Raw genomic sequence first — 144,179 nt, 5'->3', positions numbered from 1 at the left:
TTGGAGGGGACAGGGGCAACAAACAGCAGTGGGCCTAGGGGCACCCACTATGTAAATCCGGCCCTGCTCTCATATTCATATTCCAGTCTCTTGTTCAAATTCTTATTCAAATCAGAGCATGGTTGCTAGGGTAATTTGGACCCTAACAACCACATTGCTGAAATTGCAAACTGAATAGCTGCTGAATAAAAAGCTAAAAAACCCCACAAATAATTACAAATAGAAACTAATTGCAAATGGTCTCAGTATAGAAGTTGTTTGGTGTAGAAGTGTTTGTTTATACAAAGGGCATCTCAGTGGATGGTTGATTTGTTTGCCCTTATGCAAATAGGCAATTAGCAATAGGCAAAACATATATTCAGTATGTTGAAAAAGAAGGTATACTGCCGCTTTAATAAATCATACAAGACGTGCAGGTCTACTGCAAATTGTCTTAAGAATATTTTTCCCAGAAACTTGCTTGTCACCATTAAAATACATGTAAGGGACCCGTTATCCAGATTTCTCTGGATCTGGGGTTTTCCGGATAACGGATCTTTTCATAAATAAACCCAATAGACAGGTTTTTTTGCCTCCTATAAGGATTAAATATATTTTAGTTGTTATCAAGTACTGTTTTATTATTACAGAGAAAAAGGAAATCATTTAAAAAAATTGGATTATTTGGATAAAATGGAGTCTACGGGAGACAGCCTTTCTGTTATTCTGAGTTTTTTGGATAATGGTTTTCCGAATAACAGATCCCATACCTGTACAACATAAATCATTAAATATTAAATCAAGTATTGAGGTAGATTTGAACAATAACTGAACACTTATTAGTCTGGATTGGAAGTTATTTCCAACAATGAGAAACCTCTGTCTTCTGTCTATGAAGGTTTTCATTCATCAAGGTCATGGTATATCTAGTAGAAGTAGTATAAGTAAATCTAGAGCAACCTGGACTTGTCGATTATTCATTGAAGATGTTTCACAACTCATCTGAGCAGCTTGAACTGAAGAAGTTATTAATCAGCAAGTCCAGTTGCTCTAGATTTACTTCTACTCTGTCTACTGGTCTTCCCTTCATGCTTTGAAGGATGCCCGTCAGCTGGTACAAATAGTAAGTTATAAAATCCTTATCAGAATTTATGACCTTGTTTTTAGCTGGAAGGATCTATGGATAAATAAAGCATCAGAGAGTTTATTGGTTCCCTTCACATAATTATTATATCCCCCGTAAAGGAGAACTAACCCCTAAAAATGAATATTGCTACAAATGCTATATTTTCTATAATGAACTTATTGCTCCAGCCTAAACATTCAGCTTGTCAATAGCAGCAATGATCCAGGCCTTCAAACTTGTCACAGGGGGTCACCATCTTGGAAAGTATCTGTGACACTCACATGCTCAGTGGGCTCTGAGCAGCTGTTGAGAAGCTAAGCTTAGGGGTCGTCACTAATTATCCAGCAGAAAATGAGGTTGGTCTGTAATATAAGCTGATGCTACAGGGCTGATTATTAAATTCTGATACTAGTTGCACTGGTTTTTATGCTGCCATGTAGTAATTATCTGTATTAATTACTAATCAGCCTTATATTGAGACATTTCTATTGTACTGTACATATTGTGAGTGAGTCCCTCAGCTCAGTAAGTGACAGCAGCACAGAGCATGTGCGGTGAATCAGCAGAGAAGAAGATGGGGAGCTACTGGGGCATCTTTGGAGACCCAGATCTTTACTGCTAAAGGGCTGTGGTTCAGGGCCGGAACTAGGGGTAGGCAGAGTAGGCATGTGCCATGGGTGCAAAGCTGGGGGTTGCCAGGCACGTATCTGCTCTGTCGCCTACCCCATGTCTGGTCCCGTCTCTCCCCGGCTGCTGCTGTAATTTCGGTAAGTAAATGCGCTTCTGCACATGCAGGCATTTGCATGCATGCGCGCACCAGAGCAGTTTTGTGTATGCGCAATCGAACGATCTATCAGCCGGCGCCTGGCCGGGTTGGCCCGGCTCTGCTGTGGTTGCCTTGGGCTGGTACAGAAGCCAAAACATAATGTACAACATTTCTAGCTACTTCTTTAGTTAGGCTTTAGTTCTCCTTTAAGCGCATCTTCTCCTGTGTAAACAACCCCAACTTGGCCAGTCTTTCTTCATAACTGAGACTTTCCATAGCTTTTACCAGCTTAGTTGCCCTTCTCTATTTCATTATTATCTTTTTTTAAAGGAATTGTTTACCTTTTATCAGTTCATTTGCTTTCAGACATTTCCCCAGAAATAAAAAACCTTTTTCAGTTACTTCCTATTTTCTATTTGTGTCCGTTCTTCCAATACCGAGGTTTAAAGTTTTATTTTTCAACTTCTGTCTTTCTGAAGCTACTCTAGGAGTGGGGGTTACTGACTCTGTAAACTGTACTAAATTGATACATTAGTTGATATATTTCTTATCTTTGTCCCTGCTGAGCAAAATCCCTGAGCGTCATTAAAGACAGCTGTTAGAATTGATACAATAGTTGCTGATATTCCCACATATGCTGCTGAGAAATGTATCAACTAATGTAGCAAATTGTATCTGTTCAGAGTCTGCTCCTGGATCACTGAGTTGCCAGACGGAAACACCAGGAACACAAACATTATACTTTAACTTTCAATTTTGACAAAATGGGCAAATATAGAATTAAATGAAAGAATGAAAAGCAATTCTGAATTCAAACAACTGAACGGAAAGAAAAAGTATGTTGAAGGTGAACAACCCCTTTTAGGATTGAAGCTAAAGTGGACAGACAATGAAACATGAAATCAAGGTTTATTACATATTGTAATCATGTCTGTTCTTGATGGAGCTTTAAAGCCTTTTGTTTTAATCACTACTCGTAACAAGCAGCTTAGATCACAGAACATCTAATTTCTCATCATTTCTCTAAAGCAAATCCCTCGCTTTTTTTCTTTTAATTTCTACTTTGTACATATCTTCTTAATAACTTTTATGTCAGGAAAAAATAACAATAAACATTCACATGCCAAGTGTTACCTTTATTAACTCCTGTTTTGTCTTGTTTTAAATCCGCTTTAAGTCCCTCCTGCCTTGTCTGGCTGATGAGTTGGATAAGCCGTTGGTGTAGAGACAAGCTACAATTTGCTTGGGAGATATCCTGCACTTCACTGCACAGACAGTACTGGCATTCCTTGTTAGCAAACACAAATATGGAGGAGATCGATCAAGGTTAAAGGACATAAGATTGTGTTTTGGTCTCTTCAAATAAGTCTTAACAAATGGAAACAGTATCTAGATGTGGAGAAGTGGTTCATTTACCTTAAAGGTAACACTTTTATGATAGATAGATAGATCGTAGGGGCATATTTACAGAAGTTACTCCTTGTCTAACCCAGACAAAGTTCACATCAGTATGTAAAGTGTATTTTCACTGCCATTGCTGAAAAACGTGCCAAAATGTTGCTGGTGTTATCTAGCTCGCATAGACCAATCATGGAGTAGATTAACGTTGCCTTGCTTGCCCTGTTTAGCTGAAGAAATAGCAAAAACCAAACTAATGAACTCCTATTATAAAATAAACATACTGGGCTTTAAATTTGTTTGTTTTTCACATTTGTATTTAAAGTAGGGATGCACCAAATCCACTATTTGGTATTCGGCCTAATACCAAACCGAATCTGAATCCTAATTTGCATATGTAAATTAGGGGCAGGTAGGGAAATCCCGTGACTTTTCGTCATAAAAGAAGAATGTTTTCCACTGTTTCCTTTCTTGCCCCTAATCTCCCAAAAAATGCATCTCCATTGGAAATAAATGAAATCTCTGGCAGTAAAACCAACCTAGCATGAAGCCGCGTGAAGTTGCCTCTGGAGGAAACTTTGGGCGACATTGCTATATGTTGGTTTTGCCGCCAGCGATTGCAGTTATTTCCAATGGAGATGCATTTTCGGGACATTTGTCGCCAGCAGTCGCGCATTAATTAATCGCAAGCAACAAATTTCCCCCGTCAGCCACTGCCCTTAGGCCATACCCTAATCTGCCCACAAAGTAAGTGCCCTTTCCTATAATCCATGCACAAGTTTGGATCCAGGAATCAGGGCTGTCTCAGCAGCAATAGAAGATGTCTGCAGCTTCCAATACTCACCTCACTATGGCACGTTTTCTTTTCATCAAGTTGTTTTGATGTTTCTCTCTTTATTTTCCAGCTTTGCCTTTTCACCACCTGTGAAGAGAAACACATAATGCCAGTTTTCTTTTTAAGCTCATATTTCTTTTGTTAGCTTCTTAATTAAGATCTTGCATTTTTTCCCAACTGTAATAAACAATGTCATAATCTTCCACTGACAATAGCCCCAAAAACAAACGCAAGACAATTCCCGATTTACCAGCCTCACTGGAGTTTAAGAAAGGCAATAGTAAACATGGACCAATGTGTAAGGAAAGTGAGATGATTCTTGGGAATACAGTGTAAAACAGGTATAGAATTGCTTATATGTTATTGCAACAATGACACAATGCCGGGGTTTGTATTTGTGTTGTGTAGATTCTGTAGAGCCGTTAGGCATCTATTATCTGTAAAAAGCAAAATGAAAGATTTGTCTGTCCAAAGAGGAGACCTTGGTGCCAGTACAAGTTATAACAATGTTACTTTTCTTATATGTATCCAGAGGGAATTTGTCTAAGGTTACAGCAGCCTTCATCAAGGATAGGAACACAGTTGAAAAATGTTGATAATTGAAGTGGAATGTTATTGTTTCAATAGAGAGAGATCTGAATGATACAATTCCCAGTAAAGCAGTACAACAAGACCTTCAGAAATCTAGATAAGGACATCTACTGGCAAAATATCGCTAAGAAATGTGTGTGTCATGACTACAGGAACTCAATACAGGTATGCGGCCTGTTATAGAAAAATTCCAGTTAAAGGGTCTTTCTGTAATTTGGAACTTTATACCTTAAGTCTGCTAAAAATCATTTAAATATTAAATAAACCCAATAGGATTGTTCTGCTTCCAATAAAGATTAATTATATCTTAGTTAAGATCAAGTACAAGGTATTGTTTTATTACAGGGATACGTTATTCGGAAACCCATTAGCCAGAATTACCGCAGGCCTTCTCCCATAGACTGCATTATAATCAAATAATCCAAATATTTAAAAATGATTTCCTTTTTCTCTGTAATAATAACAGTAACTTGTACTCGATCTCAGCTAAGATATAATTAATCCTTGCTGGAAGCAAAACCAGCCTATTGGGTTTATTTAATGTGTAAACGATTTTCTAGTAAATATTAGGTATGAAGATCCAAATTACGGAAAGACCCATTATCCAGAAAACCCCAGGTACTGAGCATTCTGGATAACAGGTCCCATACCTGTATTAAAGGAAAAAAGGAAATATGTTGAATTTTTAATTAAAAAGAGTTTGTGGGAGATGGCATTCCTTTAATTTGGAGCTTTCTAAATAACGGGTTTCCGGATAACTGATTCTATACTTGTATAAGGTTTCATAAATGTGGGTGGGCACATAAAGAATAGAGTTTTTATTCCAAGGCTACAGGTGTTAACCTCTGGGAAAATGGAAAAAATGGTTACTAATTCTTTTGCAGTGTTTTTTAACAATATAAATTATGCTTAAAAAATGTACCAATTTGTAGTCACCCCTTAGACTTACAAAACAGTGCAGATTTTTTCCGAGGAAACATCGGAATTTGACCGTTTTAATCTGGGGAAGTGTGTAAAGAAGGGAAATGAGCAAAATATTTAACTTTCTAACAACATTTGCAAGATATTGCAGCAATTGACTGGGTTTCAAGAACCACTACCACTTGTCCCAACTATGAGTTTATATAGGGAATAATGTACCCCTTTATTTTGTATAATAAACATATTTTAGTGAGTTGTGTCCACAAATGACATCACTAAGCACTGATTATAGATGATGACATCACTAGACCTCATTTATAAGGATATAATACAGAACCATGAATATCCTGTAAATTATATCCTTGTAAACGGTGCTCAGTGATGTCATCAGTTATAATTAGTGATGGGCGAATTTCTACCATTCCACTTCGCCAAAAAATTTGCGAATTTCCCTCAAAATCCGTGAAGCGGCGAAAAATTTGTGAAAAATTGTGAAATCGAATAAATCTTAAAAACGTTTTCACAAAAAAATCGTGCAATTTGAACGTTTTCACGGAAAAATCGAGCAATTCGAACGTTTTCACAAAAAAAACGAGCAATTCAAACATTTTCATGAAAAAATCTAGCAATTCAAACGTTTTCAATAAAATCACGCAATTCGAACGTTTTCACAGAAAAATCTAGCAATTCAAACGTTTTCACAAAAAATTCGAGCAATTCGAATGTTTTCACGGAAAAATCAAGCAATTCAAGCGTTTTGACGAAAAAATCATTAAAAAAAAATATATATTCACCGGCGAATTTTCACGGGAAATTTATTTGCTGGCGGCAAAACTCAATAATTTGCCGCAAATTCATGCCAGGCGAATTTATTCGCCCATCACTAGTTATAATAGGAGCTTAGTGATGTCATTTCTGTCACATGACTCACAGAAACTTGTGTATTATAATAAATAAAGTACCGCCTGTTGCAGAATATGAGGATATTAGAAGTCACCTCGGAGTTCCATGACCTGTATAAAAAGACTTGGCCTCGTGTTTTTATATGTAGTGATGGGTGAATGCAAATTTGTGCGATTCGCTGGCGAATAAATTCGTGAAACGGACGTCGGCGCCATTTCGCAAATTTTTTCCTGTTTTTCCTGAGAATTTCGCTGCAAATGAGCGAATTTTTCAGCAAAGCGAAACGCGCAAACTCGCCCATCACTATTTATATGGTCATGAAACTCCTCAGTAACTAATATCCTAATCTTTTACAATAGGGGGTACTTTATTCATTATATAATTAAAAGGATTTTGATGGATTTTGTGTATTATATTTGTATAACGCCAAATGCTATCATTCTTTATTATCAAAGCACGTTCTTCATCAGCTGCATTTTGTATTCTTTGCATTATTTTTATAGTCCCATCCTTAAAGACCGCTTATTTTTCACAAGATGATTTTTTTTATTCCAGAAAATGGGTTTCAAGCAATTGACTAAAGGTTTTGGAATAAAAAAAAAAATAAAAAATAAAAGAATAAAAAAAAAAAAAAAAAGGTTTTGGAATAACATCAATCAACATAATGCATAAGATTAATGAAACAAATGCAATACTATCAATTCTAAATAAATAAATATATAATGGAGTGCTAAACAAAACATTTTCTAATAGACACGGGTGAGCTTAACCTGTAATTCTTTCACTGCATCTCCAAGTTGTTTCACAGTGCCCTCCTCTAAGGAATTATCGGACAGAAGTTTGGACCTTAAATCTCTGATTTCATTTCTCAGCTTGGCGGCAGCTTCCTCTGGATCCCAGCGATTAGGCGAAACCTTTTTTGATAGGCCTCTGATTCGGTCTGCAACTGACAGAGAAGACACTATCGCCTTCCCAGAAAGCTCTAAGAAAGAGAACAGCACACAAATACCAGAGTGATGGAAACATCCAAATCTTGATTTCAGATTCAACGGGTATCATTCTACTAAAGCGATACATTTGTGCTTTTCCACTCGACATAAGTGAAATAGTATTGTTTTTATTAAAGTGGGTGCAATATAAAAACTGAAAACACTTATGGAAAATCTCCAACAATGGTGGAAGTATTAGCTCTTAGGGGCATATTTATCAAAAAAGTAAAAACTCACTTATGTTCTGTTTAGGGATGGGCGAACTTGACCCGTTTCGTTTTAACAAAAATTTGCTGGCGAAATGTCGAAGATGCCCATTAAAGTCTATGGGCGTCAAAAAAAAAATAGTCGCGTGACAAATTTTTTTTGACGCACGTCTTTTTTTTTTTGATGCACGCCGCCATACAAGTCTAATTCGCCCATCCCTGGTTCTAGTGATTTTTAGAATTGTATTTATGAATGGGTGAACGTTACAACTCACCATTTGATAAATACGGTTCTAAAAATCCCATAGGAATGAACAGAACATGGGTGAGTTTATTTATTAAAGGGGTGGTTCACCTTTGAGGTAACTTTTACTATGTGACAGAATGTCCAATTCCTAGCAACTTGGCAACTGGTCTTCATTATATATGTTTTACAGTTTTTGTTTAGTTATTTGAGTTTTTCTTCTGACTCTTTCCGGCTTTTACTGACCCCGTCTAAAAAACATGGTCCGTAAGGCTACAAATTCTTTGTTATTGCTACTTTTTACTACTCGTCTTTCTACTTAGGCCATTCTTATTAATTTTCCAGACTCTTATTAAAATCAATGCATGGTTGCTGGGGTAATTTGGACCCTAGCAACCAGACTACTGAACTTGCAAACTGGAGAACTGCCAAATAAAAAGCTAAATACCTCAAAAACCACAAATATTAAAAAATGAAGACCAATTGCAAATTGTCTCAGAAAAATCACTATCTACATCATACTAAAAGTTAATCTAAAGGGGAACAACCACTTTAAAGGAAAATTGAACCCCCGTACTAAAAAAGCTGTTCTGCACTTTAGGGTCAGATTTATTTTAAGGGTTTTTTTTTTTTACTAATGCATAGTGCGGGGAGGGAGAGGGGGGCAGATAATAGGAGAGTTTGAAAATAGGTAATATTAATAGGTTTTATACACATGCTTGTGAGAAAAGTATTTGAGTACATACTGGAGATATTCTGGGAGTACATACTGGAGATATTCTGGGAGTTTCCTTTTCAAGGAGATTGGTCACCCACAGTAACAGCTTTTTAATGCTGCCATTTTCTAATGCTCTGACGTCAGCAGAGCCCGGTTCATGGGATTATTGGCTCATGCACTGGGCACAGCCTACCCAAGCTATATTTTAGAAACAATGTCCCAGATATCTATCTGGCAGGTTAGAAAATCCCATCAAACCATGGCCGCACATTGAGTCAGTCTTCTGCTCATTTTGTATAGTTTTTGTAGTCCTGGACCCCTCTAATTATCTGCACCCAAAAATAAAACTTTAATATTCATATTTTTTTTATAATTTCTATTCCCTTTAAAGTATCGACTTTTTTTTTTGCTTTTGGTTTTTTAAACACTGAGAACATTTCATACCCTGAAGATTGAAGCAGGTCAGTAAAAGTGTGAAGTTGTTTCCTTCCAGAGCATCTTTCAACAGCAGAGGAAGTAGAATCTCACTTTTCTCCAGGTCTCCTTTCTTCAGCACCTGTAGCAGTGGCCACGTTCTGTGGAGAGATTCAGATGGCAAAAAGTAACGGCAATCGTTTATGAAAAAAAACCATTCCCATGGGATAAGAGCAACGGGATAATATTGGTTGGGGAGACTTTATTTATTTTTTTGTCAGGAAGAGACTGCTGGCTTAGGGAATTTAACTCAAAAGTGGCACATTTGATTAAGTATGGCAAATGGCAAGACAGACTAGGGGGCAAATTTACTTAAGGTCGAATATCGAGGGTTGAGTTCGACTGTCGAAGTTAATATCTTTGAATATCGAAGTCGAAGGATTTACCGCAATTCTTTTGATCGAACTAAATATCGGTCGATCAAACGATTAAATCCTTCGTATCGTTCAATTCGAAGGATTTTAATCCATCGAACGATTTTTCTTCGACCAAAAAAAGATAGCAAAGCCTATGGGAACCTTCCCCATAGGCTAACATTGATGCTCGGTAGGTTTTAGGTGGTGAACTAGGGGTCTAAGTTTTTTTTTTAAAGAGACAGTACTTCGACTATCGGATGTTCGAATAGTCGAACGTTTTTTAGTTCGAATCGTTCGATTCGAAGTCGAAGGTCGAAGTAGCCCATTCGATGGTCGAAGTAGCCAAAAAAAAACCATTCGAAATTCGAAGTTTTTTTTATTCTATTCCTTCACTCGAGCTAAGTAAATGGGTCCCCTACTGTTGCCTTGCAGTGTTGGGGTCCTAGGTTTGATTCCAGCCAGGGCAACAGCAGCAAGGACTTAATATGTTCTAACTCCCACTTTGTGTGGGTTTCCTCTGGGTACTCTGACATCTCTCTACATACGGGTCCCTTAAATTGTCAGCTCCATTGGAACAGGGCCTGATTTAAATGATGTATAATCTCTGTAAAGTAGTAATGTGTGGGTTGACAAAAATTGGACCCACTCCCGACCCTAACCCGTCCACTCCCAGCCCGCACTGACCTAAATTCGGCCAGCACCATTTATAGACCTGAGCCTGACCCACCCATCTCTGATAGGCAGGCGTGCGCCTATAAATGGAAGCTGCAAAGTAGAAAGCCATCAGAGTAAGGTCGCAGGCTGGGAGAATGGAAGAAGAGCACAAAATAGGTGTGTAAGTTGGCCAAAACCCGTCTTACCTGCAGTTAAAGCAGCGGGTCCAGCCTGCACATCACTACTGTAAAGCACTAGGGAATATGGTGGGGTTATATCAATAAAGACTTATAACACTTACATATTTTCATTGGGTTGCAGAGATTTTCCTTTCAGTTCAAAAATCTTCACCTCTGAGCGTACAAAGCCTGGCCTTGCATTGCTTTCAGCCTCTCTTCTCTCCAGAGTTAACTTAAATAATGTGCTGCAGATGAACAGAAGGCCACCCAAGGTGATGAAATAGAACTGTAACCGATTTTTCTTTAATTACATAATTGTGATCAGGTGTTATAAATAATAGTCTTAATCTGAGCCAGGCTGGAATTCATCCCCAAAAAATAGTTTGCTATGTTAATTTGGTTTAACCCTAGAGCTACAAATATTTTTCTTTTGCCATAAACTGTTTGACACATCATTTAAATATAACAATGTGATACTGACATTTTCAGTAAGAGTTTATGGATTCCCTACTTTTTTAAAAATACTTTTGGAGGCAAGTTTTAACCCCAACACAGCTTCTACATTTTGCAACGCTCTTTGTGCTGTGCAGCCCAGACAAGGTTTAAGTGGAGTGGTGGGCCCTGTAGTATTTCTTTTTGCTCAGTGCTTTCAATAATGCAAGCTGATGTGTAGGACATATTGAGGTGATCGGATATCTGAATTAAGTCACAGTCCCATGACACAGGGAGAGCAGAAGAAATTTGAAGGATTAGTACGGTAGCATTAATAGAAGTCAGAATCAGAGTTAAATTAACTATTAAATTCTAATGTACTATTATTTTGGACACAAGTTGTAGAGCACTACATGTGCAATTTAGTGCTTATTAAAAAAGCACTTCAGTCTAGGGTCTGGCTGCACTCTGCGCCTAGCACCCACCAGCCCTTTCCTTAATTCCTGCCATAGTATAGGGTAGAGTCCTGCGCGGGTCCATTTTTTGGAACCCGTACCCGACCCATACCCGCAACCTGCAATCCGCAACCCGGACCCACAACCCGCATTCTTACCCGCTTGGACCCGCTACCCAACCTGACCCACAAGTACCTTATCCGCAACCCGGACCCGCTGACCATCAAGAATCAGGAAGTGCTGTCATTGTAAACCGGAAGTGACATCATCGGAAGTAGACGTGATCAGAAAAAGGAGTAAATATTGCTATTGAGAAGACCCGTGGCCCAACCAGCAAACCCGCAGAACTGCCTACTCACGGCTATACCCGCACCCGGAACTTCTACCAGCAACGCAAAGGGTACCACAGGTTTTTGCAGGTAACCTGCGGGTACCCGACCCGCTGCAGGATTCTAGTATAGGGCTTTGGTTAGACCTGCTCCTGCTAACACTCACTCAACTGTGAGTATTTAGAGCAGGAGAGTTGAAACCTACTTAATTCCCCTGATCACCTTTTATAAACACTGTGCTAGCAAATGCAGGTAGTGATGTATTCATGGGGAACACACAGGTCTGCGCTCCATTTTGAAGAGACCTACACTAATTCAGAAAAGACTAGGGCAGGGCATAAGTGTACAAAAATGATGATGGTTTGCATCTGTTTTATGATTTTTTTTTTTTTTTTTAACCCAGCACTGCTTTTTGAAAATGCCCGCCAAAATATAACCTTTGCAGCCACAAAGCAGCTTGAAATGATAAACCAGCAGTCCAGCTATAATAATGAGTAAGATGATGCTTTGAATTGTGGCTGATGCTCAGAGCCTTTATCTAGCAAAAATAGCAGAAGTTCCCAGTCTGCACTGCTGACCACAGATCACTATACATTTGTATTTTTATGATCCATGTTGGACTAAGCCTTCCCAGAAACTGATCTTAGCCATTCATTCTCACTTTTACTCAGTGCTGTATTCTCATTAGACTTTCTGGAGAGGGAGGCCAGTTGGGGCATGAAGAACTGATGATTCAGAGCAACACCCACTTGTTATATACATAGGAAAATATAAATGCATAACTTGATTGTGTGCACAGTACAGTACCATAGCTCTTGTGCTCTCTCTCCTTTACAAAATGCAGGAGCAATGAAAAAGCATTCTAGAACTCACTTGATGTAAACCAGCAGGAGGTTTATTTATTATTCAGGAAGACTATTTTTTGGCTGAATAGTCTAATTTAATTAATATGGCTGAGAATAATGGCAGTTGTTCTATCTAAAGACAACAATTTGGACAGCCTCTGGAATATTTAAAGGGATTCTGTCATGGGAAAACATGCTTTTTTTTGCAAAATGCATCATTTAATAGTGCTGTTCCAGCAGAATCCTGCGCTGAAATCCATTTTTCAAAAGCACAAATAGTTTTTTTATATTTAATTTTGAAATCAGACCTGAGGCTAGACATGCTGTCAGTTCCTCAGGTGTCCTCAGTCATGACTTGTGTTCTGATAAACGTCAGTCACTCTTTACTGCTGTACTGCAAGTTGAAGTGATATCACACCCCTCCCTCCCCCCCCCCCCCAGCAGCACAACTATATTACAGGCCCCACAGCAAATTATTTTTCAGGCCCCCAAATCATCTAGGGGTTGACCTGTTTTACCAATATTTATTGAAATTCTATATGAATTAGGGCTTCATGGGGCCTACTGGGACCTTGCAGCTGCAGGGTCTGCTTCCTCTGTAGTTACGCCCCTGCTATCAGCAGAACATTGGGAAGGTAATCAGATAACAGCTCCCTGGTTGATAATGGAATAGCACTCAATAGTAAAAATCTTGCACTCGGGATTCCCAATAGGAGCGCTGATATAGGTAATAAACTATGTGGAGAGGAAAAGGTATAGGAGGCAGATCGAGGTCAGTTGAGGCGGCTGTTATATCTCGGGGGGTGGGTTTAGTTCTCCTTTAAAGTTTATCTTGGAATGCTCAGTCCCAAAACATAAATCCTAAACATTCCAAATATTAGATCCCATACCCGTTAATACTTTTACCAATTAGACACTTACTGGTGCAGTTGTTCATATGAAATTCCAGCATAGTCACAGGGAATCAACCAAGTACATATCATTCTAGTGCATTGTTTATACTGCCATCCAACCACAGTTTAAAGCAACAGAACTTTGGATGATTACAAACCGAATCTGAACCCTAATTTGCATACATATTTTCACAATAAAATTTGAGCAGAAGCCACCATAACTCATACCAAAGCGACAGATATCTGAAAGCACTGCTGTAATGGTGTCATTACAATAATATCTAGACCATGTGTTCCCAAATCTTATCTTCAAAGGCCTTCAAGCTGAATAATAAGTATTTACCACAAAATCTATACTATAAATGTATCCAGATTCTCTCCTGTGAACTGCAATAATGGCAAACAATGCAGAGAAACGTTTTATTTACTGAATCTGAGGCCATATGATGCACCTCAGCAGGAGAATGAAGCTGATATAGTTGAACTGCACTCCCAAGGGTGGTTCTGTGTAATTCTTTAAATATATAGAAGGCATACCTATATTATAGAAGGCATTGATCTCTCCGCTGCATTTGACACTGTGGACCATCATCTTCTTCTCCAGTCCCTCCATTCACTTGGCCTTCGTGACATGGCCCTGTCCTGGTTCTCTTCTTACCTCACTAATTGTTCCTTCAGTGTCTCCTACAATGGAGTAGCATATTCTCCCCTTCCTCTTTTTGTTGGGGGCCTCAAGGCTCTGTCCTGGGCCCCTTATTATTCATCCTCTATACTTCCTCCCTCTGCAAACTAATCAACTCGTATGGTTTCCACTACCACATCTATACTGACAATACTCAAGATCTATCTCTCATCTCCTGCTCTCAACCCAGAACTGCTAACTTGGGTCTCCTCCTTCTTGTCTGCTATCTCTACTTGGATGGCGCAACGCTACCTTAAATTAAACCTCTCTAAAACAGAAATGGTTCTCTTCCCTCCAACTAACACCAGTAACATCCCGGAAGTATCCATCCATAGCTAACAATTGCATTATCACCCCCTCTCCCCAGGCCCGGTGCCTTGGGGTTATCCTAGATTCTGCCCTGTCATTCACTCCTCATATCAAGTCATTTATTAAATCATGTCACTTCCACATGGAACATATCCAAAATACGATCATTTATCACCCAAGATGCTGCCAGAATTCTTATTCACTCTCTCGTCATATCACGTCTAGACTACTGTAACTCTCTTTTAATTGGCCTTCCTCTCCAGAGACTGTCACCACTCCAGTCCATAATGAACTCTGCCACGAGACTCAAACATCAGCAACTGCTCCTCCTCTGCCATGCCACTTTGCCAATCCCTACACTGGCTTCCGCTACCTTTCAGAATAAAATTCAAATTAATGACCCTGACATTCAAAGCACTTCATAACTCTGCCCCACCCTCTCTGATCTCATCTCTATATACTCACCCAACCGCTTGATACGCTCCTCTACTGACCTTCTACTCAACTTTTCTCTCTTTACCTCCTCACATGCTCGCATTAAAGACTTTGCAAGGGCTGCACCCCTCCTCTGGAATTCTCTCCCACGGACTGTCCGACTTTCTCCCAACCTTGCTGTCAAAAGATCTCTTAAAATGCACTTCTTTAGAGAAGCCTACCCTAACTCTGCTTAACTACTAAATGCAATACCACATACAGTCCCACATCACTCACTTAATTCTGATCTTGCCCACTCCCACACCTTGTGTCTTATTCCCTTCCCTTTAGATTTTAAGCTCTTTTGCACAGGGCCTTCCTCACCTTTTGTACCGGTATTGGTTGTGATGTATATAGCTCCATATGTTCTATATATGTAATTAATGTTATTTAGTTGTATAAACACACTTACTTTACAGTGCCCGGAAATATGCTGGCGCTATATAAATAAATGTTAAAAATAATAAAATAATAATACCTGTAATTTGAATCCTCTAGTCCTTGTTTGCCAGAAAGGTACAAGCTCTGTGCTTCTTCTGGATTGGTAATAATCACTTCACTGGCCCCTTCCAGTACCCTATATGCAAGTAAAAGATAAATAGCCTACAAGCAATAGTCACTAAATATGTGTAGAGCATCTCCTGTAAACATGCCCTGATCCAACCGATTCTTCCGTAGATCCATGTAATCTCATGCTTTTTCCCCCACAGTCTATCCCTGTTTGCATCATTTTCCAGGACTGCCAAAGATGCAGTGAAATACAGTTAAATTGCCATATGCTTGACAAGCAAATACAGTTGAATTCCTGTTATGCACCAAATATTTGTATAAATATTATTTCCATGCATCTTTATAAAGTGTGATGCTTCATGACACTAGTGGCCTTGCACCACTATTCATTAAAGGGGATGTTCATCTTCAAAACACAATGAAACATGAAAATGAAAAATGTAAGCTTCAATATTAGAAAAAATATAACAAATAGAAAATATAAAGTAATTGGAAAAAAAAGTCTTTATTTCTGGTGAACTGTCTGAAAACACTGAATTGGTGCAAAACAATGTGTGTGTATATATATATATATATATATATATATATATCAAAACAGGGGGGTTGTGGGAGCACTCTAAAGGCTTTAAAGTATATATATAAGTATAATAAATGCTATTGCATATGTACCCAAAACAGGGGTTATTTTGTTACAAAGTTATGATCATAAAATTGATAAGCCACCATACCACGTCAAGGTAAACCCCGAATGGCGGTCCCTAACTAAAACAGCGTTCAACGGACATTGATTACAGGTAATGCTAAAATGCACATAAAATATAAAACAAGTTAGGGACCGCCATTCGGGGTTTACCTTGACGTGGTATGGTGGCTTATCAATTTTATGATCATAACTTTGTAACAAAATAACCCCTATTTGGGTACATATGCAATAGCATTTATTATACTTATATATATATATACTTTAAAGCCTTTAGAGTGCTCCCACAACCCCCCTGTTTTGATATTATATATATATATATATATATATATATATATATATATATATATATATATATATATATATATATATATATATACACACACACACACACATCTGCCTTTGTTTCCACTTTCATATTGATCTCACAACTCTCTCATGAGGCAATTATGGAGAATAACTCTGGGCAGGATCTGTCTTTGGGTTACTATTATATTGTGGGCAAAACGTCTAATACCTCATGTGCATTAGCTCAAGACTACACACCAGGTTTTCCTTTATTTCCAAAAATCTGGCTTAACAGAGCAGCCCAGAGGCTAAGTACACAAGTTGAGGAGGGTGACCATATATATATATATTGTAACTAGATCTTGATCTGGGTATTTAACATATGGAGGTGTGCATTGGCTGTTAAGTCCTCAGTAAAATACAGGGAGGCTTGTAGTAGTAGTTACTACACCACCAAGTCTTGCATTGCAATCAGCAATAAGTGTTTGGTTTCCAGCATGTTCCTTAGTGAGTGCCACATGAGACATCTCATATGCAGGGGTCACTGCTGCTTTATATTCTGCATGTCACTGTGACAGACTTGGTGCTTAAGCTGCATTCTAATAGAGAGAATTTTTTCTGACTATATGGTTTCATTGCAACATGGCAGAGCAGAGACAGTAGAACTCTAGTGCAGGAAGGGTGATAATAAGGTGATAGGAAAATAGAAAACAGAAACAACAGTGAATAATACTTGGGCTGGTAGCAACATCAAAGGTAAAGGCATTTACGTACTTACATTCCAAGAACTGAAATGTACACAGCAGACAAACTTTGATTACATGGATTAAATAAATCCTTTGCTCTTCCATCCTGACTGAACTGTACGGCAAATGAAAAAAAAACCAAAGATATTGAAATTATTTGTAAAGACAGATTTAAAGTTTTTACTAATTATTACAATCATAATTTGTAATCATTTTTGTAATAAGGGCATGGAGTGTGTTATCCAGAATGCTCAGGACCTGGGATATTCCGGATAATGGATCTTTCCGTAATTTGGCTCTTCACACCTTAAGTGTACTAACAAAAATTATTTAAACACTAAAGAAAGTTAATAGGATGGTTTTTCTTCCAATAAGGATTAATTATATCTTAGTTTAGATCAAGTACAAGCTACTGTTTTATTATTAAAGAGAAAAAATAATAATTTTCTTTAAAAATGAAATTATTTGATTAAAATGGAGTTTATGGGAGATGGCCTTTCTGTATTTCTGAGCTTTCTGGATAACGGATTTACAGATACTATACCTGTATGTCATTTAGTTAAAGAATATCCGACCTTTGCCCCCCTCCTAAACTATTAGCAATTTAACATTATGTATTCCAATAGATTTGTTCAGTTAAAATTTTGTATGGTTTCCTAGCTGAAGTTTCCTGCCATAGACTTGGCTACTCCATTTTCTTCTCCTCTGTCAGTGTTTCCAAGTAGTGATGGGCGAAATTCAGTTTTTGGCGTCCATTTTTTTTTTTTGGTGAATTTTCGCAGCAGTTTCGTGAATTTATTTGCCGGCGGCGAATCGCGTGAATTCGCGTCTGACGAATACATTCGCCCATCACTATTTCCAAGGCTTTGCAAGTGCTTTGAACCCAAGTTATTTGGGTTTTGCTTTACAATCAGCTCCCTTCTTGAGTTACCAGATACTGTGTGCTTTTAAAGTTTCTTATAAAATGTGTTTTGGAGAGAGATAAAAGTCCTCTACACTGGCCCCACAACAATCATCCATAGTTTGGGTCTCAGCTTAGAAGCTAAACATGAGCCACAGGGGAAATAAATTGTTCCAAAAACAGGTTTACTAGGATGGACTGAAATGCCATCTTAAAAACTCTAAATTCACCATGCACAAAGTAGAGACCATACAGAATTGGTTTGCAGAGGGAGATCTTAAAGTAAGTAGTTTGCTAACTTTTAGCATGCTATAGAATGGCTACATCTAAGCAATTTTTCAATTGGTCTTAATTTCTTCTTTTTTATTGTTTTTCAATGATTTGCCTTCTTCTTCTGACTCTTTCCAGTTTTCAAATGGGGGTCACTGACCCCATCTACAAACAAATGCTCTGTAAGGTTAAAAATGTATTGTTATTGCTACTTTTTATTACTTATCTTTCTATTTAGACCTCTCCTATTCATATTCCAGTCTCTTATTCAAATCAATGCATGGTTGCTAGCGTAATTTGGACCCTAAAAACCAGATTGCTGACAATGCAAAATGCTACTGCATTATAAGCTAAATAACTCAAAAACCACAAATAAAAACCAATTGCAAATTGTCTCAGAATATGACTCTCTACATAAAAATTCATTTAAATATAAAAACCCCTTTAAATAAAGAAGAGCCCCAATTTCAACTCATCGTATGCTTATGATTAAGGGCGCATGCGCCCGAAACGCGTCAAGCTTGTGTGATGTGTTCTCGCTTTTAAATGGATTAATAAAGAATTTGGATTTTTACTGAAAGTAAAGTGGGATGAACTGGAACATTACATATAAATGGGCAAATTCTGTGCCATTGTTACATCTGAACAAAATACCACCGGGAACTGAATCACCCCTTTAGGATGTTCTAATAAGTATGTTTGTTAAAACATGCCCTTTTGATATAAATCGCTCATTTTAACAGGCTTCCCTTTAATTCATAAGATGTATAATTATAGTTAAAAACACTCCTTTAAGACTTTTAAAACCATATATTAAAGTCAATATTTGCCAGTGTAAGGAAGGCGATATATCCACATAACAACATAAAAAGGTCTTTATATCTTAACATGTCTTGTCATTTCAGACTTAAGAAAATAATTGGAGACAAGTAAAGAAATGTAAGACTTTCATTCTGATGAAAAGCTGTCAATGTTATATATATATATATATATATATATATATATATATATATATATATATATATATATATATATATATATATATATATATATATATATATATATATATACACATACACACACACACACAACAGTCCAGAAGGTCCCCGCACTCTGTCCACATCATCCTCTTTGAGGGTGCTTGCTCAAATAATCATATGTAACAGATGGACCAGCACACCGATTTTTTGAATCACCAAATATTTATTGCAGCATCACTGTGCATATAGGATCAAGGATATCCTTGATAAAGGCCCCAATGTGGGTCGAAACGTTGGATGCACAGTGATGTTGCAATAAATATTTGGTAAATCAAGAAAACGGTGTGCTGGTCCATATACTGTATATAATAATTGTTGTATACATAATATACGGTTTACAATATTTTGCTGTATGCATAATCAGTTCAATAAACTAGGAAATACCTGAATGAAAGCAGCGGTCATCATGGTTTCCTCATGATCTGCAGGACAGGCAACTTGGAATATATATTCCACCACCTAGAAGAAGTCAGCAACGATGTTTTCATATTCCGGGATATATGATATAATTTAAGCAGACAAGTACAGCGATATAGAACATCCTTAAGCCAGTGTATGACCACCTTAAGGCACTAGAAAGTATATTGTACACTGGGGGGCAGATTTACATAGGGTCGAATATCGAGGGTTAATTAACCCTCGATATTCGACTGCCGAATGTAAATCCTTTGACTTCGAATATCAAAGTCGAAGGATTTACCGCAAACAGTACGATCGAACGAAAAATCGTACGATCCGAAGGATTTTAATCCATCGATTGAACGATTTTTCTTCGACCTAAAAAACATTAGAAAGCTTATGGGGACCTTATGGGGGAAGTGCTTAACATTGCACTTCAGTAGGTTTTAGGTGGTGAAGTAGGGGGTCGAAGTTTTTTTTAAAGAGACAGTACTTCGATTATCGAATGGTCGAATATTCGAACGGTTTTTAGTTCGAATCGTTCGATTCGAAGTCGAAGGTCGAAGTAGCCAATTCGATGGTCGAAATAGCCAAAAAAACATTCGAAATTCGAAGTTTTTTTTAATTTTATTTCTTCACTCGAGCTAAGTAAATGGGCCCCTAAAACTTACTATTAATAATGATCCCACCCCCTTAAGCACTGAAGAATGTGTTGGAAGGTGAACAATTCCCTTTAAGACAGGACAGTATCTTGCCCATAGCTAATATTTTTTATAGTGTAAAACACAGAAAAGAAGCATTTTCTCCAAATGTTCTCCAATGTAAACTTCAGTCTGAGCCCCCCCCCCCCCCGCCAACCTTCCATGGTCTCCAGTGTCCAGTGCTAAAGTTAGGAAACTAATCAAGGGAATAAGTTGTGTGCTTATTTATAAATCCAATCTGCCACTTAAATGCCCACATCCCCCTGTGGCACATCACTTTGAAAACTATACAGCTCTCTGTGTTAGCTTGCACAAAAAATTAACAAGAGCATAGTACAGAGATAGTACAGGTATGGGACCTGTTATCCAGAATGCTCAGGACTCTGAGTTTTCCAGACATGTGGTATTTTTGTAATTTGCATCACCCTACTAAAAAAAATAATTAAAAGATTAAAGAAAGCCAATAGACTGGTTTTGCTTCCAATAAGGATTAATTATATCTTAGTTGGGATCAAGTACAAGCTACTGTTTTATTATTACACAGAAAAAGGAAATCAATTTTAGAAGTCTGAATTCTGTTATTATTATTGAGTCTATCGGAGATGGTCCTCCCTTAATTCAAAGCTTTCTGGACAACGGGTTTCCAGATAATAGTTCCTATACCTGTACTCCTTCAAGTTTCGCCAGGTTATTCCTGGATGCTATGGTGTATGGAAATTTACTCATCAAAATGTTATGCTGACAACATGAATGAATCATATTGTCTCGTGGCTGCAAAGCTGGTGCAAGCTTGTTAAAACCAACCTGAGGTTGCCAATTGATCCCCTTACCTGATAAAATAATCCTAAATGGCTTCCTCTCCCACTAATTATGGAATCCATGCCAGGACTGTCAGAGTCACACACAACAACAGACACATTGTACCCTGATTTGACTGTGTGAAGCATTGGCTGGAGCAACTCCGTAAACACCTTGTCCTAAAAGAAACATATTCACACATACAGATTATTCTTTATCACTTTTTTACTATTCACCTTTTTCTACTGACTTTTTCCAGCTTTCAAATGGGGTTCACTGAAAACAAACAAATGCTCTGTAAGGCTACACATTTATTGTTATAGCTGGTTTTTATTATTCATCTTTCTATTCAGGCCTCTATTATTCCTATTCCAGAATCTGGATCTTGCTCCATCTGTATGCATGGTTTGATCTCCTTTTAAACACATGCCACCCAAGAAAATTTCAGCACAAATAATTATACTCACCTGTCCATTGTTGAAATAAAATACTCCGTCAAATGTAAAATGGTATTCCTGGGGGGGAAAAAAATGTAAAATAGAAAATTTGTTATAATGACACACCAGCTGAGTTATAATGATGCCATTATTTTGTAAATGAAAGCCTTGAGGTATAATATATTTTTACAGACTTGTTCTGCTTATTGGTCAGAATAATTGAGCTTTGTTGTTTTTAGTTTGTGGATTTGGGAAGGTAAAGGTAGTTCAGGTATGGAATCCAGTAACCCTTTATCCAGAAATATTTGAATTATGGTAAGGCCACCTCCCATAGACTCGATTTTATTAAAATAATTTACATTTTAAAAAATGTTTTCCTATTTTCACTGTAATAATAAAACAGTAGCTTGTACAAGATCCCGACTAAGATATAATTAATCCTTATTGGAGGCAAAACCAGCCTATTGGGTTTAATTCATGTTTTAATGTATTTAAGTAGACTTAAAGGAGAAGTAAACCCCTTTTGCAAAAAACCCGTACCCCCCCCCCAGGTAGACCCCACTCCCTCCTCCCCCCCAGTCTAACTACCCCCCCAGGGAAATGCCCCATACTCCTTGGCTCAGATTCTTCCAGCGGAGTTCCACGCATCCATCTTCCGCGTCCTCTGTGTAAGGAAGGCTTACCTGGCGTCCCAAGATGGCAGCATCCAAGATGGCGGCGTCTCCCATGCGGTTCCTCCTGGGCGCAGCTCTGTGACATCACAGAAGCGTTGCTGGCATCAGATTGGGCGTCAGCGCCGAAGCGTCAGCGTCGGATTGGACGCCAGCGTCAAAACACCAGCATGAGGACGGAGGCGTCATGACGTCACTGCGTCCATTTTTGACGCCAAAGGAGGCCTATAAAAGATGCTGGAGCACTGCTGACTTTGCCCTATAATAGGTTCCACATAGTGAGTTCCTGGGTGCGCTATATTACTTCTGCTATTGATCCTGATCTTGACCTTGCCTGTATAACCGTGTATTGAACCTTTGCCGCCTGTACTGACCTTTTTGTCTGGACCTGACTTTTTTTTGCCTATCTATTAACCCCTTGGATACCTAGATCTGGTTGGACTTTTCTTCCTCCTTGGTCCGCTACCTCTGACTGAGCCTTCGGGCCCCTTACACTCTGTAAGCTGACTGTGAGATCGGTAATTCTGTGCATGCACAGTTGTTGCAAACCGGCAAACTGCTCCAACTGCGCATGCGCAAAAATACCGATCTCACAGTCAACTTACAGAGGACGCGGAAGATGGTTGCGTGGAACTCCGCTGGAAGAATCTGAGCCAAGGAGTCGGAGTATGGAGTATGGGGCATTTCCCTGGGGGGGGTCTACCTGGGTTGGGGGGTATGGGTTTTTTTGCAAAAGGGTTTCCTTCTCCTTTAAGGTATGGAGAGCCAAATTATGAAAATACCCCTTATCCAGGAAACTCCCGGTCCCAAGCACTCTGGATAACAGTTCCCATACTTGTACATGCTTTGACACAATCTACATAACCTGACTGGGCAGTGAAAAGCTTCCAACTAGGTCTTTTTGACGAAGCGAAACATGTCAAATTTGCCAATCCCTAGTGGTGAGTTGTTTAAATCAGTCAATTTTGAGAATCTACTCGCTGATTTCAGGGACTAGAAGCAACTGATAATTTTGCTGCTCCCCAATCCTGGATTAAGACTATTGAATCGGTCACTTAATTTTCTACCCAGGCCCACTGCAAGCTCTCCAGTTTGCCTTTCCATTTGCTGCCTGGTTGTTAGACTCTTGGAGACAGTTTTATTAGTTGCTAATATTCTAATATTCCACAGATGCTGCTGAGAAATGTATCAACTAATGTAGCAAAGTGTAATAGTTCAGAATCTGCTCCTGGATCACTGAGCTACCAGACTGAAAATCAAGAGGGAGGAACATTTAACTTTAAGAGTCAATTTTAGAAAATGGGTAAAAAATTTAAAGCAATTAAAAAAAAAACTTTATTTCTGGTGAACAATCTGAAAACACCTGAAATGAAAAATATGTTTGGAAGGTGAACAATCGCTTTAAGACGACCAATTAATTTGAAGCAGATTAGCTACAATTTTGCTTGTATCAGACATGTCATTATTAGAGCCATACCTCGTTTCTTTTCAAACTGTAACAATTACCTTTGTTTCTGTATCAGCTTTATCTGTTAATATTAAGCTTTTGAAGTCTTCATTAATACAGATGGTTGTGTCCTGTTCCTCTGAACCTGAAATAAAAAAAAATAAAAAAATAAATGTTTTATTATTTTTCCAAATTTTTTGACAAATCTTCTTGGCTAGATTAAAAAATGAAAACATAATTTACATAATTAGATTTGATTAAAGGCAACACTACACAGCCCAACAGCTTACACAGGGCCAGATTTGTGGCGAGGCCAAATAGGCCCGGGCCTAGGGCGGCAAAAAATTAGGGGCAGCATGGCGCCCACCCGCATTATGGGGACCTTACGTGCAGGTACGCGCACGCTCATGGGGTGTGGGGGTAGTGTGGGCGAGCACTAGGACCACGCGGCCGTCCGAGAAATCCGGGCTTGCTCCTACAGTACTGATCAGCCCAAAGCACATAGCAAGCAGTGCCACTTTCTATTGGTCCATTTGTTCTGGCCTACAGCACAAGTGAGAGTATGGAGTGAAGAGTAGCTGTGTAAGATAAGATTTGCAAACCTGCCCAATCCACGAACCAACCCCCATGTAACATAGTAAATTAGGTTGAAAAAAGACACACGTCTATTAAGTTCAACCTTTTAAGTCTATATATAACCTGCCTAACTGCTAGTTGATCCAAATTGAGCAAAAAACCCACTTGAAGCCTCAGAGGGGGACAAAACTTCAAGTACCTGGATCTACTTGTACTAAAAACTATTTTTAACAACCCTGTATTTTGTCACTTGCTAAAAAGCCATCCAACCCCTTCTTAAAGCTATCTAATGTATCAGCCTGTATGACTGATTAAGGGAGAGAATTCCATAACTTTGCAGATCCCACTGTAACAAACCCTTTCTGAATATTAAGATGGAGTTTCTTTGTTCTAATCGGAATGGGTGACCTTGTGTCAGCTGGAAGGACCAACTGGTAAATAAAGCATTAGAGAGATTATTGTATCATCTCCTTATATATTTATACATTATTATATCTCCCCTTAAGCGCCTCTTCTCCAGCGTGAACATCCCCAATTTGGCCAGTCTTTCCTCATAGCTAAGATTTTCAATACCTTTTACCAGCTTAGTTGCCCTTCTCTGTACCCTCTCTAATACAATAATGTCCTGTTTGAGTGATGGAGACCAAAACTGTACGGCATATTCTAGATGGGGCCTTACAAGTGCTCTATACAGTGGCAGAATGTCCCCTCCTCCCGTGAATCTATTCCCCTACAGACTGGCAATGCTTGCTACAAGCAAGGTGCATGACTTTACATTTATCGACATTGAATCTCATCTGCCACTTAGCTGCCCAGATTGCCAGTTTGTCAAGATCCTGCTGCAAGGATGATTTGTCCTGTATGAAAATCATTGGACTGCATAGTTTTGTGCTTTGTATATTAGTCAGGATTGCTGGGCCACTATACTTGCACCTAAAATATGGAAGTGTACAGCTAACTTTAATGCTGACAATAGCAAGTTGCCTAGATCCTGCTGATAAAAAGGAACCCAACATGCTACCACCCCTTTACTTCACAGTTATGCGGTTTATAGAGTTGTGGGCAGGGGTAGATTCACACCACACATAATGCTTTGAGTTTTGTATCAATTTTGCATTTATGCATAATTGTTGGTGCTATAAAAATACATGTTAATAATAATACTAATACTTTTTGGTACATTAGAACAATATATTAGTAATGTAGCTTTCGTTTTGCTCTGAAAAGGAAAGAAAATCAATTTCCATTATCCCCAAGTGCACACTGCTTTATGCAAACATTAATTATCACTTTAAGGCATGAAAAATTAATATTTTAAATGTGAAGAATTATCCTCATTTTTTTTAAAATGCCTTGGCCATTTTGCACAACTTATATACAGTAAGTACAGAATATTTACATTGCAAATCATTTTTTAAATTAAGATACATATATATATATATATATATATATATATATATATATATATATATATATATATATATATATATATATATATATATACTCATTACTATTCCCTTAAAATACAGGGCCGCTCTGATATTTGGCACATGTGATCATTGGCACAAGCTGAGTATACTAAGGCCGTGGGGCTGATACAGACATTCCCTGTGTGCAATATACAGTGTGAATTCACTGTAACTCCAAGTTCATCAGGGCCTTTAATATTAAGTTGGTGACTTTATACTAAAGTTATCCAACCAATTGAGGAGGATGATCTTTGCTATCTACTAGTGACCTAGCCACACACCATTGCCACATGTTTTTAGCTTGGACAGCCCAACTGGATTGCCATATGGAGTACCAAACCCCAGAGGTGCCTTTCATATCCAGACATTATGGCTGAAATCATTTGAACTGTTCACTAAATCTGGGCATGTGTGGCTCCCAGTTTATAAGTATATTTAGAAAAACATCAACAGTAATTCTAATCTATGTAGTGGGTTCCATAACACATCATCATTGTATACATTACCTTCTGTCTGACTCAATCCCACAGCTACTTTCACGCAGACTTCTTGTCCTAGCTGAAACAAAAAAAATAAATAAAGGTTTTCTTTAATAGTAAAATAAAAAAAAAAAAACTAAAAATATTTGTACTGTCAGGTACTTTTGATAATATAGGGTTTGATGCCTAAAGGCAAATTATATTAATGCATATAATAAATGGATTGTTGATCCGGGAACTGGAAGGAATTATCCTGTAATTACACATTACAAACATGCATGGCTGAAGCAGGTCTTCCTTTTACCTAAGCAGGTATATTTTAAATTTCAGCCAAGTGTAGTATGACTGACTAATATAAGACTTGATATTATATGTGTGTGACCAGGGATGACTGACGTAATTGGCCAGATTAAATATATTGCAATATATGGACAATGTATGGGTAAAGCATTTTCTAGTAGCTTAAGGCACAAAATGTCTCAATGTCCTTAATATACTGATAATGGGTTGAGTGTAGAGGACCTCTTGTATTTATCTATATATTTGATCACAGACCCATTGCAACCCCCCCCCCCCAATGGTTTAAAATGTAATTGTGAGCACAACTTTATCTTTTTTGCTGTATTTTAAATAGGCCTTTACTATCATTAAAATAAATACAAAAATAGAAGAAAGACTTCTTAGCTGATATTAAAATGCATGCTAATACATGAAATGTATGGTAAATGTGTAATATATATATATATATATATATATATATATATATATATATATATATATATATATATATATATATATATACCGTATATCATGGCTATATATCACATGCCAGAGTCTTTACAAAATTATATAATCAAGGCTGTTCAAGGCTTTTCCTGATCTCTAAGGGGTCTTAAAGGGCATGTAAAGGCAAAAATATAAAATCCCATTTTTACTTTCTTTAATGAAAAAGAAATCTATCTCCAATATACTTTAATTAAAAGATGTCTACAGTTTTTATCATAAACCTGACTGTATGCAGTGCAATTCCCCCTTCTTTTACTGCTGTTGATAGGAATTGTCAGATGGTCCCCAACTGCTGTGCAGGTAAACGATCATACTTTCAAATGGCAGGGGGAGCCCCCCCACCTTACTTCCCAGAACTTGAGCAGCATTGTTGGATTCCCTGTAGAGATTTGTATCCAGAGACGCAGTGCAGTCTCTATATTATGATTATTAATCAGTCTTGCTGTATTGGCTTCTATGGCAGATATTATTTGACTTGTGCTGTTTTGATAATTTATGACGATCCCTAAGCTTAACCTCCCAACTGAAGCCCAGACCACACTGAGCATGTGCGAGTCTTGATATTGCAGAAATGTCTAACAAAGTTACAAGATGACAGCCCCCAGCGCCAACTTTGAAAGCATAAATCATTTGTCTTATTAGGCTGCTGGTGCAGTAAGTTCATGTTTATATTTAGTATACATAATACAGCATTTCTAACATTATTCTATTTTAGACTTTAGTTGCCCTTTAACATCTTATCTCTTAGGGCAGAGACAGACGAGAGCCCTTCCGCTGGCGATTTTGATTCTAGCCGGCGGGTAGGCAGTTCGGGGGGAGATTAGTCACCCAAAGAAGAGACGATTTGTCGATGGGCGACTAATCTCCTCGAATCTCCACACGAGTCTCTGCCCTTAGAATGCTGGGCTGCTGGCCTACCCTAATCTTTCCTAAACTATATGGTTCATGTCATATACACAACAGACCAGCAGGCCCCAAATTAGATGCCTCTGTCTTACTATGTGCAAGGAGTAAAAGAACATGACATTGGTACATTAGTAAAAATAAATGACTTAATAATTAGCTACCAAGGTAGTTTGAAACCCCAGACCTACTACCGATCACCTTCTCATTGCTGAATTTTGTAGTACAGGTATCGGATTCGTTATCCAGAAACCAATATCCAGATCCAGAACCAATATCCAGAAAGATCTGAATTACGGTATGGCCATCCCCCATTGACTCGATTTTAATTAAATAAATCAAATTTTAAAAAATGATTTTCTCTGTAATAATAAAACAGTACCTTGTAATTGATCATCACTAAAATATAAAGAATCCTTTTTTAGAGACAAAACAATCCTGTTGGATTAAATTCATTTTTCAAAGTTTTTTTTTTTTTTTTAGCAGACGAGGTATGGAGATCCAAATTACGGAAAGCCTGAGGTCTGGAAAACCTCAGGTCCCAAGCATTCTGGATAACAGGTCCCATACCTGTATACATGTATGTTAGGCAGTGTGAAAATGCAGTGCTGGTACAGGTATGATATCGATTTTCCAGTGGCCCCTTATCCAGTGACCCGCTATCCAGATGGCTCCAAATTATGGGAAGACCATCCAGCTATTCCTTAGACAGTTCAATTTAACTGGAGATTTCCAATATACTGGATAAAAAGCCTTGGATAGTGTTTGGATAGCACAGGCTCTTACAGCTTCTCACAGGTATATCTTTGACTGGATCATATTTAGGGATGACTGTAAGAAGATGCTGGATTGTAGTGCAAGCAAAAACAGTGGAAATATTGAAGATTCTGAAAATATCAAAAAATTTTTTGCAGAGGACCTACCTGCCCGATATCCATTGTGCTTTTAGGTAAACCTCCATCTGGCATTATATGAAGTTACATTTAATATTTAATGTGCCTCTGCAAGTTTAGAGGTATCATGCTTCACATTTGCTTGTCCTTAAAAGGTATCAAGATACAAAAGTGAGACTGTAATCCAATAAGCCAATGAGAAAGTAGAAACCAAAAAGTTAAACTTACATTCAGCTCTGAGACCACGGCATCCAGTGAAGAATTTATGGAAACATATTTGTCCATGTGACATTTACCCATATATATATACATAGTGCCTAAAAATTGCCACCCCTGTCCCTCAAGCTACACATGAGAATAGGGTAAATGTCCTTATTTAATTTGGTTCTGATCCCACATCTAGACACTGAATGTACCCCAAGAGTGTCTGGGTTTTTATGAAATATTTCTAACAAACATATTTTGCAACAAAGTTTTGGTATACACATAAAACGCAGCTTTATTAACGATTTTTGCAATCACATTGAGGAACACAAGAAATTTTACATGAGCAATGGACTGTGGTCCCATGTGTCAAAGCAAACAATGAACTCTAAACAAGGTGAAAAACAAGGGCTGACAAAACTATTCCGAGCAACACAAACAGCATGCATATAGAAGAACACGGAACACATCTCATACATTATATTGCTGTAAGGATCACCTAACATGGAAAATGAACAAAAAGGATAAATAGGTATTTGCATTAATGAAAAATACATTTTTGAAAATATATTGAAAAGAGCAATTATAAATTGTCTACAAAACAATATCTAATACAAGAAAATAAATATTGCAACATAAGCCAAAAATAATTTATAATTGCTCTTTTCAATATATTTTCAATATTTCTTTTTATATTATATAACAAATGGCACATCACTATAATTTTTTTTATTTTTCTTATAAAACAAAGACAGGAGTTTTTTCTCCTGTGACATTCATATTGTTTATCTGCATCTGATGTGAAAGTACTGGTTTCATTTGTTGAATGGAGAAAGGAGGATTTTCCTTAAAGGATCCTGTCATCAGAAAACATGTTTTTTTCAAAACACATCAGTTAATAGTACTGCTCCAGCAGAATTCTGCACTGAAATCCATTTCTCAAAAGAGCAAACAGATTTATATTCAATTTTGAAATCTGACATGGAGCTAGACATATTGTCAGTTTCCCAGCTGTCCCCAGTCATGTGACTTGTGCCTGCACTTTAGGAGAGAAAAGCTTTCTGGCAGGCTGCTGTTTTTCCTTCTGAATGTAACTGAATGTGTCTCAGAGGGACATGGGTTTTTACTATTGAGTGATGTTCTTAGATCTACCAGGGAAACAAACAAGGGAAAGTTGTGCTCACCACTATTTTTTAAAACCATTAAGCGGGGGTGCAATGAGGCTGTGACCACAAAATACATATAGTCAAATACAAGAGTCCTCTGCACTCAACCCATTATCAATATATTTAAGACAGCGACATTTTGTGCATACTGCTACTGAAATATATTGATAATGGGTTGAGTGCAGAGGACTCTTGTATTTGACTTAGATCTACCAGGCAGCTGTTATCTTGTGTTAGGGATCTGTTATCTGGTTATCTTCCCATTGTTCTTTTGTTTGGCTGCTGGGGGGGAAAAGGGAGGGGGGTGATATCACTCCAACTTGCAGTACAGCAGTAAAGAGTGATTGAAGTTTATCAGAGCACAAGTCACATGACTTGGGGCAGCTGGGAAATTGACAATATGTCTAGCCCCATGTCAGATTTCAAAATTGAATATAAAAAAATCTGTTTGCTCTTTTGAGATTTCAGTGCAGAATTCTGCTGGAGCAGCACTATTAACTGATTCATTAAAAAAAAAAAATTCATTTCCTATGACAGTATGTATCCCTTTAAAGAACAACTTAAAATCAAGGGCTCAGTTTGCCCCCCTCCCCGATAAAAAAGAAGGGTGCTCTGTGCTGGGGGAAATACAAAATATTTTTCAACATAAGGCCAGTAAATTATATTTTATTACTTTTATTAATGATCTATCATTTTTTTTTATCACAAATAAACCATGCACGTGAACCTAAAAGAAGACCCAGCTAATAAAAAGCAGTGTAGGGAACAGACAGATATCGCTTTCAGTACTAATTCTATTTACGAATAACTCTGAAACCAGTGGAAAGGATCTTAGAATTAAAGAATCTCTTTCATTAGGCAGACTTCTTTTAATTTGTTTGGGTGGCATTTGCTATGAAAATACATGCAATATATTTCTGGACCATGTAAATTAGAAGGATCTAGTCAGCAGGTTTGTATGTCAGATATGAAACAACGAGTTCTGGAATTTTATGATAAGTCATGGTCACTGTTGATCTTGCATTTGGAAGTTAAAGCCAATGGCGGGCTGTACTCTCACAGTCCAAAGTAGGGAAGAACACACAAATTCAGCTAGGCAATGCCTTTAGCACATTTATTTGCAGAAGTATTAAACACACAAGCTTTCGAGGTCCAACCCCTTCCTCAGGGCTGTACTGTCAGGTTGAAGTGCTTTTTCATATTCTTATTTAAGGGAAAACCATTGCAATATTTTATGCAAACAGGTTATGAACAGTAACATAAAACTGCCAAGAACTAAACATGTAAGAAGTCAGGGGCATAACTATAGGAAGCAGACCCTGCAGCTGCAGGGGGGATCAGGAGGTATAAGGGGCCCCATGAGGCCCTAATTCATTTACAATTTCAATAAACATTGGTAAAACAGGTCAACGGCTAGGTATTTTGGGGGCCTGAAAAATAATGTGCTGTGGGGCCCAATATTATCGTCATAGTTAGAAGTGCTGTGAAAAAAAAAATATCTTTATAGACATTTTAGGTTGGGGGTTACCCAAGTACAGTGCATTTAATCTAAGGGAAATAGCAATGCATGAGTTCTTGCACATGGGCTATAAGCCACAGTGATATTCCCGTTGTGTTGGGATTCATTGCTATCAAACAGACAAAAGTCAGTGACGCCAATGGGGTCAACGCAGATTTTGGAAGATAGTTGCTCTCAAATCATTTGCAGAATTATTGTTGTACCTGTCGTCAAGTTAAGTCACTATTCTAAACTCTCGGAATGAAAATCAGCTGCCCTATGTGTCACTTGGGCTAAACTTGAGATTGTGTCCTGGTTGTTCTTTAAAGGAAATCCAGAAGATTTTTTTGTTTCCGGTGTTGATCAGGCAAGTAACTAAAGCAAGCTACGAAGCAGTGGGTTGTGACGATTGGTTTCAAACCATAGTTGAACTGAAGCACACAGAAGCAAGAACAAGTAAAAGGCAGCATAGTCATTACTGCTATAAGACCTATACTAAATTGTTGTATCTAAACACTACCAAGCAAGTTACAGTGAACTTAGTCCTATTAACGGTATTTAACATAGTTAAGCATATTAAACCTTCAGCACCTCCTTCTGTAGTGGAGAAAGGAGTTGATACGTTTCAATACTGGAGTCCGTTAAGGGAACACTAATGGCAGATTAGTCTATTCTATAGCATTAGGGGTGTCATTGTTACAGACAACTCTTAACATCCCTCCAATAGTCAGAGGGTTCTGAGTTGATCTCTCTATATTACATGAATGAGCATCTCTCTGTATAATATTACATAGGCTTGGCACAAGCAATATTAACTCACTCTTTGCTCCATCTATCCCAGTATGAGGAATGAAAAGTTGCATCCTCCAACAGTTAAATATATTCAACTATACCAATCACGTATATGTCTGCTAACAACATACTCTTGTAATAGAATGCAACAGGCATTAGTGCTCCTTTAATACAACCAGACAAAATGACACAATAAACCCTTTGACATACTGGTTGCGGTTACCCTACAAGTACACTGAAGACTTTCCTGCCATTCAATGGGTTAATTTTGCTTTGCTGAAATCAACAGTTGTCACATGACAGAAAACCCATGCATGTTTTATTATCACATAACTGTCGTGACAAAGGGTTTATTACCCTGCTATTTGACTTATCCCTTAAGAAAATGTAACCGCAGGAATGATTTTTTTTCATACAAAGTTACAGTTTTAACCCCTTGAACTGCTGGTCTTGATGCTCCCAGAGGGATTTAGAGAAAACCTCCATTGGAAAAGAGGCCTATGTGATTTAAAGCAAAACAGCAGGGCTTGGAGTCACGGCAGACAAGACACAGCATCTACACAAAGCAGCCTGCAATCATATTGGTGGTTGCTGTGAGCTCATGTGGTCCAACTTAGCTTATTGTTTCTCTTCTTCCCTGATATCTGGTAATGTCCATCCTGCTAGCTGGGTTGAGTTGTTGATATATGTGTTGAAGTAACCCCTTTGGCATTTTTAACATAACCTTCTCTCTGATTTTGCTTTGCTGGAAAGTTAAAGAGGTTTTGGGGGCTGCAGAAACGTCCCCAACTTTGAAGCACTGAATGAAACATGACAACTGAGTTTTCTTGAAAACATTTCACTCATCCAAGTGGCTTCTTCAGTTCAAGTCGCTTGGTAGGGATTTTCTGGCGTTTAAACCTTAAGGGTAATACGGTCACCAACATCCAATCACAATGACTTATACTTATTGAAGTATTACCCTTAAGGGATTAAAATGACAGGGTCTGGTACTGTACCTGTCATCTTACCATTCTATCTAAGTGTGTAACAGTGTGAGGGGATAAGGAAAATAGGTATGGGGTCTTTTTAAGGTCCTGACCTGAGGTTCTCATAGGTTTTGTCATATAACCGGTTTACTGAAGAAATCATATTAAAAAAAAATTAAAGAAATAAAGTCAGCCCCATTCAGCTAGCATTGCTTTGGTTTTTCGTTTTCCACAGATATAAACTTTACGTTTCTTTTCTTTGGGGTGCAAAATTTGGTATGCCCCTAATAAATTAGTTTCAGGAAATAGAACAAATATATTAGAGCCCTGTGGGGTCAGCTCCACAGTTTGAGAACCAGATATCAAATACTGGGCCAGGGGAGTAACGCAAAGTCCTTGTGCCCACACAGTGCTTGGCTGAGCCTCCTGACACTGCTCTCTGAAGCAAACAGATTTTTGATTTGGTGCTCAGTGTCAAGAGCAGAATCCTGGGGGCCCAGTTAAACACTGTGAAGTTGTGGAATTCTCAACTTGAAATGGTGGTACTGGCAGATACATTAGAGAGCTTCAAGAAGGGGTTGGATGGTTGGAAGGCTACTGAAATTAGCGCTTAGAACAATATTTAATTGAGTAGGAAGGAATCCCCCCATCAACTATCCATCAGGCAGGTTTTATTTAGATGAAATAGTTGAACTGAACGGACGCGTGTCTTTTTTCAACCTAAATTACTTATAATATGGCAGAGGTGCAATGTAATAGAGTATAACAGAGAATGATGGACACATACTGTAGATGTGATGTTCAACAACATCTGAAGGGGCTTAAGTGATACCTAAAAGCTTCACTACTACCTTTCATTTTGGCCATGTTGTGGCATCTACCGCATTTTACGTGCTGGCTATATTTGTTAATTAATGTTTTATTAGGGTGCCACTGTTGAATTTTGGTTGTAAATCTTAAGAACCATTTAGTAGGGCAATTCAATGGAATGAATTTGTGGGTGGCAAAATCGGCGACAGCGTCAGTTCCAACACCGGCGTCAATTAGGCGCACGCCTATTTTGTCCAATTGCATTTAAGTCAATGGGTGTGCATTTAATTGCCGCCGGTGGCGAAAAACTTTGATGCCGTCAAATTTGCGCGGCAATTTATTCATCAGCGGTGAAATGTGGAAATTCTCCGCAAATTCGCCCATCACTAATAGAATGTAAAAGAGCTACAAACACCTTTGTGCAGGCTTCTAACTCAATGGTTTTCATTAGTTAATTACTTAAGAATATGATTCTCTGCTGCTGCTTATCTGAGCTAGCTGCATTCATGGCAAATGTTGTCTCTTCTAAACTTGTGAGTTCCAAACTGTCTCTGGAAGCAATTGCAAGAGCCATCAGAGATTAACAAGATGGATTCCCCATGGGCAAGCAGCCACACACTAAGATCACTATGTGCAATGTGCATTGTGATCTTTCGCTGGTGCTTTTCAGTAAGTGAAAACACCTTTTCCTGCTGTGTTGACCATTTCTGCATTTGGAGCTGCAGAGCAGATACTTTCATCATACATGTAACACGTACATTCACTCGCCGTGTTCCTCAGATTATCTTGCCTCATTATTTTCTTCACTACAGGGAATAAGTGACCGAGCACCTCAGCATGATGCTGGATTCTGGGATAAATTGTATTGTATACTGTAGCCTTCCTGTTACATAACATAGAGGCTTTCCTTGCTGAAAATCTATTAACCTTTCTACCTGCTGCAATGTCACAGCCCCTTTGTTTCTCAGCTTTATTTATATTTCCTTTGTCTCATGGACTATAAAGGATACCCCGTGTCTTTTGTAAAACCTAATATACCTTATTCTGTCCAATGGGCTTTTTTTTCATTCTGGTTTTCATTCTGTACCTTGTATTTTGTTATATTCATTTAATTCAAGGAATGCCCTTCTGGATCATTATCCTTTACAGGTATTGGACTTGTTATTCAGAATGTTTGGGACCTGGGGTTTTCCTAGGCCAGTTCTCTTGTTAGCAGAAACTGCACCGGCCCTGGGTATTTCTGTATAAGGTTTTTCAGCAAATCTTTGTCTTCTTCCACCTTCCATATATACAGGGACACTGTGTTTTGCCTGTGATGCATATGGGGGGCACTGTGTTTTGTCTGTAATGAATATGGGGGGTGTGGGATGTCCCCCACAGGTGTTTATAGGGGCAAAGATCCCTGATCTCTGCACTTCCTGGTTTTATGCTGCTTTCTTTTCCGTGGGCATGGTCATGTTCTGACAAAGATGCTATTAGAAGATACAGCCTTAGAGCCCTGTGGCACATCTCTTGTCCTATTAAACCTCTTTTGGCCTAGATTTCTGCTTCTCTGACAATGGGAAAGAGAGCAGCTAATTAACTGCAAGTACAAAGAATAAAAAGTAGTACTGGTGGCTCCTGCTAGTGTTAATAATAATAAAACCATTTAGCCCAAACTGAACTTAAAACTGAACTCCCTGATGTTCTATTTTCTATCTCTTAACATATAACTGAAGCACCCGCCAAATGGTTGCTGTTATTGTCCCCAGCAGTGCTCCTGTAGACTTCATGCAGGACATATAACCTAGCAAACAATAGTGTGCCATTGTAGGTGTGAATACTCCACCATTACATTAGCAGGAATCCACCCCAAACATAGTCTCATAACCGTGCAGAGTGGAACCCAAAAATAAATCCAGCATAAGCATTTCCCTTTATAAAGCACATTCATATACTAAATGTCTGGTATAGTATCAATGGGCTTGTGGGAAGTGGTTGGAATCCCAATATTAAGAAAGGGTTCACTGCCTTAGAAATGCTGTGGAATAAAGACACAGGGTGTCCTCTATCTGTGTCTATGGCTCCCTGTGTCTTTCAGCCCCATAACATACATATTAACCAAGGAACTGCCATAGCAGAACCCACTCTGACATCTCCCTGCAAATATATTAACCTCTTTCAGTCCCATCATTACACATTAACTAAGTAATCCCCAGAGCAGAACCCACTTTAAACACCACAGTGCAGATATATTAACCAATTCAGATCTTTAACCTCTACATAACATTACCCAGTTTTATCTTACCCTACCTTACACCAGCCCATTTGAGCAGCCCCACACACCCGACCTCTGCACTAGAGCCCCTTCCCTCCCCTAAATATTTACTATAGAGATTCAAGAAAAACACTGACATATTTATGGGGAAACCTGTTGATGATCACAGGATTTATTCAAATTAAAAGCCAATTTGGGTTGGGCATCCCTAACAGAGGAAGGCAAAAAACCCTAGAGTGCTCGGTCAATTTGCACTGAAGGGAAAAATTCCTTCCGGACTCCAAATGGCAATCAGTATTACTCCCTGGATCATGACTTTATATTTATGAGTTTTTTGTGTAGGTGCATGTGGAAGTATGGGTGCAAAGGGAGTGCGAGTACAAGGGTAAGGGGGTGGGAGGGCGGGAGCAAGGGTAAGGGGGATGGGAGGGTGGGGGCATGGGTTGACGGTGGTTGCTAAAGTAGGGAAGGTTGGAAGGAAGACGGGAAGGGATTCAGGGAGCAGGGGTGGGTCGACGACAACTTACCCCCCTGAAGATCTTTTTGGTGGAACGCTGAAAGAAAAATCCTAGAAACCATTAAATAAGAATAAATTACAGGCAAATTATTTGTTTTAATGACATAAAATAATTTATCAGCATATCAGATCTCTGGAATGGCACCTTTTAACCAGTGGCGGAAGTACCGGGAGAGCAGGGGGTGCGAGTGGGCCAGAGCCCGCACCCCCTCAGGGCCCCGCGGCAGTCCGTTCGCCGCTGAAAATACGTCCGTACGGAGGGGGGCGGGGCCCGGCTGTGCGTCATGCACCAGGGCCCGCCCCCTCTACGATCGCTTCTGCTTTTAACACTTATATTGATCAGTACGTGCGAGTCTAGTTCCTAGTGGGGAAACCAATTTCCAATGAAGAAGATGTAATGCAGAGCTACAGCAGCCCTATGATAGTTACCATACTTCCCCCTTATTGGCCTACTAGAGAATCGGCAGCGCTATCTGGGGACTTGGCCAGATCTCTACTCAGAGTCTGCAACCTAGTACAACCTATAGACAGCCATACCCTGCCAATTGGGGAAATTCTCTAACTGATCAGGCCTCATGCAAAAAATACAAAGAACATACAAGGGGCAACACTATGGCAGCTTTTCAATTTCTCCAATCATTTGGGCAGACAGTGTGATTGACTGTAAACCTGTAAAGTACATACGAGCTAACATGGGGCATTAGCATATGAAAATAGTAGCCAGTAATTAGATATATTACCTAAATCTTCTGGACCCTGAGTGCAACCCTTCTTCTCAGGGTTGGCGGTTGTTGTTCGCCAGCAGGAACATCTTCCTCTTGCTCCTGCTGATCCTCCTGTTGTTCCGGGTCCTCCTGTGTTTCCACCTCATCCTATTCTTTCTCCTCCTGATGGTTTTCCTCTTCCTGTAGGTGGTCTTCTTCCTCTTCTTCTTGTTGACTGGTCCTAAAGGGAAAAAGTAGAAAATATCAGTCAGTGTAATTTGTTCCAAAGTACGGAGATTACAAATATAAGTAATTCAGGAATAATATACTCCCTTAATGTGGGGGGCATTTAGTATATTTTGTGGGTGGATCAGAGAAAACTGACAGACCACTGCAAATTTTAGTGGAAATGGGATGAAAAGAAAAAAAAGATTTATAATTCATTTAAATATATTCATTTTTTTTTCTTACTGTGTTGAGACATTATAAAGAACAGTGTGAGCCCTCATGCTGCTAAACATTTGGCCCATTTCATGGCCATTCCCTATTTCAATGAGAACTAAGTGACTTAATAGATGGAATAATAGATTATAGTATTATAGTATGTAAAGAAAAGAGACTAGGAGAATACAGGTTGAGTGAGGAGAGGAAGAATATTATTATTAACATGTTTATAGAGGGCCAAAATAGTGCGCAGTGCTGTAAAATTAATGTGCTTAAACATAGAAATAAGCATAAATCCAACTAGAATTGCAGCGATTTCACTACATTTAAAAACAAAGCTTTTAAAGACAGTAAGTTGTCAGGAACAAACAAAAGTTCAAGATTAGAGGCACAAGTCACGTGATTAACAGGAAGCAAGCCCCTGCATGCAAATAGAAAAGGAAAGCTTTGCATAATATTTTCACAATATTCAGCACAATATTTTCAGTGATAGTAAGAACAAAATCATTTGTAAGAAAATAATAGATTGTTGGAAGCTGTAAAATGGGTAATTAGAAGAAAGTCTATCCAACCATATTTGTGAATCAGATGCACCTCCTAGGTGAATACTGTTATGGGAAAGAAGCCTATCCAATGAAATTCAATGCTCCACTGATCATGATACCCACCCTCTAGGGTTGGTGCAAAGTTGCATATTTTTATTAAAAAAGCATATTGTTTTCAAGCGGTTACCCTGCATTTCCCATAATTCTTTGGCTTTATGTTGGCATTTGTTGCACTGCAACAGGTGGAAAACCTCGGGTTGGTTAACCCAAGTGTAATAGATAAATCCCCTATGATACTTTATGCCCTATGTTAGCAGATTCCCATTTTATAGTTTATGAGTGGTCACTCATAAACTAGCTGCACATTGAAATACAGAATATATAATACCTTTTATTGGCTAACTTAAATTGTAAAACGCAAGTTCTTCTTTCATCACGATATAAACGTCTACTAGCTGAGTGGGCCCCTGGTCCAAGGTTACTTGGTGGGCCCCTGGTCTAAGGCTTTTGGGTGGGCCCCTGGTGTCCCAGTCCGACACTGATAAAGAACCTATTTATGTCCACTCTTTTCCTGGACTGAATGGTCCCTAACTCACGATTTATACTAATACAAAGGCTTCAACTGGTTGTACATGTGATTTTTTTTCTGTCTAACCCCAATAGATGTCTAATTGTAGGCTGCAACTGAGGAATTCTGGGAGATTGTGGTGATGGCTGTAGTCCAAGAAGAATGGGAATATGAAACTGTGTAACTTTGAAATCATGAAGGTCCCAGCATTGGAGACTACATCTAGACATTGTTCACGAGGAAAGCTTATTTAAACTACTACTTGCTCTACTGTTTTGGAAATATCAGTGCTCTGACTGGCTACGTCTATTGTTTTCTATATACGTATATTGTTCTTATGTGTCAAACTGGAATAGAAAATAAAATCTAAAATACATACACAGCATCTTCTTCTAGCAATTTGCTCTGCAGCCCCTCTAAAACTGATATTATAATATTTCAGGGAAGACGCAAGGATAGGAGCAAAGAGTAAATAAGACATTTATACTCTGTATGGGAAAAATCATCAGGGGCAGAGACAGTGATCCGAAAACTTACTTGAAGGGCTTCAGCAACCTCCTCGTGGTCCTGGTCGATGTTTTCCCTCAGCTGTGGGATAATAAACTCAGTGATATAAAAGCTCTGCATTTTACACATGATATTATGGTTCCTATGTGGTGCCTTGCAAACAATAGCTGCGCAGTGTCTGAGCATAACCCATACTGCATTGCAACTTTTTTTTGCTTTTGTTTTTGTTGCTGGTGAAAATGGGTCTTAGGTAGGTGAGTTTAGAAACTAATTCTAATAAAGGCACACAGTCAATAATGATAGTAATACTAATAATGCCACTTACAGGAGATTTGGGCAGCTGGAAAGCATCAACGATTGTTTCAAGTTAAGAAAGCGCTCGAAATGAGACCTATAAGTTAAAGGCTAAATCCCAAAATAAGTTCTCTAAAGCACAAGCTGGGGTGCTTCGCCAATGAGGCAAGTTGAGGCTGTCGTCTCAGGCGGCAGCACCCCACTAGGTACCAGGGGCAGCAAAAATGCTGCTCCTGGTACTTTAAGAGCAAATTTCCGGGGGAGGGGCTGCTGCCTCAGGCGGCGGAGGGGCCAGGATCACCACTGAGCACAAGTTGTGTCTTTGCAGTCTCATTATAATTATGATTTCCTGATTGACACAAAGGGGCTTATTTACAGAAAAAACACATTAGCAATATTATCTGGTAGATGGGAAGCAGAAATATAGAGCACGGCCACTGTGCAACTGCCATTCAGCTGCAGTGTCACTATAGGCCACACTATAAACTAGACATCAATGATATGCATATAATTATAACAATAGATATATAATTGAATGGACTGTTGCCAGTGGCTTTTACGGTTTGTTCCTATTTTAAAGGGCATAATATGTAAATACGCTCAAACACCCCTGAAAATTCCCTCAATAGGATTTTACAATAAATATTAGTGCTGGATGTACATGAAGGCCACAGGGCACTGGTTTTGCAGGTTTAGGAATAACATTTTAGCTTGCTTCTCAGTTTTGAAAATAAAACACATATATTCTCCTCTCTAATTAGTTTCTATTCAGCTGAAGGGGCAGTAGCTGACAATCTTGTTAGTCAAGCAAATTGTATAAACCAAGAGCTGGCAATCTAATACCAAACTGACCCTAAATACATTGCAAATAGTTAATGTACTGAATTAGACCATAAGTGTAACAGTCCATGAGAAACCATAGGTCTGGGGGCACAACAAAACATCTATTTTGGATTCCTTACCAGATACATGATCAGCTATATTAAGTAGGGCAGGTTCTCCCCACTCAGGCAGTTGATACGCTGCTGTATTGGCTGAAGAAATATCTGAAAAATAATTGCCATTGAGCATTAATACAAGGGTTCTCTTTACTACTGCATTTGCATTTCTACTATAGATACACTTTGTCATTATAACAGACAGTATGGAACCAAACCCAAAAGGTCCCATAATGCACTGCAGTGAGTGGATGTTTGGGCACTGCTTAATTTATACAATCCAATGGTAACAATAGAAAGGCACTCATAAAAGAATAATTTCATTTTAAGAGTTAGTTGAAGAAGGAAAAGTCAGCTACATTTTTAATTTGCTTACAATGAACATTTATAAATAGGGCCCTGGTGTGAAGTCATTGCCCAAAGTCCATACAATCTAGAAGCAGGAGGGCTCTTTTTCTACTACTACTGTGATGCTAGCTGCATTTAGATAATAAGTGTGTGTGTGGCTGGCCCCTGGCATACCACCCCCAATTTGAACTTTATTCAGACCCCCAAGAGATAGCCCTGTGCTTATCGTATGCCAGTGACAGGCATTAAACAGGCCACCTCACTTGACACCAAATGAGCAATATGGGATGCCATTTTGCACCCTTACTGCTCCTGCATACACCCCTGGGGCAATGGCAAATGATTGCAAAAAATTAGAGTATAAAGGATATAAGCTGATTTTTTTTTTTTTACTTACAAGTCGTCCATCTTCTCATAAAGTCTGCGATGGTAACGTTCTGCAGGGAAAAAAATATTTCCATTAAACGCTAAGCTAAAGGAGGGAAGGGCATTCACATCCAATAAACTAGCACTACAGCCTTGGCTGGTTACAATTTTTCAGTGAAAAGCTGATCGGGGGTAATCTGATTGTTCGGCCGTATGGCCGAACGATCCGATTACGATGTGCCGTGGGCTCCGGCGGGATCGGTTGGGTCAAAATCAAACCTGACCGATCGACCAAACGACTGATCTCCGCCGGACGAAAGATGTCGGCACACGATACACACGATCCGAAAATCGCACGAATCCTCGATTCGTACGATAGGATCTGTGTGTCTATGGCCACCTTTAGAAAAGAAAGAGATTTAGAGGCACAATTTTGAATGGGTCTTATTGCTGCTCACAATCAGTCTGGCTTTTAGGAGAATAGAAAAGGGAAATTTCTATGGAGCATACATGTCAGTCATAATGGTTATGGCAAATAACAGCACCCCTCTCCATCAGTCATTATTGCTTATGTTATATAATTGGGTCCTGGCTGGCACACATGGAGCAGAGACAGACCCCAAGACCAATATGCCTGCTTGAGTAAACCAATGGGTATCAGAGCAAGGGTATGTAACTATTGGAGAAAGTGAATAAGGCAAGATGGTGCACCTGTGGGATTATGTGTATGGTAATGCAAGATGACATTAGGAGAATAGATTCCTGTGTATAGTAAGAGAAGATATGTCAGGTGAAGGGTGTGGAATTGTGTGACAGTGTATATAGTCTATATTGTGTATCAGCCTAAGGAAAATTAACAGAGTACCATGATGCCATTTTACTTACATTTCACAGGTGTCACTAGCGCTGACTTAAACTGCATATGAAATAAAGTAAAATCAAAAAATGTTTTTCTGTAGCTCAAGAGTTCAGGTTAGGAAACGGTTAGATGGTAGTGCAGTGGCTTCGTTTTTTCCCCCCTGGGCCAGTGTATATTTCTCCAAAAGGGCAGCTGCCTGTGATAAAAACATACTAATTGTCTTCACCAGAAGGGGTGCCTAACAGGTTTTCATGGTACAGCAGCTTTCACCAGTTTTTAAAAATCTTTTTTGGGAATAACAAAAGAAACACTCGTTACCTGCAGCTCTGGTTGTATTCTCTTCATGATGTTACTTCAACCTAAATGCAGACAAGCGATACAAATTAGCAATATATTAGGAACAGCAATATAAGTCGCAAGACAATAACATGCACTGGTCTGTAAACTACAGAAATCATCTACAAAGACCCTGGGCAGAAGTGCAAGTGCACCAAGGGGCACAAGAACCAAATGTTCATCCCAGTTAACACGTTATTACCAAAGAATGACAAGAAGGTTTCAGGGTGACAGCGCATCTTCCAATGCGTTCATGAGCTGGCCATACAGGCTAATAAAATCTGCTAACTTGGCCTATCGAGATGGAGTTGGAAGCTTGTTATCCCATGTATAGACCCCTCCTAACAGTAAACAAGTAGCGTGGATATAGTTGTGATCACCTTAACCCTCATAGATCATTTTTTACACTTCATCCATATTACCATAGGGTATTGGGTACAAAGTGTAAAAACACTGGGGTGAATATGCAGCCTTGTGTGAACTTAGGGCATTGTTACTATAACAGATATTAGGAAAGTATCAGCTGTATTTGTAAGATTACAAATGTTTTACTTTATTTCCCCTTAGATGTGCGGTATATACACCGCTTATTATGTACACAGAGCTTTGCTTTTTATGTGTGGCCTATTGAGTCAGTGCAGTTAATGTGCTATTTATTCATCAGATCCATTCATTCATCAGTCATGCTGCTGCTGCTAAGTCTGGTGTAACCAGGGGGGTCCTTAGCTTATAGGGTGTCCATTCCTTAGTCTGGATAGTGGGTAGAGGTGGGGGTTACACTCAGCAATAGGAAAAGCTTTGTGCTTAGTAGGTGAAATGGTATATACAAGGTATGTATGGGGGTCAGGTTCTTCTAGTAAGATGAGTGCGGGGGAGCAGCAGAGCCAGAACTAGTGGTAGGCAGAAGAGGCACCTGCCTAGGGTGCAACAATGGTGGTGGGGTGCTGGGCAGGTACCAGTTAAATAGTCTTCTTGCTACTCCTACTTTGGGTTGTTGTGCTCCCTCTGCCACTCTTGCCTCCCTCCCCTGTCATTTTCCCCTACCTACCTCCCTCCCCTTCTGCTGCTCTTCCCTCTACACTTTTGGGGTGCAGGGTTTGGGTTAATTTGGTGGCTGGCCGGGTTGCCTAGGGGGCCTGGTTGGCTTGGCCCCGGGCCCTGTGGAACAGCAGCACAAATCTTGGGCCTTCAAACTAAGTAGAAACTATTGCATCTTGGGAAACAGGAAGTGATCCTGTATTCAGACTGGTGTCAATAGCACAATATGCCAGAGATGTTACAGAAACCTTCATAAGTCAGGAAATCCTTAGTTACTCACCCCAATCAATGTTCTCTCTAAGGTGTCCACTTGCGCACACAGAATTTGAGGCCATTGCACACAACAAATTGTGGTGCGCACAAATAATTTTGTGTGTAAACAGTAAATTTTCTATTAATGCTGACCTGAGCATGCAGGTTTTAAAAACCGTGCACAAAAGTTTAAAATGTATGCACAAAATAACTTTTCCCCTCACATAGCCAAGAAGGAACTAGAGGAAACATTGTGTCCAATCCCATAAATATGTCCTTTTAGCCATAAATCTATATTAACCCGCTGTAGTCTCTCTCTGTATGAGATATTATATATTATTTATATAAATATTATCAGCTTCTTTGCTTCCTTTTTAGTCATTAGAAGTGCTATGCGGAAGCTGAAAATGTGTATCAGTCCTATCTGTACTACAAAGGGATACTATTAAACTATTCCAACATAGTTATTCCCTTGTACTTAGCACAGTTCAGCAGGGACAGCTTCCTAAGTAGGGTTGCCACCTGCCCAGTATTTTACCGGCCTGGCCAGTAAAAATTAAGATTGATCCCAATGTTATTAATAGGGGATATGCATAAAAATATAGGAAGGCCAGTATTTTTTCCAAGAAAAGGTGGCAACCCTATTCCTAAATCATCTTAGATATTCCCTGTAGCATAGTATTCCATACCTCCAGACTTTCATGATTCTTGCTGGACAGTAGCGCTTTTGACAGCTCAGCCCACAGTCCTGGATTCTAATTGAAATGTCCTGGATTTCTCTTTAATATCCTGCACTGAAATAGCACAAAAAGATAAAACATTTCTTAGGGCTGGGACACACTGGGCGATTTGGGGAGATTTAGTCGCCTGGTGACTAATCGCCGCGACTTTCCACGACCAATCTTCCCCGAATGCCTCCCCTCGCTCTGCGCCTGGCTAAAATGAAAAATCGCCTGCGCTAATCACACGCGGCGATCCGTTTTCTCAAGTCGCCTTTGGAAAACGAATTGCCGTGTGTGATTAGCGCCAGCGATTTTTCATTTTATCCAGGCGCAGAGTGAAGGGAGGCATTCGGGGAAGATTGGTCGTGGAAAGTCGCGGCGATTAGTCGCCAGGCGACTAAATCTCCCCAAATCGCCCAGTGTGTCCCAGCCCTTAAACTTAATTAGATAAGGAGGCTTTTGGCAGGGAGCTCAGAATACTCAGGACCTGTATTTGGATACAATTCTAACTAATAACATAAGCAGGTCTCTTTGGGAAACTGAGACTTGCAGATGAAAAGGCACCTTCATTAGCAAAAGTGTTATGACTTTAAATCCGATTTTTTAGTAGAAAAAAAATAAATCACATTTTTCGGAATTTATTAAACCCTGATGGTTTTAAAAGTCAGAATAAAAAAGTACTACCTGCCGAGTTCATGTAGGAGGAGAGGGCGTGATGGTGAAAAGGGTGTTCCGGAGAAGAGTCTGTGAAAATGATTTTGTTTTGGAAGAACTGGGTAAGTCTATTATAATCTCCAAAATGTGGATGTAATTAAAATACATACCAAGGATTCATCTGATCATTGGTTACTAAAAATGGACCCCATTTTCCCAGAAGTTCAAATGATATCATATTTTTGTTAAGCTTTTCTTGACCCCTTTGTTTTTAATCAGTGCATAACCCCCCTTTCCTCACTGGCCTTTTCCTCAGAAAATGTTCTTTGAGCAGGCATTTCAACTGTTTACTATGGGCAAAAATATTAAATGCTTGCTCAAAATTCTATAGCTGAACCAATTAAAAGTCATGGATAAATACGGGTTCTCCGTTTTGCCAACAGTAATTTGTTACCTGTATTCAACAATAGTAAACTCTTCCCCGTCCCGCACCAGTCATTTTAGTCGCAGAAATCATTCTTTATTAGCCGATTTAGCAAAAGTAAGCAGGCACTTATGTGGCTAACCCCAGTAAAAATAATACAGTGTCCAAAAAGTCCATTATATGCTGTATATCATAGGGGTCAGATCAGGGGAGGGCAAGAGGTCTGCAGCCCCCTGGATTTTTATACCCCTGGACTCAATTTTACATTTACATGTCCTGTAATGATTGATTTTTTTTATTATTAACATATTATTCACATATTACTGAAATTTCATTTTTAATGGATTTTTATTTAAATGTATAAATAAAACTGCAAATCACATCACTTTACATCTTTCACATGAGAAGGCTTTTGTGACAAGAGATGTAACAACATTTATAAACTTTGCTCAGGTCCAGTAACCGCCCTACACTCATGAATGCAACGCTGTGCTGAACAGAGGCAGTGTTATATTTAATGGGGCAGAGCAGACACCTGTAGCAATTTTGCAACATAGGAACTGGAGGTCATAAATGGTTCCTTGTGTGTTATTGGTATGGAACATTCAAATCTAAAAAGTGGCGGGGAGCCACACAAGCATGAAAAAATGTTCCTGGGGTGCCAAATAATGGCTCTGATAGGCTAGCTTGCAGTCCGTATGTGGACCGACAGGCTACTGGAGGCTCTAATCTGCCTCCAAGCCAAGAATTCAAAAATAAGCACCTGCTTTGAGGCCACTGAGAACAACATCCAAGGGGTTGGTGAACACCATGTTGCTCAAAAGCCAATGGTTACGGATCACTGGTCTAGAAAAAAGATGGATCATGTTTTCACATAGCCCTCCAAATATACAATGCTTTTTTATGTCTGAAACTGCATATTGCACACATTTGATCTTTGCAGATTCTGTAATCGCGTCTTTTTGCTTTGATGGAACTTATGAATGCAAACGACTACAGCCACGACGACTAATAACGACACAATACAAATTAACACAGATAAAAGAGGCTTGTGGCACTCAAAAAAGGAAAGTTCCACTTCACTAACTCGTTGACCCTTCAGGGAATCTGGGGAATCACATACGTAACCATCAGGCCACTGCTGGAAAGTCAAACTAGACATTGTCATTTCATTTATATCATGGACCAGAGAACATGAACAAATATATGGGATATTATCTGCCCTGACAGTGCTCATATGTCTGAAATATTGTAATTGGCCTCTCTGAAGGGTTTTCATTGGGTTGCCATCTATGGCCAGGATCTGCAGGAGTGGAAAGATTCCTATAGATGAAATAGTAGTGAACAAATTGTGAGAGAGATGGAGTTCCCTCAGACTAGGTAGTGAGAGGTTGAGGGCATAAAGCTTATTGTAGCTTAAATCTAAAATCTCACAGTTCCGAGGCAAAATATGGTGCAGTTCTTTCAAACCAGTGTCAGACAGATTTAGAAGAGTCAACGATGGCTGCCATTCACAAAGAGAAGCTGCAGCAGATGAAAGATTATTCCGGCTTAAATCTAGGTGCTTTAACTGATTTTCTTTATTGAGTGTTTGACATATGGTATCAAAATTGATCAAGTAGTTATGGTGGAGCTTTAAAGTCTTGATGTTGGGGAAAGCACCTTGGCAAAAGGAAGAGGAAACATTTTCATCTTGGAGAAGATTTTCAGACAAATCTAATGAGGATAAAACCTTAAATTGCCTACTTGTGTTGCATGGTATGCCTGATAGCTGAGACTTTGTCAGTATTAACTCCTCCAATTTAAAAATCCAGCTTCTTAGGCCAGTGAAATCAGAAACTCTATCAAATAATGGGTACGAAGACCCATTTATGACTTGAAGAGAAAGAATTTGAGGAGGTGATCCAACCATCGGCTGACTGTTTGATTTGCCTTCAAAAGTTGTGTTCACAAAAGCGAGCATGTTGATCTGTATCCTCTGAACCCAGTTTAGAAACGAAAAGAGAAATTCTTCGGATATCACAACATTTGCAAACACCACTTTTGACAAAGGAAGGTGGATCATGGCCAGTACTTGTTCCATCTCCACGTTGTGCAAAGAATATTCTTCGGTATCCACAAAACGTCCTCCTTGAAACTCCAAACTAGAAGCCTGGATGCACGACACGATGCTCATGACATTAGTTAGGTCAACAAGTGAGCAGGAGCAGTGTCGGAGATCTTTGTTGTAGGAGCATCCGCCATTAGCCCAGAGGATTTTCTGAGTGATGATCAGGAACAATGAAAAAGGAATCCTCATGGTCATAATGTAGAATCGCCTGCTTTCATAAACAAAAGATGAAGCATTCAATAAACAATACAATACAGGTATGGGACCTGGTATCCAGAATGCTCAGGATCTGGGGTTTTCTGGGTAATGGATTTTTCTGTCATACCTAGAAAATCATGTAAGTATTAAATAAATCCAATAGATTGGTTTTGCTTCTAATAAGGGTTAATTATATCTTAGTACAGGGTACTATTTTATTATTACAGAGAAAAAGGAAATCATTTTTAATTTCTGTAATTTGGAGCTTTCTGGATAATGGGTCCCATATCTGTAATAGTTTTTTATATAGAGATAATGATAAAGATAAAATATGTTAGATAATACGTCAGGCAGAGATGAAAGGTAAAATAAGTACTTCCCCCGTAAGACTTGTCTCTATAAAATACTAACATTAAACACTGACGCTTTAAAAAAAAAAAAATCAGTGCTCTGAAACAAAAATGTCACTATTCAGTAAAATTCGAGAATTGTTTAAATGTATGAATACTTTAAAAAGGCACATATATTTATATACAGCATGTTTTTTTTGTAAGTGTATAACTTAGAATTGGAAGCCTTGTTGTGCTGTGGACTGTATGGAAAAAGCACCACCAACAAGAAATGCATTAAGCATCCTTGCAAAAAGGATTTCCATCCAAAAATATATTTTTCTGATAAGTAATACTGACAAACACTGGGATAGCATTCCTAACAAGTTGACCAGTTTTAATGAGAACTATACCCCTCCAAATTTCTATTTTGTGCACTGATAATCTAATAGAAAGTGTAATGCAAAGGGGACGCATTTGGTACAACATCAGTGCAGAAAGGTCCCATGGGGAGATATATGGATCAGTTAAACATCTTTTTACAAAAATTTTTTTTTTTTTTAAAGAGTGACAATGCTGTCCAATCATTTCTATTTAGAAGGACAATTATTGTACACATCACAGATTAAATGAAAATAATGAGGTCACATCAGTAATCAGTCTAATGATCCCTTGAGCAGGCTAGAAACCAAACAGAATACTTTGGCTTAGGACAACTGGTTCTGAATAAAGCTATCTATTTTTATAGGACGCCAAGAAAGTGAGAAAACTCTATAGAGCTTCCAAGAACTAAATTGTTCTCAGGGACCTTAATCTATCTAGTTCAGTATTTTCCCAGCTAACATGTGTAATGGCACATGACAGTGGCTCCGCAACACTAGAGCTATACATAATCCTTCACTTAACTGTAGGGCTTTAGTCTAAAGCTGGCCATAGATGCAAAGATCCGATCGTACCACTTTCGGACCGTGTGTGGAGTCCCGTTATTTTTCGTCCCATGGAGATCGGTCATTTGGACGATCGGGCAGGTTAAAATATTTCTGTCGGCTGCCGATAATATCTCTGTGTATTGCCGATCGTACGATTTTCAGTGGGAGACTGTCACCAGCTTTGTCGGACATAAACTTTTGTACGATTGCTGTCAGGGGCAGAACATCGGCTGATCTTTTTTTACTACTTTATTTAAACTGAAGGTTAGTGGCAGGATGGGAGATGGGGGAAGCCCGATCGTTCCAGGATTCAATCTTTACTTTTACTACTTTATTTAAACTGAAGGTTAGAGGCAGGTCAGGAGATGGGGAAGTCCAAGCGTTCGAGAATTCGAATGATCGGATCTTTGCGTCTATGGCCAGCTTAAACCTAGCACCCTTCTATATGTACAATACTGAACACCATCCCAAAACCTGGCTGCTTTGACCAGTAAAAAGGCAGTAAACTAATCTTTCAGTAACTTTATTCTTCATATAGATATTTGTATATGAGATACAAAAGTAAATTAGTATCCTCTGTATACACATACCCGTGTACTGCTTAGGTGAAAATTATGGATTGGGATGGCCAATAGATAAGATTGATTGATAGATCAATAGGCAATGGATAGATAAATAGATGACAGATAGATGATATGATAGATAAATAGGTGATGGATAGATAGATAAGATAGATAATGTATAGCTAGATAAATAGATCATAGATTGGTAAATTATTTATAGATTATTTATAGATAAAGATATAGATAGGTGATGGATAGATAAATATATGTTAGATAGATGATAGATAAATAGATAAAGCATAGATAGGTAGGTAGATAGGTGATGTTAAATAAATAGATGATATAGATAGATGATAGACAGATAGATAAATGCATATATGATAGATAGATACTATTAGAATAAAATGATTTAAGGATTTTTATGAATGTTAGCTAGAGGCATATATTAGAGAGATGTTTAGGAAACTTACTCTTTAAGGTTCTCTTGTAAAGGTCTTGTTCATTTTCTGAGAATGTTCTCAAATTCGTTGTTGCTGTTGCTTCTGCAGCAATTTCTCAATGCAAGAAATTCACTTACACTGCCATTTCTCCGCCCCCCTAAAAAAATGTAAAAAAAAAAAAAAAAGGTAAGAATAACAGCGAGGACAGACTGCCTTTTGAGAATTTCCCGTAATGTAGGAAAATGTATTTTTATTGCTGTAGTACGTGTCTGAATCAGAGAAAACGATGAAGCTGAAAGTGGCGCTTGTATTTATATACGTCCTTGAGAAATAGGAGTTGTTTTATTATTTACTATACATTTAAACCCTGGAGGTGATTTTCTTTATAAAAAAAAAAAACAGGAGTGTATTAAGATGTGGTGAGGGAAGGCAACACGCATGCATTTAATTCTGACTAATGCTAAAACTTGTGTGGCATCTGTATAAAAAAACATGTCATTGCAAAACATATCCAGTTCTTCCTAGATATTAACATTTGCGTCAGTGCGTGTTTTATTTCGGCAGAAGCCTCCAGGACAAACATTCTTTGCTCATTGTGGTCTCTAATTTTCTGCGTTAGCTCAGGTTTTGTGATGGCGTTAAAAAGTCATCATAGAGGAACACACACACAGGGCAGCCATCGGGGGGACAGGGGGGAGAGTTGTAGGGGGCCCCAAGGGTAAGGGGGGCCCTGCCACGCCACACTTACTTGATTGGCCGGGCCCCCCATCTATCTGAGAGCTGCTGACTTCGGGAAGGCATGGACGTTTAAGGGACCCTGGCCACCAATTTTCTCATAATGTGGGGGGGGGCACTGGCCACCAATTTTTCTTTTTTCATGTGGGGTCCTAGCCACCAATATTTTTTAATGGGGGGGCCCTGGCCACAAAAATTTTTTATTAACATGTGGGAACCCTAGCCACCAATATTTTTTAGTTTTTTTACTGTGTGGTGGGGGGCGGACCTGTGGGGGTGGGGAGGGCGGACCTGTAGGTGGGGCTTGCGGTGGGTGCAGCCCAGGGGGCCCAGGAAATTTTGTCGTATGGGGCCCTGCGATTTCTGATGGCGGTCCTGCGCACGCACACAAAATCCAAGTGCAAATTACATGACAAAAATGTGTTCCCAGTGCATACGTTTTTACGTATTTAGTTTTGTGTTGTTTTTTTTACAAGACAATATGATTCAGTAATATTAGATGGTAGATGATATATTTGTCACTCTCTTACATTTTAAAATGTTTCTTTAATGGTCTTTTAGAAGGACTGCCAAGGATTAATTATATCTTTTGTCTGGATCAAGTACGAGCTACTGTTTTATGATTAGAGAAAAAGGAAATCATTTTTAAAAATTTGGATTATTTGGATAAAATGGAGTCTATGGGAGATGAGCTTTCAGTAATTTTAGAGCTTTCTGGATAACGTGGTTTCTGGATAACGGATCCTATACCTGTACTGTAATATTGAGTGAACTAGGGTGGTAAGAAAGATGAAGATGGTAAATTGTATAGTAAGGATGGGATCAGTTACCTGTGAATCTTTCCAGTGCTCTGTCTCTGTTTCACCACATTCTGCTTGCTTTATCTGCAACAAAGCTGTTTTTTTTCTCTGGCCTTTTGGTGCTAGGAAACTTGATGGCTCTCTCTCCAAAGTTCCGGACCAGGTGCTGGACTTCATTTCCTAAAAACTGAGCAGCTCACTTTGTAATTGTTATTAAAGATGCTGCCATGCTGTGTACTTCATAAAATGGCATAGCCAATTCCTTTGTGATAGAAGTAGATACTTGTACAGGAGCCATTATCTGGAAACCCGTTATCCAGAAAGCTCCGAATTACAGAAAGGACATCTCCCATAGACTCCATTTTATTCAAATAATCCAATTTTTTAAAAATGATTTCCTTTTTCTCTGTAATAATAGAACAGTAAACAAGTTAAATACTCAGCAATTCCTAATAAAAAGTCGAAGCTCACCAAATGTAAAAATTGATCTAGAGGGGTCAGCCTTCTCATCACATTCAGTCAAATGAAATGTAGACAATTCGCACTTACCAATGAGGTTAGGTGGCCCGGGTGAAGCGCCCAAACCCGTAGTTTAGGATGAGATGCAAGAAAATCCTTAAGTAATTCAGAGCTATCTGGATTATTGGTTTCTAGATAATGGATCCCATACCGGTACTTGATCCAAACTAAGATATAATTAACCCTTATTGGAAGCAAGACCAGCCTATTGGGTATATTTAATGTTTACATGATATTCGAGTTTACTTAAGGAATGAAGATCCAAATTATGGAAAGACCCATTATCTAGAAAAGCCCAGGTCACGAGCATTCTGTAGAACAGGTCCTATACCTGTATCATTCTTATTAGACATTATTAGAAGGTACATGCACATTATACAGTGACATGATGTTCTATCTTGAATTTTGTACCGATTTTGTAATTTACGTATCAGTTTTCATTAGAACGTGTTTTCTTGCTTAGAACCAGTGAATGTTATTAGTATTTATGATCACCTAAAATCTGATCAGAATTGCTTCAATGATTAAAAATGTATACTGCTAACAATAAGCTACTACATGGGAATCAAAACTGAGCAATGGTAAATATTCCCCAAAGTGATACTCTATTGCTGTGCACAATATTTCAGATGCATAATCACTGACCTCTCGCCACCAGGATTATCAATATGCCTGCTTATCGGTAGGGCTGATTAAGGAACATAGATGATAAATTGTATTATTGCACTTACCCCTTTTTTTATCAAAATCCCCACCACTATTACATCCAGCTTGGGTTGGAAAAAGACATTTTCCATCAAATTAAACATTTATACGTTTGCCCCAACTTAACCGACACATAGAAGGCAAAAAAAACTTCTACCTTATTGCAGTCTCTAATTGTGTCTTTGTCTCTGTACAGGGATGTTATAGAATGGTCAATTCTAAGCAACTTTACAATTGGTCTTCATTGTTTATTTTTGACAGTTTTTGAATGATTTGCCTTCTTCTTCAGACTCTTTTCGCTGCTTTCAGACCGCCATCTAAAAACAATTACTCTGTAAGGCTACAAATTTACTATTACTATTTTTTATTACTCATCCTTCTATTGAGGCATCTCCTATTCATATTGTGGTCTCTTATTCAAATCCATGCATGGTTGCTAGGGGAATTTGGACTGATGAATTTGCAAACACGAGAGCTGCTGAATAAAAATATAAAAACTTAAAAGCCACAAATAATAAAAAATGAAAACCAACTGCAAATTATCTCGGAATGTCACCCTCTACATCACACTAAAAGTTATCTCAAAGGCCCCTTTAAAGAAACTTGAAGAGTTCACCAATGGCGAAGGTCACCACTCTCTTTTCATTTGTATGTGATTTTTAGGTCTTGTTTATCATAGTGTGAAAGTGAGAATTGCTTCTAAATATGCCACTAAGAATCCAATTCCTCAGTGTCCTGGGGAAAGTGCCATTTCAACTTTGGCTTTGAATCACCTCGGCATTAAAGGAATTGTTCAGTGTAAAAATAAAACCGGGTAAATAGATAGGCTGTGCAAAATAAAAAATGTTTCTAATATAGTTAGTTAGCCAAAAATGTAATGTATAAAGGCTAGAGTGACTGGATGTCTGACATAATAGCCAGAACACTACTTCCTGCTTTTAATCTCTCTTGTTTTCCATTGTTTGGTTACCAGACAGTAACCAATCAGTGACTTGAGGGGGGGGCACATGGGTCATATCTGTTGCTTTTGAATCTGAGCTGAATGCCAAGGATCAATTGCAAACTCACTGAACAGAAATGTACCATGTGGCCCCCCCTTCAAGTCGCTGACTAACTCAGAGTTAGAGAGCTGAAAAGCAGGAAGTAGTGTTCTGGCTATTATGTTAGCAATCCAGTCACTCCAGCCTTTATACATTTTTGGTTAACTAACTATATTAGAAACATATTTTATTTTGCACCGCCTATTTACACCGTTTTTATTTTCACACTGAACTGTTCCTACATAATAAATAATCATCATCTGCTTCCACAGTTTCAAGAACCGTTTGTGTCTTTTCTCCAGTGGTTTCTCCACAATGCCATCTAATGTATATACTGTAAATCTTCCCACTGAAACAGGATTTTGCCCACATGACTAATCTGGCAATTATCAAGGCTCAACGGCAAAGTGGCAACATCCTCCATGGAACCTATTGTTTTCCACACTTCACTATCATCAGCAAACACAGAGGCAGTACATACAATGCCCAGCTCAAGGTCATTGATGAATATGTTACTAAAAAAAGTGATACAAGGGCAGACTGAAGTAATCCACTTACAACATTAGTCCCAGCTAGATGATGACAGATAGGGCTAAGAACAGCAGCTGGCCTCGTGCAAAATGGTTTGTTATTAGGGTTAGTGCGGGTAAAGGTTAAGACTAAGACACAACTGGTTACAAGTGGGGCCATAGGATGATCAAATAGTTATTCGGGCTTGAATCAGGTCTGGAATGAGAATCAAAATAGGCCCCAGCATTTCACATACACAGAGGCCCAAACAGCTCCTCATCTGCCCAATAAAATAGTAACTAAGGGAAGCCCCTCTGACATTTGCCAAAACCTATAGATTGCCAGTCTAGGCCTGGCTAGAATTTAGGCAGGTGGCTAAAGGGGAGATTGGTAGTGTCAGGTGATGTCCAAACTAGGGTATCGAAAACATGAAGCAAGAAGTAACAGACCTTTTCTTCTTCTTCAAAAGAACAGCTTGTAAGATGTTCCTACCACAAACCCAAAAATGTATAATACATATATATATATATATATATATATATATATATATATATATATATATATATATATATATATATATATATATATATATATATATACATATATAGACAAATACAAGATTCCTCTGCACTCAACCCATTATCAATATATTTAAGACAGCGACATTTTGTGCATACTGCTACTGAAAAATGCCTTACCCTTTAAACAAAACAGGGATTGTTTGTCCATCTATTGCAATATATTTAAGCTGGCCAACTATGTCAAAGTCATCCCATATCTGGCCAGTCCTATGCTCAATTTTCATCTGACTCATTAAGAATTCTATGGTTTAATTATACATTTTATAAAAGGGACGAATACGTTTTACCTGCAACTTGAAAAATATGTCTGGGTGACAGGTCCACTTTAACTGCAGTAAAAATATGTGCTATAACCAAAACATCATGAATAGCAGGCATCCTGGCAATAGGCAAAAACAACGCACCAGTCACATTCCATAAACTGTACAGGTTACATGGTGTTTTTAAATGTTATATAATAACAAAAACCAGACCTTTAGAAACCAATAATGTGACATTGATGATCCCTCTTCTTTCAGTTGTTTTCAAATAGTTCACTAGAAATAAAGACTTATTTCAACTGCTGTTCATTTTTACAGTTTTTCCAAAATTTAAGTTTAATGTTCCTGACTCTGGTGTTTCAGTCTTGCAGCTCAGTGATCCAGCAGCAAAATAGTTACAATTTGCTACATTACTTGATACATTTCTCAGCAGCATCTGTGGGAATATCAGCATTGTTTATATTGTATCAATTCTAACAGCTGCCCTTTAATGACACTCAGGGATTCTGCTCAGCAAGGACAAAGATAAGGAATGTATCAACTAATGGATCAGTTTAGAAATTTACAGAATCATTGACTCCCTTCCCAGAGCCGCTTTCAAAAGACATAAAAAGGCGTATAAACTTCACTATTAGAAAAATGGTCACAAATATATAATGGAAAGTACGGTAATTGGAAAAGTATAATTTCTGGTGAACTATCTAAAAGCAACTGAATTGAAAAAAAGTATTGGAAGGTGGAACTCGCTTAAAGGAGAAACAAACCCGTAACATAAAAAAACCCTACCCTTTGTAGATCCCCTCCCTCCTCCCACCAGCCTAGGTGGTACCCAGGGCAAATGCCCCTAACTTTTTACTTACCCCTCCATGCAGATTCTTTACCCGCAGTTCACGGCAGCCATCTTCTTTCTTAGTTAAACTTCGGAAGCTGACCGTCGATTTTGGCGCAGGCGCAGTTGGAGTAATTTTCAAGTCCCGAACAACTGCACATGTGCAGAAAGTCCCAATAATTTTTTGTTGCGTGCGCTGAAAACAAAGGTCTGCTTCCAAGTTTAACAAAGAAAAGAAGATGGCTGCCGTGAACTGCGGGGGGCAGAATCTGCACCGAGGGTTAAGAAAAAAGTTAGGAGCATTTGCCGTGGGTACCACCTAGGCTGGGGGGAGGGGAGGAGGGAGGTCTACAAAGGGTAGGGGTTTTTTATGTTACAGGTTTGTTTCTCCTTTAAAATGGCTTTTGTTCGATTACTGGAATGAAAGTGAACCAGTAATTCTTAGCCTTTATTCACTTAGGAGTCACATGCTAATCACAGTTAAATCCCAGGTCTCACTCTTATGAAACATCAAAATTAGGGTTTGCATTTTGTACATAAGTGTGCTACAGTGTTGTTCAGACTTTGCTTAAACTCTGTGTAGAGAGTGGCAGCTGCTCCAGCTCTGTAGAGGGAACAAAAAGTCTGTTCATGCTCATAGATTTGCATATGATCCTCACAGACGAGGGGAACACAGCTCTAGACAAACTACAGATTCCTTATTCACTGTGTACTGCTATAGTGCTCTATTAATTATGACTTTCGGCACATAACGAGCCACTATTTTCCTAGGTGAAATGTGTCTTATAAATGCAGTGTGCCTGTGTGTTTTTTCTCACCCCTGCATATAGTCTAGTTTATTTTAAGCAACCTGCAACTAAGTTCCTTAACCGAGATACAGGCTTTAACACCTACTGCAGACTTTCCAGCAGCCTCACTATTCATCCCAGCAAATAAGCAGGTAATGCAACCCCGGGCTCCTATGGTGAAACACAGGGTCTTCTGCCCCATTCCTTACTTGGGAAAATCTAAAGTCAGCACTGCTGACATTATATATCAAGTAAATTGCTAATTGGTATTGTAGGCCTTCCAATATATTCTCCCTTAGAGAGTTCAGTCACAACAACCAAGCAGAATAATTGCTTTTTTAATTTTTTTTTTTTTTTAAGAGCAGATGTAGGCCGCAGGGAGTAGTAAGAAGCAGACATATAATTAAACCAAAATAGCGGTAAACATAAGCAAGAGAAAAAAAGAAAGGCACATTTAATCTTCTAAAAAAATAAGCAAAAAGACCTTTTATATTCAATTGGCAATGGTTTATGGTACATACCATAAAAAATGACTGAAAATAATACTAATTTTTTTGTAACTAAATTTGGCAGGGAAATTATTTATAAACAAACAATTCAACAGGCAAAATGCTCTTTAACTTGCTGGTAAAAGAACTGGAACTATCATAGACGTCTCTTGTTCACTTTTGTAGATTTGAGAAGTCAGGTCCCCCTTTGCTGTAGTTCCCAGAAATTTCTGCTCCACTGAAATCGAAGCCTGGATTCTGGTATTTGATAGAAGAAAAAAAAGAGAGATAGAGAGATCATTATAAGAAATAGAACAATGCAATCAGGTTCTGCTATAAGGCTAATATCAGTCTAAAAGACTAAGCTGCTGTCACACTTAAAGGAGAAGGAAAGGCCCCCAGTAATTGAATTCACAGAGGCCCCTGACATTTTGAAGAAAGAAGTAATTTAAAGGGATCCTGTCATGGGAAAACATGTTTTTTTCAAAACGCACCAATTAATAGTACTACTTCAGCAGAATTCTGCACTGAAATCCATTTCTCAAAAGAGCAAACAGATTTTTTTTATATTAAATTTAGAAATCTGACATGGGGCGAGACATTTTGTCAATTTCCCAGCTGCCCCTGGTCATGTGACTTGTGCCTGCACTTTAGGAGAGAAATGCTTTCTGGCAGGCTGCCGTTTTTCCTTCTCAATGTAACTGAATGTGTCTCAGTGGGACATGGGCTTTTACTATCGAGTGGTGTTGTTAGATCTACCAGGCAGCTGTTATCTTGTGTTAGGGAGCGGTTATCTGGTTACCTTCCCATTGTTCTTTTGTTTGGCTGCTGGGGGGGGGAAGGGAGGGGTGATATCACTCCAACTTGCAGTACAGCAGTAAAGAGTGATTGAAGTTTATCAGAGCACAAGTCACATGACATGGGGCAGCTGGGAAATTGACAATATGTCTAGCCCCATGTCAGATTTCAAAATTGAATATAAAAAAATCCGTTTGCTCTTTTGAGAAATGGATTTCAGTGCAGAATTCTGCTGGAGCAGCACGATTAACCGATTCATTTTGGAAAAAAATTTTTTTTCCCATGACAGTATCCCTTTAACCTTTCCTTCTCCTTTATACTACCATACCGTATATACTCGTGTATAAGCCGACCCGTGTATAAGCCGAGGTACCTAATTTACCTAAGAAAACTGGAAAAATGTATTGACTCGTGTATAAGCCTAGGGGCCCCATGTCAGATTTCAAAATGTGAATATCGAGACATAAAAGTCAGCTCATTTTTACATTTAAAAGAAATGATTTAACAGATAAAATCATATTGAGAAGTTTGTAGACAATTTTGAGAAAAAGGAGTAACAAAAACTATGGAATCAGAGGCTGCACACTACCTCCCCACCACCCGCACGGGGCCCCCAGCCACAAATTCCCCTCTGTCCCCCCTTCTCCCCCAGTGCTTACCTTCTTCATGTGTATTACAGCTGCTATTGAGTGGGGGAGGTCAGGAAGGAGTGAAGGCAAGAAGCAGCTCTGCCAGCCGCAGGAGTGGATCTGGGCTGACGAGGCCCTGGGGGCCCACCTAATGTTCCCTCTTATTCCTTCTCGGCTATACGCTCCTTCCGCGGCCCCAGCAGGACTGTCTGTGACTGACTGTCACGATCGCCGCCCGGAGCAGGTCCAGGAGCTCCGGGCGGCGCGTCCTTCCCTGCCGGCGTTCGCTCCCAAAATGGCGGCGCCCATGGCCGCCACGTGGAGCTCCTGGACCTGCTCCGGGCGGCGATCGTGACAGTCAGTCACAGACAGTCCTGCTGGGGCCGCGGAAGGAGCGTATCTACGGTATGACCCGCGTATAAGCCGAGGTTGAGTTTTTCAGCACATTTTGGGTGCTGAAAAACTCGGCTTATACGCGAGTATATACGGTATGTGTTACAGCACTTGCTGTGTGGTAAGGGCAAGTAAGTTAGCTTGAGGAAATCAGCAGTTCAGTACAGGCATTTCAGGATAGAGGTATCAATAAGCTCACTTCAATAAGTTCTCTGAGCTCTGTATTATAATGTAAGTTCAGAATCCATAAGCTGTGGGAACATAAGCAAAGTGTTGACCGACCTTTAAGGGGTGGTTCACATTTGAGTTAACTTTAATTATAGAATAGTCAATTGTATAAGACTTGAAGTACAACATGATATTTAGACATGGATACATTACCTCTCTCTGAAATCTTTCAAGTGTAAGCTTCTTTTGCATCTCATCTTGGATCCAGGGGTCTGCTGAATATTCTCCTTCTAATAAAGAGCTCCAGCAATTGCCAGCGTCCCGATTTGTTTTCGTTAGGACTATCCGTATAAGTTTCCTATCCTCTGTCAGTATGAGGGGGGATATACGGTAATACAAAAAAATTAATTTTCTCCAGATTATCAAAACAGTCAAATAGAAAATATATGACCCATTAGCCTTTTCCATGTTTGCAAAAGACCTTGGAAAAAGTGCTAAAATCTATTGTGCAGAATGCAATTGTAGTGCAGGATAAAAACGGGACAGGTCTATCAAGGTGTGATTACCTGTGCTTCATAGATCAGTGACAGAGTGTGTGGGAGAGTGTGTGATCTAGGCATTCAGGTTGTGCATTCTAACCATGGGGAAGATACCACCTCACTAACTAGTGCATACAAGCAGCAATAGTGAGCTCTATCTGCGACACAGAGTGGGATGATTTTCCAGGAGACCATCAGATTTAGAGGCCTATTTATTAGGCTGTGTAAAAAGTGGAGCGAAGCATTACCAGTAATGTTTCCCTCCCCATTTTACACAGCATAATAAATAGACCCGAATATGATCTGCTTATTGCCTTATGAATGCCGCTGCTAGATAATAATCACATTGTTTATTTACATGAACTATTTATGAAACAATTTCCCCTATTTGGAATAGGACAAATCACATCCCTTTTTAAAACAGTTAAACATCCTCACTGGCTCATGAAAAAAAAAAAGCAATTACCTAGAGTCCATGTTGCTTCATCAGTTATTGTAGAATCAAATAATTTCCCCTAAAAAAAAAAAAAAACAAAACATGAAGCCTACTACATCCACCAGATGGCAGGGCATTCATCTGTAAGGCTAATGTTGCAGGAGGTGAATTCTTTGTAACATTAGCCGAATTCTCAATTCCTGATTAACATGTACAGGTATGGGACCCATTATCCAGACCTGGGGTTTTGCGGATAAGGGATCTTTCCGTAATTTGGATCTCCATACCTTAAAAGTGTACTAGAAAATGAGTTAAACATTAATTAAATCCAATAGAATTGTTTTACCTCCAGTAAGGATTAATTATGTCTTAGTTGGGATCAAGTACAAGCTACTGTTTTATTATTACAGAGAAAAAGAAAATCAATAGTAAAAATGATTTGATTAAAATAGAATCTACTGGAAACGGCTGTCTCATAATTCGGAGCGGTCTGGATAATGGGTTTCGAGATAATGGATCCCATACCTATATCTATAAAGCCTCAACACATACCCCAGTGGAGTACAATAAGGGTTTGGCCACACGCACAGATTCGGGGAGATTAGTCGCCAGGCGACAAATCTCTTCTTCGCGGCGACTAATCTCCCCGATCTGCCTTCCACAGGCTAAAATGTAAATCGCCTGGGGGCAGGCACACGGAACACTTCGTTTTCCGAAGTCGCCCGTAATTGCCTCACAAGGAAACTTCGGAAAATTAAGTGCTCAATGTGCCTGCCCCCAGGCGATTTACATTTTAGCCGGCGGAAGGCAGATCGGGGAGATTAGTCGCCACGAACAAGAGGAGATTTGTCACCTGGCGACTAATCTCCCCGAATCTGCCCGTGTGGCCAGACCCTAAATGGGTGTGTACACTTAACATACAGATAACATGCAAAATGCAGCCTAATCTAACAAATACAAACAATCTACAAGATACATTTAAACAAGGAAAGTACAAGTCAGTGTACTTGTTAAATTCTAAGGCTAGCACCACACGGGGACAGAACTCAGCCAGCTGAAGTACACAGGCCAGTTTCATCCTCAATGTGGGCAGTAGCCTTCTCTTCTTCTTGCACCCGTAACCATTTTGTCAGCTCCAGCGCGAACACGCTGTATAGTCCCGCGGTTCTTTGCCAAAATCAGCCAAGTGTGTTCGTGCAGAGCCAATACAACGGTTTTGGATATGAGAAGGAGAGGAGGCTACTGCCCATGGCAGGGGCTGAAATTGGCCTGTGTATTTCAGCAGGTTGATTTCGGGCCCCCGTGTTACACTAACCTAACGGCAAATACCTCAAAAGACATTTGCATTAGGGTAAAACAACCTGTGGGTCGGGTGGGTTTGGGGAGGCTGAACTCCATCCCCGACCTTAGTGCATTATTATTCCACCACCTTCTGACAGCCGCTGCTTATATGTATACTCACACATGTCTCGGCCTCCCCCATGTGATGTCAGGGAGGCTGCAGATATGTAATTAAGGATGGTGTGCCAGATGGGGTTGGTTTCAGATTATGGAGAAAGAGAGGGCAGGCTAGGGTCAGACATGGAAGCACTTTTTGTCACCCCTCGCATCACTAATCTGCATAGGCATAAGTAAATAATGATAGTTATTCAAGATTAAATACCATATGTAATTATTATAATAATCCAAATACAGTGAAATCTTGATTTTAAGTACCCTGATTTTAAGTTTTCCCAGATTTTACATAATGGTTTCCTGGTCCCCTGAAAAGCGTAAAATGGATGTTCTACTGTATTTAGTGTATGAACTGATTCATGGGGTCCACAGCAAAGTGGACTGTATATGCAGTTAGAGGAAGCCCCAATGGGACACAAAAGTGATTAAATCATAAATATCAGTCAAATATTACCCAAAGCAAACCAGGCCATATAACAACGTCCTGCCTGTTGACATTGGTAGTTTACCAACTGCATTGTGCAGGGCTGCCATAGAGGCCTATGTGGCTCTCAGAGGGCATTTGATGGCCTAAGATCTCCATAGCCCTCTTTATATGACCTCATACTAGAATACTCCGGCCCCAACTGCACCACCTGCAAGGAAAATCTTGAAAACCCCATGCAGAGCATTAACTGGTGTGAGACCAATCGATGACAATTTGATTATGAACAAAGCTGCCAGTTATTAGTGTGTGATTTGTGCTGGAATCGGGTTGTTGTCTGTTTTCACATTATTTACAGTAAACCTTGGAAGTGTTACTTTCTTGTTTCAGCACGTTACAAAGCAGTGTCATATGTTTCACCGAGGTTGCCGGCAACCATTTTAAATATCTTATTTCCCAGTTAATTTATGGAGACAGTTCACTTTTTAACCTTGATGGCAACCTGTGGTTCACCTTCAAAGTAACTTTTAGTATGTTATAGAACAGGGGTCCCCAACCTTTTTTACCCATGAGCCACATTAAGAGCCCTTACAGACGAGCATTTTTACCTGCGCTCCACTGCGTTCCGTTTTTCTACGTTCAGCCGCAGGGGAGCGCAGGAATGGACGCATTAAATTTTTTTCCAATGGGGCTGTACTCACAGAGGCGCGTAGGCACGGAACGCAGGTTGAGACGCAACATGCTGCATTTTTCCTGCGTTCGGCGCCTACACGTGCCTGTGTGAGTACAGCCCCATTGAAAAAATGTAATGCGTCTATTACTGCGCTCCCCTGCGGCTGAACGCAGAAAAACGGAACGCAGGGGAGCGCAGGGTAAAAACACAAAGAGTCGGGGAGCAACACAAGCATGAAAATACCCCTTGGGTTGCCAAATAGGGGCTGTGATTGGTTATTTGGAAGCCCCCTATGTGGACTGGCAGCCTACAGGAGACTATACTTAGTTTTTAAGCAATTAAAACTTGCTTCCAAGCCTGGAATTAAAAAATAAGCACCTGCTTTGAGAAAACTGAGAGCAACATCCAAGGGGTTGGAGAGCAACATGTTGCTCATGAGCTACTGGTTGGGGATCACTGGTATAGAACGACCAATTCTAAGCAACTTTTCAATTGGTTTTCATTATTTATTTTTTTATAGTTTTATAGCGATTTGCCTTTTTCTTCTGATTCTTTGCAGCTTTCCAATGGGCGCTGCTGTCCCCTTCTAAAAAAAAAAAAAACAAATGCTCTGTAAGGCTACAAATGTATTATTATTGCTACTTTTTATTACTGATCCTTCTATTCAGACTTTCTCCTATTCATATTGCAGTCTCTTATTCAAATCAATGCAAGGTTGCTAGGGTAATTTTGGCCCTAGTTACCAGATTGCTTAAAATGCAAATTGAAGAGCTGATAAAGAAAAAGCTAAATAAAATAAAAAATGAAAACCAATTGCAAATGATCTCAGAATATCACTCTCTGCGTCATTCTAAACGTTATCTCAAAGGTGAACAACCCTGTTGGTCTTTACTTTTTTTGGTTTTTAATTATTAGGGTTAAAAATAAAAATAACGCTTGATGCCAATGTTATTAATAGGAAAAAGCAACGGCAAGAATATAAGAAGGCCGGTATTTTTTTCCAGAACCCTATTAGTTATCATGTACATTTATTCTTTTCATCTGCAGCTCTCAGGCTGGGACTGTTTCTTGGTTGCCAGGGATGTATTCCCTAGCAATCAGATTAGTATGAATCAAAATGGAATTTCTGACAGCAGAGGGTCTGGCCATGTCCAAGCAACACAAATGGCATTATAGTAATAACACAATTGCATTATAATGAAGGCTCGCTGTCAGTCTGAGTAGGCAAGCTCATGTAGAACATACTGTCATTATGTGAATTTGCCCATTAGAAAAAGCAGACATATAATCCTAGCACCTTAAGTACGTCCTTCCCCTTCACAATCAGTGAAACATCCCGACTTCCCAATTTGCACTGGATTTCTTTGGATGTTGTCCCTTCAGGCACATTAACTTCAATGAAAATCTCTTCCATGGTCTGAGACCAGCAGCCCCATGGCGTCTGACAAAGCACCACCCCGCTCCTCTCATCGAAGTGAACAGACATTGCCTGGAACTGAAGAGCAGGCCAGCGTACTCCTCATACCAGAAACAAATATGGCGGCCGCCGCGTGCTAACACGACGTATAATTTTTACCAGCATTAAAAATGTCGCCGAGCGTGTTCTGGAACGTATCCCACAATCCTTTAAGCGCCGCAGACCCGTTCAATTGGGTGTTGCCGAAACCCGTATTCAGATTGGCTGCTTCGCCTGGTGCTTGTCGGGAGCTCGTTCCTTATTTGATAAGAAGGCGGTGGCGGCGGCATTTCAAATCAGCGGAAAACAAGTTATTTTCTACATTGTTGCCGAGCTGAGCTGTCAGTGATTTCTGTGCTGAACTGAAAGAAAGCATCGCGGGCTCCAGCCAAAATGTCATTTCCCAAGGCTCCTCTGAAGAGATTTAATGAACATATTGGTAAGTTTGATATTGCGATTTCTACCTGCAAGACTTTGTCCTATAAAAGGCATTGTTAACCTTTGAGTTAACTTTTATATATTTTGTGTCGATTTTTAATTTAGTTTTATTATTTGTGAGTTATATTCCTTTTTTTATTCAGCAGCTTTCATCTTCAGCAATCTGGTTGCTAGGGGTAAATGACCCTATTAACCATGCCCTGATTTGTATAAGAGACTAGAATATAAACAGGAGAGGCCCAAATAGAAAGATGAATAAAAAGTTACACTGACCATACATTTGTAGCTTTTACAGGACCTGTTTTCTAGCTGCTGTCCGTGAGCCCCGTTTGAAAGCTGGAAACACTAAAAAAATAAATAAACTAAAAATAAAGACCAACTGAAAAGTTGCTAAGAATTAGCCATTCTATATTAAACATAATAAAAGTTAACCGTTTTAAGTGTGTTGCCATGTTCTGACCAAAATCTTCTTACAACTCTGAGATCTACATTTCTCCATTGGCCAATATATGTTTAGGGCAGTGATTCCCCAAGGCCCCCACCCTGCACTTTTCAACACTGGAAAGGGGGGCCTCTAAAGGCCACTTGGAGTTACATTTGGGGTTCATGTTTATTTACCATGTTTGAGTAACAGAGGAGTGACTTTCTTCATGCCTCTGTAACTTTGATTTTACGACAGAGCGCCCTGCCCAAATTTTGGGCTATAAAGGTGGGTCAGAAACTTAACTGTTTGGATGCCACTGCATTAGGATATTCCTTTTGGCTAACTTGCAGGGCTAAACGTTTTCTTGATTTGTATTAGGCTCTGCAATTATTGGTAATTGGGCTTTATTTATGATTTTGCAATAGGGGCCACACTCCTAGATATACATGTGCATCCCTATAGGCTGGGGAGCCGGGTTCTTAAAAGAATTGCTCACAAAATCATTCAAAACAATAAATGTTTTGCGAACCCCTCTTTTTTGCAGTCATGTGGCTAAGTACATTATGCAATCATAGACCAATTCTAATTTTTAAGATCAATACAGGTATGAAATCCCTAATCCAGCAGGCCAGGTTATCCAGAAATTTATGGGACAGCCACCTCCCATAGACTGCATTTCTAATCAAACAATTCAAAAGTTCTAAAAAATTATTTCCTTTTTCTAGGTAATAAAACCGTACCTTGTACTTGATAGTAACTAAGCTGCATGGATCCTTATTGGGGGCAAAAAAAAAGCTTATTGGGTTTATTTTAGTTAAGTTATAGTGATACAAATTACCGAAAGATCCCTTATATGTAAAACCCTAGGTCTCAAAGCATTCCAGATAATAGATCCTATCTTTCAGCTACCATTATAGTTCATGATTGTTACCTTTATCTTGTATAGTGTCCCTGCTTAGATCAACAATTCAGTCTATCGCACACCTCAAAGCCAATGGGTATCATTTTGTATTTCTACCAGTTTGTGAGGTCCAGAATATTGTTCCACACTGAAAAAGCTCTTTGTGTGTTTGCGTGTACCTTATGCATTATATATGTATATAATTCAGCATGCACTCTAATACTTTTGATTGTCTGGGTATTTTGTTGCTGCCATGATTTAGAAGGAAGCATTATTCAAAATTAATATCTAACTGCTGCTACTTTAACCGGCACAGTCTTGGTTGATTTCTAGCAGCAACCTGTTTTGCACATTCTTTCAATGCTTGTAATTCCATTGCTCTTGGTAGCTTTGTTTAGTAATGACCCAGTGTGTGTAGTTTGCCTTCCATATGTTGTTGGGCTAAAGATGAATTAAGTGGTTATTCAAAGTATTTTAGGCACATATTGGTCTCTGCTCTGGCTATGTTATGCATGTCCCCTATGCAGCTTTCTGCTTATGTGTTCTTTTTCCTATATATTTGTAGGATGTGCTCCTGCACCTGGATCTTATGATGTGAAGCTTTACGACGGACTCAAAGGGCCCGTTTCTTTTGAAAAATCCCACAGATTTCAAGCTAAAAAAGGTTTGTGTGTATGATATTAGAAACTTTCCTTGCTTATTACAGGGGTGCAATGGTAACTTTTTAAGGATGAAACTAGGGATGCACCAAATCCAGGATTTGGTTCGGGATTCTGCCATTTTTCAGCAGGATTCGGCCGAACCCTAATTTGCATATGCAAATTGGGGTAGGAGAGGGAAATCGCGTGACTGTCACAAAACAAGGAAGTATGCAATTTGCATATGCAAATGAGGATTTGGTTCTGTATTCGGCCGAATCATTCGTGAAGGATTTGGGGGTTCAGCTGAATCCAAAATAGTGGATTCGGTGCATCCCTAAATGAAACTCATTCTAGATCTTGTGCAGTAGGTTCTCTCATATTCATGCATTTGAGCTCATTCAGCTGTGAATCCAGCTCCTGAATGAAAAATGTCTGTGGGATCAGGCATCATCTTCTAATATATAATAGAGTTGCAAAGAATGTTGTTAATTTCTTTTGAGTATTAAGAAAGGGAATTTCCAGTTGAAATGCTCAACAGGCAAGAAAACAATAAGAAGTAATCAGTGATTGAAAATATAAGGCATAGGCTAATGTCACTTGTAGTGTTTTCTCTGCTGTTGGTAGAATACACAGTCTGCTGCAATCCACTATATATTCCAGCAACATTGACAGGCAAGTCATCTGCCCTTTAGTTGCGCACACACAGGATCTTGGGCCAACACTGGATGGCAGCACATTAAAAAAAAAAAAAAAAACTGTGACATATCTGAATATTGACAGATGAGCTGGCATGTCAATAGCGAAATACCTTAATTGTTTTGTTTTTGTATATACCCAATTGATTTAATGTATATGTAATGTCAATGCCAACCATTACTTGTGTTGTAAAGTTTCAAGCATTAAAGGACCCTATAAACAAAAATGTAATATTAGGCAGCTTCCTACCTACACATAGCCGTGTATCTGTCTGTTGAAGTATGAAGCGTTCTCCTGCAGCAGGTCTGTAGAGTAAAAAAAAAAAATAACTTTACAGTTCGCATTAAGCCTCAATGTGGTGATAAATTTGATTCAAGCAAAAAGCTCCCAGCAATATGATATTCTGCAATGTTAATACATATTAATATCTAGATTCCAACAATGAAAGCCAGATCATGGATAAAGAAGAGGAACTATCTCCAGTTCGCCTACGAAAACATTCCTTTGGATCAGCTGTAAGTTTTGTGTTCCTTTTTAACGTTTCTGTTTAAGATCACTTGAATTCACTCTTATCCATTATACAGGTATGTGATCAGTTATCTGGTAACCCATTATCCAGAATGCTCTGATTTCCGGAAAAGCCATCTCCCATAGACTCCATTTAATCCAAATAATCCCTATTTTTTCAAAATGATTTCCTTTTTCTCTGTAGTAATAAAACAGTAGCTTGTACTTGATCCAAATTAATATATAATTAATCCTTATTGGAAGCAAAATCAGCTTATTGGGTTTATTTAATGTTTAAACTATTTTCTAGTAGGTATGGTATGAAGATCCAAATTGTGGAAAGATTTGTTATCTAGAAAACCCCAGGTCCCGAACATTCTGGATAACTAGTCCCATACCTGTATCTGAAAATTCCACTACAACTCCTAAAAGTGAGACTTGAGTCTGCAATGCAATGATGAAAGTTGCATGCGCCTATTCTGATGCATTTAGACAATGCCGTCTAGATCCCACTAACCTTCTCTCGGAAGGAAAGTTAAGTACAGGTATGAGACCTGTTATCCAGAATGCTCAGGGCCTGGGGGTTTCCGGATAATGGTTCTTTCTGTAATTTAAATCTTCATACCTTAAGTTTTCTAGAAAATCATGTAAACATTAAATAAACCCAATAGGCTGGTTTTGTTTCCAATATGGATTAATGATCTCTTAATTTGGATCAAGTACAAGCATCTGTTTTATTATTACAAAGAAAAATGAATTATGTCATTATAATGGAGTCTATGGGAGACAGCCTTTCCTTAATTTGGAGCTTTCTGGATAACTGGTTTCCGGATAACTGATCCCATACCTGTAACACGGTGCAGCTCTGGTCTGTCTGCCCAGAGTTGGACCGAAGTATTAGTGAGGTCTAGTTAAAATGCTACAATTATTTTGTTGGGTTAAAGTAAATGTGTAGGATTATATTTCTGTGTAAAGGTTTAGTGCATGCACATTTAGCTGAAAATACACTCCCACAAACAGATTTTTAGATGTGGAAGTTTTAGATCTATCAAACATGGCCACCTGTACTTTGTTTTTCATGGATGACCGTGATTGTAAGAGACTTCAGCCTGACATCATGCATGTTTCTCCTTGCTCTCCTAAAGCCAAGTTTATGGACTAAAAGGGCCTTTACAAGGGATATCTTTATTTTATTACAGCAAAACTTGAGGCAGAAACCAGAGAAAGATGCAGATTTTGTCAAAGAGATGAAGAAGCAGAAGTCATTGGAAAAAGAGGTGAGCTTAGATTTGACTAATATTTCATTTTAAACCATAATTGTTTTGTAATCATTGGGGGCCATTATGAAGAGACCTATTGTTACACTACATTGCCAAAATAAGCTATCACAGCCACACCCTTTAAATACAGTATAGTATGTTAGCCCATGCTGTATCTACCAGATAGAAATATAAAATGTTTGGGGATTTTTTATCCTCTAAACCGTATTAACAACATTTTGCAATTAAAAAGTTTCAATACGTCACTTAGTTGTTTTTTTTTTGCCCCTGTTCTCTCCATGTTTCTTTCCTTTCAAGATCCGCTCGCTTATAAAGGAACGTACTGAACAAGACAAGAAGCTGCAGGCTTTAGAGGAGGAGTTTAAAAAGACAGAAGTAAAATTGGTTACTGCTTTGAGAGAGAAGACCTCGCTTTCTGCTTCCATAGCATCTATGGAACGACACATCGCTGATTTGGACAAAGCAAATGAACTCTTAAAGACAAAGGTAAGCTTTTGTCCTTTTTTCTAAACTTTTAGAAAAGTCCGAGGACCAAGCACAAACATCGCACTTAAGGGTACTGTATGGACTTGTTCATTGGATGATTAAGACATGAAACTAAAAAATGATGGTTGAAAAGCTGTATATTCCTTGAAAGTCTATAGCCTTGCATATGTGTTTAACATAGCAGCTAGGGTTCTCATCTGCTTTCTACTTTCTATTTGTGACCTTTTTAAAGGGATTTATCCAGCAGCTGCAGGTAGATTATTTAGCAAAAAAGCCCTGACTTATAGCATTTTCATTCTATCTTCCTGTTTAAATGTCATCAATTTTCACTAAAATACACTGAAAAACCAGTCTCAAGTACTTCACGGGATATTGTTTGTCTTTCACATCATGCCCTTCCCCAGTGGATCTTGCATGCACACAGTGGTCCATACCCAAAAACCATTGTGTTCTGCATAGGGTATCTATGTAATTGTGATCTCTGTAGCCCTTATTTTACTTAGCAGCTTATTTAGATAAACACTACAGGTATAAGTTTCTCAGTTAGGCCAAATGTAAATTTGTATTCAAGGTATACAGATCCCTTATTCAAATACATTATGTATGTAGGGTAAATCAAGCCTTTCTGAGCTTTGAGTATTCTTAACCATTCCAGGTTAAAGGAACAGTAACACCAAAACATGAAAGCATTTTATAGGAATGACAAAGTAACTGTTGCCCTGCACTGGTAAAAACTGGGGTGTTTACTTCAGAAACACAACTATAGTTTGTATAAACAAGCTGCTGTGTAGCCATTGGGCAGCCTTTCAAGCACAGGATACACAGTAACGGATAAGTTCAAAGAATACCATTGTTTACTACAGAGCTTATCCATTATTTGCCGTGTATCCTGCGGCTTTTCTACTTTTTCAGCTTTTATTGGCTGCCCCCATGACTACACAGCAGCTTGTTTATATTTATTGTTGTGTTGCTTAAGCAAACACCAGTTTTACCAGTACAGGGCAACTATAAATTATATTTTCATTCCTTTAAAACACTTTAATTTTTTTGGTTTTACTGTTCCTTCAATTAGGCTGCCTCAAAAGTTGCATGTATGCTTAGTACACTAGGGAACCAGATTTGTCTTGACTATGTGGGTTAAGGCTAAATCCATATCCATATGAGAGAACAAATGCATATTAATATAGAGCAATCAATGCAAAGGAAGGTCTTTAAAGGATTTGTACAGGTATGGGATCTATTACTGGTGTTTACCAGATAAGGGATCTTTATGTAATTTGAATCACCATAACTCTGCTAAAAATTATGTAAGCCTCAAATAAACTGAATAAGATTGTTTTTCCACCAATATGGATTCAGTCAGCTTAGTTAGGATCACGTCTAAGGTACTGTTAAGTCAATTAGAAAAAAAAAAATAATAATGGACTTGGTGGGGGATGAACTTCCCATAATTTGGAGCTTTGTGGATAACTTATTTGGATAAGGTGTCTTATACCTGTACTAGTATTTTGGTTGATACTTTATACTTTTATTATCTTTGTTTTCTTTAGTTTTCGGACGACAGCTCAAAGAAGAAAATTAACAGTCTTTGCGCCGAACTTATTGAAGTAAAAAATAAAGTGGATGCCAAAGATAAGGTTTGTGAATTGGAGGGTTTCACTTTTCAAACTGATGCAATTGCAGGCAGTACATTCGTTCAAGTCAACATATTGGCCAACTCCTTCCAGAAAAACCATTACATGTGATTTTGTTTAAATCATGCCTTCGGCATAGAGGTTCACCTTTGCTTTAAAAAATAAATTTTTTCTTAGAACCAGGCTCTTTTGTGTTCCATGCTAAAGGCTATGGCCAATGCCTCACGGCAGAAAAAGAGGTCACTTGCACCTATTTGGATGATTCCCATTTAAATGAATAGAAGGGGAATTTCGAGTTTTGTTCCATGTCCACGGAGCTATGAAAGGCTTACAATTGTTGTGTTATATTGTCCTTTATAATCTATTCTCAAGAGGCAAAGGTAGTTAAGAAAAGCAGCTTTCAGCTCTAATCAGTAATGGTATAATCCACTCGTCAACAGAATTTTCATTACATGGGGATTGTCATAAGTCACACTATTAATAGTGTCAGATATACATTTAAAAACTTGGATTTGTAATAAAATCCCAAAAATGGAAGAAGCCCTGGCCATATTGTTGGCCTTAGGCTTCTGCCCTTCCCTTTTAAACCATGCTAAGGATTAGTTATGGTGAGGGGCTACAGCATAGAATTGGTGCACATTAAGTTGGTACAAAAAGGCATTTTTCTTTTTTCTACAGGAAATTATTAGCAAACAAGCAAACTTTGAAGAACAAATTACCGTACTTCAGGCAAATCTCTTATCTTGTAAGCAAACCTTGGAGACTGTGCAGAAGAAGAATACATTTCTGGGTGAGTGATTTGGTTTGAGATGTTTCTCCCATCTAATCATAAACCCATTCTAGCTGAATGGCATTGAGTAAAACGTAAATGGGATATTTGTTGCGCAATTCATATGCAGCTTTGACTTCCAATTGCTACTTTTGGTTTTAATTCTTTGTTTCTTAACCACAGAGGAGAACTATCAGGATGCAAATTCACACAGTGAAGCCTTGGAAAAGGATCTGGATAATGCACGTGGTAAGACCTTGTGAGATGGATATATATTAATTTTATAATCTATGGAGCTAACACTATTCAATAATTTACTAAACTAATTCACACTATATAAATGTGTTCATGATCTCACTTTAAAAAATAAAAAAATAAAAAATATCTAGTAAAGAACTTTTTTTTGTGAGAATAAAGCATGCAGCTTGGGTTCATGTTTCTATCAATGACTGTTCCCCTTTTTACATCTTCTCCGTATAAGATTTCAGTGAAAACTTTTTCAAAAACGGTTTGTTTTCTCTAACCCTCTTTCAGCTTTAATTGAGGAGCTGAGAGGAGAAAGCAGAAACCTTCAAGACTATCTCTCAGGTGCCCAAGAACAAATGCAGGTAGATGTACAGTATATTTTAAGTTTTGTGTGTGTGTGTGTAATACATTTTATTTGGTCTGCTATTTTTGGCATTCTAATCCTTCTAGATCTCTCTGCAGCCTTTGACACAGTTGACCACACACTCCTCCTTGACACTCTACACTCATCTGGCATTCGGGACACTGCTCTTTCATGGTTTACATCTTATCTGTCTGACCGTTCCTTTAAAGTTTCCTTCTCTAACTCTACTTCTACTACTTTCCCACTCTCTGTTGGAGTTCCTCAAGCCTCTGTTCTTGGCCCCCTGCTGTTCTCGCTCTATACAACTTCACTAGGAAAACTCATTCAGTCATTTTGACTTCAGTATCACCTTTATGCTGATAACACCTAACTCTACTTGTCTACTCCTGATCTTTCTAATTCTGTCCTTTCCCAAGTCACAGACTGTCTTTCTGCTGTCTCCTCCTGGATGTCACAGCGCCACCTGAAACTGAACCTTTCTAAAACAGAACTCATCATATTTCCTCCAAGATCTTCCCCTGTCCCTCAGATATCACTCACTGTAAACAACACCACCTTTCATTCCACCACACAGGCACGCTGCCTAGGAGTCATCTTAGACTCTCATCTGTCTTTTTCACCACACATTCAAACACTTGCAAAATCTTGCCGTATTCAACTGCGCAACATTGCTCGAATACGACCCTATCTCAGTTCAGAATCAACTAAAACACTGATTCAGTCTCTCATCATCTCCCGCCTTGATTACTGCAACTTACTCCTCACAGGTATTCCAACAAGTCACCTTTCACAACTCCAATCTATTCTAAACGCGGCCGCTAGACTCATTCATCTAGCTCGCCGCTCAACATCAGCTGCTCCCATATGTATGTCCCTTCACTGGCTCCCAATCTCTTCTAGAATCAAATTCAAATTACTTACACTCACATTCAAGGCCCTTAATGAAACCCCTCCCTATATTTCATCTCTAATCTCCAAATACACTCCTTCACGAAACCTACGCTCTGCTTCTGATCTTCGCCTCACTTTTCCTCTGGTCACTTCTGCCCATTCTCGTCTACAAGACTTCTCTCGGGCTTCTGCTTTTCTCTGGAACTCTCTGCCACAAGCGGTCAGACTTTCTCCTTCCTTCCAAACTTTCAAGCGCTCCTTTAAGACCCATTTGTTTAAAGAGGCCTATTCGATGTACCTTAACTAATCATTGCTGTATGAAAAATGACTGTTTATACAATCCTAATGTCTCAATTGTACCCTAACCTTTTAGTTTGTAAACCCTATTGTACTCTGTAATCCTTGTCTGTTATCCACCATTTATTCCCGGTTTGCTATAACTGCAGTAAAGCACTGCGTATCTTGACAGCGCTATATAAATTGATGATGATGATGAACAGGGAAGAAGAATGTTGCCTTAACCGATTTTTATGCTAAAGGAAAAATAACCTTCTTTTGCAGCATAGTGCAAATGTCTGAACTGAATATTTAAAATCAATCAGACTCAAAACAATAAGAAGCACAAGTAATTTTAATCTTTAATATATATAATTTTTTTCCCTTCAAAGGATATGCGCATGGAAATGAGCACTAAGGAACGGGAGTTTGAAAATAAATTAAAAGATATTTCCTCTTCTATGTCAGAACAAAGCAAGGTAATACCACAAATCTGTGAAAGCTTGGGTTTATGGGGCATGTTACAGGTTAGAACAAAATTGCCTTAACATTGGTTAATTCTGTGTGTACTTTTCGATTTAAACCATGCTTCCAATTTATTTAGGCCCTGGCAATACAAGGGGAAATGGAAAGCAAACTTCATGAAACCGAGAAGAACTTGGCATTGGCGTTGGAGAAAATAGCACAGCTTGAACAAGAACTGTAGGTTTTTTCCCTTTCATTATATTTACACCTTGATTTTAAAAGAAAACTATACCCCCCCCCTAACAATGTAGAATATATTGCATAAAACCGCTTATCTATAAAACCCTGCTTCCTGTAATCAAACCATTTTCATAAAAATACTTAGATGTAAAAGGGAAGTATTTACTGCTCTCTATTCAGGTCGGTAAGATTCTTTAATATGCCACTTAGTTTATATCTATCTATTGTTTAAGCATTCTGGGGGTATCCTTTAATGTGCATTCTTTTGGCCTCTATCTCTTTGGTCCAAAAATCGAACCAGTGTATTCTCTATGATCAGTCATTCAGCAGTTTGATTCATTTTTTATGAGCATTTATACTTTGTTGTCACAGCAATGCAGTGAAAGAAGAAAAACATAAACTGATTGAGGAAAAGGCTGAAACAGAGGCAAAGTTGTTTGCGTCTATGGAACAAATGGGGAAAATAAGGTAACTGATACCATAAATGTAAAATGATATAAGATTAGCAGGAAACCATGATGACCCAGCTTATAAATGCATATAACATTATATGCAGTGTATGTGTTTCGATATGGCTTCTTCTTGCACTAGTATGTCTGACTTTTTTTTTTTTTTTTGTAACCTACAGTACTGCGGTTTCACAATGTGAACAGTACAAGCTGTGCCTGGACCAAACCTCTGATTTACTGAAGCAGAAAGAACAGGAAGAAATGAGCACAAAGGAGAACTTTAGCCTAAGGGAAAAAGAACTCCTGGCACAAATTAAAGAGCTGGATGAAAAGTATTTGGCACAGATACAAGAAAAGGGTATTTAAGCTGAACCTCTATTCAGTTAAATAGCTCAAAACATCTTACATTTGCCCCAGTCCCCATTTTCTTTTAAAGTGATTCCTTATTGCCCCTCCCATATATTAAGGGAAAGTGCAGAAAGTCTATCTCTTGCTGTGGATCCGAGCTATTCTCAGATTCACAAGGATAGTAGTTGTTTATGAATTGTTTTTTTAGGGGTAGTTCACCCATAACAATTTTGTACATTCTATAGATATTTTCTCTGTCGACTTAGGGGGACACAGGGACCGATGGGGTTAAGCTCCACCCTCCAGGAGGCAGGACACTTGGTAACAATTAATTAAGGGGCGTGCCGTGCTTGGCTTAACCCCGCACACAGTGCTAAACACTCAGTTTTTCAAGTGTCCTGCTACCAGGAGGTTGGATTTTCCCTGTGAGGAAAGATTCTTCGGCTAGCTGAGGCTGGCACCCGGGGTGATACCAGGAACAGGGCTGCCTGTATCCTTTTTGGTTAGCCCCCACCATAGCATGTTCACCGGGGTCATTACCTAGCCTGAGGGCTATACCGACCACCCAGACAGTACCTGGCTTCCGTTCGGTTGGCAGAGGGTCTGGCCGTTGTGAACCTACTATTGGGTAAGTACGCTGGCACCTGCCTGTAACCTCCCTGCTACGGTGGCACCAGCTGTTAACCCCCCCCCCCTCCGCCAAGAGCTAATTTCACGTCTCCTCAATACTCCCCCCCCCCCCCTCTCCTTCCCACCTGTGCTTGTGCCCTCCGGTACCTTCAGTGAGGGAACCGGAGTGAGGAAACAGACCTTGCATCATTCTCTCCCTGCACAGGGGAGAGCAGGCACTGAAACGCTGGCTCTCCTCCTTATTCTGCGCATTATGTAGAGTCGAGGCAGGGAGAGGGAGTTTTTTTGCAATGATCCGGGGGGGAGAGTACACTGCATGGAGGAGGGGCGGGGAGTCCGGCGCCTGCAGAGCACTGTTTCTTTTGGCGCGCGTCGCCATTTTGGATCGCACTCGCGCTGGAACGCATATGCGTTCCAGCGGCCATCTTGTCCCCGCTCACTCAACGGAGAGGACTGGCAGGCTGCGCGGAACACACAGGGGAGAGACGGACACAACTCCACAAGGCTTCCTCCTTGTTTAGAGCTTTGTGGTGTCACAAAAGGAGTAGTTGGGAACTATCCACGCTCCATAACTACAGTTGCAACAGCTGGAACTTGACTCAGCTCTCGCACACTGCTTCCACTCAGGTGATATCCAATGGCAGAAGGTAGGCCAGTGGGATTATTCACTAGGGCGGGGGGGAGAGTACCCACAACAGCAATGGTGACTTACTTTGCCTGTACAAAGTGTCAATCTAAAATTCCTGGGGGTCAGAACGAGCCACTGTGCAGATCTTGTTCAATGGGGCAGGGGGCTCAAAATGCTTCTTCCAACAACCCTGTTCCAACAGAGACACAGACAGAAACTTCTGAGTCCGAAAGCCCCTCTCTACAGCCGGGGCCCAGCCGAGTACAAGATATACCAGCTCCTTCCTGGGCTATTCAACTGTCTCAGTCCTTAGCATCCTTACAAGGATTACCAGCCATTGCTAATACCCTTGGAAAAGCTTTAGCTAAGTTTAGTCACAGACCAAGCGGCAAACGTTCTCACGACTCTAAGGCTGATTCCTTAGCACATGTATCCTCCGACGAGTTGTCGGCAGAACAAAATTCCTCTCAATCAGAAGGCGAATTACCGTTTTCAGACGAGTATTCGGGGGAAGAAGAGGAAGATCATGATGGTGAGAGAGATCGTGATTCCCAACATGATGTGGAGGGCATCATTAAAAAGGTGCTCGAAGTACTTAATATTTCTCAAGCACAAAAACAAGCTGAAACATCTAGGTTGTTCAAGAGACAACACAAGTCCACCACCGTTTTTCCATCGCATGACCAGCTGACGGACATGATACAAGATGAATGGAACAATCCAGAACGAAAATTCCAAGCTACAAGGAAATTTTCGAAGTCCTACCCCTTTCCCAAGGAACTGGTGGATAAGTGGACCAATCCTCCAATGGTGGATGCTCCCGTGTCCAGATTATCGAAATCTACCACATTGCCGGTAACTGAGGCAGCGGCCTTTAAAGATCCGTCGGATAGACGGTTGGAGGGTTTCCTAAGAGCTATTTACACGTCTTCTGGATCGACCCTAAGGCCCTGTCTCGCTTCAGCCTGGGTGTCCAGAGCTATTCAAGCATGGGCGGAATCTTTAGTTGCAGACATTCAAGAAGGTGTGCCCAGAACTGACCTATTGTCCTCTGCACAAACACTTGCAGAGGCGTCCGCCTACCTCTGTGATACCACCCTAGATATTTCACAGATTACAGCCCGTACATCAGCTCTATCCATAGCGGCACGGAGGACCTTATGGCTTAAAAACTGGTCAGCTGACCTGAGTTCCAAGAAATCCTTAACCTCACTGCCCTTTAAAGGTCAACGGTTATTTGGTGAAGAACTTGAGAAAATCATTTCGCAAGCAACCGGGGGAAAGAGCACCTTCCTTCCTCAGGCAAAGAGTAGGTCTATGGGGACTGCTAGACGCGGAAAGTTTTTTCGTGGCCAAAGCGGACGTTTCACATGCAAATACAGTCCAACACGACGTTCACACTTTCGTAACAAGACCAACGATAAAACTCGCACCCCATGGAAGTCCAACAAGACCTTCACGAAGCCCGCAGGAGATAAGTCTACCTCAGCCTGACGGGGCACCCCCTCCGGAATCGCTAGAACAAATAGGGGGCAAGTTACTTCGATTCCGGGAGGTATGGATCCATCATTCTACAGATGCTTGGGTCAACGAGATAGTCACGGAAGGTTATCATCTCGACTTCACCAACCCACCCCCTCGAAAATTCCTTATGTCCAGGGTTCTATCACACCCCACAAAAGCACGAGCATTCTTACAATGCATTTCCAAACTGGAACACACTGGAGTAATTGTACCAGTTCCACAGCCGGAGAGATTCTCAGGGTTCTACTCCAATCTGTTCATAGTGCCAAAGAAGGACGGATCCTTCCGACCGATTTTAGATCTCAAACTGCTCAACAAGTTTATCAGATCCATTCGTTTCAAGATGGAAACACTCCGATCAGTGATACGAGGCATGGAGCACGAACAGCTCATGATGTCCCTAGACATCAAGGACGCATATCTTCATGTCCCAATTTGGATCCACCATCAGAAATACCTGCGATTTGCATTCGCGAATCAACACTTCCAATTTGTGGCACTCCCGTTCGGACTTTCGTCAGCACCACGGGTGTTTACCAAACTTATGGCAGTAACGGCAGCAACGCTACGACTCCAAGGCATTTCAGTGACTCCATATTTGGACGATCTTCTCTTGAAGGCCAGATCAGAGGAAAAGGCAAAAGAGGACCTATGCAAGACGACTCGACTATTGCAGAGCTTCGGCTGGACCATCAACTGGTCCAAGTCCAACCTACAGCCCAGCCACCAGATGATATTCTTGGGCCTGGAATTCAACACAATGACACAGATGGTTTGTCTCCCACGAGACAAACGGCACAAGATCAGGGATCAAGTACAGTCACTCCTATCTCACCAGAGACCAACCGTCCACATGGCAATGAAGGTACTGGGCCTCATGGTGTCAACCATCGAAGCAGTTCCCTTCGCTCAAATCCACCTACGGGATTTACAAGCGAACATTTTGTCATCCTGGAAAGGAGGCCCCCTGTCGCGAGTGATCAACCTCTCCCATGCGACAAAGGAGACTCTTCTGTGGTGGTTGAGGATGGACAACCTGGCCATGGGCCAATCCTGGGCGAGCCCAGAGTGGAGTGTGATTTCCACGGATGCGAGCCTCAAGGGCTGGGGGGCCACGTGGAACAACCTATCTGCACAAGGTCAATGGTCTCCCGAGGAGTCCAAACTTCACATCAATGTACTAGAATTGCGAGCCCTAATCCATTGGTCGCAACGCCTGCGCCAAAAACCAGTTCGCATCCAAAGCGACAACGTCACAACGGTGGCGTACATAAATCGGCAGGGAGGAACACGCAGCAAAGCTGCACTAAAGGAAGCACAGGCAATACTGGGTTGGGCGGAATCCAACCAGGTACAATTGTCGGCCATTCACATCCCAGGGGTGGCCAACATAAAAGCAGACTTTCTCAGCCGAAACCACGTGCATCCGGGCGAATGGGAACTTCATCCGGAGGCATTCATGGAGCTAGTAAACCTCTGGGGCTCTCCTCAGATCGACCTCATGGCGTCCAGAGCCAATCGAAAGGTTCGCAGGTTCTTCGCTCGTTCCCGAGACGCAATGGCGGAGGGAGTGGACGCCATGACTCAGTCTTGGTCGTTCGACCTGGCATACGTCTTTCCTCCTCTTCCGATGTTGCCTCGAGTCCTCAAGAAGATCAGGAGATCAACCATCACGGTAATTGTGGTAGCTCCCTATTGGCCTCGAAGAACATGGTTCTCCGATCTGCAAGAGATGTCCATAGAACAACCGATCCGACTACAACACAGACCAGATCTGCTCAGCCAGGGTCCAGTGACACATCCAAATCCCGGACTGTTCGCTTTGACGGGATGGCTATTGAAGCATCCATCTGGCGAAGAAAAGGGATAGCAGAAGAAGTTATTTCAACTATGCTGAAAGCACGTAAACCCACATCTTCCAAGTCTTATCACAGAGTGTGGCGTTCCTATTACAGTTGGTGTGAAGAGCTCATCCTGTCCCCTCTAGAACTCAGCTAGAGTGTTGTCCTTTTTACAGCGTGGTCTACAGTTAGGTCTAAAGCTCAGTTCATTAAAAGTACAAGTTTCTGCATTGTCTGTCCTTTTTCAACATCGTCTTGTAACAGAAGACGCCATACGAACTTTTCTGCAAGGAGTGGCTCACGTCATCCCTCCATTTCAACCGCCCGTCGCGGGTTGGGATCTTAATCTCGTGCTCGAGGCTCTGCTTGACCCTCCATTCGAACCCATGAGTTCTATTTCCGACACGTGGCTCATTTACAAGACTGTGTTTCTAGTGGCAATTTCGTCAATCAGACGGGTGTCTGAACTGAGTGCACTATCCTGTGATCCGTCCTTTCTGGTGTTTCACAAGGACAAGGCAGTTTTGCGGACAGTTCCTTCGTTTCTACCCAAAGTTGTGTCTTCCTTCCACATCAATCAGGAAATCATAGTTCCTTCACTATGTCCAGATCCAAATAATGACAAGGAACGACGTCTTCACAATCTAGACGTAGTCAGAGCACTTCGGTGGTACCTTGAACGGTCGAAACCCTTTCGGAGATCTCAAACTCTTTTTGTTATTCCTTCCGGACCTCGTAAAGGTTTACCAGCATCGAAGACTACCATCGCCAGATGGATCAAACAAACCATCTACCAAGCCTACCTGTCAAAAGGTAGAACACCACCTCAAGGTGTCAAGGCTCATTCCACGAGGGCAATGGGAGCTTCATCGGCATGGCGCAATGCTGCCTCATTGGATCAGATCTGCAAAGCAGCTACCTGGTCCTCTGTTCATACATTTACTAAATTCTACAGACTCGACAAGACTTCGTCGGCTGAGGCCTCCCTCGGTCGCAAGGTGTTGCAGTCTATCTTCCACTAAATCAGTTAAATTGGCTCGTCCCACCCTTACTGTTTTTGGGACTGCTTTGTTAAGTCCCCATCGGTCCCTGTGTCCCCCTAAGACGACAGAGAAAACAGGATTTTTTGATACTCACCGTTAAATCTGTTTCTCTGTAGTCATAAGGGGGACACAGGGCTTCCCGCCCTAGGACGAGCCTTTGACCTGATGGTCGTGTCCAGGATAATCCCTGGCTTTCATTCTGTCATACGTTATAGTTCAGTTATACTGGTTAAAAATTTTTTTGGAACAAACTGAGTGTTTAGCACTGTGTGCGGGGTTAAGCCAAGCACGGCACGCCCCTTAATTAATTGTTACCAAGTGTCCTGCCTCCTGGAGGGTGGAGCTTAACCCCATCGGTCCCTGTGTCCCCCTTATGACTACAGAGAAACAGATTTAACGGTGAGTATCAAAAAATCCTGTTTTGAGGCACTCTGCATTATAGTTTATGGTTTTAAAATTGCTGTACTTTCTCCAACAAGTAAAAATGTAACACTGGAATAGGTTTTTTTTCTATTCTGTGATTAATTTTAAAATAACTCCAAAATGAAATGAAACCAATAATTGTATTGAATACGCACCAAAGTAGCATCATAGACTTTAACATAGTAATTTAAGTTGACAAAATACATTTCATTAAGTTCAGTTCCACTATATAAAATGAGTTCAGTCTTGGAATTAAACCATCAACAAGCAGGCAGCTGCCATTTTGAGGCAAGCTTTGCACTATGCCAATATCTTGTGTATAAGAATGGAGTGCATCTAGGAAGTACTTAATGGAAAGGGAAAGCAGTTGATTGCCCCACCTCTCTTTGCAAAGCTATTTATCACTTTGCCATATGGTATTTGCCCGATGCTTTTACATTGCCCATCTGGACCCCCCCCCCCTCCAATGTGCCTCTGAGGGGCTGACATCTTTAAGTAACTTAATTTTTTAATCATTACAGAAACACTTGCATCAGAAAGTAGAGAGAAGGAGAGAACGTTGCAAATTGAGCTGGAAATGGTTAAAGAGAAGATGAGCAAAGAAGAGGACAGCTGCCATGTACTGCGAGAGAAAGAAAAGCAACTGTCTATGCTTTTGCAGAAAGAGATGGTAAATTTTATATTAACATTTACATTTTCAGACAGTAATTGCTCTAAAAGTGTGTGTTTTTCTCTCCTTATTCGTGTCCCAAATCACAAGTCCTATATGTTTAATGCACTGTGCAAGTTGTTTAAGGCTGTCATACTTAGCAGGGGCATTTCTGTATCGCACAATATAGAAATGCTTGCAGTTAAAGTGATACTGCCAAGGCAAGGGCATTGATCCCTATGTGCCATTAAAGAAATAATTCGGACGCAAGGAGAAAATAGAAAACGGGGTGTGATGTGCAACCTTCTTAATCTCCTCCAGTCTTTATTATAGTGCATCTCAAGCAAAGAAGGCCCCCAGAGATTAGTATGGTGCTTGTACAAAATACAAATTTAAAAAAATGCACTTAATGTAGGATTGGACTGTAAGATTTTTTTTTTATTTTTTTTTGCACAATACTTTATCCAAATCCTGTGTTCAGATAATCCTCTGACTTTAAAGTGTAGGACATCTGAATATGACAAACCTCTGCAGTTTTGTTATGTCTGAAAACTGAATGACAATTATGGGTTAGTTAGCCAACTTAAGAAATTAGGGATTCGGTGCATTACAACTTAAAACCAGCAAAAAAAAATTTCATTGAAGGTTGACCATCCCTACAAATAACATGGTCCTGGGGAAGAGACTGTTTACACTTTTGGGATGTAATTACTGTTGATTTCTTTCAGGAAACTTGCAGCTTCCTGCGCGAGGAATTGCAAAAGGTACAAGAAGAGATGATGAAAGAGAGGCATCTGTTGGAAGAGGAACTGGAGGGAACCTTGGATGAACTAGACCGATTGCAAATTGCAGAAGAACATTCAGACCGATTCATTAAACAGCTTGAAGAGGAAAATAAGCAGCGGGCTGGAGAGTTGGATTATTTGGAGGAAACTCTAAAGGGGTAATTGCATCCAGATAGACCATACATGTCCTAGGCTGCTAAACTGTTTCTTCTAGAAACAAGTTTCACTTGCTCTGAGTATATGCTCTGTAATAGTGCAGTGATATACATATTTGTCTTCCTTATTGCTGCCCCACATTATTCTCGGTCTTGTTTTTCACCTGTGCGATTGCTGAAGTTCCATTAATAACTTTGTTTGCTCGTACGCTGATTGATTGATTGAAATTGGCTAAATTTAGCAAATCTAAAAGAACAAGGCTCCAAAACCAGAACTCTGTTCAATTGGGATTCCATTAGGAATAAGACTATATATTTGGCTGGTCATGCCATCCGTGTCCTCAGACTGTATGCCCTCCGTTCCTCTACCATGAACCTCTGTCGACTCGTATTAAAGAAGAGGCCGCAAACAGCGGGCTGCTCAACCCTTTTTTCATTGCAGTCCTAATTCAATGAGTGCAGGAGGCTGCAAATATTGCTGACGGCCTTCTGCTATAACTGCACTTCCCAGAGTGTCCAGGGCAGCAGTGTTATTTATTGAAACCAGTTGTGAAATAAGGGGGCTCAAGCTAATATTAAATATCAAACTTGAAATGCTGAACACCTTCAACTTATTTTGAATACAATAAGAAATGTAAGATATTTAATGCAGTTTTAGGTCTCTTCCATAGGGATGTCGCGGACTGTTCGCCCGCGAACTAATTCGCGCGAACATAGACTGTTCGCGTCCGCCGAATGTTCGCGAACGTCGCGCGACGTTCGCCAATTTGGGTTCGCCTTAGCTGGCGCTTATTTTTGCCCTCTCACCCCAGACCAGCAGATACATGGCAGCCAATCAGGAAGCTCTCCCTCCTGGACCACCCCCACACCCCCTGGACCACTCCCCTTCCATATATAAACTGAAGCCCTGCAGCGTTTTTTCATTCTGCCTGTGTGTGCTTGGAAGAGCTAGTGTAGGGAGAGAGCTGTTTAGTGATTTGAGGGACAGTTGATAGTAACTTTGCTGGCTAGTAATCTACTTGATACTGCTCTGTATTGTAGGGACAGAACTCTGCAGGGATTTGAGGGACAGTGAGTTTAGGTTAGTTAGCTTTGCTGACTAGTAATCTACCTTTTACTGCAGTGCTCTGTATGTAGCTGCTGTGGGCACTGCTTCTGATCTCATCTGCTGCCTGTAACCCAATAGTCCTTGAAAGGACTGCTTTTATTTTCTTTTTTGTTTTTTTTACTTTGCTACTGTAAGAGCCCAGTGCTATTAGTCTAGCTGTGTTGGGGAGTGGGACTGGTGTGCTGCTCCTCCTAGTAGTAGTTCACCACTACCAGCACCAACCAGAGTCAAAATTGTTACAAAGTATCTTATTTGCACCTGTTAGCTGTTCTGAGCTCTCTGCCAAAAGCTAATTAAGTTAGAAACTTTTTTCTGGCTGTTCAGTTCAGAGAAAAGAGGGCCTGGTGTGCTGCTCCTCCTAGTAGTTCACCACTACCAGCACCAACCAGAGTCAAAATTGTTACAAAGTATCTTATTTGCACCTGTTAGCTTTTGGCAGAGAGCTCAGAACAGCTAATTAAGTTAGAAACTGTTTTTTTTTTCTGGCTGTTCAGTGCAGAGAAAAGAGGGACTTTCCAGTACAAAAGAGGGACAGGGGGTTGAGTGGTCAAAAGAGGGACAGTTGGGAGGTATGCAAGTGCCACCTAGCTGTGTGAGCTTTTTCACATTCCGTGTCCAGAAACATCACCTGAGTGACGTAGTGTGATTTCTGCCCTTTACAGCACAAAACGCAGCGCTGTGTCAACAATGGATTTTTCAGATACATTTTTGCCCTTGATCCCCCTCTGGCATGCCACTGTCCAGGTCGTTGCACCCTTTAAACAACTTTAAAATCATTTTTCTGGCCAGAAATGTCTTTTCTAGCTTTTAAAATTCGCCTTCCCATTGAAGTCTATGGGGTTCGCGACGTTCGCAAACCGTTCGCATTTTTGGACGCAAGTTCGCGAATGTTCTAACTTTTTTTCCGCCGTTCGCTACATCCCTACTCTTCCACCACAGAATATATGTGGTTAGTTAAAATTGGGATCAGATCTAGGACACTTATCGGATTTTTTTTACAGTTCTGTCCTAAAAAGGTAATTTTGATATTCTTAAAGGCTACTGTAATGGACATTTATATGAAGGCTACTGTAATAATTTACATTTATATTTATTAAAAAGGAAAAGTGCGGAACTGGAACGAATCAAAGAGGTGCACAGAAAAGCCATGTTGCAACTGAAGGAAGAGCAGAGTAACAACACGCATAAAGTTCAAGAATATGATAGGTATTACTATTTCTTCGCATAAACTCTGACCTTCCTTCAAATTCATCTTCAGACTTTAATCTTCTACTCTTTATTCTTAAGTCCTAGTGGTAGAATAAAGAATCCTTTCTGACGCTTATTACTGATACAGGTATATGATCCGTTATCCAGAAAGTTCTATATTAAGGAACATAGACTCCACTTTATCCAAATAATCTAAAGTTTTAAAACTGATTTTGCTTTTTCTCTGTAATAGTGAAACCGTATCTTGTACTTGATCCAAACTAAGATAATTAATCCTTATTAATAACAGAACCAGCCCATTGGACTTATTTAATGCATTCATGATTTTCTAGTAGACTTAAGGCATGAAGATCCAAATTACGGAAAGAACCATTATCCGGAAAGCCCCAGGTCCCATACCTCTACTTTACTTATTCATTTCTTTGGTATCTTCAACTACTGTGTAGAATGTATCTTGAATATTTTTTCTTGCAATTTTGCACATATGAATTCCCTGTAAAACATTTACAGTCTCATTTATGGCAACAGACATTGAAAAGTTACCTATAATGCCCTACAAAGATTGTACTGTAATTGTAAACCTGAATATTGATATTTTAAGTTTTAGGAGATCAGCATCAACAGAAATTGAATCCTTAAAGTCTACAAACTTGTCCTTGCTAGAAAAAATAGCACAGGCAGAAAAAGACAAGGAAATGCAAGAACAACTTCTTGAAGAGCAAGTCAGGGATAAGTCTGTACTGGAGCAACAATTTATTGACCTAAGAGCGGCTTCAAGCCAAACCAAGGAAGAGTATGAGCAAAAACTTTACGAGTTGCAAGAGACTTCAAACACAACTAAAGAAGGTTTGGAGCAGCAACTTCTTGATCTTCATAAAACATCGGCTAAAGCTGTGGAGGATTTGGAGGAGAAGCTATATAAACTGCAAGAGGCATCAAGCAAAACTAAGGAAGTGCTTGAGCAGCAGGTTAAAGATCTACAGGAAGTATCCAACAAAACAAGAGATGGATTGGAAGAGCAGCTTCAAAAGGTACAAGAGGCATCCACTAAAACTCGAGAAAGTTTAGAGCAGGAGCTTCACGAGTTAAAGGAGACATCCGCAAATACCAATAAAGGGTTGGAACAGCAGCTTCATGAGATCCAAAAAGAAGCATCCAGAACTGCAGAAAAATTGGAACAACAGCTTCAAGAGCAACAAGAGGTTTCTGCAAAAACTATCAAAGCACTGGAGCAGCAGCTTAAAGATCTTCTAGAAACATCAACCACAACTAAACAAGGGCTGGAGCAACAACTCTGCAAGCTTCAGGAAGACTCCACAAAAACAAAGAATGATTTGGAACAGCAGCTACGAGATCTTCAAGAAGCGTCAGCCAAAACTCAGGACGGGCTGGAAAAGCAGCTACATCTGCTGCAGGAGGAATCTGCCAAAACCAGCAAATTGCTACTGCAGCAGCTTTGCGACCTTCAAGAAGTATCCAATAAAACAAGAGAAAATTTGGAACAACAACTTCAGGAAATGCAAGAGACCTCTTCCAAAACCAAGGCAGAATTGGAGCGGCAGCTTCAGGAGTTACAAGAGACCTCTTCTAATACAAAAGATCTGGAGCAACAGTTGCAAGATGCATGCACTAAAAGAATAGAATTTGAACAGCAGCAGCATGAACTGGAAGAGCTAAGGTTGCAACTTCTTGCATTACAGGAATCTACAGCACTTTCTAAAGAGAAATATATCAGGTATAAATATACATTCTTGAGAAATTACAGTTTAATTTCCCCCTGTGCAAAGTCTTTACTATTTGGGCTATGACAAAAGATGTACATATATTTAATTGACTGGGGGGTTATTCTGAGTCTGCTAAAAAGGCTGCTTCCAAAATAATAAGGTTTCTCTAGATAAATACAGGAAGATTTTCTTGTCTCACAGAGTATTGGTGATCGCTTTTAGTGTGACATTCAAAATTACCATCAGTAATTCTGAAATTCTAAATTACCATCAGTAAGTCTTAGATTCTTAGTAATAACAATTCATTAATTACAAATGCATGTTTGTAATTTTTAAAGTGCACCATAGAAAAGCATAGGCAACCAATATGTGGTCTATGTGATGCTTGAAATTTACAGCATTCCAGAAATGAATATTGTGCATGGGGGGAGACAAGGAATTGATATAAAAATGAGTGTCTTGTCGTTCAGAATCTGTACTTAATTACACCTATTTTTAGCATGATATGTGATGCAGAATTGAACCTTGAAATGAAAGATGCCAAACTAAAGGAGCTAGAAGAGCAACAGCAGTTACGAGAGGATCCGCTAAGGATGGAATTGGAGCAGCTACAGAAGCAATCTGAGCAGCTGCATGAACTGAAAAGAAAGCAAGAAGAAGAATTGGAACTGTTAAGGTATAAACTACACGTGTAACCATAAAAAGTGAAGCTGGGGTCGTAATGTAAAGGCTCCAAAATGTGAGCTTAAAATAGGGGAATGCATTTGTCTAGTGTTTAATGTTCTTCCTCTGAACAAATTGATGGGAGCTAACTTGTGTGACCATAGGCGGAGGGTGCATTTTTTGTTTGGGAAGGCTAAAGTTGGCCATTCTCTAGCTGACTAAGGACTTTTACACACAGGCGTTTTTTGCTGCGCTCCCCTGCGTTTCGCTTTCTTCCGTTCAGCCGCAGGGAGCGCTCAATTATTGTGAAGGAGGCTGTACTCACACAGACGCGTGTAAGCACCAAACGCAGGTGAAATGCAACATGCTGTGTCCCACCCGCTCTTAATACTAATGTCAGATATATATATAAAAAAAAATAACCCTCGCAACTACCCTTGTGCACCTCCCACTGATTTCAATGGGAACCATGCAGAAGAGCAGGTGGAAATGCTTTTCCAACCCAAAATGCTCAGGATAAGTTTACAGATGTTCCCCTTAATTCTGCTCATCCATAATAAAGGGGGTAATCTTTTTTGTTAGGTGACCTATATATATATATATATATATATATATATAGTTTGTGAGTATATGGAGGGATCAGTGTGTTCGTATGGATGCTGGGTTCCATTTGGAGGGGTTAAACCCAATTTAACTATGTAACTATATGTAGAAGGCAGCAAATAATTAAATAAATATACAAAAGAAAAAATGAAGTCCAATTGAAAAGTTGTTTAGAATTAACTTAGAGTTACCCCTTTAAATGTGTTTGTTACTTTTATACTGTGGAGGCAGAAGGCACTGAACCCCCAGGCATATTATATGCAGTAAGATGCAGTGCATACAACAAAACTAGCATGTTATATACAATTAAAAGCAGTGAATACTGGCACACCAGGCACTGTACATACAGTAAATGTCAGCAGGCATGAACTCTGTTTCAAAATAGGCCCAATCACCCATACCAGCCCACTAAATAGTCACAGACTATGGCATTTTCTTACAGCAGCCCTTCTGGCATTTGCCAGAAACCATAGATTGTAAGTCTGGGTCTGACTTTGGTAGTGGATATTGACACTTTCAGTGGGTACTGACACATCAGGCATTTTGGCAGGTACTAATACTGTAACATTGCCACAGAAACACAACCTTGTTTTTTATTTCTTCTTCAATATTTACATATATAAATGTTCGGGTTTTTTTCAACAAATCTCTATACTTTCCCTTATACAAAAAAATATCTATTGGTCCCCCAATCCCTTTTGCTCCCCTTCCCATTCCCTCCTACAGTATCTCTTTCCATTTTTGCTACTCTTTACTCCTTTCCATTTTTGCTACTCTTTACTCCTATCCCCCCCACACACTACATTATCTTCTTCTATCTCTTATACATTTTTCTGCACTTTGTTCCCCTTTATCCTACTCTTATTTTCTCAGTAATCTTTTACCCCCACTACAGAGTGTAAATGCCTCATTCTATTTTGGGGAGTAGAAGAAATAGATATAGAGATATAGAGATATAGAGAGATATAGAGAGATAGAGAGAGATAGAGAGATAGAGAGATAGAGAGATAGAGAGATAGAGAGATAGAGAGATAGAGAGATAGAGAGATAGAGATATAGATAGATATAGAGAGATAGATAGATATAGAGAGATAGATAGATATAGATAGATATAGATAGATATAGATAGATATAGATAGATATAGATAGATATAGATAGATATAGATAGATATAGATAGATATAGATAGATATAGATAGATATAGATAGATATAGATAGATATATATATATAGTACCTTTGGGAGAAGGGGTAAAACCTGCAGCAATGATTCAGTTAGTGAGGAGTGCAGGTGAAAGCTTACAGGTCTTCACTGCTCTGCCGAAGCCTTCAGTTCCTGCAATCTCCCTAGCCCCGCCTACTAGAGTGCTAGATTGGTAGATTTTGCTGTCTGTAATGTGAACTGCACCCTGATTGGAGAGGCTGAAAGCAGAATGCAGATATTTACAGCAGTACCGGACCCTGCATAAATGAGAATAGCTTTACACCGACAAGCTTTAAAGTACAAGCTACTTGCAGTAAGAGATTTAACTTTTTCTACGTGCCGTGCCCATGTGTGTGACATCTCTGCCTTTGGTGAACTTTGCAGCCTTGCCAGTAGGAGGCTTTTTTTTTTTTAAGATGTGTGAATTTATAATTTGTGTTTATTAATCACTATACACTTATTCAGTTTAAGCTGCAGAATAAGCCCATTCAAATAGTTTGCATCTTATTGGATCATTTTAGATGCCTATCCAACAAATCAGGCAGGCTAAAAATTGCACCAACCAATTGGCGTTCTCTTGTGTTCCTCTGCTGCCAAGTCTGCATTGGTCCCTGTCTCATCACAATGTTTGGTCATGGTGCCAGGTGATTCGATCAGATGGAATGAGTCCAGCACACAAATGGCTAAATCATGCAATAGTCTGCCCATAAGATGACCTCATCAAGGGATCAGCTGTTGCTGTTGAATTATTTTTTATTAATTATATTGCTAGCTAATCTGACCGGTAACTAAAAAGGCGGTAGTACTCGTTATTGCAAAACAGGAGGCATAATATATTTGATGCAACATTTTTCAAATCCTCAATGCTTTTTAGCTCTGTGTTCTACCCTTTAGTTAAACCATTTACTCCATAGCCTGTCTGACTTTCCCGCTGATCTTTTTTACGTTGAATCATTTCATATCAAACCTGTATATAACCGATATATTTATAGGAAACAATCTGCAAAGGATGAACAGGATGCAACAGAAGCAAACAAGTGGCGCACCCTTTATGAAGAGTTGCAGAATAAAGTCAGACCTTTCAAGGTTGGTGTCTTATGTATGTATGGACTAATGGCTCATACACAGCCATTGTTTTGAACAGATGATACAGTAGTAATTCTGTCACTGCTAGCTAGAGCCTTTGGGCACATATTTACTCTTAGTGCTGCTTGTTACTGAAGGGCAAATTCTTAAACTTCCTGCGAACAATAAATCTCCTTTAGCTATGGTCTGCCTGACGTACAGGCTTCTTAAGGGGGTTAGTGGCTTATTATAAAGTGTTCTTGCACCATATCAATAAGGCAAACAAGTTGATTCTGGGAGAATCATGGGCTTAAATCGTGTTGTGCCTGTGTATTACTAGATTAGCTCACATTCAACATTATCTTCCACAGCAACAGCTGGACGCATTCGAAGCTGAAAAGAACGCCATGCTTAATGAGCATGGAGCAGCTCAGGATGAACTGAACAAGCTTAGTGAGGCATATGCAAAACTGCTGGGTCATCAGAATCAGAAACAGAAGATCAAGCATGTGATGAAGCTGAAAACGGAGAATTCTGAGCTCAAACAGGTAAATGGACATCAACGTTTATAAATCTCCTAGTTCTTTTCTGAAGTTGTTGAATATTTCCCTGCAGATTCCCAGCACATCATTTTGCTTGCTTGTTGTATCTATTGGCACCGGTCATTCCTGGTGCATCATGAGCTTTCTGTCTACAGAACTGTTTTACTAAACTTGATAAATCTGTCATGGAAATCTTAATTGCTAGCATTCTGTAATACGTTCTATTTGTACACCTCAAGTGCCTTTCTAGTCTAATAAAGCATAGCCTTTTTGGCATAGGCTTCCAAACCCTGTAGCAACCATGTTTTGTTCAATTTTCTGTTTTCCAAATTACATAATCTATTACTGCTCCGTATCTTTAAGCTATAGTTCCCAAGGAAATTAAGATTAGTTTATATGTCTTATTCCAAACATTGGATTCTACATTCTTTATTGGGATGTGTAGACTTTACAGTAAAAAGGTAGTTTGCTTTGTGCTAAGTACATGCTCGCTCAATTTCTCTTGGTTAGGAGGTTTCCAAACTCCGTGCTCAACTTGCAAAAGAGAAGCAGGTAGAAAAGCAGCTGCAGGCGCACCTGAATGAAATCGAGGGAGTGAAAAGGTTCGATCCGTCCAAAGCTTTCAAGCATGATGTCAAAGAGAATGTGTTCCCAAAAGCTCCTTTGCGGGAAGGTAAGTTAATATTTTACTTTAAAAAGACCCAGTAAGTGTAACGCTTTACAATTAAACACACCATTAAAAGTCTAGAGGCCACATTCAGGGTCCCAATTGCTGCCAGCCTTTAGGGCTCTTACACACGGGCGTTTGTGCTTTCCTCCGTTCAGCTGCAGGGGAGTGCAGGAGTAGACTTACTGAATTATTGTCAATGGGGCTCTACTCCCACAGATAGATGTATGCGCCAAACGCAGGTAAAACGCAGCATGATGCGTCCCAACCTGCGTTTGGCGCTTAAGTGCGTCTGTGCGAGTACAGCCCCATTGACAATAATTGAGTGTTTACGCCTGCGCTCCCTTGTGGCTGCACGGAAGAAAGAGCAACACGGGGGAACGCACAAACGCCCGTGTGTAAGAGCCCTAAATGTGAAGTCGGCATCTGTACTTGGAAGTGGATTAAAATGAATCGTCTAGGACAGGGGTCCCCAACTTTTTTTTTTTTTTTTTTTTTTTTTTTTTAACCCCGCGAGCCACATTCAAATGTAAAGAGTTGTGGGAAAACTCTATTCCAAGCCTGGAATTCAAAAATAATGGCCTACTTTGAGGTCACTGGGAGCAACATCCAAAGGGTTGGAGAGCAACATGTTGCTCACGAGCTACTGGTTGGGGATCACTGGTCTAGGATTAGTGATGTTGGAGACTTGTCAACTCAGGCAAGGAACTTGCTAAAGGTGAATAGTAAAGATGCACAGGTTGTATTGCAACCCCTGATGCAGCCGGGGGAAAGGGCAATGAGATGAAAATAGCAGGGTTTATTTCCCCACCTTCCCCACCCTCCCCATAAACGGTTTTACTTACTGTCATTATTCATTTTACAGGAAACAGAAACAAATGCTGACTGGGCAATGACTGACTCTGAACCACAATCCTGCATTAGTGCAATTTGTTTTTTTTTATATGTTGTATTTTAGAACGTAATCTCTGTGGAAGAATGCTGCTGAAAATTATACATTCTTATCCATATGTGCTTTTTAAATGTCCTATTTATCACTAGTCTCTTTCACAGCTTTTATCATGATTTTATTCTTAACGAAACCACTCTGTCGATTTTGCTTTTAGGATTTTAAATAAAGTTATTATTCTTCATGCCTTGCTTGTTTCTGGAACCTTATTTACCCAGAACAGCAGAAGCTGATTTCCAAAAAGCTGGTGCTGCTGAGAAAAATATACTATTTATTCAGTGATACAGGAAAAAGAGTTTTTTTTTTTTTTTTTTTTAATCATGATTGTGAGCACTATCATGTACTTGTATCACAGGTTTACCTGTGCTACTAATTCTTAAAATTTAATTTTACTTGGCTTCATGCCCATAAAAGCTCAAATGTTGGGCCTCAACATTGTGAACGCAAGCTGTGGCTGTGCAGATCATGTACTTTGCATTACTCATCCAGGCGGAACAAGAAAAAAAAAGTTATTACTCCAAGTATTCAGGCCTCTCCTATTCATATTCCAATCTTGATCAAATCCATGCATTGTTGCTAGGGTAATTTGTACCCTAGCAACAAGACTGCTGAAATTGCAAACTGGAGAGCTGCTGAATAAAAAGGTAATTAAAACCAACTGCAAATTATCACTTTCTATATAATTCCGACAGTAGCAGCCACGTTAAGCTTAAAGAAAGTTTCAGACCAGCATCTGTCTTATCATTAGTCATAGCACATTTCTTAATAAAGGCATTTAAGAAAAGACATCTGTGAATGGTGCAGTCTGATCTGGAAAGATTGTTATACATTTATTTTCTAATTACTTCTCAAACATATGTTAAACTGTAGATTGTCTATCATATTGGTACTGCAAGCCAAATATGCATATGCATGAGAATGTTTGAATTTTAAATAAAACAGTGGGTTGGAACAGGCTCATGACTTGACTTCTGCAATGATTACATACATACTCATAGTAATATATGTGGTTAAATTATACTTACTTGGATTTCCTTCTGCCATTTCGATGTCCGTAATTCCCAAGGACCCCATGTCCCACTAGAAATTAGAATAAAGGCACATTAACAACAGATTGATGTAAAAGAAACCATTTCATTACAGGTTAATTTTTTCATTAAAAGGCTATTTTGTTTTGGGAACATATGAACTATTATGTTGTAACATTCTTCTAAGGATTGACGGACTGTGGCTTGTAAGCTGCTACTCTTAACACATAATGGACTTGACGTAATATTATAGGGTTCTGCATGGCATAAATATTTTATGTTTTAGTTCCTGATTTTATGGGAGGTATAATATGATTCTATAGTTCAGCAAAGGTAGTGCGTTTATCAAAAATATTAACTTACCTTTGTGTTATATCCTTCACTTCCTTTTCACCAAGAGAAAATTACTTCAGGGGCTGGGGGTCTCTGCAACCCTTTGTGTTGGTGTGCCATGGCCGAGATCAGCTAAGTTATATTTAATTCACGTGTTCAATATTTAAGAGAAAAAGAAAGCTGGGTTATATTGGCCCAGCATATATATCAAAGTGTGCTGAAAGAATTGGGTGTCTTGGGCAGCATGAATGCACATTACAAATTCTAAAGGGAAAGTGCATTAGTAGTATTTTCCAGCATTATTCCACCATATTTTGTTTGTAAGAAAAGGGGTCGGGGCTTAATATTTTGTCTTGGTTTCCAAAAAAAAGTTTCATTTAACAAGGTTTTCAGCAGCAAATATACACTTTTAATATGATCTTGATGTGAGGAAGGAAGGCTTCAGAAGGGTTTTTTTTTTTTTTTTGATGTATGCACATTGATGCAACCGTGTGTTTAAAACGAGTGAGGACCTGCATTTGATCTTTCTGGACGTGTCCTGGGTAGATGCTCTGGAGATAGACGTTGCAATGAATAGTATGTGTTAATTCAATAGCAGAATCGGGGATTTGTTCCAGTTAATCTGAAACCCTACAAAGTGGCAAAAGTGGTTGATCATCTCCATTGTTTTTCTCAGCACTGTTACTGGATCCCCCTGGAAAGGAATGTCGATATTTAGGCTTAATTATTTAATTGGTTGCACAAGCCTTTATAGAAGAGACTATTCATGCCTATTGTAATTCTAATGGCATGGGCTTCAATTGCTAGCCTGAAAAGGAGAGAGAGGAAACCCTGATTGGTGCCCCTTGTGAGTGGAAAAACTGAACCCATAAATGTAAAACCTAGTCCCACTATAGATTATAATTTAAAGGTGATCTCCACACAAAACATGGTTGTATAATGTAAATGCAATGCTAAGCAACCTTCATTAACAAACATTTCCTTTATATATTTATCATAATGCAAATTATTGTGAGGGGAGATCCTCTTTAGATGTCCTACAGTGCATTTGGGAGAATGGGCACTTTCCAAAAGTGTGTGTAGTTTGCTTACCTGTTATCCAGAAAGTTCTGTTATACAGCATCCCATCAGTTCTCTGTGGATCTTCTTTTTCTCTCAAATGTAAACTTAGGGCTCATTTACTTTCCAAAGTGCAGTTTCAAGTGCAATCGCCATGTTTGGATTCCTATACTTGTATTAATTTAGAATGGAGCATTAACTTCAAGTTGAACATATTTTTTGCCTATTATATATAATATTAGGAATACACCGAATCCAGGATTCGATCTTTTTCAGTAGGATTCAGATTCCGCCGAATCCTTCTGCCTGGCCGAACCGAATCCTAATTTGCATATATGTGAATTAGGGGCGGGGAGGGAAATTTCTTAACTTTGTCATAAAACAAATAAGTACCCCTTCCCACACCTAATTTGCATATGCAAATTAGGATTCGAATTGGGTTCGGCCAAATCTTTCACAAAGGGTTCGGCCAAATCGAAAATAGTGCATCCGGTGCATCCCTATATCACTAGGGCTTTCATAAGCAAAATAGGAAAATTGAAGCTACTACATGTTGGTTCTTTATTCGTACACTGGTAAAGCAATGATCTACCTCTAAAGGGTGAAAGAAAGGGGGTTGTTAACTAGAAATGCCGAGCTCTGCATTATCGCTAGTTAACTGATGGCTAATTAATGATGAGATTTAAAATGAAAAATGTTATTGCCAAGGCTGGGGGGTTAATTCTAGACAGTACGGGTTGGAGATTATTTTTCCTAGAGTCCTATATGAGGGAACAGTGTTTAACACCCCCCTCATAACTAGTACATAGAACATCAGTTTAAGAAATTGCTCTAAATATGTACCGGTATTTAAATTACTGTTCATGCCTTGTCCTTTGCTTCTAGAATGTGTATATCCTTCTGTACAGTGAAATAACACTTTCATTCAGGTATGGAGCCTGGTACCCAGAATGCTCAGGGCCCGAGGTTTTCTGGATAAGGCATCTTTCTGTAATTAATCTTTTTAAATAATTCTTTAGTAGACATAAGGTATAAAAATAAAATAAACCCAATAGGCTTATTGTGCCATCAGTAAAGATTAATTATAACTACAGGTATGGGATCTGTTATCTGGAAACCAGTTATCCAGCAAGCTCCCAATTGCAGAAAGGCAGTCTATCACAGACACCATTTTATCTCTGTAATAATTAAACAGTAGCAATTTTATCTCTGTAATAATTAAACAGTAGCTTGTCAGTGGCGTAACTTTGGATGGCAGGACCCCCTCTGCACAAAATAGTGGGAGCATTTCATGTATATTATCCCCAGAATTGACAGAAGGATGGCACAGTAGCAATTCCATGCATAAATACCCCAGTACTATAGAGGCATGGTACACTGACGGTTTCACAAATACTATAGAAGGATAGCACAGTCGCAATTTCACATATAAATACCCCAGAACTATAAAAACATGGCACTTTGAGAAATTGGGGGGATATATATATATATCTCCAATCACTCGTACCCCCACTCCATCAGGCAGCAAGGCACTCCAGAAGCCCTACAGAGGTCTGGATTGCCAGTTGTGCATACTACTGAGGAAGCAGACCCCCTGTACCCCCGGGCCCCCTCGTGACTGCAGGGTCTGCTTCCTCTGTAGTTACGCCACTGCTTGTACTTGATCCAGACTAAGATAAAATGAATCCTATACACAAGAATCTGACTATGTGACTTTAGCAAACTGAACTTAGAGCCAGCCACCCCAACACTTTACCAGATTAGTGACTGCGTGGCAACACCTGCCACTCACGCTGTGGGGTAGAGTGGTCATATTCAAGATGGTATTTCTTCCCAAATTCTTATACTTGTTCTGTAATTCCCTAGTGCACACACTGAACAAATACTACCAGAGCATTGAAAAGATTGTAACAGCATCTGGAACAATAGGGCCCCTAGAATAGCCAAGGAGACGCTCTATGCCCCTATGGACAGCGGGGGTCTGGCACTACCTAACCTCAAGCCTGACTACTTGGCAGCACACGCAGCATATGTCCACTGGTGGCTGGTGCCAAATGCTGAAAACCCTAACATGCAACTGCAGGCCTCATTCCTTGGCTCTGTGGAAGCCATGCAGAACGTTCCCTAAAGAGCACAAACAGATCCCTAAAGACTTGGCAGTAATAACAACAGTCCAGACAGCCTGGACATCGGCACTCCGTACAACAGGGGTGGACCCCCACCCCTCATCTACCACTCTAGAGGAACGCCAATCTTATCCACTTTACCGACCTCCCCAACTTCCAAAAGGGGGCTTTAAAAAACGTATATTCTGATTGACGATACCTTTGCATCTTACACAACCCTCAAAATGGCCCCATACAATCTGAGGTTGCACTCCTACTTTCAGCTGCGAGAAGCCTTCTCCACACAATTCTGCACCCACTCACCAATATTCAAGGACTATCCACTACTGAGGCTCACAAGCTCTGAAATGCCAGTGAAGCTCATATCCCAAAATCTACTGGCTGCTGGTCTGAGCCTCAACAGTCCCGTTCCAGTGTGTCCCTGCCATTTAAGGCAGGTGCGGTGGGAGACCTAGGGGAGGACCAAAGGGAGGAAGCGACTGACAATTTATACCACTTTTTAATATCCCGTTGGAGCAATTTTCTGTTTTGCGACAACTTTGCATGCAGAGAAACTGACAAATTGCCGAAGCACCAGTCTCATTCCAAGGATTAACTAAGCAGCTGAAGATGGCGCCCGTGAACTCCGCTGGACAGAATCTGCACGGAGGCGTATGTAAAGGGGCATTTTCCAGGGGGGGCAGCTAAGCTGGAGAGTAGGTGTTTTTTTTTTTTATTAAGGGTTTGCTTCTCCTTTAAAGGAGATGTGCGCGAACTTGTGCATGCGCACAACTCAGCCGGCGCCGTGGTCGGGCATGTTGCCTAGGGCGCCTGCTCGGTCTGGCCCGGCTCTGGTTCCCCCCGCAGTTCCAGCACCATTGGTAGGGGGCTATAAAATAGCATTGCATGTGATTAATATGCTATGCATGTGGGTACAAATTAGCAGCTTCTTAGGTAAATGGTGTGCAAGTTATGGTGATAGATTTCTTGCGCCAAAGTGGCTCCTGGGATGAGAATGCCACCACCTTAATAACAGCATTAGCTTTACTTAGCGTCATTAGGCATGTTATGGGGCAGATTTATCAAAATGTGAGTTTAGAGCTTAATAAATAAATATGGTTCTAAAAAAATGTGGGTGAGTTTTTATCAAATTGTGACTAAAAATCCTATAGGAAGGAATAGAACGTGGGAGAGTTATTTATTAAGCTCTAAACTCACATTTCGATAAATCTGCTCCTATATGTGCGAGTACAGCCCATTATGGGAACTCTTTGGGGGTTATTTACTCATATCTCGTATTTTTATTAAACCAAGCTCGACCAAATGCCCATCCACCATTTTATCTTAATTATCAATAAAATAACTAGAAAAAAGTCGGGTTGGGAAAAAATGAGATAAAATCAAGCAAAAACTCAACATGGATTGATGTCCAAAGATTTCTTCTGGTTGACTTTTTCAGATTATCGGATGAAAGCCAGCATAGATCACAATATCTTCAAATTTTTAAATGGACATCTCCCATTAACTCGGCAGGTTTGAGATGGCGGATTTTCGGATTCAGTCTTTTTGCAGCTTCGGTGTATAATAAATCTTGAATAATTTGAGTTTATTTTGCCCAAAAAAAAAAAAACCTTGACCAGAAAAAAAATCAAAGTTTAGTAAACTATGTATGGTATTGGCTTATTGAAACTCCATTCCCATGTAATACAACGATAATGTTTTATAATGTTTGGAGCATTTCGATGGAAAATACCATGTTACAAATGATGCATTTAAGTGGATATCATTTTTATTTGTTTCCCCAAGAAAATCACTTTATTGCTCCCCCCCTTCAAGAAAACAACTATTAATAATCTGAACAGTAAGAAAAATAAAATGAAGTGCAGTTAAACTATTGCAATACTATTAAAAGCCATATTTTTGTACATTGGGGAGAATTAATAGTTAATGTTATTATTGATGATGCTTTATACAACGAAAAACAAATCTAATTTTATACAATAATGTCACCAGTGTAGATGCCGCCAGAGCACAGCAGGAAAGGTATAATCGAGTGGTGCCGAGTACAATGTTTCTTACACCTTGTGTGCTTTATCTACAGTGCATACCAAACCTACAAACAGTATACAGAGTTTGTAGAAGATACTGAAATCGAATTAACAAGCTTATTGTGGGCTTTACTATTCCCTAGGGATAAGAATTCATTATTTACATAGCAAATTAAATACCCTGTGTATATACAGCAAAATCGTTACTTTTAAGCATTATTGCAATTTAATGTATTATATATATTTATATATGCACAACATATATAAGCTTCTGTCTGTATTTATATTTATAAATTGAGATTAAACAAATGACGCAAAAAATTTACAAATCATGAACTGCTAATCGGTCTACACTTAGGGGCAGATTTACTAAGCTCGAGTGAATTTTCGAAGTTAAAGTTCGAAATTCGATGTAATTTTTTGGATACTTCGATCGAATAGGATACTACGACTTCGAATTTACTTCGATTCAAAGTAAAAATCGTTCGAATATTCGATAATCGAAGTACTGTCTCTAAAAAAAACTTCGACTTCATACTTCGCCAAATTAAAGCTACCGAAGTGCAATGTTAGCCTATGGGGACCTTCCACAGCACTTTTCTAAGTTTTTTTGATCGAATAGAAATCCTTCGATCGATCTTTAAAAATCGTTCGATTCGAGCTATTTACTCGTTTGATCGATGATTTCTACTTGATCGTTCGAATACGCTAAAAATCCTTCGACTTCGAGATTCTAAGTCGAAGGATTTCAATTCGAGGGTCAAATTTCGAAAATCTGCCCCTTAGTTTTTGTGGTCTGAATGCAACTTTTCATACCCCACCTAAAACTTTTTTTTTTTTTTTTCAATACAGTTAGAGTATGGAACCTGTTATACAGAATGCTCAGTACCTGGGGATTTCCTTATACCTTAAGTCTAATAGAATCTTTATTATATAAGTCAACTAGAAAATCATGTAAACATTACATAAACCCTAAAGGATAGTTTTGCCTTCAATAAGGATGAATTATATCTTAGTTTTTTATTATTATTATTACCTAGAAATTGTATTTTTGAAAGTGTTTATTATTTGGATAAAATGGAGTCTATGGGAAACGGTCTTTTCGTAATTGAGCTTTCTGGATAACAGGTTTCTAGATAGGGGTCCCAAACATGTACAAAAGAAATGGTCATTCTAAGCAACTTTTCAGCATACATTAAACATTTTAAATGGTTTTAAAAATTGTCTGTAGATACTAAAACAATATAAGAGGAGTCCGTTCTCCTCCAATACTTTTAATCCACTGGCTGGCAACATTGTTGAAAAGCCAGAGCTAAGAGAGCAGAGAATGTCAACTGCAATTTACATTTACAAATAACTTTTAAACCACTGACAATGTATAATTAATGTTTATTGGAAAGTACTTTTTCTGACTGTGCAAAAAATAGTTTTTAGGTGGAGGGCCTTTTAATACTACTAATATTGTAGAAACAGGACTGTTTTCCAACGATTTCATCTGAAAATATAGTCTCACTAAAAGTAACTAATAAAAAAAACCCCATAACATTTGTTATGGTGATGTTCTGTGTTATAGTGATTATTTAGCAGCTGCTCTGAGTGCTATAACATTGTCAAGATTACTCAACAAGGCCAGCAGCTTTAGACTTTTAGACACAATGGGGCACATTTACTAAGGGGCAGATTTATCAAGGGTCGAAGTCAATAAGAGGGAATTTTCGAAGTAGAAAAATTCAAAATAATTTTTTGGATACTTATACCATCGAATAGGATACTAAGACTGCGAATTTACTTCTAATTCGATTCGGATTAAAATAGTTTGAATATTCGATAATCAAAGTACTGTCTCTTCAATAGTTCGACAAATTAAACCTGCCGAAAGTGCTATGTTAGAAAAATGTATTAGAAGGTCCCCATAGGCTAAGTCTTTACACATCGAAGTATAATTGTTTGATCGTACGCTAAAATCGTTCGATTTTTACTTTGATCGTTCGATGGCCAAATTCGGTGAAAAATCCTTCGATTTCGATATTCGAAGTCAAAGTATTTTAATTCGATGGTGGAATTTCTAAGTATTTTTTACTTCAAAATTTGACCTTTGATAAATCTGCCCCTTAGTGTGAATTTTCTCTTCACCTAACTTAACCACAGTTCGCCAAGTGTATTTTCACAACACATCTCCCTATTTACTAAAAATCGTAAGTTCACTTTTTCAAAAGAATTGTGGTGAATTTTCCCCTGGTGAAAAATCGCCAGTATATTTCCCCATACAACAGTAGTACGGAAAATTCTCTAGACAATTTTTTCTGACGAATTTTCGCCAGAGAATTTTTACCATGGCGAAAAGTAGCATGGAAAGGGCAATGTTGATTGCGAGTTAAGTGGCTGCTGTGTGTTTATAATGGGACTTCGCCAGCCTCAACCTAGCGAAATACACTTTAGCGAAAAAGGGTAGCGTTCATACTTAATATAAATAAATTACCGGACTTTCGCTAGAGAATTTTTCGCTGGCAAAAGTTCTCTAGCGCTGAGGTTTTTGCTTATGCATTGTCGTCTTCGCCATTTAGTAAATAGACGATGTTGTGGTGTCTTTTTGCCAAATTTTCTCAAAACATCCACAATTCACCCTTTAGTAAATGTGACCCAATGTATCATGAACTGGATGAATGAACCCTTCACAGACAATCACATGATTCATTTAACGTTTTTATCCAGTATAAACCGTATCAATCAAGTCATATTTTCACCATATATTTTAGAATGCGACTGTTGCATAGTAAGTAGATCCAAAGGCCAACAGAATTCTAAAAAACGGACGCATTGTACCGCAGTGGTTACCAAGTGGGCATCATATCTGGAAACCACATTCTACCAAGATGCTTTGAAACTTCATAATGAATTTGCTCCAAGTTGTATTTGTTGTCGGGAATGAGTACTTCTTCCATAATGGATAGCTGGGTCAGTCTTCTGCCGCACATTTTTACAAACTCTACAAACGCGCTGCAAGAAACCTCACACTCTCCAAGACCAATAGCAGTCAAGTTCTTGCATCGATCCGCAATTCTGATGAGTTCATCATCCAGTGGTTGAAGGCCGTTGGCGCACACTACCAACTCAATTAGGCGTGGGCAGTTCATACCAATTCGTCCAAGCATCGCTTTGCTTACTGCCCGGCCAAAGTACAGATGTGTGACAGGAGTCTCTTCTCTGAAGAATGCATCGAATTCCTCTTCGTACAGAAAGAAGTACATGACAATGTTCACCTTGGGTGAGTGCTTGATAACGGCATCCCAGCTCTGCTTCTTAATAGTGTGAAATTGTGTTTGACCTGGATTCTCACTTACAACATCAATTCGAAGGTGTTCAAGGCGAACATGCTTCTCGGTGGAAAGGGCCAGTAATAGCTCGTCGCTCAGAAGATGGTAATTAAGAGCCAGCTCTCGAAGGCCGTGACATTGATCTGCCACACACAGGATCCCTTTAAAAATAGGTCAGATGGTTAATTTCTCTATAATGTATGACATTCAAAACAGTTGCAACTATATTTATGCAGCCTAGTTAGGACCAAGGCACAGTTTTAATCTAACAAAGAAAAGGAAGTTTAGTTTAAAAATTCAATCAATCAAACTATTTGCTTAAAATGGACCTTAAGGTTTTGGCTTTCTAGAGAAGAGATCCCATACCAGAATCGAACAAAATACAATAACATTGAGAGGGGTATTTACCAAAGGTCAAATTTTAGAGCTATGCGAGTGTTTTTAGACCGCAAATGAACTCAACTCGAATGGTTTCTAATTTAAGAAAAACTTTAATGTAAAGAAACTCAAATCAGCGATATTGGAGTTAAAAAAACGTGATTGAGTTTTCAGTGAAAAAACCTCGAATCACTCGAGTTTTTGAGCGAAACCCGCTGAAAAAAACCTCAAACATCATGAAGGCTACAAACATCTTCAAATGGTACAAGGGACCTCTGCCATTGACTTCTACATGACCTTGACACGTTTTTGATGGTGTATTTTTGGATTCAAGCTATTTCCAGTTCTGGGGTATAATAAATCAAAAAAAAATAGGGTTTTTTCATGGAGAAAACAACCCAACCTTTAATAAATCTGCCCTTGAGTGTGGATTTCACCTTTTGTAGGCTGATCATAAGAGAAATGCACAACGATACCATAGCAATATAGCCATCAATTTCTCTCGCAGGAGGATAAATTGTTCCTGACCCCAATGGTCAGACATGTATTTTATTTTGACTGTGAAATAGGTAACTATTTGGCTTTGTATTTTTACTCATTCCATTCACTGACTTTGAGATATAGTGGAACTAGAAAATGAATGGCCCGATTTGGTGGTTAATTGCACTAGTGCAGTTTTCCACAACAGCGACCAATCAAAACTGTTCATCGCAAATTGATGACTGGTTGCTGTTGGCAGCTGCACTTGTGCCATGTAGCACCTAGGTTTTGTAAATCAGCCCTAGAGAGTATTTTGCAAAGCTAGCCATACATGCACTGATCAAATCATCAGTCTCAAATATTATCCATGTTATGTAATATGAATATCACTCAGTTCAGGGATCTGTCACATCTGAGAATTTATTCTGCTAATTTGCCATGTTGACCAGTGTGTAAAGAGGGTGAACCAAATGTTGTAATTGATTTGTGGTTGAAAGTTGATAGAATAATGTGTGTGAGTATGTGTGAAAATTGTTGAGTGTGTTATTTGGGTAATTGGCCACCAGGGGGGTGCTCAAGGGTAAAAAAAGTGTAATTTATTCCCCCACCAGCAGAGTGCTAGCAGGTATAAAAGGAGACCACACCCTAGAGTTGATGTCTTTAATGGGAGGATGCGGTCAGAGAAGGAAGAACGGTCCTGAAGAAGATCTACGGCAGGAAGGAAAGAAAGGTAGAACCTAGCACAGCAGTTTGTAGTTAGCAGGCACTAGGTGTCTGAGATAGGGAAGTTAGCAAGGGTAGTTTCTCGCCCCACCTAGGAGTGTAGTGGAAATTAGTTTTCCGTGGACATCTCACAAGTCAGGGACCCAGAATATAGGGAAGACACAGGATAGGGTTAAGGAGGCCTGGGGCAAGAAGAAGGACTATTAGTGATCCCGGTCGGAATAGTAAAGGGGTGCTGGTCGAGCACTGGATCACTGAGACGGGAAGGCTTGGCGGAGTGGTAAAGGGGTGCTAAGGTGCACCGGATTACCGAACCAAGCAGTGGGAGTCCGGAATGGTAAGAGTTAACCCTCCCTGAGATCTGGGATAGGCCCTAAGAAAACTGTGGTGGAAACTAAGAACGGCTGTGACAAAGAAGTTAATGTTGCTTGAATGCTTTCAACCCGTTAAATAACAATAATTCAGGGACCGTAACTTTGTTTTTTCTACTGATTATTTTGCTTACTACTACTTTATACATTTACTATATATATATATATATATATATATATATATATATATATATATATATATATATATATATATATATATATATATATATATATATATATATATATATATTTATATTAGAGGCGTTACAGGGAAGTGATTAACAACTTGGCACTCCCCAGTGATATTTCACTGGAGGATGTCAAGTTGTTAATCACTTATTCGTTACCCCAAGGTTGTTGTGTTTTTTTGTAGGGATGCACCGAATCCAGGATTCGGCCTTTTTCAGCAGGATTCGGCCGAATCCTTCTGCCCAGACCAAACCGATTCCGAATCCTAATTTGCATATGCAAATTAGGGACGGGGAGGTAAATTGTGTGACTGTCGCAAAACAAGGAAGTAAAAATGTTTCCCCTTCCCACCCCTAATTTGCATATGCAAATTAGGATTATGTTCGGTATTCAGCCGAATCTTTAGCAAAGGATTCGGGGGTTTGGCCGAATCCAAAATAGTGGATTCGGTGCATCCCTAGTTTTTTTCTATAAAAAAAAAAAAAAAGGAGCACTAGTTTAGGGTACTTCTTGCAGTGTGCTGCCCCCCAGTATTCTGCGGCCCATTCAGTTTGGGTGTGTACATGCACAGTACAGAAGTTTTCTGTATTGAGCCCTACAGAATTGCCAAGGGGAAGCCTGGGGGAAGAAAGAAAATGGCAGATAAGTGATTACAATCACTAAGTGGTGCCTAAAAACTTTGCAGCCCAAAATAGGTTTACGTTTCCTTCTCCTTTATGTGAACCTCAAAACATTTAAAGGGGTGGTTCACCTTTAACTTTTTGTATGTTATAGAATGACCAAATTAAGGTTTTTTTTATTAAATATTTGCCTTCTTCTGACTCTTTCTAGTTTTCAAACAGGGGTCACTGACCCCATATAAAAAACAAAACCTCTGTGAAGCTGGCCATAGACGCAAATATCCGATCATACGAATCCTCGAATCGAATGATTTTCGTGTGTGGAGAGTCCCGACATTTTTCGTCCCATGGAGATCAGTCGTTTGGTCGATCGGACAGTTTAAAAGATTTGTCGGCTGACTAATTTCTCTGCATGTATTGCCGATCGTACGATTTTCAGTGAGAGACTGTCACCAGCTTTGTCGGACATAACTTTCCTATGATTGCTGTCAGGGGCAGAACTTCGGCTGATCTGTTCTTTTACTGCTGAAGGTTAGTGGCAGGTCGGGAGATGGGGAAGTCTGATCGTTCCAGTATTCGAACGATCGGATATTTGCATCTATGGCCAGCTTAAGGCTAGACATTGTTTGTTATGGCTACCTTTTATTACTCATCTTTCTAGTCACACCCTCTCCTATTCATATTTCAGTTTTTTTATTCATAGCAGTACATGGTTGCTAGGGAAAGGTTACCCTAGCAACTAGATTGCTGAAATTGCAAACTGGAGAGCTGCTGAATAAAAAGCTAAATAACAAAAACCACAGATAAAATAAAAAATATTAATAACAGCTGCAAATGGTCTCAGAATATCACTCTCTACATCATACTAAAAAGTTAACTCAAAGATGAACAACCTAGAACAATCTATTAATGCATCCGGTATTTTGTCTAAAGGTGGAACATTCAGTGCCAAATTTCAACAGATAAACTCTGTAAATGAAATGGTGATACAAAAAAGAGAATGATGCTATCAATCATAATATTACAGGCAGCCAACTCAATATTTAGGCCATACACAGCCAGCTAGGTCCGGCGTTTGTTGGATACATCCATGTAAATGCATATGTTGGCCAGGATCAAGGAGCCACCACATGCACACTGTAAATTGTGCAAAACCTTCTTTAGTGCCATTAATCAGTATATGGATGGCCATATTGTGATTAAAAAAAATCTTACCAGCAGGAGAAACATGTGGACAGCTGCTCATTTTTAGTAGTTTCAACGTGTCGCTGTTATTTGCTACCAGAACCTTTAATGAAGGGTCGTCAACGGGAGTGTCGTCAATCTTTATGGAGGAGAGTGACTTTGAGTTCACAAACACCACTGTGAGTGCAGCGACAAAATGAGACTGCAAAGGAAAAAAGTATAGCTCAGAATTTATGTCTAAAACATCATTAAACAATCAGGGGGGGTCTCAAATTTAAAATTTTAAATCACAATACAGGTAAGGGATCCGTTACCCGGAAACCCTTTATCCAGAAAGCTCCGAATTACGGAAAAGCCGTCTCCCATAGATTCCATTTTATACTAATAATCCACATTTTCTTTTTCTCTGTAAAAATAACCGTACATTGTACTTTATCCCAATCAAGATATAATTAATCCTTATTGGAAGGAAAACGAGCCTATTGGGTTTATTTAATATTTACATGATTTTCTAGTAGACTTAAAGGAGAAGGAAAGCTACAAGACAGTTTATTGCCAACAGATTAGCCACAATAGTGCAAGCTAGAACGCTATATTTATTCTGCGGAATGCTTTACAATACCAGAGTAAACAGCTCTAGACATGGTCTGTTTGTTTAGGATAGAAGCTGCCATATAAGCTTGGTGTGACATCACTTCCTGCCTGAGTCTCTCCCTGCTCACTTACAGCTCTGAGCTCAGATTACAGCAGGGATGGGAGGAGGGAGGGGGAGAGGAGCAAACTGAGCATGCTCAAGCCCTGCCCTGAAGGTTTATGCTGAAAACAGGAAGTCTGATACAGAAGCCCATATGTACACAATAGAATAAAAGAAATGCAGTGTTTCTTTTGACAGATGACTCAGAGCAGCATTACTTTGAGGGTTTACTGGTGTATTTATATAGACCTTTCTGATAAAGCTTACTTAATTTTAGCCTTTCCTTTTCCTTTAAGGTATAAAGATCGAAATTATGGAAAGAACCATTATCAGAAAAATTCTAGGCCCGAGCATTCTGGATAACAGGTCCCATACCTGTACTTGATTCACATAGGCTCATATACTTGTCTTTTGCTATTTTGGAGCAATCAGCTATGTTTTCTTCCCATAATGGAAGGTTTAATATTCAGAATTCCAGCTCAATTGCATTTGCAAATATCTGAATTTGATAAAGCAGTTGCCCAATTGTAAGCCAGTTTATTTGGGTGCAATTGGTTCAATGGAGAACAGTCCTTTCTACCTGGTCAGGACAAGTGCTAGGCTCAGGGCTTCCTTGCTTATCAAGTTGATCTATCTGTATCATATAGTTGCTGCTATATTTTAGTCTTAAGAATGAGCACTATTCTTCAAAAACAAATATTATACATGATCTTAGAAGACAGGACTTGGTTTGAAAATGTGTTTTACCTATTGTTTCAACTGAGAAAACAAAACCATCCTAAGGGGGTTTCTCAGTGATCGATATCAAACAATTTATTCCAAATAATCCTAAAGTAATTGTTGAAGCTCAAGAATGTAAAAAGAATGCATGAATGCTAAAGCAACTTATCTCTGAGATCTAATTAACATCGCCTTGCTTCCCATTTACTATTGAAATATCCTTTTTAGGGTACCAGTGGAATCCCAGTACCACAGGAATGGGAAGTCTTCTTCTGCACTCAACCATCTGCACTTCGTAGGATGGTGTGTTGGATCAACAGAACATATCCTACAAAACGAATGTAGTCATAATACATATTCGGACTAATCTGATGTGTAAACGATATGGAAGCTTTTAAACCTGCTCTCAAACCTGCATATGCTCTGGCTGCAAAAAAAAAAAAAATATCACTGCAAGACTGTGGTCTGATTTGCTCTCCATCAATTTTAACAGTAACATGTTTCAATTTTGCTTTCTCATAAGGAACATTTAAACATTTCGAATCATTTTTTAATAGTGTTAGGGTTTGTATGTCAAGCCCTTCACCACTTTTGAGTTGGTAACATCTTCCAAAAAGGAGGTCAGTTTATCTTGCTCTATTCTAATTATAGCAGCAAGGAATAGATCTTTGTTCCAGAAATAGGCATCTGGCATAGGTTTAAGTTTCACTTTAGGATAACGCTAGCTGTATCTGTATGCAGCACTGGCCTAGATGTACACTCTTGCACTCTTCCAGGCAGAGAGAGAGAGAGAGAGAGAGAGAGAGAGAGAGAGAGAGAGAGAGAGAGAGAGAGAGAGAGAGAGTGTGTGTGTGAGTGAGTGAGTGAGTGAGTGAGTGAGTGTGTGTGTGTGTGTGTATATATATACACACAACACACACACAATACTTAACATGCTCCTTTATATATAACAAACCAGTAAAGGTGGCTGCATACTGTATGTGGAGAGTTATAATCGGATCTCAGTCTAGGTTTACCCCCCATTCTAGGTCTTTATTGTTGCAGGATAAAGCACTTTAAATAATCTGTCCTATTTCCCCAATGTCCAGTTATACTAGAGGGAAAAGTTATAAGGGATATATAATGTACTACAGTTCACAGACTAATGCCCCAAAACATCTAAAGACAGATACATTCTCCTGCATGAGGTGTATATGCCTCCCCTCTATTATAAAAGGGAATGAGGTGAGACACCCAACAGAGGGTAATATATTTATTGAAATGTCCTTGTGGCAAAGGGTATAGACCAGACAGTGAGGGACATCAAAACACAGATCAAATTTCATCAGGGAGATATCTGCAACTATAAACAGGGTTCCCTGCCTAATACAAGTGTATCCAGACACTTTAGAGACGTCAACCACAGCATTAAAAATTACTGACCCCTTACAGAGAAGTGGTAATATCAGACAGTGCCTATTGGAAATAGAGTGGTTCTGGATACCTATATCCTCTAGGTATGATCAATGATTCGAGTGTTAACGTTTTTGTAGCAATAATGTGTATTGTAAAACTAAAGCCAGTTATATGTTATGATCTGATTGCCAACATTAATTAGTTGCCCTTTTGAGCAATAAGGAAAAGGGAAATTTAGAATGTAAGAAAAACATAATGCTAAGGTGGGCAACTTTTCTATATTTTCTTTATTTCGCTATGTGAAAACATTTCTGTTGGTCAGGTTATATCCTTTTGTTGGGTTCCTTTGGGTAGGCTAGTGGATGGCAGGCCCATTTCTTTGGTTTTAGATGGACTTAACCACATATTTTTGAGAAATAACAGGCACTGTATTATCACTGATACATTGAACTTTATTGGACTATTCTAGAATGTATTGAAATTGTGCGCTCTGGGGGGTCCCTATACAAGTCACTTGCTGTATTACAACATAAATGCAGATGTTCACTGTTTGGGAATTACACTTGTAAAGGGCCCAGAGCCCAAAACATGTGTAAATAAAGATTTTTTGTAGAAGCAAGTACTGCTTCAGTAGCTCTCTCTCTCTCTGTAACCTACAATGCAAATCCATCTCCTTAAAATATAGTTGTATGTGAGTTAGTAAACATATGTGAAGGTATACACGAGCGAATTGTTAATACTATTGACCATAGCTTGATAAATATTTACACTACCTTTGATACATTCATGAAACTAGGTTTTGCCGTTGATATGAGACCAAGTGTTTTGATGGAACAGTTCACAAGCTGGGAAAGAATATCACAAGCGGCTTCTGCTGACTCTGTGCAACTGTCAACCTAGGTGAAAAAGGCACATTATTATTTTTCCTATTTGCTAATGTTTCATTCTATATGGAAAAAAAAAAGACAGATTATCCTATATTTTTCTTGTTTTCAACCTTTGAATAAAGCATTCCATTTTGTAAGTTTTTTTCTGCAGGTGTGGGTTGTGTTAACCAAAAATGTATGTACATTGCTTACTTTGTAAGCTATTTTTGATATCTATTAAGCAGATATATAGTAAGATCTCTTTATATCCTGTATCAATTAGTAGGACTCATTGCAAAGTTCGTTTGGCATAATTTTTACTGTTTGTCGTGCAAGTGATGTGTGCATCCTATTAGTGATATACAGGTCAGGTTTTTCTTAACACGAACCGACCCGCTACCAACCCGAGCCCACCCACCTCCTCCAATCTATTTGTAGGCCCGTTCCAACCCGCCAATGAAGTTAAAAACTTGTCATATTTTGCCTGCCCCAGTTTCCATTCTGCACTTCCTAGATGATACTGCACCCCTTACATTCCCCCCTCTGCCTTCAACATCCAATTGTATAGCCAGGGCATGGTGCCCCATTTTGGCACATAAACAAGCCTTGCCTTAATAACAGTGTCCACAAAATGGCTGCTGTGTAAGTGAAGTTTAATTTTGCTTGACTAATATCATAAAATAGTATTTGGAATTATTTCTTAGGGTGACAGGTGCCCTTTAACAAACTGAGTTCTCCAATAGCAGCTCCATTGTTTCTGGCCTTAAGAATTTGATCACTTTTTGTGCCTTGGAATGGGCCACCTGGGCTCAGGTGTTTATGGTTGAATAAACTATTGGAAATGTCCTACACTTCTACAGTTTGCACGGTCCAAATATACACAGAACATTTAGTCATATACATAAAAATTGGCAATACAAGTGGTATTTTTGGCCTAGTCCCTTAAAGGGATATTGTCATGGGGGAAAAACATGTTCAAAATGAATCAGTTAATAGTGCTACTCCAGCAGAATTCTGCACTGAAATCCATTTCTCAAAAGAGCAAACAGATTTTTTTATATTCAATTTTGAAATTTGACATGGGGCTAGACATATGACTTGTGCTCTGATAAACTTTCACTCTTTGCTGCTGTACTGCAAGTTGGAGTGATATCACCCCTCCCTTTTCCCCCCCAGCAGCCAAACAAAAGAACAATGGGAAGGTAACCAGATAACAGCTCCCTAACACAAGATAACAGCTGCCTGGTAGATCTAAGAACAACGCTCAATAGTAAAAACCCATGTCTCACTGAGACACATTCTCACTGAGACACATTGGGAAGGAAAAACATCAGCCTGCCAGAAAGCATTTCTCTACTAAAGTGCAGGCACAAGTCACATGACCAGGGGCAGCTGGGAAATTGACAAAATGTCTAGCCCCATGTCAGATTTCAAAATTGAATATAAAAAAATCTGTTTGCTCTTTTGAAAAATGGATTTCAGTGCAGAATTCTGCTGGAGTAGCACTATTAACTGATACATTTTGAAAAAAAAAACCATGTTTTCCCGATGACAGGATCCCTTTAATCTCCCTGTGCCTCTGGAATTCATTTTACATTATATTTTCGACAGCAGCGATTCCAAACCTATTTTGCACCACGGACCAGTTTCAAGCAAGACTTTTTTTGAAGAGGACCGGTGGGGGGGGGATGCGTGGGTGCATTTCAGGCTTACAAAAAAAAAAAAAAAACTGTCAAAACCATATTTTGGTCCTTTTCGCTATCATTAGAAAGCTTCCTGTGCTTCACACAGCTTTTATGTTAATAGCGAGTCAGCGAGCTGCAATTGCAGGTAATTTAGGACCGTTTTCATTGTTTTTGCATCTATTATAGATGCAAAAACAGACAGAAGGCAGTCGAGTTCGGCACAGCTCGCCGCCCGGTGGTTGGGGACCCCTGTCCTACAGGATTGGGTTAAAATAGTTTCCCAGCAACTCTGAACTATGTACATAAGTTTAACTTTCGTTAAACAAAACCTGATTCCCTATGAAAATATATATTTTTTCCACAGTCTTACCTTGAAGCTAACATACTGAAGATGATCTGCATGCTTTTTGATAATCTGTTGAATCAGATCAGGATGAGTGGATTTCAGGTATGAAGTAGCTGGCTGATTCAGTTCAAACTCAAACTTTCTCCATAGCTCGGGGATGTGAAAAACTTCATTCCACCGCCGGCAAACAGAGGATACACGAGCACGATCTACTAAACGGAGATACTGAAAAATATGCAGCACAACATGGTGTGGCAGATTGCCCCAGTCTAACATGCAGGGCTGCATTTGTGGTTTGCACATCTTTGATGATGGGCTCTCCATTTTCAGTTTTTTCATTCTCTGTGATGATTTTACAACTTGACTATCAATTGTTACTGTTACTCTACCTCGTTTCATTCTGTGGAAGAAAAAAGAAATACAAAAAAACAAAAATGTATTGTTAACTCGATTTACTTTAAATGGTGCTTCATCTTTTAGTTAACTTTCAGCATCTTATAGAATGTCCCATTCCTAGCAACTTTGCAATTGGCCCTCATTATTTATTTTTTATAGTTTTTGAATGATTTGCCTTCCTGTGCTACAGCTTTCAAATGGAGGTCACTGGCCCAAGAAAACAAAAAGCTATTGTGAGTTTACAATACAATTTTAATATTATTGTTACTTTTTACCCCTTATCTTCTATCCAGTCCCTCTCCTATTCATATTCCTGTCTCTCATTCAAACCACTGCCTGGTTGCTAGGGTAAATGAGACCTTGCAAACCAGAGACCTGCTGAACAAAAAGCTAAATAACTGAAACACCACAAAAATAAAAGAAAAAAATGAAAACCATCTGCAAATTATCTCAGAATATCCATGTCTGTCATGCTAAAAGTTATATATAAAGGCTGAAGTGAACAGATGATTAATGTCATTGCCAGAACACTACCTAAGTCACTGACTAACAGGTTAGATAGATGACAAGAAGGAAGTAGTATTCTGGCTTGGCATGCCTTACAAAACATATCAGTCCCCTCTGTTATAAAATATAATTGAATATATATATATATATATATATATATATATATATATATATATATATATATATATATATATATATATATATATATATATATATATATATATATATTTTCAAAGGTTGCTTGTAGCACAAATGGCATGGTCTACAAATGCATTGGCATCTCCATTTAAGCAGGAAAAAAAAAGAATTTTTTATTTTTACATGCTGTACATAATTACTTTGCTTATGTTATTCAGGTGCAAAAGAGAAAACAACATAAAATATGACTTGCAAATTCACAATCGAAATCTTGTGTCTTTGGGTATTTTTTCGCCTTCAGTAATTTTACTACTTTGCAGACTTAGAAAATGGCCTCCAGACACAAGATAAATAGGCATAATTAATTCACTTAGACACAGTGGCGTAACTTCTGGGGGAGCAGAGGGTGCAAGTGGGCCAGGGCCCGGACCCCCGCAGGGCCCCCCCGGCAGATTGTGTGCACTGCAGCCAGCTGGAGTCGGCTGCAGCCGCAAAGTAAATGCGCACGGCAAGGGTGGGGGGCCTGGCTGCACCAGGGCCCGTCCCTACCTAGTTCCGTTACTGCTTAGACACATAGGGGGTTATTTATCAAAGGTCGAATTTTATACCTCGAATTAACTCTTATGTAAGAAAAAACTTGAATGGAAAAAACGCAATTTAGCAAGTTTGAGTTGGGAAACCCGAAAACTCAAATTAACCGTGTTTTCAGCGAAAAAAAAAACAGCGCTCGAAATGATAGAATTTTTGGGCAAAAGCCTCTGAAAAAAATCAATCATCATGAGAGCTATTAACATCTTCAAATGGTTCAAGGGGCTCTGCTATTGACTCCTACATGACCTCGACAGGTTTCAGATGGTGTGACTCGATCCTTAAAGGGGAACTCTGGCTTCCAAATCAAAATTTGATAAAGAGGCCCACATAACACAGAAACCCCCAATAAAACCATCAAAGTTACCGGTTTCTTTAAAAAGTGTGAATAAATGGCATTTTCCATGCTGAAATCCAGCTGTTTTAAGAGTTCTCTTTCTGCATCATTTGAAATCCTGGCAGGGAAGGAGGGACTAAACACAGATGTTACAAATTGTAACAACTTCTCCACAGCTTACAGACAGCATGCAGGAACTACATAACCCACAATGCATTGCACTGTGATGTTCCGTTCCTTATTGAAATCATGTGTGAAGGGAATTGTGGGGTTTGGAGGATGCAGGCTAAGGACAGATGGCTGCTGATATAAAGTAACAGTAGTCAGCCAGCTCAGGAAAATAGTCAGATAGATCAGCAGGAGGGCTTAGGGAACTGTTCCAAACTATTAAAAATCATGAAAAGTCTGTACATTTTTTAATTGATCTATATTTCTAAGTTGCTTGAAATTAGGTTTACTTTTCAAAAAGCTTAAGTTATGTTTGTGTGGAGTTCCCCTTAAATAAACCTCCCCCTTAATATATGGAAAATAATACTGATGTTCTCTTGATGATGCCATCAACACAGATACTTGCGTACTTTGACTGCCTCAGAACAGCAGTTTGTCTGTAACAGTGTATAGATGGCAGGTACATTTTTTTTTTTTTTTCTTTATTTTTCAGTACAAAAAGCATTTCACAAATATAGATGGCAGGTACATTTTTAAACAAAAGCTGCAGGGTCACAATGATCTACACTTATACTACTACTTTAAGCATCATTTATTCCCAAACAGGTCCATTCATTACGTGCTAAATCTCATATTTTTAGACTTCAACAAAACTATATACCCCAAACTATGTTTGTGTCGGGTTTCCCCTAAACCGTCTAGACTAAAGTTTGAGAGTACTTTACCCAGGTCTTTTGGATATTGTGTACCTTTTCATTTTACTGTTGTTGCTTATAACATTTTTCCTACTTACAAACAAAATATGTGATGTTTGTCAACTGTGGACCTCACAATGTGTACATTGTATTCATCGGATTCTGAATGAAGTCATTGCCTTCTTGCCTAAGCACAATTTTTTGGGCTGCATTTAAATTCATGTAATATTCATAAGAATTCTAGAAGGATCAAACTGTATGTTTTAAATACTAGCCCCCCCACCCCCAAAATCCTTACTGTGTACTTCCTGTGGCTTAAAATTACTTCCGCTGGCCAAGGGTACAGTACAACTCTCCAGTAGCTTGAATTGCTGTTTACATTTGTACAGCTGGAAGATTGCACCATCCACCAGATCAGTTTGACCGACAGATTAGGCGTTCAAGGAAATGCACAAAAGGAGATTTACTGCCTCCCAGGCATTTTCTCTGCAGGTGGCACAAGTTACTAAAACCATCTCCCATTCACTTGAATAGTAAACTCCTGATGGCACTAGTATTGAGGGGCTTTTTTGTTCTGGATAGGGTGGACATTTCTAGATCTCCAAAAGAAAAACACGAACAAAATTGTAGAAAATATACAAAATTATTAATTTGCATACAATATTCATACATACCATGAATATTAATTTATACTTTTTCTGGAACCAAATGAACTTCACAAACTAAAGGAAGTAGTCTATATGCCATAGATGTGTTTTTTTTTAATGTGTTTCTCTGCTTTACTTGCCATCTCCAAGAGGTTACTGTAGGCCAGGAATTTTTGGTTCGCTGCTGAGTTACAGTCTCAATTGCGTACAATTATAATACAGCTTTGTTATTGAGGCCTTCAGTCCCTGCTGTTTTAGTATTAATGAGGTAATTTATATAATTCTTTGTAGAGAGGCCCCAAAAGGACACATTAACATCCTGCTTAATGTGGTGCGGGACAGAGTGCTCAAAAAGCAGCACTGACCATCATAGTTCTACTGTACTCAGTATATTGTTGGGCTGAAAAATTCCAGTATGGGTGCTGTTGTATATTTTTCATCCAAGTAAATTTGAGGTGGCATGGGCTGTATTAATCAAACGTAAGTACAATTTATTGTAGCCCACACAACATGAGCAGCTTAGGGACTTCAATGACTTCAATAAATTACACTTTAAGGCTCTTTTTGTAAAGCATTTTTTTTCTGTATTGTACAAAACATAAGATAATTTACATGTCAGGGATAAGCATCATAGGGCAAGCTGATCTGAATATATAAGCTGTGCCAATACCATGCTCCAGTACTCTTACAGAGCTTTAACAGAGCTCTTAATAGTCCAAGACTCAGGTGTAAGGAGGTGTAAAATGGATTCCTTGACCTGGTCTCAATAGTATAAAATACATTGTTATCAGAAATGTTAACAGTATAGTTTTAGTATTTCATGACAGATGAATTTCTGTTTGCTGGAAACACCTGCCACTGCCTGTGCTGCCTGTCATTGACTTGAATGACTGTTGACAGGCAGACTGAGACCCCAATAGGCTTGACTAAGTTTTTTGGTCTGAAATCTGCCACCACCACCAATCTGCCACCAAGTTTATTGGTCTGAACATGCTCCATGTGCCATAGGCATTAGCTGGAGTTCCATGTTTGATTGTGACCATGGCACTCTCTGAGTTTTATTCTAACCAGGGTATTATCTGCATGAGTTAGCAGGTTCTCTAAGGGTAAGGCCAGACGAGGAGATTCGGGGAGGCCTCTGAGGCAACTTTGGGCGACTATTCAAAATGCATTGCCGCGTGTGCATTAGCGCAGGCAATTTTGCGCTGTAGCCTATGGGGAAAAACCGCTGAGGCAGTTCGGGGAGATAGTCGCGCAAAAGACGTGGCGATAAGTCGCCAGGCGACAAAACCTCCCCGAATCTCCTCGTCTGGCCGACCAAAGGTATCCGCACTCACAATTGTTGTAGAATGCTACAAGCCTCTCACAGCCCAATCTATTGTTAGAAAGTCCACGTGCAATAGAATTGAGGCAAATATACTGATAATAAATAGGGAATTTCATCCCTTTCATTCAATTCCATCTTTTATTGTAAGTTATTCCGTGCAAACAGAGTGTGACATGCCCAACATTTCAGAGGGCTCCCACCTTATTTCTGAGTAAGAGAAGCCCCACAGAATGTTAAGAATGCACTGTATAACTTACAATAAAAGTATTTTATAGAAGGGATGATATTGTCGGTGTGCCTCTTTTCTATTGCATGTTAGTAGATTTCCCCATGCTTGTGTGGTTTTCCTCTCAAACTCCAAAAACACTTGCCATGTCTTTTATTGAATTGCCCTGGCACATTGTACGTTCTAACGACTAACCATCTCTGTAAAGCAGTATGGAAAAGCAAAGGTACACACCTGAGCATTTAACAGCTCCTGGGGCAGGGACAGAATTGCTCCTCGTTGATTTGAAAGACATTCCATTGGAGCCATGGATTGACTAGTGTGTGGTGATTGCAGCTTGGAAATGCCACATCTATTATTTCCAATTGGCCGACCTACAAATGCACCCAAGGGTCCGGTCGATTGCAGTTGAAATAATTGTTGCATTATTCTGGACCTTTTGTTTCCCACCAACTATTAATGTTCTGGGCATCAAAACACCCAGAATGCAGACTTGTTGGCACTGTGTATATGAAACTAAATAAATGTAAAAATACCAAGAATGAAAACTGAGTGTAGAGCAGATTCTGAGAGTGTGTGCTACAATAATATTTTGTACTCACCTTGTTTTTGGGGTGTATTTTCCCAAGTTGATGTTCATGGAACAACCTACGAATCCAATAGTCTTGCGTTTTTGACTGCTTTGTTTTTTTTTGTTGCTGTTGCTCCCCTGCGTTGCATGGGCCACATTAGGTCTGATTGGCAGAGCTTTTCTGCACATTACAGAGGCTAATAGGCACCTGATGCAGAGTCTAAATACAACAGAGGTGCAGTTTATGTGAATAAATGGTTTAAAAAAAAATTAATAAAAATACCTCATTTCATATGTACTGAAATGTTAACGTAAAGAATTTATGTTACTATAAAAGCTATATTGCTACTGTGTAATGTCCTATCATTTATATAGTGAATAAAGTACCCCCTATTGTTAAATATAAGGATGTTACAAGTTACCAAGGCGTTCCATGACCATATAAAAGCATGAGGCCAAAGACCAAGTGTTTTTATACAGGTCATGGAACTCGGAGGTGACTTCTAATATCGTCATATTTTGCAACTTTATTATAATTTATTATAATTGGTACTTTATTATAATTTAGGGATGCACCGAATCCAATATTCCGTTCGGGATTCTGCCTTTTTCAGCAGGATTCGGCTGAATCCTTCTGCCTGGACGAATCAGAATCCTAATTTAAATATGCAAATTAGAGGGGGAGGGAAATTGCGTGACTTTTTGTCACAAAACAAGGAACTAAAAAATGTTTTCCCCTTCCCATATGCAAATTAGGATTTGGTTCGGTGTTAGGCTCAATCTTTCTCAAAGGATTCGGGGTTCGGCAGATTTGGTGCATCCTTAATTATAACACACAAGTTTGTGAGTCATGTAACAGAACTGACATCACTAAGCTCCAATACTAAGCACTGTTTTTAAGGATATCATTTACAGGATATTCATGGCTCTTGTGTATTATATAGTGAATAAAGTATCTTGTAAAATATAATAAGTTACCAAGGAGTTTCATGACCATATAAAAACACGAGGCCGAAGGCCATGGAACTCTGAGGTAACTTCTAATATCCTCACATTTTGCAACTGGGGGTACTTTATTTATTATAATACACACCTATCAGTGAGTCATGTGACAGAAATGACATCAGAACACACCGTTTATAACTGATGACATCAGAACTCGCCGTTTATAAGGTTTTAATTTACAAGATATTCATCGCTTTTGTGTTTTATACCTGTATACACGGGTGTTGAATGGTATAAGTTGCCTTTCTGTTGAATAAAAACAACCTGAGAAGCAGGAACTCTGATTTGCTGTTACTGCTACAACCATGGGGCACAGTATTTTGAATGGCAGCGGCATAATTTATTTTATGTATGTGGAGGAGATTTTGGTATCATTAGGGACTATTAGTGACACAAACTTAGCAGTGCAAATATAGACATAATGTGTTACATAATCCAAATACCTGTATTTACTTGCATAAACAGTTTTATTTTATCCAATACCATGGATAGGAATCATATCGACAGCAGCTTGTAAAGCAGTTTTCTTAACTGCAAACCCCAGCTCTATTCTTCTGTTCCTATTTAGGAAGGAAATATGAACTCGCTAGTGGATTGTTTATTGTATATAGCCTACTTAGGAATACAAACCCAAGTGTAGTGCTAGAACTATAAAAAAAAAAAAATGCTTAAAGTAAACATTTGGCTGATCATTTACCTTGATTATGCTTTGTTTAACAGCTGGCTTACCTTTTAACTGTTGGGAATCTAATGCCCCAGGGGCCTTTTCTTCATCATTCCATAATGAAGGAGAAAATATTAGCTCTCCCTGAGAGGATTTAAAAGCAGCAAGCAAATACAAAACCTTCACGGTACATTTCTTCCATACATCACCATGTATCATCAGTACATTAATTCCGACATGCCAGAGTCACTTTAAATATTATACAAGAAACACCCATAGTCATTGACTGAGTGAGAAACATACTAGATCTCATGCAATGCAATGCTATTGTGAACAAAATCATTTCTAGAAAAACATTCTTCTTTACCTAAAGAATGCTTCCAAGTTATAACTTGCACTGGATGTATGGACTGAGGTAACCGCTGCCATGGGGCATTCACCAGCATCCGTCCACTGTCACTTTCTCGCTTGGTAAAAGAAGAAGAAGAAAAATCAGAAGATTGGGGCAGAGGCAGTTCACTCACATTTAAAAACTGACCAAGTCACAGTTTACTAATTGAACGCAGGATAAAAGTAACTAAAAGAAGGGCTGGTGAAAGTTGGTCTAAATGACATTTTTTTGCCCCAAAACTATAGCAGTTTAACCGATATATGTCAATATTCTTATTCATCTGCTACACTATCAGGTGCAGCCAAAAAGGGGATGTTGAACGCAGAGATGTCTTAATACATTGCTGTTTTGCTAATGGGAGCATTTATCATATTGTGCAACATTTCAATACTTTGGGAAAACTTTACGACTTCTAATTAGGGATGCACCTAATCCACTATCTTGGAAATCGGCTGAATCCTTTGTGAAAGATTCAGCTGAATACCGAATCCAACCCGTAATTTGCATATGTAAATGAGGGCGAAAGAGAACCAGGCATGCAGTGTATAGTTAATACATTTTTGATTTCCTTGTTTGTGTGGCGAAGAGTCACGTTATTTTCTGGATTCAGATTCGGTTCGGCCAGGCACTTGGATTCGGCCAAATCCGGCTGAAAAAATCCTGGATTCGGTGCATCCCTACTTCTGATGAATGACTGCAGCTGTGATTTATTCCACGCTTGCCATTTTTTCCCAGCGATTTTTGCATATATATGAATATACTATATGAGGAGCCAGTGGAGGGGGCTTTACTTCTCCTTTGACCACCATTGCGGAGGTTTGCGGACAAGTTGCAAGTTTTTACAGGTGTTTTTATTTTATACTACTTAACCAATGTATTTAACATGACAGGTGCTCAGCTTATAAACATGGCATTAAAAGTGCCCATTAGCTGCTGCATGCTAATTCCTGTTTGTTCATGTGGAACTAGCTCACACTCCGCAACATTTATATGTATATTATGAAAGAGTGAGATTTAACCAAGTGTTAGTTAGATAGTAAGGGGGGGGGGGGCTCATTTATAAACACTGGGAAAATTTTCACCTGGGCAGTAACCTGTAGCAACCAATCAGTGATTAGCTTCTTTCAGCCAGCTGCAAGTTGGACACTGAAAGCAATCGTCTGATTGGTTGTCATGGGTTACTGCCCAGGTGCAAATTTGCCGATCGTTTATAAATGACCCCCACAGTGTTCTAATTAAAATAGCACTAATTACAGGGACTGTTACTAAGGGGTGTACTTGACTAGAAACAACAAAGTTTCCTCAGTAAAACCCAGATCTTGATTAGAGTCACCTCCTGGTTAGTAATTCACTACTCTAGCTGGTAAATCACAAGGTGCGGCCATCTGTGGTATTACAAATCTACTTGCAAGTCAATTTGTAATTCTCTCTTACCCCCGCACCCTGCACAGTTATATCCCCAGTGGTGGATTAATGAAATGTGGGGCCCCTAGGCTACATCCACAGGCCCCTTTATAGGCAATTGCTGGGTCTGGATGTGTGCTACCCCAATCACTGTGCATGGGTTCAGGAAACCCACATCTATAGCTTGTAGTAGCCATCTTTAAAGGAGAATGAAACACAAACGAATATGACTACAAATGCCATGTTTTATATACTGAACTTATTGCAAAGGTTTAGCATCTCTATAGTAGTGATGATCCAGGCTTTCAAAGTTGTCACCGGAGCCGACCATTTTGGATTGTATTAGAAGTGGAGGTGACACTTGTTGTCACCTCTGAGCAGCTTTTGAGAAGCTAAGCTTAGAGGTTGTTGCAAACTATTAAGCGGATATTCATTGATGCTACAGGTCTGATGCTAACTGCACTGGTTCCTGAGCTGCCATTTACTAATAATCTGTATAATTTAATAATCAGCCTTGTAGGGGGGGTCTACGTGGGGTGGGGGGTATGGGTTTTTTGTTAAAGGGTTGAATTTTTTGTGTGGGAAAAAACAGCACATTTTTAGGGATGTATTATACAGGTATGGGACCTGTTATCCAAAATGATCCATAATTTAGATCTTTATACTTTAAGTCTATAAAACATTATGTAAACATTAAACCCAATAGGCTAGTTTTGCCTCCAATAAGGATTAATTATATCTTAGTTGGGATCAAGTACAAGGTACTGTTTTATTATTATGGAAAAAAAGGAAATTATTTAATTAAATAAAGTATAATTTATACAAATTTTGATTATTTAGATAAAATTAAGTCTATGGGAGTCTTTCCATAATTCTGAGCTTACTGAATAACGGGTATTTCGATAATGGATCCCATACCTGTACCTTGATACTGCAAACAGCAAAAAACAAAAACCCAGAATTTCAAACCTGTCGAGGTCATGTATAAGTCAATGGCAGGTGTCCCTATACCAACTTGAAGATATTGTGATCTGAGCTAGGTTTAGCCTAATAATCCGAAAAAATTCTGGGTTTTCGGGTGATAACCCAAATAAATCGAGTAAAGTCCAAAAAATTTGGTATGATTGGAGTTTTCGCTTGATTTGATACGTTTTTTCCCAATCCGACTATAATTTGGATTTTAGTATTTCCCCCCTCAAAGTCTACTAAAAAATCATTTAAACATTAATTAAACCCAATAGGATTGTTTTGAATCCAATTAGGATTTATTGGGATCAAGTACAAGGTACCATTTCATTACTACAGAAAAAGGAAATTATTTTAAAAAGTGTAATTATTTGATTATAATGGAGTCTATGGGAGATGGCCTTTATGTAATTTGGAGCTTTCTGGATAACAGATCCTATACCTGGTCAAGTACCCCTTGCTCATTAAAAAAAAAAAAAAAAAAAAGCAGCTCAGAGTGCCACACACAGCATTACTAATGTTAATGCATTGCTGCTACTGATCAGGGTATGTTATGAGGCAGTATTCATGCTGGGCACCTTAACCTAAAACCAAAGGGCAATTGGCATAAGAAGTTTGATTTTAATTGATTTGGGCTGTTTTTCTACACGCTCTAAAAACTGGTAGCTCCTGTGTGATATAAAAAGCACTAGAACAGTAGGGCAAAAAAACTGTTCCATATTTTATGTGAAGATAATGTAACAGTGATATTATCTATTTATAAAAGGTCTCGTTGCTTGGTAATCTATCCAGGGCACAGCATAAATAAACAAGCGTTCTAGCAGTAGCGCACCCATTAAGTGTATAGGAATAAGACTTTCTATCTTTATGCCTTTCAAGCAGGCAGGCCAATCAAAATAAAAATAGAGATGTCTTAAATTAGATCCCCGTGCCCCAATTAAAGATGAGTAGGTTTTGTATGTCAGCGATTAAAACAAAAAAAATTATGTTGGTAGGACTGCAATATGGCTGGCTTTAAAAAACTGAATCACGACGTCGACCTAATTACTGCTGAAATCCTGACTGCTCCATGATGCAGAAATTCCATTCTTCCAGCAGTAGCAACAACATAAGTCTTGTTGAATATGAGTTCTGAAATAGTACCCTAGTACAGGTATAAGATTCGTAATCCGGAAACCCGTTATACAGAAAACTCAGAATTACAGAAAGGCAGTCTCCCATAGACTCCATTTTATCCAAATAATTAAAATTTTTACAAATTATTTCCTTTTTTTCTGTAATAATATAACAGTACCTTGTACTTGATCCAAACTAAGATATAATGAATCCTTATTGGATGCAAACCCAGCCTCTTGGGTTATTTAATGAATTTCTAGTAGACTTTATGAAGTATGAAGATTCAAGTTATGGAAAGATCCATTATCCTGAAAACCCCAGGTCCCAAGCATTCTGGATAACAGGTCCCATACCTGTAGTAAGAATGGCTGGTTGTGCCTAGAACCAAACATAGTAGGAGTCCTTCTGAAAGCCCCTTAGTGCTCATTGTAAAGATGGCCATACACGAGCCGATAAGACCGTGTCGGCAACTTATTGGTCCGTGTATGGGGCCCCCCAACGGGCTTCACCGATCGAGATCTGGCTGAAAGTCGGCCAGATCTCGATCAGATGGGACAAAGAATCCCGTCGGATCGCGGCCGCATGTATTCGTTGACCCATTACTATTAGTTAGGATTCGATCGTTGGGCCCTAGCCCGATATTGCCCACCTCAAGGATGGATCTCTCCGTGTATGGCCACCTTTAGAGCACTTCCACCACAGGGGTGTGCGGCTTTTTTCGGGGAGCACTGGATCCAAATCAGAGCAGGCAGTAAGGAGAAGGCCTGGATGTGGTCTGTGCCTCCTGCTGCTCCATAACTTGTGTATCTGTATCCCCTTTTGAATCTTGCAAGCAGTCTGCAGGAGTCTGCACTCCGTAAAGGCGAACTGCAGGATTTTGTTTTGCACACTGTGTGGCCCATTGTGAATGCACCCTATTCTTTTTGCTTCATAATCGGTTTCAGTAGGTCAAGCAAGAAATAGATTTCCTATAAACTTGAGAAATCATCTTATTTGAGGACTTTGATATGCTAACAGGATCCACTGTACAATTATATGGTCACAGCAAAACGTTTTAAGGACCCTCCCAGCAGCTCTTTAACCTTAGGATAGATCATCTTGCATACAATCAAATTCAAATTGTCTGGTTTAATGATGGATGTTCATCCTAGCTCATCAGTGGCTGAGCAAGCTGGGTTTTAGAATTTATTATAACAAGTTAAAGACTAATTCATGTAGCATGTCTAAAGAAAGCCTGCAAACTCAAGGGTTAGTTGTTTTCAGGGCATATACTTTATCTTTTGTGAACATTTTTCCCAAATCTGCCAGGTGTCAGGTAGGTCTGAGGCAGTACTGAACTATATGTGCATTGCAATACAGATTAAAGGAACAGTAACACCAAAAATGAAAGTATTTTAAAGGAATGGCAATATAATGTACTGTTGCCCTGCACTGGTAAAACTGGTGTGTTTGTTTCAAAAAGATTACTATAGTTTATACGAATAAGCTTCTGTGGCCATTCAAGCACGATACACAGTAGAAAACAGATAAGTTCTGAAGAATCCCATGGTATACTACAGAGCTTATCTGGTATCTGTGGTGTATCCTTTGAATGGCTGCCCCCATGGCTACACAGCGGCTTGTGTATATATAAACTGTTTTACAATTTCCTCAGCAAATACACCATTTTTACCAGGGCAGCATGACAGTAAATTATATTTTCATCGCTTTAAAAGACTTTCATTGTTTGGTGTTACTGTTCTTTTAACCTTTAGCTAGTATGCTATTTTACATGTAATCGATTTATCACCTTAAAGAAGGAAAGGATTTGGGAAGAACATAAATGTGTCATAATAAAAGAAAAAAAAAATGTACTGTATATATACCCTATATATATACCCTAACAGTCCGCACTCTCTGTATCCATTCATTGCACTCCAGGTGCCGCACTCTGTTGCGTGTAGTATATAGGTTCAGAAAATGTTCGCACTCCAATTCTCGATTCTCCTTTTATTTCAATATAAAACAATACATTAACCTTTTGGTTGTGGTCTAAAACCTTTGTCAAAATGTTTTTTGAAACAAACTTTTGACAAAGGTTATAGACCACAAAAAACATTAATGTATTGTTTTAGATCGAAATAAACCGAGAATCGAGAACTGGAGTGCGCACATTTTCTGAACCTATACACACAGGCCCGGATTTGTGGAAAGGCCACCTAGGCCGGGGCCTAGGGCAGCAGGATTTTAGGGGGAAGGCATGCTGCCCAACCACACCCACATTGATTCAAAACACTGGGGATGCACTGGAGATACAATCATTTTTTAAATTTCCTGTGCACCAATCCCCATTGCTCCTGTCCCCCTGGAGGAGACGGGCGACGAACGGAAGTGGGCCTAGGGGCGCCCACTATGTAAATCCGGCTCTGTATACACATCACTTGAACACAGTTCATCAGCGTTTAAACAGAACCACTCTGGGGTTCTCACCATTCCACACTCGGGATTTTGGGCTTCTCCCCAAGATTTAATAATGATCTAACAAAAATGGTGATAAATAGTTATATCACTGCATTGAATATTTGTGCTTACTTTTACAACATTTATAGCAGTCACTGTGTCCCATATGACCCTCAAAGGTTAGATCCCACTCATAACTTCATTTCAACAGTACTGCATGAGCTACAGAGCTTTTGTGATCGATAGATATATATATATATATATATATATATATATATTATATATATATATATATATATATATATATATATATATATATATATATATATATATATATATATATATATGCAATGTTCAGTGAGGCAACAATTAATTAACCTGGTGTGTGTGTGTGTATTTGCCACCACCGGCCGATATTACTGTACTAGATGAGGTCATGGGGAAAATATTGAACATGGATCCAGCCCCCACGCTGCTTATGGGTGATCTTAACATGGTTTTAAAACCAGAACAAGAGCCCCTGGAAACCCGGGCCCAACCCCTTTGCTTAACTGGTGCCACACTTATAACTTTGTCGACATTTGGAGACAGGCCCATCCATCAGGGCAAGCGTATTCCTGATATTCGGCCACCCATAGGACGTCATCACGTATAGATCTAGCGCTGGCAACGCCACTATTGCAACCTAAAATCACTAATGCCCGATACCTCCTGGGGGGTTTATCAGATCATGCCCCGCTTTCCTTATCCATCAGACCAAATCAAGACTGTACTACATCCATGTGGCGTCTCAACCCTAAGTGGCTCACTGTAACTGAGGTGAGTGAAAGGGTGACACATGAGCAGGAGAGCTACTGGTCAGAGAATACCGAGTCAGCCGACCCTTTAATTGTTTGGGATGCCTCAAAGGCTTGCCTTAGAGGGTCTTTTATTGGCAATATAGCGACTTATAGACGTCAGTTGTATACAGAGTTAAATAATCTGAATGCAGAGGTCTTAAGGGCGCAAACCCAGTTCACGGCAGACCCATCCCCCCACCATTTATGCAAAGGTCCCTCAGGCACAAAGAGATTTACAACTTCACATTCTTGAAAAAAAAAAATTGTGTACCTTACAGATTATATTTGAGAAAGGTAATAAGGCGGGCAAGCTCTTAGCATATCTTTCAAGAGAACAAAAACCGATAACTATTATCCCCAGGGTTAGAAAAGCCAATGGCACCCTTGTTGACTCACCTACGGGTATCAATGATGCCTTTAGAGAATGTTACACTCAACTCTATAATCCAACACTCCCTACACAAACTAATCGGCCAATACAAATTATTAGCAATGCTAAACTCCCTAACCCTTATCATCTGAGCAACAATTTCTGGACAGTCCCATTTCTGTAGAAGAGGTAAATGCGGCAATCTCGGCAATTCCATCAGGGAAGACTCCAGGTCTAGATGGGATCCCAATAGAACTATATAAAATCGAGCAGGATAACATGACACCCTGATTGCTAAATATATACCAAGAGGCTCTTATTAAAGGTCACCTCCCACCGTCTGCCCAAGAAGCGTTAAATTGTTTTAATCCCAAAGCCTGGGGGGGATGTAGAGGACTGCGCTGCATATAGGCCTATCTCCCTACTCACGTGTGATAAGATATTAGCAAAAATTTTAGCACTAAGATTGGTACAAGTGATGCAGACATTGATCCACCCAGACCAAACTGGGTTTATGCCTGGGAAAGCCACATCTATCAACATATGTAGGCTCTACACTAATATGAAATACTTAACCCTAAACAAAAATCATGGATCGATTGCCGCCTTAGATATTAGAAAGGCTATCGACTCCCTACACTGGGAATTCTTATTGGCAACTATGGAGAACATGGGCTTTGGGCCCAACTTTATCAAATGGGTCAACCTATTGTATATGAATCCCACAGCTAGAATTCAAACTAATCGTAAGATATCCCCCTCCTTTATGCTGAGCAGAGGTACGAGGCAGGGCTGTCCCTTGTCCCCATAATTATTTGCCATTGCCATAGAACCATTAGCTGGCCTGATTCGTAATGCCCCAGACATCCTTGGCTGGAAAGTGGATGCACTAGAGGAGAAAACTTCCCTCCACGCAGATGACACCCTAATCTATCTGAAAGATACACACCAGTCACTTAATAAAATGCTGCAGGTTGTTGATCTATTTGGATAAGCATCAGGTCTCACAGTTAACTGGTCCAAATCCACACTTCTGCATATGGGCACATCCTTGCAAAGACCGCTAAGTCAAACACAGACACTATTGCAGGTGGATCAATTCAAGTGCCTGGGAATAGTCATTCACCCGGTTCTCTCCCAATATACAGCCTTAAATACAGATCCAGTAATAGCTGACATCTGCCATAAGTTTTCACTGTGGTCCCCACTCAACCTAATAGGCAGAGATAATATGATAAAAATTATTATCTTGCCTAAACTGTTGTATATGTTTCCGAATGCACAATGCTGGCAGCACTGTTTTCTAGGCTGGATTCCATGGTTTCATCATTTGTATGGGCAAACAAACAGCCTCAAATTAAACTAGCAATACTAACCGCACCTAAGGAACTTGAAGGCCTAGCCCTGCCACATTTCTTTATATACTACTTAGCATTTCAACTCAGCCATGTGGCAGGGTGGCTCAACCCCTTAGCAGAGGACACTGCCAGCAGGATCCTTCGAATCACTAGCTAATTTGCCATTTCGTGGCATCACCCAAAACGGGTGGCCACTTTCCACCTTTCGTACAGGTATACTTGCCTGGAAAAAAGCTTTGGCTTTAAACAAACCTAGCACCCCCCAAATATCGCCCAATATACCACTGTGGCTAAACCCTCCCTGCCACACTTACAAACAATACCAGAACCACAGCTATGGGCAACATATAAAATCAAATATTTGGCACAGCTATACAAAAACCAGACATTGAAGTCTTTTACAAAATTATCCCAGGAGTTTCAATTACTGCGTAGCATGTTTTACCAGTACCTCCGGCATGCCCTGAATGCCCAATTCCCATGTGTACCCTTAATGGAAACACCAGCCTTGGAGACTCTGCTTAAGGCACCTGAAAAGAGGAAAAGTATTCAACCTGCTAAACTCTCATAGAGGTAACCCATCCGCAAAGTGCTATAGTAAATGGATCCAAGACATCCCTACTTTGGACTTAGAGGACTGGGATGACAAAACAGAAACCTTTGTTCCTATAGTAATTAGTAGTGGGGATAGGCTTATACAGCACAAGATGATACATAGATTGTACTACATGCCTGTGCGTTTGCATAATATGGGATTGACCCCAGATAATCTGTTATAAATGTGGTCTAGACCCAGGTACCTTTATGGATGTCTTTTGGTCCTGTATGGTGATCAAGGCCTATTGAGAGAATGTGGCTATGTATTTGCAAACCTACTTGGACTTTCCTCCGGTCAAATCGCCAGAAATTCTTTTACTGGGTCATATAGACCAATTAATCCCACAACAATCTAAACGACAAATGTTTTGGTTACTATTTTTTTATGCAAGGAAAGTTATTGAACTTCCCATGTATAGACTGACCTACATGAGTAGAGGATGTCTTGAAAATTTGGGACGCATGGACTACATGTCAAGAAACCACCACAGATATGGACTAACTCATGGCATAGCATAAAATACCGGACTGGCCAATGGGTAGCCCAACCACCATTCACCCTACCCTCACCAACCAACCACTCCCCCCCTTTTTTTTTCTTCCTTCTAACAATATTTGTGTTATTGTTAAATGCAAAAATAAAGACTTTTAAAAAATTGAATAAGTGCACTCAACTAAACTTTTTTTAAGACTGACTTATGAACATAGGCATTAAACTGCACCAGTACAGTTACTCATACCAAACAAACAGATCTTTATATGATGGGTAACTGCTCTGCTACACTATTTCCTATGTTCATAAAGCAATCCCAAAAAAAACATAACACAATCTATCGTAAAGCCCTTAAGACACTGCAGTATAAAAGCAAAAAGGGTAAACAGGTTATTTTGGTTCTGATGATGATGCATTGTATATGTTATGCTATCACATAGCAAAGTTTTAAGTTAATCTGCTTGAGGTATTGTTGGCTTAACATTTGGGAACTGGTGCAAAGGGGAGGACCACAGTCCCTGTGGCCAGCCATTGATATGTGTATCTTGTTTGTCAGCTTTTGCATACTTTGTATGACCCATGTAACCTAATATGTTGTTTTGCTAAATGTAGAGATTTCCCCTTCAACGTGTGCAAGATTAGGTTCTAGTTTTCTCTTTAAGCTCTACAACTACAGTATATAGTTGAGTGCTGGGGTAAAGTGTATGTCTTGTGTATACTGTACATCTTGTGTGTCTGACCTACTGTAAGCCACGTAATTAGAGCTATTTCAAAGTTCCCTACTTCCTTTAAGATGCCACATTCTGTTGAGCTCATTTCTGACAGTTACTGCAGGTAAAAATTGTTGGAATGGACATATTTGCACTCATACATGGTAATAGAAATTTGCACGTCCTGAATGCACAAACAGCTCACATTGTTTTGTAAAAAAATTGTTCTAATTAAGTAGAGAGTAAATGATAAAAATATGTCGCACTATACATAACACATAATATAATGTTGGGAAAATGCTCTATCCTTATCCCCCAGTGCCGTTATTCGTGGCAGCCCAGGTTTAATACCCATTTAAGGTCCAAGGAGCTGGTGCCATGGATATTGGCTGAGTTCCCATCAGGAAGTTTTTACTATACCAATGTCACACACATTATTTATCTAATACAGTGGTGGAGAAATGTGGCCACAACCTAACTTTGGTGAGCCAGCAATAGCAAATCTCTGGTAGAAAAATAATCAGTTTGAATATTTATATTGTATCACAGAAAGTAGAATTAATCATGCTACATTGCCTGCTGTGTACTCAAGAAAGTACATAGCACAGCTGAACGAACCCAAATCAGCATAAAACTTACATAAAGCAAATAAAAAAATATAAAAAAAAGATAGTAAAAAAAAGTCTTACCTTATGTATGATGTGTTGCTCTGCTCTGTTAGCCGTCTGTAAAAATAAAAGCGGTAAATTTTAAGAAAAAATTCTGATGCTTATTGTAGTCACTCGAAGACCTTCATTAAGTAAGATGCTGTAAATAAAATGGATCCCTGTTCTATCTCACAGTATGAACATTTAAATGATGCATTAGCACCACTCACGTATCTTTTCAAATTCTAACAACATGTCACGTTACCCGTAGGAAGACACGGGTTTGGAAAAGTAAAATAGGACAACTCGACAGGTTCAGCCAGAAACAACAACTTAATCTTGGCCTTGATCTGGTCTTGCACCTTGGCGTAGGATAGACGTCACAAGTATAACATACCATAAGGGTATTAACGATCATCTATGTAAACACCATGCTGTTAATTTTTTTTCCTCTGTATTTTCCTGAGGGGAGCTGATTTACAAATCTCCTTTGTCCTCCTGACCTGGAGAGCCATGCTCCAGATTCTGGAAGGGATCTCGCTTCGGGCTCTTAATCTGCATATCTTTTCTAAAGTGCGTCATGTCTGACCCCAAATAGTGTCCTTATCACCTGACGTGCTAATTCATACACACGCTTACCTGCATACAAGCCAAACAAAGTCAGCGTAGTTTACCAAAATCTTTATACACTTTTTGCTTTTAAAATATGGACTTTGTCATTAACTAGCCAGGTCTCATGTTTATCAAGATTCATTAACTCATAGATCTATGCTGACCAAGATTCATTTACTGAAATAGATCTATACTGACCACAATATACTCATATACATCTATACTGGCCATGATACTAATCATTATGGTAACAAAATGCCTCATTGTTATTTGACCATAGCAACATTCTGATAGGTATGGGACCTGTTATCCATAATGCTCGGGACTTCGGGTTTTCCAGATAATGGATCTTTTTGTAAATTGGATCTTCATGCCTTAAGTCTATTAGAAAATCATGTAAACATGAAATAAACCCAATAGGCTGGTTTTGCTTTCAATAAGGATTAATTATATCTTAGTTGGGATCAAGTACAAGCTACTGTTGTATTATTACAGAGAATAAGGAAATCATTGTTAAAAATTTGGATTTATGTATTATAATGCAGTCTATGGGAGACTGCCTTTCCGTAATTCTGAACTTCTGGATAACGGGTTTCCGTATAAGGGATCTCATAACTGTACTATAATTAACGCATATACAGAGAGAGAAGACTTATCCCGCAGTGCTGTATGGATATACATACAAGTGCATTGATTCAGATAAATGTTCAAGTAGGATTTGTTTATTATTAGTGTTATTATAATGTTATAGCCATGCCTTATAACCATTGATTCATCATATAGAATTATTTCGGCAGGGCAGCAAAGCAGATTTACATTCCTTCCTCACTTCCTGGTTTATTTTGCAGCATAAACAAGGATAGCGCCAATAGCAAACAACCCTTGCCGTTTATAACTGTTCCGGCTTGTTTTCATTTTAAAATTCTACATGAAGTTCCTAGGCTGTGGTAGTTTTTACCTCAGACAAATTACACAGGTACTTTTCCCCCTCTGTAGAATCACCTGCTGAATAAGGTTAAACCCTCTTTGCGTCAGGCCAACCCATCTTGCTAATGGGATTGTGTGCACCTTCTCATCAACAGCAAAATATTAATACAGCACAACCAGCAGAGCCTCATTTCTGTCAGAATATACCAATACACACCTACCTTTTCTTGGTTTGTTGCAGGAGTTTGTTTGTGGATAAATGAAACGGAGTGTCGGTGCAGTTTGCTGCAGAAGATCTGTCACACTATGCCTGCTGCTGCTGCTCACTGGCTTTTTCTCTGAGACACGACTTCCCCCCACCCTCACAGTCTTTCTGTGTTGTTGTGAGGGAAAAGTAGGTCACTGTGTCGGTGAGGCTGTGAGGAAGGAGGGGATCTGGCAGACGGCCAACCTTGACATAGGTCAATAAGAATAAAAAGGTCTGTTTTACTTGCTATTTGTTTTAAGCAAGAAAAACATATGGGTCTGGATGGTAAAATATAAAATGCATGGTTTATCAGCAATACATCATGCCAGTAGCGAACCGCCTTTAATCGTTTACTCATTTTTACCCAGGGTTAGACTGGGGGACCTACCAGGGCTGCTGCCTCCGCGACACGTGTGCGCATGCGCCGTGGCAGGGAGCAGATCTGGGCCAGTGGGGCCCACAAGACCGGGGGGCCCCCCACCAGGTTTTCTCCCGGTGTCCCGCCGGCCATGTCCGACCCTAGATATTATCTGAAATGATACTTACTACCAGCAAATAGTAGTACTCTTTAGAATGGAAGGTCTGAACAGTGGTTCTCCACTTAGGATATTCCTGTCCCTGAGAAAAATTGTAACTTGGGAGCACCCCGATAATAGACTCCGCATGTGCTGCACATGTAAAACTGCTCCGGATAGCATCAAAAACCAAATCTTGCGTATAGCACGGAGCACCGCGTGAAGTCAGCTATATAAAAATTTCAATACTTTCTTTCATTAAAATCAGTACAAACATCGCCTGTAAGTAGCCCGCCGGAAACATGTGAGAAAGCAGCCTAATGGTTACAAAAGCTCAGGGCTGCCCTCCGCGACACGTGGCACATGCGCCACAGCAGGGAGCTGATCTGGGCCAGTGGGGCCCACCAGGTTTTCTCCTGGTGTTCCGCCGGCCAAGTCCGACCCTGTTTTTACCTACCCTAGATATTATTATCTGAAATGATACTTACTACCAGCAAATAGTAGTACTCACTGTCCAGTCTTTAGAATGGAACTAAGGTCCGAACAGTGGTTCTCCACTTAGGATATTCCTGTCCCTGAGAAATATTATAACTTGGGAGCACCCCGATAATAGACTCAGCGTGTGCTGCACATGTAAAACTGCTCCGGACAGCATCAAAAACCAAATCTTGCGTACAGCAGGGAGCACAGCGTAAAACCAGCTATATAAAAAATTCAATACTTTATTCTTTCATTAAAATCAGTACAGACATCGCCTGTAACGCAAAGAACCGATACACTTGACGCATTTTGTAGCCCACCAGAAGCTTTTGAAAAAGTGGCTGGAGGGCTACAAAACACATCAAGCGTATTGGTTCTTTTGCATTACAGGTGATTTTTGTACTGATTTTAATGAAAGAATAAAGTATTGAAGTTTTTATATACCTGACTACGTGGTACTCAAGATTATTTCTTTCCCTGAGCCGGACTACTTGAGTGCCTAAGTTTCCTCCTAGAGTGGTTGATTGCTGGATCTCCGTTCTCTACGTCCTATCTAGTTATCCTGCTGAGGCCTCCTACCTCCAGCACTATTCACCCCCTCCAGCAAATGAGGTTCAAAGAGAAAGGACAAACAAGGGAAAGTTGTGCTCACCACTAATTTTTAAAACCATTAGGCGGGGGTGCAATGAGGCTGTGACCACAAAATACATATAGACAAATACAAGAGTCCTCTGCACTCAACCCATTATCAATATATTTAAGACCGAGACATTTTGTGCATACTGCTACTGAAAAATGCCTTAAGGCATTTTTCAGTAGCAGTATGCACAAAATGTCTCGGTCTTAAATATATAAGGCATTTTTCAGTAGCAGTATGCACAAAATGTCTCGGTCTTAAATATATTGATAATGGGTTGAGTGCAGAGGACTCTTGTATTTGTCAAAGAGAAAGGACCTCATGGTATCCAAGTGCAGTAACCCATAAAATGTCTGCTTTTAAATAGGTGATTACTGAATATTATTTGTTTGGTTGCTGTAGAGGAGTAGACCTGTAGCAAACTGTGCACTTATTACATTATGCGAAAAGCCAAGGAAGGTTAAGGAAAGTGTCCCGCAAACAGCAGTTAAATTTCAAAAAGCTTTATTTCAGGCTATATTTTAAACAACGAACAGGCATCATCATGAAACATAGTACTTTCCGTTCTATGACATGTGCAGTCGCCTTATGCGTTTCATGCCTCTTTCTAGCACTTCATCAGAGGTGAGGTCAGTAGCTACTCTACATCTTGTATAGTAACATCAATTAAAAAATTGGTTAAAAAAAAAAAACCCAAACATTTTAACGTTACAAGTAGGGATGCACCGAATCCAGGATTCGGTTCGGGATTTGGCCTTTTTAAGCAGGATTCAGATTAATCCTTCTGCCCAGCCAAACCGAATCCTACTTTGCATAATTAGGATTCGGTTTGGTATTTGGCCGAATCTTTCGTGAAGGATCCGGGGGTTCGGCCGAATCCAAAATAGTGGATTCGGTGCATCCCTAGTTACAAGTCATGTCATTTCAAGCTATTACTGCAATCACTGTCAAAACCATTAGAAGATAGGAGGAGTATCATCAGTATTTATAAGTATTTATAAAAAGCAAACTTATAAAAACTTCCCCATCACTATTTAACTCCTGAGAGTATCATGTTTTTAAAGTAAGGTGCTTTCTGGACCGTTCTTTGAGGGATCTATATGTTCTACCCACATATTGTTTACCACAAGTACAGGTAGCTAAATATACTGTATAATCCCTCTAAAGTCACAATTGAATTAACTTATATATAGAACCATGTATAGGAAATCTCTCCTGTTGTGTTGCTTTTAAAAGTATCCTGTACTAATATGTTTGCACCTATTTTTTCCACATCTATAAACACCCTTTCTTCACTAACCCAATCTGTTACATCTCTTTTTATTTGTTCATTTTTAGGTATATATAAGGTGGGAGAAATATTTAAATGGTCTTGCCACATCTGAAATTTTTTAAACTATCCATGTATCCATACATATTTCCATATAGAGGACATGTAAGTCCCTTTGCACATGTTTCTACTTATAACATAACCCTATACATTTTGCATCTACCAACATCTGCCATTTACTGTAGAGGGCAGCCCTCGAGTGCCCACTCTGCCTGCCCTACACTGCCTGTATTTGGCAGAGTAGGGCACCCACAAAGTACTTCCTGGCCTACTCTGGCTGTGTGCCCTACTCTGCCTATGCTACTTGCCTGTGTGTGCACTGCTCTGCCTACTCTGGATGTATGGTGACGTGGGACCAACAGGTGCGTTTGGTGATGGCATATGATGAATGGCCGTCAGTACACAAGGCCTCGGTGTCTTGTTGGTCAAGTGTCTTGCTGGTCCTTGCTTACTAATCATTCTAATTTGTTTTATTTCTGTAGCCCCCTACCCACAGGTGATTATGAGAGAGAGTAAAACGAGGTTCATTTTACAGGGACTTTCCAATGTGGTTATTGTGGATTTGTCCCTGGATTTTGGGGAATTTTTGATTTATCACATTTTAAAATACACCAGACACTAAAATGGACTCATGGATAAATCAAAAATACAGCCCTTTTAAAACATATTTATCTAGTAAATTACAGAATGTAGCCTAGTTAAAATGTAAAACTGTAGAGCTGCAAAACTGTAGAGCTCCCAAAAGCAATGTGGTTGCTAGGGTCTAATTTGTCCTATCAGCTCTCCAAAAAGGGATTACAATTTTCAAGAACGAGTTCTAAACGGTTATGGTTTGTGCCAATATGGACAATCTGCTTTTAGGACCTCCACTGACCTTTGATCAAGCTAATAAAGGTTACAATCTGGAACTACATAAGGCCTGATCCACATTGCCCTCTAGAGGCCACAATTAACATGCACATTCACAATAAAATAAAGTCATAAATACTTGTTGCCATTTTTTCCTTCATCAAGTTTACAATTAAATATAAAATGTACTAAAGAGTAAGATTTTTAAAAAAAACTTGTACACAAACATTTCTTTAATAATTCAAACAAACTCTTTCCAAAGTAAAAAAAAAAAAAAAAAAGGGTTTCCATTCATTTTGTATTAATGAAAAAGTTGCAACAATTTTTTTTTATTGCTAGTATCATTAAGGGGGTACAGTTTGGGTTATCATGGAATGGAAACCATATTCCATTACATCATTACATTTGTTTCTCTATGCTATGTCCTTTACCAATTTCTTCTAATGTGTTGTGGCCACAAGAGGGCATTGTGAGTTAGGCTGTATGAAGCTGAATGATTCTGATAATGTCTCGATTAGCAGAATCAGCTCCTAATTCTTTATACCAGAATGTCCTGGTACACGTACCCTGAATGTATGGCCACTGTCCAATCCTTTTACATAGAACTCTTTAAGTACAGCACCGCACCCCAAATCTTGTTGAATAAAAATGTCTAACACCACTTGAGGACCTGCCATTTTTATTCAACAAGATTTGGGGTGCTGTACTTCAAGAGTTCTCTGCTAAAATGGTGATGAGGATGACATATGATTTCGTCACCATGCCGTCATCAATTTACTATGTGCAGTCTATGCAAGTTGCAGCTTGGATGTTTGGATGGTATCTTGCCTTTCCAGGGAAAAAAATAGGTTAACATTATCAAGATGAATAAAAAGGTGCTGAAACTAAATGACAGCAGTGGCATAGTGGAGAAAGCAGACCGCACAGTGGCCTGGACTGGAATGTGTGCTTCCTCGATAGCAATGCTGTTCAACTTCTATGGCACCGAAGGCTGGAATTTGTGTGCTACGTTGTGGAGGGCCCATAATAGGGTGAACTCAACTCACTTGTTTTTAAAGTACACACTATTTAAACCAAGAACTTTTAAGACCACATTCAATGGTGGTAAGACACCAAAAAACAAAAACAAAGGAGTGTTATCACTGTAGTGAGAGTGCCAACCATGACTCATGTGAAATCTCTTAAGACATACCCCCCTCATTCCCTGAGGATAACCCAGCGACCCCCAGCACAATTAAAAAAACAGTTATTGCCGGTGTTGTTATCACTTGAAATCTCCTTTATGCAGCATAGGGCAGGCAAAATGGCACACACAGGGGGATGTTCAAGCACAAGCAGATTTACCATCAATAAAGAACAACTTCTGTAGAACTTCATTTCAGAAAAATTCTGACATGGGATGAGTAACACACATACAGGCATTCAAACCCAAATATAACATAAAGCAAGACATGACTCTTTTGTGTGGACAAAGGCGCAGCTGTAAAACTTTATTATTACATTTTCTTTGGGAATAACATTCACAACCAGAACTCGTCTTAAGCAACCTCTAAACAGTTCATACCTTGTGACCAATTCAACTGTGTTAACCCAGCCAGCCTCTGCTCAAACACCAGCAGGCCGCCTAAATTTTAATGCACTTTTAAACCCTGCCAAACCAGCCCAGGGCTTACCTCCATGCCAAGACCATTTGAAAACTTTAAATTGGTCTTGGCCAACTCCATATTTTGATTGCTCTCTCTCTCTTAAAAATGTCATTGCCGATGTCTGACAGGTTAACTCCAATAAAGGCCCTCTCCATCGGACTCCAACTCAAAATAACGGTGAACCAAAAACCTAAATGCATTTAGAAATGCAAAAATTCAACTTTCTCCTACAACGCTCTAGAGGCCGAACTGCAGCATTCTGCAGACAGATAAGCCTGGGAATCAATTCTGACCAAATAATGATACTGTTGGGGAACATAAAACTAAACTGTGCTAGGTCTCTCTTCATATCCCTTATGAGGTCAATTGACCTGGTTGAGCCAATACCATTCCCCTAAATGGATAACTATTATAGCTGGCAGGCCCCGTTTAGTAGCCATCTGCAATGCAACAGTTAACATATCCTATTATCTTCTTCACCCGATACACAAATGAATGGCCGATAATCCAGACCATGAGTAGTTTCCCTGTTGAAATAGATTAAGGATTAGTCCACAACCAAACATGGACGAATATGTGTATGAACAGTAGCGCTTAGGGGACCATCTTTCCAGCTGTATAAGGGATTGTTCAATAAAGCCTAAAAGAGCAGCTTGCGTGGCTGCACCTAAATGAATGTGTATTATAGTCTCTAGCTGAAAGACCAGCAGCTTCGAGTGCCTTCCTAAGGACCTGTCTAAACTAAAGACAAATTATTCAAAAATTGACAGTTCTGGAAAAGGCCTTTGAGGTAGAAGTCTTTCTGGATTAAGTAGTGGATCACCTTTTCCTTCCCCAACTTACCAGCCAGTGGGGACAGTGGACATTTGGGCATTGGAGTAGGCTTGTTGGTGGGCATATCAGGAGCAGAGTATGGTTGTATTGGAGTTCCTTGAGAGGTTCTGGACATGACAGTGGGTCGGATCTTTAAAAAGTAAGTGCCACAGAGGGGAAAATCAAGGAATTGGGGAATGGGGAATTGCTAAGAGGAAAATATAGGAATTGGAAAATGGGGAATTGTAAATTTAAATTTACAGTTAAATGTAATTGCTGGTAATACCTGTCCTGGCCCTAGCAGATAATTACTCTACGATTGAGAATAACTTTCCAGGTGGCATATTTTCATCTGGGTGTTTAGATAAGGGGGTCCTTTCATCCTCCAGGTAGTAAGCGTTAGTAGCCCAAAGTCTGGATGAATTACTGGTTTATCGAAAATGTCATGAGCTATAAAGCTGTAAACCAGTAATTCATTATGAATTGCACACTGACAAGCTTAACCACACTGACATAATATCTTCTGCCAAAAACGAGTGGTTTTTTTAGAGACTCTTCCAGTTAGGGAGGAACTCCACGGCCGATTTCGGCGCGATCCGACGTGCTGCGTAAAAACGCAGGCGTCACATCGGAAATAAGGTAAGCAACAGGAACGTCAAAGGGTTTTGCATTGTTTGTCTGACACGACTGTAGGATGCAGACACTGCGTCTGAATCCGACAGTCATGTTGCATCGGATGAGGGCGGTGATTTCATCGGGCATTTCCATCTCTTACCTTATTTCCGTCACATCAGACGCGACGCCTGCGTTTTTTGCGCAGCGCGTCGGATCGTGCCGAAATTGCCAGTAGAGTTTCTCCCTTAAACAGGATGACTATGGAGATTCAAACTAGCATACATGTTCCCAATAATCACTACCTAATATCACAATATCACAACCTGAACCCATGGCTGGTTTTGCTGAAAGTCAAAGGGAACAAAATAAGGTAGCTTGCCATTCCTTCTGGTTGCTATTAAATCCAATTCCCCCGAGCCATACTAATTAATTTAGTTTCTTTAGGGCTGAAGGTGCGATAAACGTACCGAGGTGCCAGTACAGTAAATTAAATAAGTATGCGAGAGCAGTACATGTCTATTGGTAACACCTTCAGCACACAGGCAGCAGTATAGACCAAGTGGCAGATCATCTCACTAATGTGGTCAAATATTAATGCTACGCGATTCCTTGTTTAAATGAGGCGCGGAGAATAAGTCCAAACAGTCTCCACTTCCAAAATGCCGTGTACACGTCCATCTCCAGGCGTGAATGATCCTGATCGCAAGCTAGCTACCTCAGTATGGATGTCGGGCTGAATGGTCGGCCCCCACACATTTTCAAATCACCAAATCTGGCCTTAGTTACAAACAGTTTGGACACCCCTGACCTAAAGTCTAACTAACTTACTTGTCTAGAAACACTTGCTGGAGAACTCTTTTGGGATGCACAGTCATTCAATTATTTTCCAGCTTTCTAAGATTGTTTTCACATGAATATGGTTATATAATGCACAACAAAGTGAAATAAATATTTTATTATTTATTTAGTGAATTATTTAGTTAATTTTATTTATGATTCATCCCACTGGGGAAAACAAATTAACAGATTAAAAAACAAACATATGTTGCAGTTTAAAAACACCAAAAAAAATTCAAACTTGAACTACATTTTCTTCCATACAATAACCAATAGTTGAGCTATAAGCATTGCCTTGGGACATGACTAGATGCAGTAAATCTAGTAAAGCCGATCAAGCTAAGAGACAGACTGGGGCTTTTCGTTCTACTGCGCATTCGCAGCCGCGCAAAGAAAGAGGAAGACAGAAGAGGTTCGCTCCATGGTGCTCACTGGTATAACCCTGGGTCAGTGCAGTTTTCTGCCGATAGGAGCACCGGCTCGGGGTTTCAGGCAAGTCAATACTCTTGGTGGTGCCTAACGAAGCCTTTCCTTCTCCTTTAATGAAATATATAATTGCTTTAATGAAGTGAATTTCAGTCACTTACATTTCCCTGAGATGTACAAGCAGGGTTGGCATCACATCTCCAGTGGCTTTTGATAAAAGGCACAAATATTAAGAAGATGCGCTTATTCTTACTTGTTCTTAATTGTAACACACACTTGATCAAATGTCTTGGTGACAAGCAATATGCCTTGGGAGATAAAATACTCATATGAAATATGATAAGAGTTATATGATAAACAAGTTATTTTATGTTATAGTACACCCACCCATTATTTATTACATGGAGAGACATGACAGAGGCAAGGTCGGTACCTGTGTCAACCCTTACCAGCTAACCAACAGCCCCCCTTCCTTCAGCCCCCCTTTAATAAAATACAACACATGCTATTTTGGATGAAAAGGTCTCAGAACATTTTTATTATAACAAGTAGTATTTTAGTGCAAAACACACTACGACAAATGATAAGATATCATTAACATAGGTTAAGATAACGATAGTATTTGTATAACAAACAATTAACCAGAATACCTACATACTGTAGTAAAACTTTATAACTGCAATGCAACAGCGCTGCCAGCTGCCATAGTAGCCTGTAACCAACCTGCTACCCAACCAAATGCTATTCCTGTGGTGTTTTGTTACCCCTGAGGTGACAGGCCTTGCTGCTACAAAATGGAGTGGGGGGCGGCAACCTCAGTCTCCCACTTTTATCCTGCCCTATGTCTTTTTGCCCGCTCCTTCAGCTGCCCAATCCCCTAAAAACAACTAGGAGGGGCTTCTGCTGTGAGGAAGAAACAAACAATAAGAGGGAAAAGAAGGTGCTGCAACGGTCCAGATATTACAATGTGTGAAAAGCCAATAGACAACCCCAGTGCGAGGAAAAAAGTGCTCTATTGAGGATGCAAAAGGAAAGGGAGTCCTTCTCAGGGCTCTGAAGAACAAAGCGTGCTCTTCTCAGGGCATGGCAAGTCAAAGGGAGTCCTTCTCAGGACTCTAAAGAAACTGCCACATAAGTGGAAATCACCCTAGTAGCTCCTGGCTGGCAAGCTGTATGCATCATGGGTTTATTTGAAGGACATTGAGACGTATCTTTAGATTTTTAAGTTAATTTTCTCTTTCTTTTCCTCTTTGTGTGTGTTTGCAGATCCCTGGGAGGCAGAATCACAGCCCAGTCTGTCCTGGGTGGAGCAACACCAAGTTAGTGTACTTGATCTCCTCTCCCCTGTAGCAGAGACACAGGACAATTGTAGCACCAAATTGTGTAAATCAGAGTTGGATTTCTGTAATAATAGGAGTTTTTTCAATAATGGCTCTTGGTAATACTCTGATTAAACACAATAGCTCATTGCAATACTTTGCTACAGAACTATATAAAAATATAACACAAAGAACTGTTCTACTGTTGAACCCGATGTATGTTGAGCCCAATATAGTGTAAAAATAGACCGCTTTATAAACTATAATTGTGTATAACAAAGCTTTGTACCATAGTATGCAAGGCGGCCTTATAGTCTATAATCCTGTATAATAAAGCTTTGTGCAAGAGAAATCATGGGAACTAATCAACTCGATGACCCAATACTTGTTCTTGATTATTATTCTGGATATTCTCATATGTATTCTCTAATATGTGTATAGCAAGATCTGTTATTAACCAAATCATTATATGAGCTAAGCCTATATAAACTGGGGGTCTCCGTTTGGTCAGTTGAGATCTCGTTTGTGGAGTTAACGTGTGCAGCCACAGGACCCTTTTCAGACCATTTGAGGGACTTGATTTGCAGGCTGTTCGGGATCTCCCAGCCTTGGTTGCAGATTGCTAGTGCTTTGCTCTTTACTCATTCGGTAAAGTATATCTTTTTCGTTCCATGTATGTAATAAAAACCTTTGCTTATTAGTAGCCAGTGTGTTTCAGAGAGACTCATAGAACCACAATTAAAAAATTTCCTACAGTAAAAGAAAAGGGGAACCATTGTGTATGTGAATAATGTCCAGACATAAGTGAGGACCATTGCAAATGTGAGAAGTATTGAAAAATGGCCAGACGTAAGGGGGGGACTATTAGATGTAATGGGGGACCGTTGCGTATGTGAAAAATATTGAAAAAGCTGGAGCTGTAAGGGGGTATCTTTGCATTGTGAGAAATATTAAAAAAATATCCAGATGTAAGGGGGGACCATTGCAGATGTGAAAAATAGTGAAAAATATCCAGATGTAAAGGGGGAACATTGTGGATGTAAAAAAGTGAAAAATGTCCATAGGTAAGTGGGGACCATTGCGGTTGTGAAAAATATCCAGACGTAAGGGGGGGAGTCATTGCAGATGTGAAAAATGTCCAGACGTAAGGGGAGGCCATTGCATATGTGAGAAATATTGAAGAATGTCCAGACGTGTGGAGGTACCATTGTGTATGTGAAAAATGTCCAGATATAAGGGGGGGACCATTGTGGATGTGAAAAATGTCCAGCCGTAAAGGGGGGGGGGATCATTGCTGATGTGAAAAATGTCCTGATATAAGGGGGGGGGGACAATTGCGGATGTGAAAAATAGTAAAAAAATCTCCAGACTTAAGGGGGGACCATTGGGTAAGTGAGAATTATTAAAAAAATATCCAGATGTAATAGGGGACCATTGCGCATGTGAAAAATATTGACAAATCTTGAGATGTAAGGGGGGACCATTGTCCAGACAATTGCAGATGTGAGAAATATCCAGACATAAGGGGGGACCATTGCGGATGT

The 144,179-nt window shown here is 39.4% G+C and overlaps 6 protein-coding genes across 12 annotated transcripts in view; 1 reads left to right on the top strand and 5 right to left on the bottom strand.

Moving 5' to 3' along the window:
• Positions 1 to 8,726, bottom strand: part of LOC121401226 — a 16,513-nt gene extending 7,787 nt beyond the window's left edge. The window contains exons 1-4 of the mRNA XM_041585556.1: positions 8,705 to 8,726; positions 7,290 to 7,501; positions 4,114 to 4,191; positions 3,152 to 3,260 (exon numbers count right to left, since the gene is read on the bottom strand). Of these exons, the coding sequence (XP_041441490.1) occupies positions 3,152 to 3,260; positions 4,114 to 4,191; positions 7,290 to 7,501; positions 8,705 to 8,726 (421 nt within the window). The remainder of the gene's footprint in view (positions 1 to 3,151; positions 3,261 to 4,113; positions 4,192 to 7,289; positions 7,502 to 8,704) is intronic.
• Positions 8,727 to 13,574: 4,848 nt separating this feature from the next.
• Positions 13,575 to 28,975, bottom strand: LOC121401225 (kinesin-like protein KIN-4A). Its single transcript, XM_041585555.1, has 9 exons — positions 28,803 to 28,975; positions 26,218 to 26,269; positions 23,726 to 23,811; positions 21,579 to 21,626; positions 21,144 to 21,290; positions 19,598 to 19,672; positions 17,035 to 17,117; positions 15,237 to 15,335; positions 13,575 to 13,617 (listed from the first exon to the last, which is right to left on the bottom strand). Exons 1-9 carry the CDS (start codon positions 28,845 to 28,847, stop codon positions 13,575 to 13,577), a joined length of 678 nt encoding a protein of 225 aa, XP_041441489.1. The 5' UTR covers positions 28,848 to 28,975.
• Positions 28,976 to 46,312: 17,337 nt separating this feature from the next.
• Positions 46,313 to 53,584, bottom strand: LOC108710847 (toll-like receptor 2). Of its 3 annotated transcripts, none has more exons than XM_041586079.1 (3): positions 53,469 to 53,584; positions 50,583 to 50,709; positions 46,313 to 48,301 (listed from the first exon to the last, which is right to left on the bottom strand). In XM_041586079.1, the coding sequence occupies exon 3, from the start codon at positions 48,286 to 48,288 to the stop codon at positions 46,885 to 46,887; it is 1,404 nt and encodes a 467-aa protein (XP_041442013.1). In that variant the 5' UTR covers positions 48,289 to 48,301; positions 50,583 to 50,709; positions 53,469 to 53,584; the 3' UTR covers positions 46,313 to 46,884. The 3 variants fall into 3 exon arrangements, with proteins under 3 accessions (XP_041442013.1, XP_041442012.1, XP_018107512.1); XM_041586078.1 differs by lacking the exon at positions 53,469 to 53,584 and adding an exon at positions 52,118 to 52,802 and having other exon boundaries at positions 46,313 to 48,304; XM_018252023.2 differs by lacking the exon at positions 53,469 to 53,584 and adding an exon at positions 52,118 to 52,802.
• Positions 53,585 to 57,641: 4,057 nt separating this feature from the next.
• Positions 57,642 to 64,844, bottom strand: nudcd2.L (NudC domain containing 2 L homeolog). The gene is given in 4 exon segments (NM_001095382.1): positions 57,642 to 58,065; positions 60,009 to 60,160; positions 60,801 to 60,849; positions 64,620 to 64,844. Coding segments are annotated over 4 exon segments (474 nt in total). The 5' UTR covers positions 64,809 to 64,844; the 3' UTR covers positions 57,642 to 57,981.
• Positions 64,845 to 65,081: 237 nt separating this feature from the next.
• On the top strand, positions 65,082 to 93,430 carry hmmr.L (hyaluronan-mediated motility receptor (RHAMM) L homeolog). The gene is given in 22 exon segments (NM_001094467.1): positions 65,082 to 65,217; positions 67,107 to 67,205; positions 68,311 to 68,393; positions 69,585 to 69,662; positions 69,963 to 70,151; positions 71,702 to 71,788; positions 72,464 to 72,575; positions 72,738 to 72,803; positions 73,089 to 73,162; positions 74,724 to 74,810; positions 74,936 to 75,033; positions 75,409 to 75,504; positions 75,665 to 75,843; positions 82,444 to 82,592; positions 83,300 to 83,514; positions 85,721 to 85,825; positions 86,430 to 87,563; positions 88,052 to 88,228; positions 91,014 to 91,107; positions 91,458 to 91,634; positions 92,139 to 92,301; positions 93,161 to 93,430. Coding segments are annotated over 22 exon segments (3,528 nt in total). The 5' UTR covers positions 65,082 to 65,171; the 3' UTR covers positions 93,181 to 93,430.
• Positions 93,431 to 101,937: 8,507 nt separating this feature from the next.
• fbxl21p.L lies at positions 101,938 to 133,313 on the bottom strand. Of its 5 annotated transcripts, none has more exons than XM_018252022.2 (7): positions 133,143 to 133,313; positions 131,425 to 131,460; positions 120,420 to 120,519; positions 112,808 to 113,183; positions 110,660 to 110,782; positions 107,108 to 107,279; positions 101,938 to 103,292 (listed from the first exon to the last, which is right to left on the bottom strand). In XM_018252022.2, the coding sequence occupies exons 3-7, from the start codon at positions 120,479 to 120,481 to the stop codon at positions 102,649 to 102,651; spliced, it is 1,377 nt and encodes a 458-aa protein (XP_018107511.1). In that variant the 5' UTR covers positions 120,482 to 120,519; positions 131,425 to 131,460; positions 133,143 to 133,313; the 3' UTR covers positions 101,938 to 102,648. The 5 variants fall into 5 exon arrangements, with proteins under 5 accessions (XP_018107511.1, XP_041442009.1, XP_041442011.1 ...); XM_041586075.1 differs by having other exon boundaries at positions 120,420 to 120,515; XM_041586077.1 differs by lacking the exon at positions 120,420 to 120,519.
• Positions 133,314 to 144,179: the final 10,866 nt, after the last annotated feature.

The sequence above is a fragment of the Xenopus laevis genome, chromosome 3L, assembly GCF_017654675.1.
Source record: "Xenopus laevis strain J_2021 chromosome 3L, Xenopus_laevis_v10.1, whole genome shotgun sequence".
NCBI classification, from domain to species: domain Eukaryota; kingdom Metazoa; phylum Chordata; class Amphibia; order Anura; family Pipidae; genus Xenopus; species Xenopus laevis.
Note: the sequence above shows the minus strand (reverse complement) of the source record. Positions and strands in the feature narration are given on the sequence as shown.

What these genes read in the sequence shown, in the direction of transcription:
- LOC121401225 (XM_041585555.1), bottom strand. Translation starts at nt 28,847, where the DNA reads ATGCCAGATGGAGGTTTACCTAAAAGCACAATGGATATCGGGCAG. An exon ending in GGGATTGAGTCAGACAGAAG is followed by an intron (nt 23,812 to 26,217) that starts GTAATGTATACA and finishes TTTTTATTTCAG; the next exon opens with GTTCAGAGGAACAGGACACA. An exon ending in TACATTTCAGTTCTTGGAAT is followed by an intron (nt 15,336 to 17,034) that starts GTAAGTACGTAA and finishes ACTTGCATATAG; the next exon opens with GGTACTGGAAGGGGCCAGTG.
- fbxl21p.L (XM_041586074.1), bottom strand. Translation starts at nt 118,572, where the DNA reads ATGTGCAGAAAAGCTCTGCCAATCAGACCTAATGTGGCCCATGCAACG. An exon ending in AAATACACCCCAAAAACAAG is followed by an intron (nt 113,184 to 118,414) that starts GTGAGTACAAAA and finishes TTTCTTCCACAG; the next exon opens with AATGAAACGAGGTAGAGTAA. An exon ending in TCCACATGTTTCTCCTGCTG is followed by an intron (nt 103,293 to 107,107) that starts GTAAGATTTTTT and finishes CTATTTTTAAAG; the next exon opens with GGATCCTGTGTGTGGCAGAT.
- LOC108710847 (XM_041586079.1), bottom strand. Translation starts at nt 48,288, where the DNA reads ATGACCATGAGGATTCCTTTTTCATTGTTCCTGATCATCACTCAGAAA.